Below are 131832 nucleotides of genomic sequence, written 5' to 3'. Positions count from 1 at the left end.
AAAAAAAAAAAAAAAAAAGTGGATTATTCCCATGTTTTTTAATTGCTCTAGAGTCATGGGGAAAAGTTCAATTTTTTCTATGAAGCAAGTATACCATTAATATCAAAACTTGAGGGGCACCTACCTGGTTCAGTCAGTGGAACATGGGACTCTTGATCTCAGGGTTGTAAGTTTGAGCCCCACACTGGGTGTACAGATTACTTAAAAATAAAATCTTTAAAAAAAGATCAAAACTTGATAATATTGTACACACACAAAAAAACCAAACTATAGATCAATATCACTTATGACCATCAATAAAAAGTCCTAAACAAAAAATTAGCAATCAGAATTTAGCATCATAATTAAGTAGTATACATTTCAGAATGCAAATACAGATTAATATTATACCATTTACATAACTAAACCCAATAAATAAATTGGAAGTAGAAAATCATATGATCACCTCTATAGATGTTAGAGGGCATTTTAAATATGTATTCTTGTGGTGCCTGGGTGGCTCAGTCAGTTAAGAGTGTGACTCTTGATTTTGGCTCAGGTCATGAACTCAGGGTTGCTGGGCTCCACACTGGGCATGGAGCCTGCTTAAGATTCTGTCTCTCCTTCTCCCTCTGCCCCTCCCCTCTCCTCTCTAAATAAATAAATAAATAAACAAGCAAGCATTCTTGATAAAAACATTCAATAAGATAGGGGTAAATACTTCTTTAACATGAAAAAAAACTATCTTAGTCCAAAAGCCAACATCAAACTCAATGGGGAAACACTAGAAATATTTCTATCAGACTTTGAAACAAGACAAAGATGATCACTTGAATATTATTTAACACTTTACAGGACATATTAGTCAAATCAACTAGATAAAATAAATCAGAAGCATGAAATTTGGAAGAGAGAAACGTTGGCAGGTGATATAATTGTATATCTAGAAAATCTAAGAAAATCAACTGAAAAACTACTATAAGTCATAAAAAAAACACAGTAAACTCATAGGGAACAAAATCAACATACAAAAGTCGAGTTTTCTCAATATAAATTATATGATAGAAAAAATACCCTATTTATAATAGCAACAACAACAAAAAGTTAAATACCTTGGAATGAACATAACAAATATTCAGGGACGCCTGGATGACTCAGTCAGTTAAGCATCTGCCTTCAGCTCAGGTGATGATCCTGGGGTCCTGGGATCGAGTCCCATGTTGGTCTCCCTGCTCAGCTGGGAGCCTGCTTCTCCCTCTCCCTCTGCCTGCCACTCTGCCTACTTGTGATCTCTCTCTCTCTCTCTCTGTGTCAAATAAATAAATATTTTTTTAAAAAAAGAAATAGTCAAAGCCTATGTGAAGAAAAAATTTCAAACACTACCAAACACTATCCAAAAGAAAACTTGAACAAGTAGAAATATAACATGCTCTTGGATAGGAATACTCAACATCACAAAAATGTCAGTTCTCCATAACTTAATTAAAAAAATTTTTTTAAAGATTTTATTTATTTATTCATGAGAGACAGAGAGAGAAGCAGGCTCCCAAGGAGCAGGGAGCCCAATGTGGGACTCGATCCCAGGACCCTGGGATCATGACCTGAGCCGAAGGCAGACGCTTAACCATCTGAGCCACCCAGGTGCCCTAAAATTTTTAATGTGAGTGACCCAACAGGCTTTTTATTATTAACTAGATAAATTGATTCTAAAGTTTACCTAGAAAAAGAAAGGGGCAAGAATAATGACAAAAAGTGTGAAAAAGAAGAACAATGATGGGAGAGGTGGATCTGCACTACCAGATATTAAAAGATGTTATGAAGCCTCAGTAAGCAGAACAGTGTAATGTTGTCATGAACATACATAGACAGCTAATGGAGTAGGATATAATTTCCAAAAATAGTTGCAAAATCATACACAGACACAATATAATAAAGCTGACATCTCATTGGAGAAATATGGATTACTAAATAAATGGTATTAGGACAAATGAGTAGCCACTTAGACAAAAATGAAGTCAAAACCATTCTCATGTCTCACTGGGTTAATTTCAAATGCATAAAAGACTTAACTTTTCTAAAAACTTCAAAAATGTGAAAAGAAAAATGGGAAAATACCTTTCATCTTGTAGTGAGGAAAAGCCTATCACTCGAAATCCAGAAGCTGTGAAGGATTAATAAGTTCAATCATCCAAAAATAAACTCTGATGTTTTAAAAATATAAGTCAAAAAAAGAAATAATAAACTCGGAGGAATGTTTTCATATGAGATCACAAAGGAATAATCTCCCTCATATATAAAGAACCACCAGATATCAATAAGTAACCCAAAAGAAAATAGGCAAAGGATATGAATTCAAAGAAATATAAATGAATCTTAAACATATGAAACAAAAATCCAAAGTTTGATAACACATTCTCCTTGCAAGACTAGGGAAACAGGCATTTCAAACATTAGTGGTAGGAGTGTACACACATAAGTTCTACAAAAAGCAATCTTAAAATATCTATTTAAATTAAATAAATACATATATTTTTAATATGGATTGACTTTCATCTCTGAAAAATGACATCTGAACAAAGCCATTCATCACTGTCTGTTTGTAGCAGTAAAAGATTAGAAGCAACTCAAACGTCCTTCAATAAGTGGCTGGAAATAGAAATTTTAGGACATCCATAAAATAAAACGTTGTGGGGAGAAGGAGCAAGATGGCAGAGGAGTAGGAGAACAAAATTTCGTCTGGTCCCAGGAATTCAGCTAGATAGGTATCAAACCATTCTGAACACCTACAAACTCAACAGGAGATCGAAGAAAAGAATAGCAGCAACTCTATGAACAGAAAAGCGACCACTTTCTAGAAGTGCATATTTTTCTGGGGTCGTTGTTACACTTTTAGCATTTTGTTCTCTCATTCATCTATTCACCTCTGGACAAAATGACAAGATGGAAAAACTCACCTCAAAAAAAAGAACAAGAGGCAGTACTGACTGCCAGGGACCTAATCAATATGGACATTAGTAAGATGTTGGAACTAGAGTTCAGAATGATGATTTTAAAGATACTAGCTGGGCTTGAAAAAAGCATGGAAGATACTAGAGCATCGCTTTCTGGAGAAATAAAAGAACTAAAATCTAACCAAGTTGAAATCAAAAAGTCTATTAAGGAGGTGCAATAAAAAATGGAGGCTCTAACTGCTAGGATAAATGAGGCAGAAGAGAGAATTGGTGATACAGAAGACCAAATGATGGAGAATAAAGAAACTGAGGAAAAGAGAGATAAACAAGTACTGGATCACAAGGGCAGAATTCGAGAGATAAGTGATACCATAAGATGAAACAATATTAGAATAATTGGTATCCCAGAAAAATAAAGAGATAGAGGGGCAGAAGGCATATTGGAGCAAATTATAGCAGAGAACTTCCCTAATTTGGGGAGGGGAACAGGCACCAAAATCCAGGAAGCACAAAGAACCCCCCTCAAAATCAATAAAAATAGGTCAACACCCTGACATTTAATAGTAAAACTTACAAGTCTCAGAGACAAAGAGAAAATCCTGAAAGCAGCTCGGGACAAGAGGTCTGTAACCTACAAAGTAGAAATATTAGATTGGCAGCAGACCTATCCACAGAGACCTGGCAGGCCAGAAAGGATTGGCAGGATAGATTCAGAGCACTAAATGAGAAAAATATGCAGCCAAGAATTCTATATCCAGCTAGGCTCTCATTGAAAATAGAAGGAGAGATAAAAAGCTTTCAGAACAAACAAAAACTAAAAGAATTTGCAAACACCAAACCAGCCCTACAAGAAATATTGAAAGGGGTCCTCTAAGCAAAGAAAGAGCCTAAAAGTAACATAGACCAGAAAAGAACAGAGACAATATACAGTAACAGTCACCTTATAGGCAATACAATGGCACTAAATTTGTATCTTTCAATAGTTACTCTGAATGTAAATGGGAGAAATGCCCCAATCAAAAGACACAAGGTATCAGATTGGATAAAAAAACAAGACCCATCGATATGCTGCCTGCAAGACACTCATTTTAGACCCAAAGACACCTCCAGATTGAAAGTGAGGGGGTGGAAAACCATTTACCATGTTAATGGACATCAAAAGAAAGCTGGGGTGGCAATCCTTATATCAGACAAATTAGATTTTAAACCAAAGACTATCATAAGAGGTGAGGAAGGACACTATATCCTACTTAAAGTGTCTATCCAACAAATAGATCTAACAATTGTAAATATCTATGCCCCTAACATGGGAGCAGCCAATTAATAACAAAATCAAAGAAACACATCGACAACAATACAATAATAGTAGGGGACTTTAACACCCCCCTCACTGAAATGGACAGATCATCGAAGCAAAAGATCAACAAGAAAATAAAGGCTTTATTTTTTTTTTTAAAGATTTTATTTATTTATTTGACAGAGAGAGACACAGCAAGAGAGGGAACACAAGCAGGGACAGTGGGAGAGGGAGAAGCAGACTTCCCGCAGAGGAGGGAGCCCGATGTGGGGCTTGATCCCAGGACACTGGGATCATGACCTGAGCCGAAGGCAGATGCTTAACAACTGAGCCACCCAGGCGCCTGGAAATAAAGGCTTTAAATGACACACTGGACCAAATGGACTTCACAGATATATTCAGAACATTCCATCCCAAAGCAACAGATAATAATAATTATTACTCTAATGATTATCTTCATTTACACATTAAGAAAATGAGGCTTAGATGGTGCAGCCACTCTGGAAAACAGTATGGAGTTTCCTCAAAAAGTTGAAAATAGAGCTACCCTACGACCCAGAAATTTCACTACTGGGTACTTACCCCAAAGATACAAATATAGTGATCCGAAGGTGCACATGCACCCCAATGTTTATAGCAGCAATGTCCACAATAGCCAAACTATGGAAAGAGCCTAGATGTCCATCAACAGATGAACAGATAAGAAAGATATGGTATATATATACAATGGAATATTATGCAGCCATCAAAAAAAAACCCCACGAAATCTTGCTGTTTGCAACGATGTGGATGGAACTAGAGGGTATTATGCTAAGTGAAATAAGTCAATCAGAGAAAAACAAGTATCATATGATCTCACTAATACGAGGAATTTAAGAAACAAGACAGAGGAGCATAGGGGAAGGGAGGGAAAAAATGCAACAAGATGAAACAAGAGAGGGAGACAAATCATAAGAGACTCTTAATCTCAGGAAACAAACTGAGGGTTGCTGGAGTGGTGGGGGGTGGGAGGGATAGGGTGGCTGGGTGATGGACATTGGGGAGGGTGTGTGCTATGGTGAGCGCTGTGAATTGTGTAAGACCAATGAATCACAGACCTGTACCTCTGAAATAAATAACACATGATATGTTTAAAAAAAAAAAAAAGAAGATAGCAGGAAGGGAAAAATGAAGGGGGGAAATCGGAGGGGAGGATGAACCATGACAGACTATGGACTCCGAGAAACAAACTGAGGGTTTTAGAGGGGAAGGGGGTGAGGGTATGGGTTAGCCCAGTGGTGGGTATTAAGAGGATACGTATTGCATGGAGCACTCACTGGGTATTATACGCAAACAATGAATCATGGAACACTACATCAAAAACTAACATAATAAAATAAAATAAAATAAAATAAAATAAAATAAAATAAAATAAAATAGAACATTATGCAGCTGCAAAAAGGAATGAGGAAGCTCTATATGTTTTAATATGGAAAGATCTCCAAGATACACTTTTTTGAGAGAGAGAGCAAGCAGCAGGGAGGTGGGATGTAGGTGGGGGCAGAGGGAGAGAGAGAGAATCTTCAGCAGGTTCCATGCTCAATGTGGAGCCCAATGGCAGGGCTTGATCTGACAACCCTCAGATCATGACCTGAGCTGAAATTGAGAGTTGGATGCTTAACTGACTGAGTCACCCAGTCACCCCTCCAAGATACACTTTTAAATGAGAAAAACAAAGTGCAGAACAGTGGATATTCTGCTATCTTCTGTGTAAAGAAAGAAGAAAAACAAGAATCTATCTGTATTTGTATTTGTTTATATATACATAAAGAATCTAGAAAGATATAAAAGAAATTAAGGAGGTGACTGGGTAGATGGAGGTAGAAAATGGAAGGGAGGTTTTCAGTGATTATCTCTTTATACATTTTAATTGTTGAGCCATCTGACTATATTGCCATAGAAGAAGAAGAGAAGAAGAACTAGAGTGGAGGTGGCTTTTATTAACATAACCACCAAAAAACTGAAAATTGAATGAAGTCTACATCCCAACCATTTTTGAAAATCATGGAAATTTTCAGTGTTTGTTCATAGTTCCCTTTCAGCCATAAAGTATAAGTGAATTTCTCCTGCTGCCGTAGAATTGTGGACACCTGATTATGGTGAATTATTGTCCTGGATCCATTTAGGCTAAAGAGGTAACAGATAACATCTTTTCAATTCTTGTGGCAACACTGCTGACTATTGCCTAAAACCTGTGGGAAGAGAATGGACAATCAACACACACATGCAGGTCAGTCTTTAAAATCATTATATAAGATTACTGATATTAGAGATGCCGTTATCCTTTTAAATTAGTTCACAGAGGGGCGCCTGGGTGGCTCAGTTGGTTAAGCGACTGCCTTCGGCTCAGGTCATGATCCTGGAGTCCCGGGATCGAGTCCCATGTCGGGCTCCCTGCTCAGCAGGGAGTCTGCCTCTCTCTCTGACCCTCCCCCCTCTCATGCTCTCTATCTCATTCTCTCTCTCAAATAAATAAATAAAATCTTTAAAAAAAAATTAGTTCACAGAGCCTATTAATAAGATAAAAAGTTAAGGTGTAACCTATGATTCCTTGCAATTATCTGTTTATCCATTCTGCAATTTTCTTGCAGATAACTAACAATGCCCTTTCATTTATTACTAGGTCAACACAAGCCAGTTTGTCAATTATTTCTTATTTCTAAAATATTGTTCATGTCAATGTTCAAGAAAAAAAGAAAATAAAGAGAAAAGGAAAAGGTAAAAATAAAGTTCATATATCTTACATCAAAAGCGTGAAGTGTCTGCCTTCAGCTCAGGTTATGATCCCAGGGTCCTGGGATCTAGTCCTGCATCAGGCTCCCTGCTCAGCAGGAAGCCTGCTTCTCCCTCTGCCTCCGCTTGTGCTCTCTCTCTCTCTCTCAAATAAATAAAGTCTTAAAAAAAAAAACAAAACTGGGCAGCATATGTGATAGAAGCACGGACTTTACAGTTATGTAAATACATTTGTAGAAAAAGTAGCCCTTGCTTCCATCTTGCTACCATGACACCAAAGGGATGATGATAAAGTTTCTACAATGAACATGTATTACTTGTATTTTTTAAAAGATTATTTATTTATTATAGAAAGAGTTGGGGGGGGAGGGGCAGAGAAAGAGAAAGAATCTCAAGCAGACTCCCTGCTGAGTGTAGAGTCTCATGCAGGGCTTGATCTCATCACGGCCCTGAGATCATGACCTGAGCTGAAACCAAAAGTTCGATGCTTAACTGACTGAGCCACCCAGGTATTACTTTTATAATTAAGAAGAGGGAAGATTTTTTTTTTAATGTAAACATGTATAAGCTGAGTGTGGAGATAGCCCTGAATGTTAATGCTGATCCTGTCATTTATCTGCAAGATCTTAGAGTCTGTTTTCCCATCTGTAAACTGAGGGCAATCATACCGCTTTGCAGGGTTAAAGTTAGTTATGGATGAGACTATGTGAAGGGCTAAGTACAGGCTCTGGCACAGAGTGGGCACACAGTGAGAGAGATTCTCATCCCCCACGCACCTGGTAGAGGCAGGACCCATGGAATCCAAGCCTGGTTGGTGCCGTATTTCCTAAGTTCCTCTATCTGGGCTATTCTATGGCTGTGCCAAAGCACAGGTACTTGCCCCTGCCTGTTGGGAGAACCCTGGTTATTAATCCATACCCATGGCATGATTGTAATTAGGAAACCCAGAATTTCTGGAGATAAACTAGCTCTGTTCAGATCCCAGAAGGGTGTTTCCCTTTTTCTGTGAATGAGGTTTCAGTGCAAGAAACTGAAATGTCTCTAGAAGTATATAATATAGAGAACTGAGAACTTACAAAAAGCTTGGAAGAGCAGAGAGAAATACATAGCCATCAAAGCCTCACTCAAAAAAATAGAAAAATCCCGAATTCACCAACTAACTTTACATCTTAAAGAACTAGAGAAAAAGCAACAAATGATGCCTAAGCCACGCATTAGAAGAGAAATAATTAAGATTAGAGCAGAGATCAATGAATTAGAAACCGGAAACACAGTAGATCAGCAATGAAACTAGAAGCTGGTTCTTCGAAAGAATTAATAAGATCGATAAACCACTGGCCAGACTTATCCAAAAGAAAAGAGAAAGGACCCAAATTAATAAAATTATGAATGAAAGGGGAGAGATCACGACTAACACCAAGGAAATAGAAACAATTATTAGAAATTATTATCAACAACTATATGCCAATAAACTGAGCAATCTGGATGAAATGGAGGCCTTCCTGGAAACCTATAGGCTGCCAAGACTGAAACAGGAAAAAATTGACAACCTGAATAGGCCAATAACCAGTAACGAGATTGAAGCAGTGATCAAAAACCTCCCAAAAAACAAGAGTCCAGGGCCTGATGGATTCCCTGGGGAATTCTACCAAACATTTAAAGAAGAAATAATACCTATTCTACTGAAGCTGTTTCAAAAAATAGAAACAGAAGGAAAACTTCCAAACTCATTCTATGAGGCCAGCATTACCTTAATCCCCAAACCAGGCAAAGACCCCATCAAAAAGGAGAATTTCAGACCGATATCCCTGATGAATATGGATTCCAAAATCCTCAACAAAATCCTAGCTAATAGGATCCAACAATACATTAAAAGGATCATCCACCACGACCAAGTGGGATTTATCCCCGGGATGCAAGGGTGGTTCAACATTCGCAAATCAATCAATGTGATAGAACACATTAATAAGAGGAGGTAGAAGAACCATATGGTCCTCTCAATTGATGCAGAAAAAGCATTTGACAAAATACAACATCCTTTCCTGATTAAAACTCTCCAGAGTATAGGGATAGAGGGAACATTCCTCAAGTTCATAAAATCCATCTATGAAAACCCCACAGCGAATATCATCCTCAATGGGGAAAAGCTGAGAGCCTTTCCCTTAAGATCAGGAACACGTCAAGGATGCCCACTCTTGCCACTATTGTTCAACATAGTACTAGAAGTCCTAGCAACAGCAATCACACAACAAAAAGAAATAAAAGGTATTCAAATTGGCAAAGAAGAAGTCAAATTCTCTTTTCGCAGACGACATGATACTTTATGTGGAAAACCCAAAAGACTCCACCCCCAAATTACTAGAACTCATACAGCAATTCAGTAATGTGGCAGGATACAAAATCAATGCACAGAAATCAGTTGCTTTCTTATACACTAACAATGCAACAATAGAAAGAGAAATTAGAGAATCGATTCCATTTACAGTAACACTAAAAACCGTAAGATACCTCAGAATAAACCTAACCAAAGAGGTAAAGGATCTATACTCTAGGAACTACAAAACATTCATGAAAGAAATTGAAGAAGACACAAAAAGATGGAAAAACATTCCATGCTCATGGATCAGAAGAATAAACATTGTTAAAATGTCTATGCTGCCCAGAGCAATCTACACCTTCACGCCATCCTGATCAAAATTCCAATGACATTTTTCAAAGTGCTGGAACAAACAATCCTAAAATTTGTATGGAACCAGAAAAGACTCTGAATCACCAAGGAAATGTTGAAAAAAAAAAAAAAAAAGCTGGAGGCATCATGTTGGTTGGTTTCAAGCTGTATCACAAAGCCATGATTACCAAGACAGCATGGTACTGGCACAAAAACAGACATATAGACCAATTGAACAGAATAGACAGCCCAGATATGGACCCTCAACTCTATGGTCAAATAATCTTCGACAAAGCAGGAAAAAATATGCAATGGAAAAAAGACAGTCTCTTTAATGAATGATGCTGGGAAAATTGGACAGCTATATACAGAAGAATGAAACTCGACTGTTCTCTAACACCATACACAAAGATAAACTCAAAATGGATGAAAGACCTCAATGTGAGACAGGAATCCATCAAAATCCTAGAGGAAAACATAGGGAGTAACCTCTTCAACATCGGCCACAGCAACTTCTTTCAAGATATATCTCCAAAGGCAAGTGAAACAAAAGCGAAAATGAACTTTTGGGACTTCATCAAGATAAAAAGCTTCTGCACAGCAAAGGAAACAGTCAACAAAACAAAGAGGCAACCCACAGAATGGGAGAAGATATTTGCAAATGACACTACAGACAAAGGGCTGATAGCCAAGATCTATAAAGAACTTCTCAAACTCAACACCCAAAAAACAAATAATCAAGTCAAAAAATGGGCAAAAGACATGAACAGACACTTCTCAAAAGAAGACATACAAATGGCTAACAGACACATGAAAAAATGTTCATCATCATTAGCCATCAGGGAAATTCAAATCAAAACCACATTGAGATACCACCTTACACCAGTTAGAATGGCAAAAAATTGACAAGGCAAGAAACAACAAATGTTGAGAGGTTGTGAAAAAAGGGGAATCCTCTTACACTGTTGGTGGGAATGCAAGTTGGTATAGCCACTTTGGAAAACAGTGTGGAGATTCCTCAAAAAATTAAAAATAGAGCTACCCTAATACCCAGCAATTGCACTCCTGGGTATTTACCCCAAAGACACAGATGTAGTGAAAAGAAGGGCCAGATGCACCCCAATGTTCCTAGGAGCAATGTCCGCAATAGCCAAACTGTGGAAAGAGCCAAGATGCCCTTCAACAGATGAATGGATAAAGAAGATGTGGTCCATATATACAATGCAATATTACTCCGCCATCAGAAAGGATGAATACCCAACTTTTACATCAACATGGATGGGACTGGAGATTATGCTAAGTGAAATAAGTCAAGCAGAGAAAGTCAATTATCATATGGTTTCACTTATTTGTGGAACATAAGGAATAGCATGGAGGACATTAGGAGAAGGAAGGGAAAAATGAAGGGGGGGAAATCGGAGGGGGAGACGAACCATGAGAGACTACGGACTCTGAGAAACGAACTGAGGGTTTTAGAGGGGAAGGGGGTGGGAGGATGGGTTAGCCTGGTGATGGGTATTAAGGAGGACACATATTGCATGGAGCACTGGGTGTTATACGAAAACAATGAATCATGGAATACTACATTAAAACTAATGATGTACCATATGGGACTAACATAACATAATAAAATTTAAAAAACAAATTAAATTAAATAAAAAAATACTGTGCGATCTCATTTGTATGTAGAATCTAAAAAGTTGAATACAGAGAAGCAGAGAGTAAAATGGTGGGTTACCAGAGGCAGGGAGGTGGGAGAAATGGGGGGATGGTTAAAGAGTAAAAGGTTACAGTTAAGTAGGATGAATAAGTCTAGAGATCTAATGTACAGCATGATGATTATAGTTAATAACACTGTATTTTATACTGGAAATTTGCTAAAAGAGTAGAATTCAGGTGCTCTCACCACACACACAAAACTCACTACTTTTTAATTTCTCAAAACTCACCATTAACAGAGTAAAGGTAAACCACAGAAGGGAAGAAGATATTGCAATATCTATTAACAAACAATAGTCATATCCAGAATATATAAAGAACTATTAAAAGTCAGTAAGAAAAAGACAAATCAATTTAAAAAATGAGCAAGAAACTTGAATGAGCACTTCATCAGAAAGGATATCCAAGTAGCCAATACACATATGAAAATGTACTCGATATCATCAGTCGTCACAGGAATGCAAATTAAAACCACAATGAAATACCACTGCACTCCTACCAGAATGGCTAAAAATAAAAAAACTGACAATAACAAGTACAGTGTAGGATGCAGAGAAAGGAGAGTACTCGCACCCTGCTGGTGGGAGTGAAAACTGATAGAACCACTTTGGAAAAGAGGTTTGACACATGCAGTGTGTACCAGCAGTTCCCATATATATATATGGATATATATGGATATATATATATCTCTCCAGCAGAAATACATGCACATTTTCCCCAAAAGACTCTAAAGGAACTTTTTTTTTATTCTTATGTTAATCCCCATACATTACATCATTAGTTCTAGATGAAGTGTTCCATGATTCATTGTTTGTGCATAACACCCAGTGCTCCATGCAGAATGTGCCCTCCTCAATAGCCACCACCAGGCTAACCCATCCTCCCACCCCCCTCCCCTCTAGAATCCTCAGTTTGTTTTTCAGAGTCCATTGTCTCTCATGGTTCCTCTACCCCTCCGATTTCCCCCGCTTCATTCTTCCCCTCCCGCTACCTTCTTCTTCTTCTTTTTTTTCCTTAACATATATTGCATTATTTGTTTCAGAGGTACAGATCTGAGATTCAACAGTCTTGCACAATTCACAGCGCTTACCAGAGTACATACCCTCCCCAGTGTCTATCACCCAGTCACCCCATCCCTCCCACCCCAACCCCCACTCCAGCAACCCTCAGTTTGTTTCCTGCGATTAAGAATTCCTCATATCAGTGAGATCACATGATACATGTTAAAGGAACTTTTTTCTTAGCACCGTTGTTCATGTAACCAAATCCGGAGAATAGCCCAAATGACCATCAACAACAGAATGGATAAATAGGGGCGCCTGGGTGGCTCAGTTGGTTAAGCGACTGCCTTCAGCTCAGGTCATGATCCCAGGGTCCTGGGATCAAGTCCCGCATCAGGCTCCCTGCTCTGCGGGGAGCCTGCTTCTCCCTCTCCCACTCCCCCTGCTTGAGTTCCCTCTCTCGCTGTGTCTCTCTCTGTCAAATAAATAAATAAAATCTTTAGAAAAAAAAAAAAAGAATGGATAAATAACTTCATACTACATGGTGCATTTTTACTATTCGGCAGTTAAAATGAATGACCTTCAGCTCCATTAAAAGAAAAAGAAAAAAAGGATGACCCTCACAAAGTTAATGTTGAACAAAAGAAACCATCACAAAAGAGGATGCACTGTATGACTCCATTCATAATCAGGTCAAGAATAGGCCCATGGTTCTCAGAGAACTGTCCCAGCCCAGCAGCAGCAGCATCACCTGGTAACTTGGGAGGAGTGAGAATTTGCCACCTGAGACACACTGAATCAGAAACTCTGAGGGTGAGTCCCAGAAATCCATTTTAACAAATCTTCTAGCTGATTCTCATGTGCACTGACGTTTGAAAACCACTGGAAACGATAAAATTGATCTACGGTGTTAGAAGTTAGGATAGTGATTGTTTGAGGGTGTGGGGGCCAGGGCGTGCGAGGGTTGCAGAATGGTAGTTATTAGATTCCATTTCCTTGGCCTGGGTGGGAGTCACGCAAGTGTTTCTAGTTTCAGTGGTGATAATTTGCTGATCTGAATGCATGCTTGTGATTTCTGCATTGTGTTGTTTGTGTGTTATGTTTCATTTTAAGAACCTACTAGAAAAGAGCTACATGATAAAACTGAAGAAATCTTCCCAAAAACAAAGACAAAAAGATGGAAAAATGAGTGAGTGGTAAGATGAGGGACAGAGCATTCAGCATCTCAACAACAGACATTCCAGAAAGAGAAAACAGAAAGAGAAGGAGAGGAAAACATCTAAGGAATAATTTAAGAAAATTCCCCGGAAATGAAGCCCATGAATTTCCAAATTAATTGAAAGGGCCTATTAAGGGCCTACAATGGATGAAAATACACACACTTAGGCAAATTTCATCATCAGAAACAAAAAAAGATCCCACAAGCTTCCAGAAAGAAAACACAGGTCTCATACAAAGGGTCAGACATCAGAGTGGCTTTGGACTTCTCTGTAGTGACACTGGAAAAGAGAAGGCATGAGACAATGCATTTAAAATTAAGAAAAACTATTTCCAAGCTAGAAGTCTATATTTTTCCAAACTAGGAATCTGTAAGAACAGAATAACAACATTTTCATATATGTAAGATCTCAAAAAATGTACAGCCCATTACTTCCTAGGGATGTTACTGGAAAATATGTTCCACTAAAATAAGGGAATAAAGAAAAAGGAAGGCATGGGACCCAGGAAAACAGGATATTCAATACAGGAAAGTACAGTAACCACAACCTCTACACAGTGGGATGTCCTGCAGCCAGGTTGATGGTAAGAGGAGACCCCAGGATGACAGTGGGCCCCAGGTAGCCACGAGTCCAGCCTGAAGCAGGCCCAAGGATCCAGGAGAGACTTAAGAGGATAGGAATGCATTAAATGTCTGGTACAAACTAATGCATTAAGAGGAGATTTTTGACAACCAGCCAAGGGTTCAGGGTTAAGTTAGTGATTAACTCAAGGAAACTCAACAAAGAAACTCCAAAGGGGCCATTCTGAAGGGCCACTCTAGCTCCAGAGCTCCCATGGCATCAGTCAAGACTGTGCTCATGCCTACATAGCAGCCTGGCTTCTCTCTCTCCCAAATCTCCACTCCTGTTTTCCTCCCCTCTATACACAGGTGCTGATCCTAAGGGTACTCCCTAATAAATATCCTATACACTAAGCGCCATCTCAGAGTTTGCTTTCTGGACACCCCAACTTGCAATACAAGACAACTCCAGAGAAAAGAAAATTTGGGAAGGGAAGGACAATCCATCATATTTGACTACACCATGCAGCTATTAATAGCATTTACAAAGAACTCAAACCTTCACTCTTTGAAGATGACATGATACTCTATGTAGAAAACCCGAAAGACTCAACCAAAAAATTGCTAGAACTGATACATGAACTCGGCAAAGTCACAGGATATAAAAACAACATACAGAAACTGGAATTTCTATAAACCAATTATGAAGCAGCAGAAAGAGAAATCAAGGAATTGATCCCATTTACAACTGTACCAAAAACTTTAAGATACCTAGGAATAAACCTAACCAAAGAGGTAAAAGATCTGTATGCTGAAAACTATAAAACACTTATGAAAGAAATTGAAGAAGACACAAAGAAATGGAAAAACGTTCCGTGATCATGGATTGGAAGAAAAATATTGATAAAATGTCTATGCTAACTGAGGAATCTATATGATCAGTGCAACTGTGATCAAAATAACACCACCATTTTTCATAGAACTAGAACAAACAATCCTAAAATTTGTATGGAACCAGAAAAGACCCCAAATAGCCCAAGTAACACTTTAAAAGAAAACCAAAGTTGGAGGCATCACAATCCCAGACTTCAAGATATATTATAAAGCTGTAATCATTAAGATAGTATGGTACTGGCACAAAAATAGACACAGAGATCAATGGAACAGAACAGAAAACCCAGAAATGGACCCTCAACACTATGGTCAACTACTCTTTGACAAAGCAGGAAAGAATGTCCAATGGAAAAAAGACAGTCTCTTCAACAAATGGTGTTGGGAAAACTGGACAGCAACATGCAGAAGAATGAAACTGGACCATTTTCTTACACCATACACAAAAATAGACTCAAAATGGATCAAAGACCTAACTTTGAGACAGGAAAGCATCAAAATCCTAGAAGAGAAAACAGGCCGCAACCTTTATGACCTTGGCCACGGCAACTTCTTACTGAACATGTCACCATAGGCAAAGGAAACAAAAGCAAAAATGGAACTATTGGGACTTCATCAAGATAAAAAAGCTTCTGCACAGCAAAGGAAACAATCAACAAAACTAAAAGGCAACCTATGGAATGGGAGAAAATATTTGCAAATGACATCAGATAAAGGACTAGTATCAAAAATCCATAAAGAACTTCCCAAACTCAAAGTCAAAAACCAAATAATCGTTAAGAAATGGGCAGAAGACATGGACAGTTCTCCAAAGAAGACATACAAATGACTAACAGACACATGAAAAAATGCTCAACATCACTCAGCATTTGACCACCTCCCACCAGTCAGAATGGCTAAAAGTAACAACTCAGGAAACAACAGAGTTGTTGGTGAGGATGCAGAGAAAGGGAAATCCTCTTATACTGTTGGTGGGAATGCAAACTGGTGCAGCCACTGTGGAAAACAGTATGAAGGTTCTTCAACATGTTAAAGATAGAACTACCCTACAACCCAGCAATAGCACTATTGGGTATTTATCCAAAGGATACAAAAATGCTAATTCAAAGGGGCACACACACACCCCAATGTTTGTAACAGCACTATCCACAATAGCCAATTTATGGAAAGAGCCCAGATATCCGTCAACTGATGAATGGATAAAGAAGATGTGGTGTATATATACACAATGGAATACTACTCAGCCATCAAAAAGAATGAAATCTTGCCATTTGCAACAATGTGGATGGAACTGGAGTGTATTATGCTAAGTGAAATAAATCAGTCAGAGGAAGATAAATATGATTTTACTCATTTGTGGAATTTAAGAAACAAAACAGATGAACATAGGGAAAGGGAAGGAAGAATAAAATAAGATAAAAGCAGAGGGAGGCAAACTATAAGTGACTCTTTTAACTATAGAGAACAAACTGAGGGTTGCTGGAGGTAGGTGGGGGGATGGGCAAATGGGTGATGGGCATTAAGGAGGGCACTTGTGATGAGCACTGGGTGTTGTATGTAAGTGATGAATCACTAAAATCTACTCCTGAAACCAATACTACACTATATGTTAACTCAAATTTAAATTTAAAAAAAAATAACATTTACATAACCATAATAACAACAATTCTATATATTGATTTAACTAAAACTATATCATTTTTTTTAAAGATTTTATTTATTTATTTGACAGAGACACAGCGAGAGAGGGAACACAAGCAGAGGGTGTGGGAGAGAGAGAAGCAGGCTTCCCGCCGAGCAGGGAGCCCGATGTGGGGCTCAATCCCAGGACCCTGGGATCATGACCTGAGCCGAAGGCAGACGCTTAACAACTGAGCCACCCAGGCGCCCCAAACTACCATATCATTTTATCAAGAGGATAGGAGAATGGGGAGATGTGTATGTGTCCTGGGAGAATAGGAGGAAAGAGAGAAATCCTCAATTTCTGTAGCAAGAAATCATAGCAACATATCAAGAAATAACATCTAAGATGAAGGGTGCCTGGGTGGCTCAGTCAGGTGAGTGTCCAACTCTTGATCTCAGCTCAGGTCTTGATCTCAGGGTCATGAGTTCAAGCCCACGCCCAGCGTGGAGCCCACTTAAAAAGAAAATACCTAAGATGAAAATCAGCAAGTAGCAATTGTAGGCAGTTATTTAGGGCCACGGGGTAAATACCAAAATAATTAGCTAAAAAGGAGATGAAAGTGGTTACATTTGCTCCCAGGCAAAGAGGAAGAGTAGGTAAGGGACTGACTGCTATTTTTCATAGCAAATTTTACAGAATTAGTTGGCTCTTCAAACTATGAACATGTCTAACTATTATAAAAAACAGCTAAAATTGTGGACGAAAAGGAACCTTGTGTACCGTTGTTGGGAACGCAAGCTGTGCAGCCACTGTGGAAAACAGTATGGAGGCGCCTCAAAAAGTTAAAAACACAATTACCATATGATCCATAATTCTACTACTGGGTATTTACCCAAAGAAAATGAAAACACTAATTTAAAAGATGTATGTATCCCTATGATTATTATAGCTTTATTTACTATAACCAAGATATGGAAGTAAACCAAGTGTCCATCCATAGATGAATGGATAAAGAAGTGGTGTACATATACAATGGAGTATGACTCAGTCATACAAAGAATGAAATCTTGCCATTTGTAACCACAAAGACAGATCTAGAGGATATCATGCTAAGTGAAATCAGTCAGTCAGAGAAAGCCAAGTACTGTATGATTTCACGCATACGTGGAATTTAAGAAACAAAGAAAAAAGGGGAAAAACAAAAGAAAAAACCAGACTCTTAAATCTATAGAGAACAAACTGGTGGATGCCAGAGGTGGGTAGGGAGTGAAATAAAGGGGATTAAGAGTATACTTACCGTGATGAACACTGAATAATGTACAGAAATGTTCAATTATTATATTGTACACCTGAAAATAATATAACACTGTATGTTAATTATGCTTGAATTTTAAAAATGTTTTAAATAAAACAAATAGATGCAAAAAAAAAAACACAAAACCCACACGTAGCTAAAGTCAAAATATTCAGACTTGGCTGTGTGATCAGGTTTGGTATCTCCATACAGATACTACATAGTCCCTAGAAATGATGCCAAGATGAATATTTATTGAAACGGAAGGATGTTAAATGGTAAAAGCAGACTTCAAAATGACATGCATAGATATCTGCCATCTTTGTATCCCTACGTCTTCTGGCCTCACAGGATCACCCTTTAACATTTAAATAAAAATGGCTGAAATCTTCATCCTATATACTGAGGAAAAGTATACAGCAAATATACTAACATGTAAACAAGTATATATAAGCAAATTCCAATGTCCTCCCCCAACATTGATGCAAATGTCCAGGTGCCTAGTTCTCATGTTTACTACGATTTCCTCTTCCTGCCACTCTGTTTCCCTGGCATCCCGCTTTCTGCAGCTGTCCCTTCTCTGTCCCTAATAAACACAAATATGGAACACTGTCTCTTTTCCTTGATTTCCCCAAAAACTATCTTAGCGTGAGGCACTGCCAAGGGGGCTAGAGTTCTACACCGCACACGAGACCACTTAAAATCAGCAGGAGGATCCCTGTTCCTACATGTTCTGGCTGACCCTGCTTCTGGGGGATTCTCACTGGACATTCTTCTCCCATCCCTGTCTTTCACCAAGTGGCTGGGCCCCTTTCTAGGTCCTCACCTGCTACGAAACGACCAAATCCTTCAAGTCCTTTGTTCCCTCATACAGAGGATGAGGCCTCCCTCAAGAAACCTGCTTTTCCCAGCAGAAAAATCTTGACCTTTCATATGCAAAAGATGATCAAGAACCCTTTTAAGAGTCATTTCCTCCAAACTGAACAAGCAACGAGAGACAGTTTTTCTGTTTGTCTTCCCACTACATGTGTAATAATGACCATCTATTATTGTTTTGTAATTAAATTATTTTCAGGAAGAGAGACACCATGGAAGTCAGGAGTTCGGCCCATGAATAAGTGTAAATGTTGAGTGCCTTACCTGCAGCAACTACCCACAAGTTCCTGCTCCATGTCAGGCTGAGGAGATGCTCCTTAAGGCAGTGTGGGATGTGAAGGCCAAGGCAGGTCCAGAGTTCCACAGAACTGCTGAGCCCAGTGTGGGCAGGTCAGCAACGGAACTCCAAGGAGACTTGAGGCCAGTGCAAACAAGCTGAGACCTTGCCCCAGGGGACCACGATGTCTTCCCCTTTCCTCTCGATCAGCATCATCTGCCCAGGCCTGGCTCAGGGGTTGACCCAGCCCCTGGAAGCCTTCCCTGAAAGTCCTCTCAGCTCTGCTACTTATCAGCTGTGGGCAAGTTAGTTCACCTCCCCCGTGCCCCAGTTTCCTCATCTGTGAAATGGGGGGTAATAATATTTGTAAGAATCAAATGAGTAAAATTTATAAAGTAGTTGGCACGGTGCTTGTTTCAGAGTTAGTACTCCATAATGCTTGTGATCATCACATCATCATTATTGTTATTGTCACTATGTCCATGGACTCTATCCTTGACCACGACATCATATGGTCATATGTGGGAGTCTGTCCAGGGGAGGGCCTGATATGATTTATCTCTGATCTCATCACAGACAGCACAGCTGCCAGCATGGAACTTGTGCTCGATGCCTACTTGAGTAAAACTTTGCAGACATGCTGGGGGCGGGGGGGGGGGGGGGGCGGGCGCCTGGGTGGTGCAATCGGTTAAGAGTCCAACTCTTGGTTTCAGCTCAGGTCATGATCTCAGGGTCCTGGGATCGAGCCCCACATTGGGCTCCACACTCAGCATGAAGTCTGCTTGAGATTCTCTCTCCCTTTTCCTCTGCCCCTCCCATTTGTGCTCTCTCTAAAATAAAATTTAAAAAACTTTGCAGAGACGAAACAGGCCAGCTAAGAAACTATACATTCCCTGCCCTGAAACCCAATTTGAGTTAATTTTTGTGTGTGATGCAAAGTAGGGGTCCAACGTTATTCCTCTGCATGTTGATACCCAGTTGTTCCATCACCATTTGTTGAAAAAGACTATTCTTTCCCCCATTGGATTATCTTGGCACTCTTGTCAAAAATCAGTTGACTGAAATGTGAAGATTTATTTCTGGACTCAATTCTATTCCACTGATCTGTATGTCTGTCCTTATGTCAGTACCACACTGTCTTGATTACTGTAGCTCTGTGTAAGTTTTGAAATTGGGAAGTGTGAGTTCTCCAACTTTGTTCTTTTTCAAGCTCGTTTTGGCTATTCTGGATCCCTTGAATTTCCATATCAATTTTAGAATCAGCTTATCAATTTCTACAAAGTCAGATGGAGTAGTGATAGAAATTACAGTGAACTGAAGGTCAATCTAGGGAGTACTGCCATCTTACCAATATTAAGTCTTCTGATCCATGCACATGGATGTCATTCTATTTATTTAAGTCTCCATTAATTTCCTTCGGTGATGTTTGGTAGTTTTCAGAGAATGTGCTTTACACTTCTTTTGTTGAAGATTCCTAAGTATTTTATTCTTTTTTATATTATTGTAAATAAAATTGTTTTCTTAATTATCAGTTTGTTTATTGCTCCTTTATGGAAATACAATTTATTTTTGTATATTGATCCTGTATACTGAAGCCTTACTAAGTTCATTTATTAGTTCTAATAGTTTTTAATAGACTCCTTAGGATTTTCTAAATACAAGATCATGTCATCTGCAGATAGTTTTACTTCTTCCTTTTCAATCTGGATACATTTTATTTAGTCTTCTTGACTAATTGCTACTGACTTATTTTTGAAAATCATTTATTTGCTAGGTCCTTCAATCTTCAGTACACATCAGTAACGTGAAGCTAGTGTGCTCATTTTACATATGAGAACTGAGAACAGGAAGGTACCCTACTTGAGTTTGTGGGACCCACAGTATAGACTACTGAAACTAGCTGCTTCAGCTAGACTGAAACCTAGCTGCTTCAGCTCCCCAGATTAAAGCCTGCATTGGGGATTTAGCAACCTTATTCTAAATAAAGAACTACCCAAGAGAATCACCTTTGTGAATTCAGTAAATTGAAATATGTTGCAAAAAAAAAAACACCAAGCACCAATTATAATTCAACATTATGATTACTTTTTGCTACAAAGTTGTATAAATCCATGTTGTCTCATCATGCTACAGCAGTATGCTTAGCAAACTGCACAACAGGTGTGCTACCTTGGTGGGCTGAGGTCACCCAATTCCACCTCTCACCAGAGTTTCCTCCAGTCCCCCAAACTGAAATAAAGAGGCACAAACCTAAGAGCAGGAAGCTTTTACAAAGTCTTACAGGATCTTGGTTAAATGTTTCTTTATTAGAAGGCCTGTCCCTAATGTGTTCAATGTTTTTGGTTCTCAGTTGAAACATCAGTGGGAACAGCAACATTTTGGAAAGTGCAACATAAAGATTGGAAGAGTTGTCTGGCCCATGACTGCCCACAGAGGTAGGGAAGGTATTATCTGGCCCCAAAGCCAGAACTTACTAAAGATGGAGCAGGAGATCAGGAACCGAGAGTTGAACCAAGATGAAAGAAAAGTAACACAGTTTGGTCCAGGGATGCTCTTGGCCCAGCTCTGGGGTCAGCAATCAAGCAATTGAAACTAGGCTCTCAGCAATTAATCCTGCAGTTCCACGGTTGCTGCAACTGTCCAGCCTGTGCAGCTCAAGTTAAAAGGTCAGACCCTATAATAAGCCTCTTTCGGAAATCGAGATCACTGCAACCCCAGTCTGCGGACCAAAGCAGAAATGTTCAGGGCCCGCCTCACCCCGGAAGAAACAACAGGGTGAGGGAAAGGCAGGAAGGAACCTCAAGTTCCAAGGATTCTCATGTGCTCAGCCAGCCCCACCTCCCTCAGAATCAGTATGAGTAAAGGAAGTTCAAAACAGCTAGAGGGTGTCCCACAGGTGAGTGAGCCCCTAAGCACAGATATACACACCATCCCACATTTTAACTTGGCTATAAGCACAGGTCTGCATACTGAACTTTAGTGTAGACTATGCAACCCTAAGGCCTAGGAGATACCCTTGACAACTCTTTTTTCTCAGCTCATACCCAATCCATCACCAGGTCCTGTCAGTCTTGCCTCTGAAGCAACTCTAGAACCTAGAACCCCTTCCCTTTAACTCCACCACTCCTAGTCCAAGCTGCTCTCATCTCCCCTTTGGCCACTAGTTGGGATGCTCACATCCCTTCCTCAAAGTTAAAATCTGAACATGTCACCTCCACCCACCTTCAGGAAACCCTTGCATGAATTCTCAGGGCTCTAATAGTAAAGATAAAACTCCCTCAGGTGATTTCCATGGCCCTGCACAGCTGGCCTCCTGCTCTTGCTTGGCTTCATCCCCACCACACGCCCCACCATCCTCTGCTCCAGCTGTGCAAACCAGCCTTTGGGTTTGCGTACTCTCTGCTCCTTCCCAGCACAGACACTTGGCATAATGTTGCTCCCTCTACATAAACACTCTTCCCTTCCTCCTCATCTGCCCAGTCAACTTCAACCTTCAACCTCAGGGAAGTCCTCCTGACCTCATTGACTAAGCCAAATCCCCAAGGTTCTCATAGCACTGGGTGTCTTCACAGAACTTATCACAGTTGCAACTGAACATTTGAGTGATTTTTTAAAAATCAGTATCTATCTCTTCATTAGACTGCAAACTCCATAAAGGCAAGAACCATATATATTTTTTAAGTATTTTTAAAAATATTTCACTTATTTATTTTGAGAGAGAGGGCGTGAGCTGGGGGAGAGGCAGGAGAGGGAGAGAAAGAGAATCCCAAGCAGACTCCATGCTGAGCACAGAGCCCAACGTGAGGCTCCATTTCACAACTGTGAACTGAATGGAAATCAAGAGTTGGTCATCCAACCAACTGAGCCACCCAGGCACCCCTAAATCTTTTTAATATGAAAAATTAGAGATGCCTGGGTGGCTCAGACGGTTAAGCGTCTGCCTTCGGCTCAGGTCATGATCCCTGCAATTGAGTCCCACATCCAGCTCCCTGCTCAGCAAGGAGCCTGCTTCTCTCTCTGCCTGCCACTCCCCCTGCTTCTGCTGTCTCTCTCTCTGACAAATAAATAAATAAATAAAATCTTTAAAAAAAAGGAAAAATTAATGAGCTTCCATGTACCTCTTCCAGCTCCAATCATTAAAAAGGATCACAAAGCAGGCCCCTGGGATTCTGGAGCAAAACCACGCCATGTGCAACAGAGATTTATATACCTTTTGAGAAACAGCTCCTGGCACATGACTGGGCCCTGGTTTAGATGAAATTGCTTGAGCATGAGCACTAAGGGACAATACATCAAGACCTTCCCATTATGAACTGCGTTCTGCCGAACCATAAAGTCAGGTGCAGGCATCGGTAGTTCACTGTGAAATGGAAACGGTGACCAAGCTTGGTTTGTTGATGGGTCAGCCTGGTATGTGGGTGGAAGACAGACATGGACAGCGGCTGCAGGACAGTCACATTCAGGGACTGCCTTGAAAGACAGTGGGAAGCAAAGGGAAATCTTCCCTCCGATGAGCAGAGCTGCAAATGGTTATGGAAGGAGAGCTATGTACAGGACACTACATTCCTGAGCAGTGGCCAGTGATCCAGCTGGCTAGTCAGGGGACTGGAAGAAAAAGGTCTGGAAGATTGGAGACAAGGTCTGGGGTATAGGCATGTGGCTGGACTTTTGGGAGTAGGCACAAAGTATGAAGATTTTTGTATCACACATTAGTACACACCAGAGAGCATCCCCCACGGAAAGGAATTAAAAACTAAGTCGATTAAGGAGCGCCTGGGTGACTCAGTCGTTAAGCGTTTGCCTTCAACTCAGGTCGTGATCCCAGGGTCCTGGGATCGAGCCCCGTATCGGGCTCCCTGCTCAGCGGGAGGCCTGCTTCTCCCTCTCCTGCTCCCCCTGCTTGTGTTCCCTCTCTCGCTGTGTCTCTCTCTGTCAAACAAATAAATAAAATCTTTAAAAAAAATAAAATATAAGAGGGGCGCCTGGGTGGCTCAGTCGTTAAGCGTCTGCCTTGGGCTCAGGTCATGATTCCAGGGTGCTGGGATCGAGCCCCACATCAGGCTCCTTGCTCAGCGGGAAGCCTGCCTCTCCCGCTCCCCCTGCTTGTGTTCCCTCTCTCGCTGTGTCTCTCTCTGTCAAACAAATAAATAAAATCTTTAAAAAAAAAAAAAGAAAACTAAGTCGATTTAATGACTCAGCCACTTTGTCACTCGCACAATAGGCATATGAATGGAGTTGGTCACAGTGGTAGAGATGGAGGCTAAACATAGGCCCAACAGCACAGACCCCCACATACCAAAACCCATCTAGCCACTGCTGCCTCGGAATGTCCAATCTGCCAGCAAGAGACCAATGCTCAGCCCAGATACAGCACTGTTCCTTGAGGAGCCCAACCAGCCACTTGGTGGCAAATCAACTCCATCAGGCCCCTTCCATCCTGGCTGGACCAGCAGTTCATCCTCACAGGGATAGAGATCTATTCTGGGAATAGGTTTGCTTTTTCTTCCCACAGAACCTCAACCAGCACCAATATCCAGACGTTCGGAGAGTACCTAATCCTCCGCTATGGAATTCCATCCAGCATAGCATCCGACCAGCACACCCACTTCACAGTGAAGTTAGGGAGTGAGTCCATAACACCAAGTCATCTACACTTATACTGGTCATATATGCGCTACACCGTCCAGAAGCTACCCACCTCAAAGAGCACTGGAATGGCCCACTGACGGCACAACTGAACCAGTGGCTTCAATCGTCTGAGGCAGGAATCTCTAAGAGCTGGGTGCCATCCTTCAGGATCTAGGATTTGCATTACATCAGGGACTTTTATGTGGGGCTATGTCCCTAAGGAAGAACACATGGGTCTAGGAACCAAGAGGCAGAAGGAGGAGTGGCCACCCTTATCATTACTTCCAAGCACCCACCGAGGGACACTGTGCCTTGCAAAGCTGCAACTCTAAGTGCTAGTTCCCAGGGCTACATTCTGTAGGTCCTAGTGCACTGAACCACAAGCAGCACCTACCACCCGTATTCTGGACTTCTTATGTCTGAGGACCAGCAGACAAGAGTCACTCTTGGCAGAGACAGTGGAGCCTGAACAACAGGAGGAGGCGGGAATGGGTAAAACATATGCAGAACCCAGGGATTCTTATACAAATAGCTGATTCCAAGCCTGAGACAGAAAACGTAAAAGATGAGCCTGGGACATCTTGAAATTCCACAAAGCAACGACCAAGTTCATGTTAAACAACTCGGGAAGCAATTTGAAGAGGCTTCCAACTGCCAAGATGGGACAATAAACATAATAACTGCAATGGAATGAAACTCATCAAATACACGTTAAGTCCATGAGTTCATTACAATGTCTTTAAAAGATAGCCACCTTCTGGGCGCCTGGGTGGCTCAGTTGGTTAAGCGACTGCCTTCGGCTCAGGTCATGATCCTGGAGTCCCTGGATCGAGTCCCGCATCGGGCTCCCTGCTCGGCAGGGAGCCTGCTTCTGCCTCTGACCCTCCCCCCTCTCATGTGCTCTCTCTCTCATTCTCTCTGTCTCAAATAAATAAAATCTTTAAAAAAAAATGTATTAAAAGATAGCCACCTTCTGAGGATAACCGGGAACTAGTCAGTACATTATCTTAAAAGTTAACAAAAGTAAAGAATTAAGCACTTACCCTGCCTTTCCTATAAACTCTACTGAGAAATCAAATACACGAAGGGCAGCATCTCCTTATAAAATTATTCCACCTAATAAATGAAACAAAATGATAGATTAGAATATCCCCATGTTGCAACCCACCCCCCCGCCCCCATGAACTACTTACAGGATGATAGCTGCTAACACCAAAAAAAGTGAACACCAGACATGATGTGCTTCCTGATAAATGAGTACACCACAACCTAGAGTCTCCTCAAAGGGATCAATCTGGAGGCAAATCAGGTCCCTGGATTTTTTGCTGTTTTACAGGGAATAGAGTTGCTGATTTACAGGGAATGCAATAAAGGAGCACACTGAACTGCACCACCAGCATGAAATTAGCAAAACCCAGGCTGTGGGAAACTACAGATGATACAGCCCAGGTTCTTCAAGAGACAAACTGTAAGGAAAAGAAAGGAGTAGAGGGAGCCCTTTAGATGAAAAGAGACTTAATAGATGTACCAAGTTAAAAAGGAAACCAATTTGATTTCTATAGTGTGTAGGGATGTACACTTGGGTGATAAAACAATAAAGAAACTCAAGGAAGTGGTTAATATAAAGGTCACAAAGTTGGAAGGAAGGAGGCGGCTGCTCACTCTGTAATAATTCACTGAGTTCAGTTGCATGTTTGTTTATTTATCAGTCCCTGAAATTTCAGAGTCTGAGAAGCCCTGAATTAGAGCAGGTGCAAAAGCCAAAGCAAGCAGCACTTGAACTGAATGCACTTGATCTACCCAGGGCTGCTGGAGAGGCAGTTGACTCAAGCGTCCTTGAAATACTGAGCTACTAAACACGCCTGTTCTCCTAAATCACACATCCTTCCAAAAAGGATTTGCAGATTATAAAACAAAACACAGTAGAAAGTGAGGCATTCACAGCAGAATCAGCTGTGAGAAGGAGCAGAGAGATAGATGGTCCCAAGAGAGCCTCGATTTCTAAAACATGACTGACACTCACCTTCTCAGCAACGTCTCCTGGAAAGGGTGTTGCTCCTGCACTCTTTCAGCTGACTGAGGCTGCCAGCATCCTCCACTAAAGCACATAACTAAGCACATAACACCCACCACACAGAGCCATGACCGACTGGTCAGTTGTACAAGTTGTGTAGGTACAAGACCACATACAGAAAGGGTCATTTAACTCTAACTGCCATGAGCACTGGCTCCAGTAAGCAGCACTAAAAGCTGGAAGAAGATAAAGGAGAAGCAGTGCTAGGTTACCTAAAAGAGACTCCTCCCCTTATTCCCTGAGACTTAAGGCCCCGCCATGGGGTGAGTCGGTTGTGTGTAGTCTGCGATTTTCAGGCCACACACTGCACTCGAGACACACCATTGCCATGCCTCAGCCTGGCAATTGTGCTCTGACCACAGGTTTCCATGGCTCACATCCCAGGAGGGCCCAAAGCAGCAGGACTCGTCTTCACAGGTGGAAGTGTGCACTAAGAATGCCACACCCAGGTGACACGGCTCTGGTGACGTGGTGCCGGCAGCATGTGGTCTTTCCTTCAGTCCACAGCTACCGAGCACCGGCAAAGTTCATGCCAAGGAGCCCACAAATCTGCTCCCCTCCCCGTCTCAGACGTGACTCTGGCACTAGACTTCCCTGAGCGTCACAATCTGGCTGGCTCCTTCACATCTGCACGCCTTTGCTCACGCTGTTCTCGCTACCTGCAACACCCACTCCCTCTGACAATCCCCGACCGCCCTAAGCACAGCTCGTTATGGTCACTACCTTCCCTGGTGTCATACTCCCCCACAGCAGCACTTGCCTCTGAGTTCCTTGAGGACCAGGGGTCTGGGTCTCAGTCAGGAGCCAGGGCTTGATACAACAGGGCAGTAACAACAACCAGGATTCGTCTAGCACTTACTGCACACCTGACCCTGTTCCACACGTTACGTGTAGTCAGGTAGCAGTCACAACCACCCTTTGATGCAGGTACTACTAGCATTCCCATCTTAAGATGGTGAGTAAATGGAGGTTCAGGAATTAAGTAGCTTGCTCTGGGTCACATTAGCAGTGCAAGGATTTAACTGAAGGACTTTTGGGCCCATAGTCTGTCATCTTAACCACTGCCAATGAATTCATTTATTCCACAGATAGTTACTGGGGAAGTAGCCAGTTGCTACTTTGTGAATGGATTGCGTCCTTCCCTCATAAATCCAAGATTTAGAATTAGCGAATAATTAGTACAACAGTTGCAGGTGTTAGGAAGGAAAATAAAGTAGAATAAGGGGATAAAAGTGACTGATGGGACTTGTTAGTATTTTAGAGTGGTCAGGGTGGGTCTCTCTGAGGACATCTGAGCAGAGACCTGAATCAAGCAAAGTAGTAGTTGTCGGTGGAAAAGCCACAAGCTTGGAGTGAGACAGTTCTCCATGCAAACTACCTATCGGATGTGTGGCCTTGGGCAAGTGACTAAACTTCTGTCAATTTCCTCACCTATAAACTAGTGATAATCTACATTTGCCTTGCAGGGGTATGAGGAAAAGGGAGAAGTGTGTGTGTAAAGGACCTGGCTTAAGGTCATCTCTGGCCTAGGCCCACAACAGACATACATGCAGCGAGTTCTATGCTGCCCTTCTTGCCCAGCCAGGAATCTCCCTTCCCCCTCACCACCTACCTCCCCAGCTTCCAAAAACCTGCAGACTCCTGTGGCCCACTCACGCTCCCTGCTGGCAGGATATGGCACTGCAGCTGTCCTCAAAGCCTCCCACTCCTTTCGCCTCTTCAAAAAGCCTTACCTGGGCACTCACCGCCAGCCAGTCACCAGGGATGGAGATGAGTGAGAGACCCTCTGCGGACCCTCCAGGGGCTCAGAGCCTAGGGAGTGGGCCCACCATGAAAGCAGCAACAACCCAGAGAGGAGGTACCAGCATCTAAGCAACTCCAGGAGCACAGTGACAGAATGATTAAATGTGCCCACGGAGGATTAGGGAAGGCTTCATAGTGGGTGACTCCTAAAGTGACCCTGAACAATGAACAGGAAGTAGGCACCAGGGGAGGCATTCCATCCAGGCAGGGAGAACATACAGGCAAAATCAGGGAAGCATAAAAGAGGACATTAATTGGTTTGAGGTCCTCTATCTGACCAAGCCACACTTCTGGAACTTCCTGCAAAAGTAGGTTGGTTGAAGAATAAAACTGAAGCAAGCTGGTTCCCAGACCCTCATAAAGCTCTACTATATACCATTTGGGGAAAAACAAATGCTTCTCTCAAGAAAAAGGTTTTTTTATCCTGAAGGAAGATAGCATCTCATGTACCCTATGTTCCCACACCTGGTCTTCCTTACCCTTCAAGAAATACCCCATCTTGTCTCAGTCAACTGACAACCTTTGCAACCTTGGCCAGGTCCCTTCCCCTCTGTGCCTCAGCCTCCTCTTCTGTGGAGTGGGAAAATAACACTTATGTGCATCCTTCTCAAAGCGCCATTTGAGTTATGAACTATGAAAGCTCCTGATGCTGCAGCAGGAAGGACCCAGGAGACGCCAGGCCCTGGGGGCAGCACCCTGGGCAGTTGAGGAAGGAGCCAAGGCAATGCTACAGCTTCTCACACTCACATGGACCAAACGGCACCCCTGCCACCCACTGCTCACAAACCCCCATAAAAGTCAGGGATCCATGCAGTTTTGTTTCAGGTGTTTTATTAAGTGGGCCATACTGTAGCTGGTTTCTAGGTTGCAAAACAACATAAATTTAACAATAATAACATAGCCAGTTAGACTGTGACAAGCTTCTTCCTTCCTTAAAAAAAAAGAAAAAAGAAAAAGATTTAAAACACACAATGGAGGGTTAAATAAATAAGAGGAAAAAAAAAAAGAAAACCTGTTAAAACATGCTTATGTTTACTTCTGTGCAGCTGTGTGCCAAGAGGAAACGTGATCTTCTGCACGATGGTGCATCCTGGCATGTCTCCGTTCCAAATAATACTGACAGAAAAAGAAAAGATGTGGGACTGACTCATCGGTGCTTGCAGAGGCACTACTAAAAATCCCTTTGATTGGAGCTTGGGGCTTCCTGCTCAGCACACCTGTGTGTGGCCCGTGAAAGCCAAATATCCAGAACAATGTTAATATAGAAAACATTAGTTTAAAAACAACGTGGGATGGCCTCATGCCCAGGCGGGGGTGAGGCAGCAAACTGCCTGCCCCTGCGCGCCGCAGGCTCAGTCCGGGGAGGCCGCAGGCTCCCAGCACGCGGCCGTGGCGAGGGAGGGCACCAGCTTCAAAATAAGCGGCACCAACCTCGTCTCCCTCTCCCTAGCACTCTTTCACATGAAAGTGTGTAAAAAGCAAATCAGCAAATAAACTCTAAAATAGATTATTTATTCCAAAAATCCTCTACTTTTCTTTTTACAGTGAGTGTACATCTCTCTGTCTCCTGCACAACTTGCTTAAATCCCTTGGGAAGAAGGGTCAGAGCTGCAGGGTGAGTCTCTCTCGGTCCTGCTGTTAGCTGGTGCTGGGAGGTCAGATGTCGATGCCCTTGACAAGGGATGTCTCCAGCGTGATGTTGAACTCCTGCAATGTCTGCAGCACGCGGATCAAGGAATTGACAAGTGTGTGGTCTTTGATCAGCGCCACATCCTCATACATGTGTGCGGTGATGGGGCAGTCAGCCAGCAGGGCAATCCAGTGGTGTAGGAGGTGATCTCTGGCAGGGAAGGGTCAGTCCAGATGGATCGGAAGGGAAGGGGAAAGGAGACAGTTAGTACAAGGTCAAGGGGGGAACTTGCTCCATCACTTCTTGAACTCTGAGGCTGGAGAAGTGGACAGCTTCCCCCAGCCCCCTCTCCCTCCCATCATAGTGCTTGGCAAAGACACCTTACATGGCTTTAAACGGCTCCTACTAGGGACTACTCAGCCCCAGGGACACCAACCCAACCTGACCCAAAGTGACCCAGTTACCTCCCACCAGGTCCACATGTCCTCCCCTGCCTCCTCCTGCCTCCCTAGACAAGCCCACCACCAAGCAGACACCAGGTCCAGTCAGCACCACCTCTTCCATCTCAACAGCCAGTCTGTCCCAGAGCAGAGATTAAGTAGCTTGTCCAAGTTCAGATGGCTAGTAAGTGGCTGATCTGAGAATATGAACCTAGTCAATCTGGTTCCAGAGTCTGTTTTTAACTACTCTGCCAACTTCCTCCCTTCCTTGGCCCAAATGAACTACTGCTTTAAGTTTATTTGGCCTTCACACTCTCACCTGACCCACGGGACAGCCCCTAACAATCTTGCCCACTCTGATGTATATCATCCATGGTATCAAATTCGTATCATTTCAGTCCCCTGATTAAACAACTCTGTCCTAATATGGAAGGATTCTCTGCCCCAGCTCCCTGAGGCCCCTATCCTCCTTTCAACTGTTTCCTACAACTGCCCTTCCTTCTGTTATTTCCTAACCCCACATCCTTTGCTTCCTTTGGGACTTCTCTGCTAATTCTGTCTGCTTCGAACTCCCTCCCCACTTCTACCCTTCCATTAAGGCTCACCTCAAATACCACCTCCTCCCTTCTCTGATCTTTCTCCTCTACAGCTTCAGCATAATTTATGAATGCATGCTTCCTTTTGGGACTCTCACAACCTTCTGCTTTATACTGTATGTATGTATGTATGTATGTATGTATGTATGTATGTATGTATGTATTTATTTATTTTTTAAGATTTTATTTATTTATTTGACAGAGAGAGAGAGACACAGCAAGAGAGGGAACACAAGCAGGGGGAGTGGCAGAGGGAGAAGCAGGCTTCCCGCGGAGCAGGGAGCCTGATGTGGGGCTCGATCCCAGGACCTGGGGATCATGACCTGAGCTGAAGACAGACGCTTAACGACTGAGCCACCCAGGCGCCCCTGCTTTATACTGTATTTAACCAGGACACGTAAACTTTTAAATGGTAGGGACCATGTTTTATTCGGCCCATTCCCCCTGCCTTCCATAACGCCTGGCGCATTCAAATGGTTGTTGAAGGAATGACTTGATAGACTCTGCTTCAAATTTCACCAGTGGAATGGTTTTATTCCTTCCCATCAAAATGGGCCCCCACACACTCTCATCCCCACCCCTCCATATCCCACACATATGCTTTGTACATAGGAATTAAGGGCCTCCAAGGCCTCACCTGCCCAGGGGCATCTGGTCATTAGCCACTCCCACCCCCCGCCCCATGCTAGGCCCCAGCACCACCTCCAAGGCTGGGTGCTGTGCACTCCGGACCATGAGGCTGCAGTACCTGGCTCCCAAGCACACCAGCATCTGAAACTTGCCGTCCTTGCCTATGTTCCGGGGAGTATTATTGATTGCAGTGACAAATCGGCAGAAGTTCCGGGCCCTTGTATGCCAGTTTTCCTCAGGGACAAGTTCATTCTGCTCCAAAGTCTCATAATAGGTTTGTGCTTTTTCTGTGAAGAGTAGAAAAGCTTGCCAGTGACAAAGGCTCTCAAAACCAACCTATCCCTAACTATCCTGCAGGCCACTAGCCTTGGGTCTCTCCATGTTGATGCAGGTAACTTAATGTAACAGGAATGTTCTGACATCACTGGTCACATTTCAAAATATAAGGTCCCTATTCTTATGTTTTAAATTTCTGTATGTGGTTCTTGATATAAAGATGGTCCTTTCCCTAGTCTGAAGATTAAAAAAAGAAGAAGAAAGAAAAACACTCTTGAGGTAAAAGGTTCTTCAACGAAAATTCTCCAAGTGGGTATATCACAGGGCTTGGACTCCAAATACTATCAACTGGCCTTTTGGATCTACAAGGAAAAAGTGTGAGGACTTGTTTCTAAGCCATCAAGAAAAGCCAGAGCAAATAAAAACAGATCTAATTTGAGAGTCAGCTGGTTTGGCTTCTGGACCTCAGACCCCAGTGGTCAGCACCCACACTGTGCTGATGAGTCCCCATGTCCCTGCATGCTTTTCCCACCCTCACACCCTGGCTCAACTCACCCAGGAAATCCCAAATGAAGACATTTTTGAAGAGCCGGGGGGATTTAAATCCATGCTGGAAAGCCTGTTCCAGGGCCGAGACAAGGCCACATTCTCCACAGAGCAACAGCGTCAGACTGCCTCGCTATGTAAAGAAATAAGAGAACGCCAGGCTGGCCTCAGCCAAGCTGCCTTCCCGCCACTGCTTCCCCAAACCCACAGTCCACAGCTGGGGGGCAGCAAGAGCCTGGCTGGGACCTTGTCTATCTCCCCGGCACCTGGCACGTGAGTGGCACAGAGCAGCTCCCAGGGCACAGCTGCACAAGAGAGGATGGATCTGGGTCCCCCCAAAAGGGACAAAGCCAGAGTGACCATTGCTCAGGGAGACCCAGGCAAATCCAGAAGAGGACAGGAATATACACTGTTCATTAGAGGCCCTGGGACTGTGCTGGGTCATTAGTGTGTAAGGAAAACAGGGTAACCCAAGGCAGAAGCCCCTGAGGAAAGAATCTGCTCAATGTCAAACTGAAGCACACACTCTAGACTCTGGGTTGTCCACACTACATGGGCCTAGAAAAAGATTATTCTCTCTTACTCGATATAAAGCACTGGGTTGGAGGGCAGGAAGGCTCACCTCTTTCTCGGGCTTATGGAAGTGCTTCACGATGCCATTGACTGCCTCCCCAATGGACTCCTGGATCTGCCCGGTGTTCAGCTCTGATAAAAATCAAGCAGACAACCCTAACCAATCTCAGAAGCTAACAATGCTTAGCTGACTGACCACAAGACTGAGGACACAGGAAGGGCTCATGGGACAGGCAGGATAGCCTGGACCCTAGGAAGAGTGGCTCTTGCCCATCCAACTTTGTCGAGGTAGCCCTTGCTAAAATCTTGGAGGAAAAGCAAAAGCTAATACCTCAGAGTTCCATCTCTAAGAGAGTCTGGTAAAGTTTATTTTCCATTTTACCCTGGAACTTCTGGCAACCAAAAGAGGGCCAAGACTTGGCTGTGAGGCCCAGGAAAAAGGAAGGAGAAGGCCAGGAGGCAGACCCCTCTCCTCTCTAGAATCGTATATAAATAGTACAGAGGACATAGGCCAGGCTGCATGAGCCCTCCCCTCTCCTTCCAGGGATCTAAGGAGTGTGACACCCACCCCACCCCACCCGACACACACACACACACACACACACACACATTCATGAGAGGAGGGTGACAAATGCCTGAGGCTGCTTTCTTGGCAGAAGTGGTTCCTGAGGCAGCTGCACAGGCTGGGGTCTGGACTCCCACATCAGGGTTCCCAGACATCTGCCCACATTCCCCACCTAGGTGGCATGAGGGCCCAGCCCCTCCTCCCACTTACTGGGCTTGTTGTTGGGTGAGATGGTAACGAGCCTCCGGATGACGCTGGGGGACTGCTGCAGGGGCGGGGTCCGGCACGGCCTCTCATCCACCTCAGGCTGGGACGTGAGCAACTCCCCAACCAGGACCCGCTCCAGGCTCCCGTCATCTATGCCCTTCCCCAACCACCGACCACATGGGAACCTAAAGGTCAAGCAATGGCTTGTCAGAGCTGCCAGCCCCTCCAATGTCCTTCCCCTTGCTGCTCAGCAAAAACCATCAAAAAGCCAATCCCTGGAGACAGGCTCTGAAACCAGGCTGGGGATCCCTCAAGGCCCTGCTCATCCATCCCACTGTGCATCACTGGGGAAGCCACCTGAATGATGGGTGGCCTGGAACCTGTGCACAGCAACATCATACGTCTTAGCTTGGAAAACCCTCCTTCTATTTCTTTTCAGGTGCATGAGGCAGAGGAGGAGGAAAACCCTCCTTCTATTTCTTTTCAGGTGCATGAGGCAGAGCCAAATAGTCTACCACGACCGAAAAGGTCTCCTTGAGAACTCCACATACCCAGGCATCAAACCCAAACCCTGGTATACCTTGCCCCACTATCTTAGGGCATAGCTGAGGGAACACTTACTTGTAGGTATGTCCTGTGATCTCATTCCTGACCATCACATACTCCACCAGCCATTTGGCATACAGCCCAGAGTTATCATGGCCTATCTGTACCGTAGTGAGCTTTCCCAAGTTCTGGCACTGTGAAAGAACAGCCAAATAAAGAAGGCGGGTAGGTCAAGAAAATAAGAGAACAGAGAGGCACTACTCAGAGGCACAGATCTGACTGGCTGCCTGCAACCTGGCCCCTTAGCATCCATAGGGAAGAGCTCATGGCTCTACCTACCACCAAGGCTGGTGATACAGCACTCTCATGATGGGAAATGATTGAGAAAGAAGATGCTACTATCTGAAGGAAGAACAGGGCCTACAAGCAGAAGGGTCTCGAAGTGGGACAGCAGTCTGAGATTCAGAGGTCTCTGTGAACACTCGGGCTCAGCAACTGAAAGAACTCTTGGGGATTTCTCAACATGCCATGGACAGGGAGTTATGCAAGTCCAGATGGGTAAGTGCCTTCGAGTCAGAGACCGCTTAGACAGGGCAGGCTCCCCCATTCTTGGGTCAACCCTTGGCTCTGGCCTCTGATCATCTCAGGACAGGTCAAGTGTGCTAATACATTAATACTATAAGAGCAAGACCACCATAAAACCCTGCAGAAAGCTCCCACAAGCAGCCGTTGCAAACTCAGATCCCGAAAGAGCCTGGGGTTGTGATACCTGGATAACACATACCTCAAAGGTCATCTCTAACACATTCCTGGGAATCTGCAGGATCTGTGTCTCACCCAGTTCTCCCGAAATGCAGATCCATGGGTTGGCGGTGAACATGGAGCCCCCCAGCTTCTTGCTCGGTACAATCAGGATATGGTATGGGATCACTGTTTGGGGGAAGCCACAAAGGCATTGAGGGGGGATAAGGAATCCCTCCCATACCTGAAAGGGCCCTGACCTGCCTGCCCAGGTATGCTGGCATGCTTGCAGCCCCTGCTGTACCAGCCCCAACAGAGCCAGGAGCAGCAGGCCCCAGGACCTAGTCTCTGGCTGGCTTAGAATATTAGCCAATCCTACCCTCAGTCTCTCTCCTCTCAGGGTTACCACCCAACCATCAAAGATCCAAGCCCATCTGCAGGCTCAGAGGCTAAGTGAATCTGTTCCTTAAATAATATCACCAACTCCATGTTGTACTGAATTGCTTTTCAGAGCACTTTTTAATCTATCATCTTGTGAACTCTAATAACAATCTCCAGAGAAGTCCTATAATGCCTTTTCTGAGGCACTGAAAGGGAAATAGTTTCCCCCAAGTCTCCTAAGTTCCAGTCCAGTACTGCTCTTCCTGCAGCCTACAACACTCATCCCAGAGAGGGAGGATGGGTGTCATATAGAAGCAAGAGTCCATGCTGCTGAGGCTGCTGAGTCACCCGTCAAACAGCTAAGCATGGGGCAAATTCAGAGACTAACCCCTAAGGAAAAGAGCATCCTGGTACCAAAGAAAGATGAGGCTCCAAAAGCCTTCCTTAGACCCTACTGAACCCTCCTTCCTCATGCTGCAAATAGGGAGACAGGCGCACAGCAGCAGTCAACTCTGCTCCCAGAAACCTAATGAGTTAGGGCAGAGCAGAGCTGGACCCAGATCTCCCACCACAACCCGGAGTTCTGTTACTTCAGGAAGAGTCTTTTTTCCCTGTGCGCTGGTTTGAAACCTTCTAGGATGCCGAATCACTCTCTGAGCCCAAAACAAAAGGGAAATTTCTTTACAGGTGTGCAAAGAGGGCAGTGAACTTCACCATGCCACCCACCTCCACTCCACCTTCATCGCCTTAGGCCCCCAGGGTGGTGCCTAGGACAACAGTGACAACATGATGGCCAAAAAGACTGAGCTCCCCCGTTCAGAACAAGAGTAAGAAGCTTCAGAGAAAAAACAACCTCCACAGAGGGCAAATGTACCTCTCTCCTACAGAAGCAAAAGGCAAATAGAAAGTACAAGTGACAATCTTCTTTCTTTAAAAAAAGGGACAGTGAGCTAGCCTTAGGCAGGCTCATGAAGACTGGCACTGAGAAGGCTAGTGGGGAGCACAGGGCTACTCACGGATAGTTGTGAAGACATTGGTGAAGCAAAAGTAATCGACGGCATTGAAAGAGAGGAGGTGATAGAGGAACTGCTCCTTCTCGTCGTCACAGCGCAGGAAGGCATAGCGCTTGTACAACTTTCTGTCGGAGAGGAGGCAATACATCAGTCCCCCGGCCGAAAGGAGGGGAAAGAGGCTAGAATTACTCGGTTCTGGAAGGAGACAGCTAAGGGAAGAATAAGACGTCAAGCTTCAAGTTCTTTAGAGTCACCTAAAAAAGGAACAAAGCCAGCTACTCCATCTAAATGAGGGCTAGAGGGAAAGTGGCTGAAACTACAGCAGAAACAACAAAGCCAAACTCCACCTGTGTCCAAGCATTGATGTTACTACAATGCAGTGTCAGAAGTCACGGGATCCCCTTTCCTAAACTGGGGGCTGGAAGTGTCACCCCTCAGGGATGGCACGGTTCCCCTCAGGCTTCTAGCTGGGGCATCACCCCAGTGTGCGGTGTGGGAATAGTAACGGCAGGAGGTCTGTGAACCCCAATCATTACCAGGGACAGCCTCAGACCCTCAGCAGACCTAAGACCCATGAGTCAAAACACCGCTCTGAATGTGAATGTAAGCCCAGGACAGCTTGAGTCAATAAAGGGAACGATCCAGGTCACAGACAAGGAAGAGCTACGTACATCATGTCCTTCCTCTCTTTTCAAACTTTCTCCTGTCCCCATCCCCACCCCCACTTACTCATCAAAGGCCAGCTCCTTTGCCTGACACTGTAGACCCTCTCCAACAGCAATGACACCTTCCCCAAATAGAGGGGGCATGAAGAGCCAAGTGCACAGGCCTTCAGCACAGAGAAAAAAGAAGGTAACTGTCCTGGTTGCCAAGACTGCAATCACTAAGATGGATTCAGTAAATCTCTGAAGTTTTACCTATAAGGTACACCCAAGAGATTAATTCACCATCCAGGGCCTACGATGTACAGGTGCTAGAGAGGGAACACCTATCCTCAAATACAGCCCGGGTGAATAAATCAAGTAAAGGCCATGGTATAAGACTGCCCATAATGAGTTGCAAATGAAAGGCTCTCTGTGGGAATTTAAAGAGCCATAAGCCTCAATGATCCTAGATGAGGAGAGGCCTAAAGAACAGCACGAATTTAGACAGATCTTGCAGAAGAAAGAGGACAAGGGTATGGAAACCAGTTTGGCTGGAGGTGAATGCTGAGGGAGATGACCAGTTAGCAATGAGGTTGAAAGGCTGGGCTACAGTCAAATGAAGGAAGGCCCTAAATAGTCAGCCTAAAGAGTTTGCAACTTACCCTACAAGTAATGGGTTTCTGTAATTTACCCTAGAAGTAAAGGGAAAGCCATAGTGGTTTCAGAAAATTTAAATTTAAATTTAGTGCATCTGAGGAGTGAAAGATTGAAACTAAGGCAGTGGCACTAGATAAGAAGACAGGTGGAGGCAAAGGCAAAGGACCTGAAATGTGCATGTGGAAGGTAAAGCAAAGCAAGGAGTCAAACTGGACCCCAAATTTCAAACTGTGGCGACATTTAACAAAACATTGGAGAGAAAGGTAGTTACGGTGAAGAATTCTGTGAAGCTTGCGCTTTTGTTCTGTCTGAACGAAAGGTAAGATACCTGAATGGAAATAAATGCAGGACTGGAGCTCAGGAGAAAGTCAAAGCTACAGCTTCAGATGCACAAGTCACACAATGGGTAACAGAAGTCATGACAATGGGTGAGATCCCTAAGTGAGAGAGAAGCGTGAAAGAACATGTGTGCATGCAGAGACCCGAGGACTGGAAAGGGTAAGGGGGAAGAAAGAGATCAGGATCGAGTAAGGCCACGGCAGCCATGCAAAGTGAGTTTCGAGGCAGAGGGGCTACTGCACGGAAATAGTCACTGCAGGGAAGTCAAGGGGAAACAGTGTGGGCTCAGTATATAGGAGCTAACTTTTCCCCTAGACTCTACAGCCCCCTTAACCTGCCTCGACCTAACCCCCTTCTCCAACTGCAAACAGTTTTGGAGGCTACCTGGAAGTCCCAGAGACTCAGGAGCATTCTACCGAGATGTACTCTCCAAGGCTGTCCACCTCCTCCTGTCTGTGCAGCTATGCACACATTTTATGTGCCCAACTGAGTATCTACTAGGTGCTAGGCAACATGCTCATTCATGCCCTCAGTGAAAGCAAATTATAATAAGCAGCAAGCAACTAGATAATAATAATACAGCCCATCAGTGGTGAGGCAGGTTTGAATAAATACTGTGACAAATGCTATGGGTGCCCAGGGGAAGAATGAACCCAGTCTCTGAGATGTCTAGACAAACTCTAGTGAAAAAACTTCTGACTAGGCCCTGAAAGGACTAAAGACATACTGAGAAGGGTGAGAAGTATGATGTGGCTGGAGCTTTAAGCAGACTGAAGAGAAAGATGAGAGAGAGCAGAATGAAGGAATAAATAGGTTTTGATGAAGGGCCCCTTTTTTCTCCCTTATACCCCATCCAAAATGTGATCTGTGGCAGCAAAACCCATTTTCCACTCACTGGAGTAGCACTGGGGCCAGACTATAAGGTGGAAAGTTTCTAGTACTGAGTAAATTCTGAGCTTATCTCCTTTAAACGGGGCTACAGTTTAAAGAAACCAAAATTAGCCTCCTGACCAAGGTCTGTGCCCTGTTTGCTGTGGCCTGGGCCTTTAGGCTCATACGCACCCTAGACCTAGCCACTGTTCTGGACTTCACAAAGTGCTTGTGCTCGACCCTCTTTCAGATGCCTCCCTATCCTCCTGCTGGTGACACCCACACTGGCCAGCAGGAAACACTCCTGCCTATCCTGCTACAATGGCAATTTTTTTTTCTTAACCACACACAACTGTGCCCTAGAATCTGGTGTGCATACACTTCCCTTCGAAAGGCTTACACGTTCACTTGTTCTCTTTTAGTTGTTCTCCCCGTCTCCAAATTTCATCCCTAAGCCCTTTTGTCTCAAATCAAATTTAAGTGCTTTAAAAATTGCTGTTTCACAACCTCTCAAAATAACCTAACTTATCAAGGTTTTAAACCTAGTTCTTGCTATGTTTTACATGCACAGTAAACAATCTAAATCATTATATTTTCATTTTGAATTAAAACAGATATTGCAGGTTTAATCAACTGGCTACACAAAATTTCCCCAAGAACCAGTCCTCTGCTTTATCATCCTTGGGGAAGTCAGATAATAAAGGACACCATGAAAAGATGCCTAAGGAAATGCTAAACAAAAATGTCCCAGAGGCTTGCCAGTGAAGAAAGAGCCAAACATAGGAAAAGTGGAGAGGTGGTGGCCCGAGAGGCAGAGAAGGGGGACAGTCCTCCTTCCCACTCCTCCTCTGGTAGCTAGGGTACAAAAAGAATACAAAGAATATTAAATCCAGAGAAGGGAACTGTAGGTTTAATGGCCCCTGGGAATGTGAGAACCATGGAATCTCTCCTCTTCCTCTTTCTAGGTGGAAAGTGTGGAGGGAGGGGGCCCATGAGAGCCATTGGAAAGCCTTTTTAAGCTCTAGGGAAACTCAGGAAGGGTCCAGAGAGGAAGAGGAAAGATTGTTGTTTTGGGCTGGCCCTGGCCTCATAAGAGAACAAAAGAGATAAGGGGATATCTTAGAAGTTTCCTTTTCACTCCCTAGTCCTTTCTTCCCCAGGACAGGAAAGAGACCAAGAAAATGCCCTGTGCCTAAGAGGTATACAAGTCTCCTGAGTGCAGTAAGGAGAGGGGAGCCCTAAAAACTCTGAGGTACCCAATAAGGACCCCATCCTTCTCACTACCTCTTTAAGAAAGCTATTTGGGGACATGCAAATGGAGAAGGTAGGAAGAACAAACATAGCAGAATTTTTCTTCTATAGTTAAAGAGGGAGAAGAGGAAATGCTACAAAATCTTCATATGCAATTTGAGTTTAGCTGAACACAGCAGAAATGAAATAGTGAATATTCTCCCTCCTCACACAGGGGTTTCCAAACCCTCCCCACCATTCCTGGGAGCCTGGTTCTACTCCAGGTGGAATGGCCTTACTTGGTGAGCTCATGGTCTGAGAGAAGCTGCTTCAGGTGTCTGGAAAGTAACTTTTTTTCCATGGATAGTCGCACCCATGCTCTGGCCTTCCCCACGTCAGTCTTGATTTCCCCAATGTTCTGGATGTGCCTGAAGGGAGAATGGGAAAAAGGAGGTGGGGAGTGGGGTAGAAGCGGAACTCACTACCAATACCTCCCCCTGTAAAGCCAAGCAGGCCTGGTGAGACAATCCTATCCCATCCTGGTGACAATCCACCTCTCTTGTTCTCTAAATCCTAGGCTTCCGTGTGGCTTTGCAGAAAGGCTCACCACAATTTGCAGGGGGCAGGGGGTGGGGGCAGTGACAATACAGCTCTCAAAAAAACCAGGCAAACCCTGGAGCCTGTGATACTCCGGTATAATTCTCCAAAAATGTCAGGAAACTCAACTACTCATACAGCTCTACAACTGCATCATGAAGCACAAGACCAATGACGAGGTCTTCCTGGTTAATGGAGATGCTGTAGAAGCCTACGTCACTGAGACCCTGCTATTTAAAGTAGACACCTAAGGAGCAACTGAAAACAGGCTTTTAGTGGCTTAGTATATATGAACCCAGACTGACCTCATATCCTGAATGAGGGAGATTCTCAGGGGAGACATGACCGAGCTGGCATCAGACTTCCTCCGTTCTGAATCAAGAAGTATTCCTAGAACAAAAAGGCTGGTCATGTCCCAAGAGAGATCTGACTATCCAAACAGCGATCCTGACTCTTTGTACAGGAAATAGTTGGTTATTTTGGTAACAGTGTTTCATGAATATTTATTAACTACTTAGTAGGTATCAGATGCTATACTCTTATACATATTATCTCATTTAATCCTCTAACAACTAGATAGCCAAGGAAGGTATCACAGAGAAGGAAACTGAAATTCAGAGTAGGTAAATGCTTTGCCCTAGTTACCAAGTGGCAAAGTCAGGACTGGAGGAAAAACAAATTTCTGGCTCCTGATCTAGCATGTTGTCATCATGCATCCACAGAAGCAGTATTTCCATTTGGAGCTACTACTCAGGTCCTGTTCTTGCCTCAAACTGGGCTACAAAAGAGCCAAGGGACTGTGTAAAGAACATGTCCCAGAATGCTTAGGATCCCTAGATACAACACATGCATACCGCATTTTGTTGCACTTTCACTTTATTGTGCTTCACAGATACTGGTTTTTTTTTTTTTTTTTTTTTTTACAGATTGAAGGTCTATGGCAACTCTGTGTCAAGCAGGTCTACTGGCATCATTTTTCTAACAGCATTTGCTCACTTCATGTCTTTGTGTCACATTTTGGTAATTCTCACAAAATTTCAAAATTTTTCATTATTATTATTATATTTGGCTTTTTTTAGAAGATTTATTTGTTTGAGAGAGAGACAGAAAGCGCGCATGTGAGCATGCCAAGAAGTACAGGAAGGAGGGGGGCTGTCCTGGAAGGGGCACTGCAGAAGGAACACCAGACCAGGGGACAAGAGGCCTGGCTCCCAATCTGGCCTCTTCCATGAACGCAGTATGTGATCTTGAATAAATTCAATTCCTCTCTGGATCCCAGTTTCCTCCTCTTGTAAAATAAAGGGCTGGACTAGATCATCTCTGATATTTTTTTTTTTAGATTTTTTTTTTTTTTTTTTTTGACAGAGAGAGACACAGCGAGAGAGGGAACACAAGCAGGGGGAATGGGAGAGGGAGAAGCAGGCTTCCCGCCGAGCAGGGAGCCCGATGTGGGGCTCGATCCCAGGACCCTGGGATCACGACCTGAGCCGAAGGCAGTCGCTTAACTACTGAGCCACCCAGGAGCCCCCCAACTCCGATATTTTTATTAAATTAGAAATGGAAAAGGGGATGCCTGGGTGGCTCAGTCATTAAGCGTCTGCCTTCGGCTCAGGTCATGATCGCCGGGTCCTGGGATCGAGCCCCGCATTGGGCTCCCTGCTCGGCGGGAAGCCTGCTTCTCCCTCTCCCACTCCCCCTGCTTGTGTTCCCTCTCTCACTGTGTCTCTGTCAAATAAATAAATAAAATCTTTTAGGAAAAAAAAAAATGGAAAAGAAAGGGTGGCTGGGTGGCTCAGTCGGTTAAGTGCCTGCCTTCAGCTCAGGTCATGATCCCAGGGTCCTGGGATCGAGCTTCACACTAGGCTATCTGCTCAGTGGTGAGCCTGCCTCTCCCTCTGCCTGCCGCTCTCCCTACTTGTGCGTGCTCTCTCTCTTTCTGTCAAATAAATAAAATCTTTAAAAAAAAAAAAAGTAAAAGAAGTGTTAAGAGATCATTCACATCAGGTCTTGACTCTGAGGAGTTCCAAGGTAGGACACAGCCTCTCTTAACTGATAGATGATCTCAATGCCCATCTCTGAGGTATAAAACAAAAAACTCTAAAGACAACCTGCTCCAAACATAGGACACCAGTACCACACAAATCCATTAAAAACCTAAATTGATTCTAAGACTGTCCTCTTGCTGATATAAATCTTCTATCTCACTGATCAAAAGGTACAGAAACAGGGACGCCTAACTGGCTCAGCCAACAGAGCACACAACTCTCAATCTTGGAGGTCATGAGTTCAAGCCCCAGGTCGGGCACAGAATTACTTTTAAAGGAGGGGTATAGAAATACATAACGAAAGCAAATCCCATGGCTTTGGCATACTCTGGTTCAGAGAGCCGAGTAGCTTAATATTTAAAAAAGGAAACATTATACAGCAAAGGTTCTAATGACCTAGAATAATCTACTGCAGTTGATCACTCCAATGGGGGATGGGAAAGTGGGTGGAGGGGGTTCTCCCCAGTGGTGTAGAAACCATCTTACCTGAGGTACTGAGGCTTCCTGATGTGAGTTTTCTTTGCCGGTTTTCCTGATAATGTAACAGGTGGGACCACAAGGCTGATTTCCCCTGGAACCAACACAAGGAAGAAACACCTATCAGTTTAGATTTCAGAGGCCAAGGCATCCAGTCAACACAGTCACAGATAATTTTAACATATAGATATGGGCTTTTACTAAAAAGTATCTCTACTGTTTCCTTATCTCGATGTACACCCAGATGCAATATGTACAAATATATCACCCTACTAAAATGCAGGAGAAATATAAAGAAGACTTGAAAGGAATAGAAAAGAGAAATGGTCCACCACTTCAAACAGGACATGGCTAAGAAGAGTCTGCGAATGGACCAGTGGATAAGAAAGAAAAAAAGCAAACAACCTATCAACTTCTAAGTTGGTTAAAGCCCAGCTTGGGTAGAGCATGATGGTTTCTGTACTGAGGAGCTAATATCCAGTCTACAAGATTCTACGATAGCTCCTGAATTTCCTAAAACATTTAAAGGCATTACTGCCCTTAGGGCAGGCTGAAGAGAATAAGCTGTCACTAAGATGAGGATTTACTATTGAAGGTAAAAATGAAGAGGCCTGCAGGAAGGTAGGCTGGTATTTAATTATAGCTAATATAACAGAACCTTAGCATTTTGAATGTAAGAGTTGCAATTTAAACTATTTGAGACATGTAGTAATTTGTCACTTTACCAAGGCACAAGTCTGATTAGCATTTGCAATCCTGAGGTAAGGGAGCAATTTGCCTACGTGGTGAGTGAGCCCAGCTGGCGACCCAGCCACTGCTTTGTCTCTTTCTAGTCATCCTGCAATACACAGTGCCCTTTGTTAGGTGATAAAAACTTTATTTTAAATTCATGGTAAATGTTTCTATATATCTGATATAACGTAAATGTAGTATTACGCTTTTTTTTGGTAGTAGGATTTATTATAATTTTATAAATGACTTTAGTTCTATATTTCAGAGAAGTGATAGTAATAATAATAGAAGCTACTATGTCCTGAGACTTGCTACAAACTAAGCACTATGTTAGATGTTCAAAATATAATGCTTTATTTAATGCATGTTCAAAATATAATACTTTATTTGATGCTCTCAACAATCCTACAGGATAGGTACCTCTATTTTCATTCTCTTTAGAAAAGAGCAAATTGAGCATCAGAAAGATTAAGTAACTTGTAAAAGATCAGACAGATAGTAAACAGAGTGTTGGGATTCAAGCTTCAATCTAATGGCAGAACCATTGCTCCCAATAATGATACTTTATAGACTGCCTGGAAGAGATCATTTAATTTATGAAGTTATACATTCTGAAGAAAATTTTATGCTCTTGGATGAATGTGAGGATTTAAGGTCTCAAGATTTGTCCCTTGAGAATACTGGGGATCTATTTTGTTTCTATCCATTTGATAGATTCTAGGGGGAAAAAAATCAAGCACTTGAATGGAAGAAAACCCTCATCTATAGATCAGAAAGCTGTTAACATAAACTTGCTGTATGTTTGGATATCCTATAAGATTTAACCAACTTAAAAAAAAAAAAAGGAAAAAAAGGGGGCACCTGGGTGGCTCAGTTGAGTATCTGCCTTTGGCTCAGGTCATGATCCCAGAGTCCTGGGATAGAGCCCTGCATCAGGCTCCCTATGGGGAGTCTGATTCTCCCTTTCCCTCTGCTCACCACCCGCCAATCGTGCTCTCACTCTGCTTTCTCTCTCTCTCTCTCTCTCTCTCAAATAAATAATCTTTAAAAAAAAAAAAAAGGATTTAACTAGCTTAAAACAAAACCCAATAATCATAATGGTATTTCTTTATAAAACACACAAGTTAAAACTAGAAAAGACTTTAATTCATTGAGAAACCAAATATTTTTTTTTTAAATGATGTTCAACAACATCAATGAGACTTAGAACTTCCATACACTAACTGGTATATTGACACAATATATGTGAAAGACAATACAAGAGCTTAAAATATTCACTCTTTGATTTAGTGATTCAGCTTCCAGAAATCTGTCCATCCCTCTACCAAAATGGTTAGACTAGGCTCCTAAAACAGCAGGGACTTTGGCTTATTCATTACTTTATCCCCAGAATCCAGGAAGACTAGGAAGGCAGACGTGTATGGATGTGACCTACACTAAGTACGGCCAGTCACCAGAGAGCCCTCACATGCAACACTGCCGAAGAGCCAAAGACTAGAGCAGCACCAGCCTGCCATGCCAGAAGGACGCCCTGGCTCACGGTGATTTTACCGGAGAGAGAGCAAAGGCAGGAGCGAGAGAGCAGCACTGGGCTGAAGCTCAGGGATAGGGCACTGGGGACTTTATAGTTCAGGAGTTACGATTATTCTTTTTCCTCTTTTGCACAGAGGCTGACTGAGACTGCAAGGTTCAATTTAGTCTAACTACCCATTTGGGGTATTTTACAGGGAAAGAAAAATATAGATAGCACCGGATTCTCCAAGGATGTCATACACAGGTGAGAAACAACCCATTCTCACTTACCCAAAGGGCAGCAGTTACAAAACCACTATGAAAAAACAAACCTCACCTCTTATTGTTAGAAGAATATACTAGGGAAGGATGCCCATCTCCTTGAAAAATGTCACTGAAAGCCAAAGAGAGTTGTGAGCAGTCATGGCCAATAACAAAATTTAGGAAGCTAGCAGCAAAAACTGCTGTTTGGGTTCTCTCTACTTTCTAAGTAGATTAAAATAGGTAGTTGATCATCAGTTAGGTGCCCTCAGAAGGGGCAATAAGATCACTCTCTGACAGCGAATTTGGTCACAGTGTGGGTGACTGCAGGATCATGCATAATCTCCATGATGGAGTCCAGGTAACCAGGTTACAGAACTTCTGCACTGGAACATAACCAAAGAATGTCTCACCGGGAGAGAGGTGCTCTACACACATGCTAGCAAAGTGAAGGTCTGAGGAGAACATGCAGTAGAAACCCAGCAGAGATAGTCACAGTCAATCCGCAGCTGACCATGCATGCATCCCTGAGGGTACTAACACCCTGCCAAAAAGCACACACCCTTGCTTCCCTCTGCTGACGATGTCAGTGCTTCACTTTTCATGCTCCAAATGCAGGATCCAGAACAAAATGGGACCCCATCATTTTGTATTAGTTTCTCCCTAAACAAGGAGCCTCCATCTATCCAAACTGAGAAGAGACTCAAATGGGCTCCAAAAAATATTCCTCCCATGCTATGGGAATTTTTGCAGAATATGCTGCAAAGCCTCAGAGGACAGGTTTAGAACATGTGATGATAGGTATTATTTCTTAAAATGCAGAAGGCTCACTAGCGCTCTAGAAATTTTTATGGCAAACATTAAAGTTGGGGGGGAGCATACCAAAAAGCTAAAGAGCTCAATTTTAAGTGTCAGGCTCACTCAACTTAAAGGAAAATGATAAAATGATGATGTATATTCTACTCATTTGTTATACAGAAAAGGAAAAAAACAAATTCTTCATGTAGAGCCTAACATAATAGCCACCATATGTTATAAACCTACCACATGCCAGGTATTTATTTTTATTACATCTAATTATCATAACCCTCAAAGGTAGATTTGATTAATTCCTATAGTATGGATAAAGAAAATGAGATTCAAAAATCACAAGTTGCTGGATGCAGAACTAGGATTCAAATCCCAGTCTTTCTGACTCCAAAGCCCATAGTACTGCTATTATACTAGAGGATTCTCAAATCTTAGGGAGGTGATACACAATTTTTAGCATTAAAAAAATTTATTAACCACACTGTTGTTTATAATACTGAAAAATCAGAAATAACCTAAATAACTAGTAATAAAGGATTGATTCAAACATGGAAAACATATACAATGGATACAGTAACTAAAACTGAAATCTGTGAAGAGTAGTAATAATGACAAACATTTACAGAGCACATCCCAAATTCCAGGCTCTGAGTTTAGTGCTTCACCTAAACTACCTTAGCAAATCCTCACAAGAATCCTATGGAGGTGGGTATTTTAAAAAGTCCATCATATACAAGATTAAAGAGAAGCTTAGAAAAACCACGAATCTTGATCAGTTTCATAAAGTTATTAAGTAGGAATCAAACCCAGGTCTATCTGATTCATAGTTTGAGCTCTTAAATACTACAGTATCACCTAAAAATTAGTTAAGGACATGGAAAAAATATTATGAGGTAAAAAAAGCAAGTTACAAAACATTATGTACAGTATGATCCCATCTAGATTTTTAAAGTTTTACTGTGATATAATTCACATTACCATAAAATTCACACTTACAAAGTATACGATTTTGTTACCAAAAAAAAAAATCTGGTTTTTAGTACGTTCACAGAGTTGTACAACCATCATCACTACCTAATTTTAGAACATTGTCATCACCCAAAAAGAAACCCCATACCCATTATCAGTCACTCCCTAATCTCCTTCGCTCCCATTTCTGATATCCCCTCATCTGCTTTCTGTCTATGGATTTGCCTATTCTGGACATTTTATATAAATGGGATCATATAATATGTGGTCTTTTGTGACTGGCTTCTTTCACGTAGTATGTTGAGCCGTGTATCATCCCTCATTCCTTTTACTGCTGAATTATATTCCATTGTATAGATATCCACAATTTAGTGTATCTATTCATCAACTGATGGACATTTGGGCTGTTCTATTTCTGGCCTATTAGGAATAATGCTGCTATGAACATTTGTGTAAATGTTTTTATACAAACATATGTTTCCATTTATCTTGAGTACATAGCTAAAAGTGGACTCACTGTGTCATATAACACTATGTTTAACACTCTGAGGAACTGCCAGACTATGCTCCAAAATGGCTGCACTGTTTTACATTCCCACCAGCAATGTGTGAGGTTCTAATTTCTCCAGATCCTTACTAAACTTGTTACTGTCTGTCTTTTTTATTTTAGTTATCTTAGTGGATGTGAAAAAGTATCTCATTGTGGTTGGATTTTTAAATATCCATGGTATGTGGGTACAATGTGCACAGAAAAATGTTTTGAAGGACAGATATGGTAGACTGTCTCTATACCCATGATGGGTATGGCACTCCAGAAGGGCAGAGATCGGGGTGCCTGGGTGGCTCAGTCGTTAAGCGTCTGCCTTCGGCTCAGGTCATGGTCCCAGGGTCCTGGGATCAAGCCCCACATCGGGCTCCCTGCTTCTCCCTCTCCCACTCCCCCTGCTTGTGTTCCCTCTCTCGCTGTGTCTCTGTCAAATAAATAAAATCTTTAAAAAAGAAATTAGAAGGGCAGAGATCTTGGTCTGTTTTGTTCACTAACAAACAAGTGCCTGGCACACTGTCAGCCCTCAATAAATACTTGCTGGATACTTACATGTTTTTCTAATTTATCCATATTAAAACTGTTTTTTTTTTTTTAAAGCTTACTTTAGAGAGAGAGAGAGAACACGAGTGGGGAGAGGGGCAGAGGGAGAGAATCTCAAGCAGACCCCGTGCTGAGTGCAGAGCCCATTGCAGGGCTCAATCTCCATGAGATCTCATGGAGCACGACCCATGAGATCATGACCTGAGCTGAAATCACGAGTCAGACACTTAACCAACTGCGCCACCCAGGCGCCCCTAAAACTGTTTGAAAAGATTTCAAGTTCTCTTCAAATTTAAAAATGCATAAAAGTAAAAGTTGTCCATCTTGACTAGCTATTCCAAACAGAGTATTCTGAAATAAGGAAATTCTCTGGTATCAAGCAGTGACAATCAAACTTACTCAATTTCCTGCAGTCCTTTCTCAAATCTTTAGACAGTTAAGCTATCTGTATATAAAAGAAATGTTAATGACAGAACTTTTTCCACTGGAAATGTACAATTAGTGAAGGACCCTTAGAGTACTTATGAGCTCCAAGTTCTTTCTTTTGTGTCTCATCTCCAGACCAGGGCCAGCTGCCAAAAAGGATCTATCAATCTGGCCTTTAGATCTATTTACAATAAGGAAGATGCCACTCTAAAAATGTCTAACACACAGATTCATGAAGCATATTTTTTAAAGAAAATAGTTTGGATCATATTTATTTACTTATTTATTTGTTTAGCTATTTCAAGTCTCACCCCACACATGGCATGCACCATTTTTCAAAGCCAGCCAGCTAGAAGAGTGTGGGAAAGCTAGTAAGTTAAAAGAGAAAGACAGTTTGCTCAGCAGGGAGAGTCTAGACATTCCTTACCTGCTTTACTTGTAGCCCATGACTCCAGATCCTCTCTAGGAGGTCACAAAGGCTGGCAATCAAGGTGTTCTCCTCCACCCCTGTGATGTTCACCTCCCCATGCCCTAGTTCCACAGCCTCTCGGCCCATCTTCTCCACCAGCATCCTCTTGGTCTACAAGGAATCAGTCAGTAGGATTAGATAACCACAGTGAGCAGGATCACATACAACTAGAGAGAGCGGTGGTGACCCATACAGCACATCTGCTGGGCGGGGAAGGACAAGATAAGTAAGACCTAGAGACATAAAGTATATTTATTCCCCATCATATAGGTCAGGTCATGGTGAAGTGCATTCTTTAAAAGTTCAGTTACAGGGGCGCCTGGGTGGCTCAGTCATTAAGCGTCTGCCTTCGGCTCGGGTCATGATCCCAGGGTCCTGGGATCGAGACCCGCATCAGGCTCCCTGCTCAGCAGGAAGCCTGCTTCTCCCTCTCCCACTCCCCCTGCTTGTGTTCCGTTTCTCACTGTGTCTCTGTCAAATAAATAAATAAATATAATCTTTTAAAAAAAATAAAAGTTCAGTTACAAAGATAAGAACACAGCAATCACTGTATGACCATGAGCAAGTGATACCATCACTCTGGATTAATTTTTTGCATTTATGAGATGAAAGAGTTGAATAAAACCCTTTGGTCACAGTCACTTCCGACATTCTGTTTCTCATCGTTTAACTGATCTTATCAAACAAACCTGCAAGCATTTAAGGTTAGAAATACATCTGACATACCTGTCAAGGGGATCAAAATTAAGGACAAATAATTTACTTTTGTTTTTTCTTTCTTCCAAGATTTTATTTAAATTCAAGTTAGTTCACATGTAGTATAGTATTAGTTTCAGGGGTAGAATTTAGTGATTCATCAGTTGCATATAACACCCAGTGCTCATTACCTCAAGTGCCCTCCTTAAAGCCCATCACCCAACTACCCCATCCTCCCACCCATTCTGCCCTCCAGCAACCCTCAGTTTGTTCCCTATAGTTAAGAGTTTCTCATGGTTTGCCTCCCCCTGTCTTTATCTTATTTTATTTTTCCCTCCCTTCCCCTATGTTCATCTGTTTTGTTTCTTAAATTCCACATGAGTGAAATCATGTATTTGTCTTTCTCTGACTTATTTCATTTAGCATAATACCCTCTAGTTCCATCCACGTTGTTGCAAATGGCTGAGTAATATTCCATTGTACATATATACACATCTTTTTTTTCCCCAAGATTTTATTTATTTTTTTTGTCAGAGAGACAGAGACACAGACAGAGCACCAGCAGGGGGAGCAGCAAGCAGAGGGAGAAGCAGGCTCCCCACTGAGCAAGGAGTGCAATATGGGACTATGACTTGAGCTGAAGGCAGACACTTAACTGACTGAGCCACCCAGGTGTCCCATCACTTTATTTTTTTTAATTTATTTTATCTTTTATTTTTTATTCTAATTCCAGTGTAATTAACATACAGTGTTATATTAGTTTCAGGTGTACAATATAGTGATTCAATAGTTCCATATATTACTCAGTGCTCATCAAGAAAAAGTGTACTCTTAATCCCCTCCATCTATTTCACCCATTCACCCTCCCACCTCCCCTCTGGCAACCATCAGTTTGTTCTCTACAGTTAAGAGTCTGTTTTTCGGTTTGTCTCTTTTCTTTGTTCGTTTCTTTCTTAAGTTCAGTATAAGAGTGAAATCATATGGTATTTTTCTTTCTCTGACTGACTTATTTCACTTAGCATAATACCCTCCAGATCCATCCATGTTGTTGCAAATAACAAGATTTCATTCTCTTTTCTAAGTAATCTTCCTATACATATACACCACTTCTTTTTTATCCATTCATCAATCGATGGACACTTGGGCTGCTTCCATAATTTGGCTATTGTAAATAATGCTCCTATAAACACAGGGGTATACATATCTTTTTGAATTAGTGTTTTTGTATTCTTTGAGTAAATACCCAGTAGTACAATTGCTGGAACATAGGGTTGTCCTATTTTTAATTTTTTGAGGAAGCCGCATACTATTTTCCACAGTGGCTGCACCAGTTTGCATTCTTACCAACAGTGCACGAGGGGTCCTTTTTCTCTACCATCCTTGTCAACACTTGTTGTTTCTTGTGTTTTTGATTTTAGCTATTCCGACAGGTATGAGGTGATATCTCACTGGGGTTTTGATTTGCATTTCATTGATGATGACCATCTTTTCATGTGTCTGTTGGCCAGCTGTATGTCTTCTTTGGAGAAATGTCTGTTCATGTCTTCTGCCCATTTTTAATTGGATTATTTGTTTTACTGGTGTTGAGTTGTGTAAGTTCTTTATATATTTTGGACACTAACCCTTTATCAGATACGTCATTTGAAAATATCTTCTCCCATTCAGTAGGTTGCCTTTTTTTAGTTTTGTTAATTATTTCTTTTGCTGTGCAGAAGCTTTTTATTTTGATGTAGTCCCAATAGTTTATCAAGAGACGTATCGAGAAAGATGTTGCTATGGCCGGTGTCAGAGAAATTACTGCCTGTGCTCTCTTCTAGGATTTCTATGGTTTCAGGTCTCACATTTAGATCCTTAATCCATTGAGTTTATTTTTGTGTATGGTGTAAGAAAGTGGTCTAGTTTCATTCTTTTGCGTGTAGCTGTCCAGTTTTCCCAACACCATTTGTTGAAACTGTCTTTTTCCCATTGCATATTCCTGCCTCCTTTGTCAATAATTGACCAAATAGGGCGCCTGGGTGGCTCAGTCGTTAAGCGTCTGCCTTCGGCTCAGGTCATGATCCCAGGGTCCTGGGATCGAGCCCCGCATCGGGCTCCCTGCTCCGCGGGAAGCCTGCTTCTCCCTCTCCCACTCCCCCTGCTTGTGTTTCTGCTCTCGCTATCTCTCTGTCAAATAAATAAATAAAATCTTTAAAAAAATAAATACATAAAAATAATTGACCAAATAATCTTGGGTTTATTTCTGGACTCTATTCTGTTCCACTGATCTAAGGGTCTATTTTTAAACATAGCACCTATTAACAATAGATTATTGTGCACTTTAAAATATGTTAAGAGAATAAATCTCATGTTAAGTATATTTACCACAAAAACAAACAAAACCCACAAAATAACATAAGGAAATTTTTGGAAGTGACAGATCTGTGTAGTGATAGATTGATTATGGTGACAGTATCATGGGTGTATGCATATGTCCAACTTGTCAAAATGTGTACATTAAAATAATGTGTGTAGGGGGCGCCTGGGTGGCTCAGTCGTTAAGCGTCTGCCTTTGGCTCAGGTCACGGTCTCAGGGTCCTGGGATCGGGCCCCGCATCGGGCTCCCTGCTCGGCGGGAAGCCTGCTTCTCCTTCTCCCACTTCCCCTGTTTGTGTTCCCTCTCCCGCTGTCTCTCGCTCTCTCAAATAAATAAATGAAATCTTTAAAAATAAATAAATAAATAAATAAATAAATAAATAAATAAATAAAAATAAAATATGTGTGTAGGGACACCTGGGTGGCTCAGTCGGTTAAGCTACCCACTCTTGATCTCAGCTCAGGTCTTATCTCAGGGTCATGAGTAGGTGTGGAGTCTACTTAAAAAAAAAAATGTGTAATTTTTTGTATATCAAGTATACCTCAATAAAGCTTAAAAACATTACTGTCTGTAGAATTGAAAAACATCCCAACAATAAGCTTAAACTGAACAACACACTTTGGCCTGGCACATAATTGGCACCCAGTAAATTCTTGTGTCTAGATAATGATATTACTGCTATCAAATTAAAACAGAGAAGCAAAAACATTTTCATGTGTGTAAGATTAATGTGTTGAAGACAATTCAACTACAAGGATTTCATGTAAGTAATGTAAGATGTCTAAAATTGAAAACTACATCCATCTCTCAGTTTTAAAAAATACATATTAAATTAGTATCAAGCAAAGTGTGCCTGCTCTCCAGTAATGGTATATTTATTTAAAACAAATACACCTAATTCCAAGTTAACAGGATCTTAAAATCAGTACTATCTCATTATATTAACAATATTTTTAAAGCCAAGGAAGAGCAGTCAGAGCCCAGATGTGGTCTCCCCTTGGCTGCCAAGGAAAAGAGCACAGGTTCATGAGCAACCATAGCTCACCTTGTTGCGGCATTCCTTGAGCAGGCCCTCTACAAACTTCCAGTTGGTTTGAGCAATCACTGATGGGGAGAGGTTGGACAGTTTGGGTTGGCGGATGGTACTGCCCATATTCCTGGCTTCCTGGATGTACTTCTACAGCAAACAGAAAAATCAAAGGCTCTTTGGATCCATGCACACAAACCACAGTGACCAGTACTAATGAGAGCCTGAAGAGGGCACTACTATCATCCCACACTTTCTTACTGCCTCTTTCTTACGCTTACCGTTGGAGGTGGAAAGCTTAAAATGCAATTCTTGCAGCAAAAAGAAAAACTAAGACAATATGATAAGTTTTCTCTGATGTAAGGCATTTCATGAGTACCGTAATTACCTTTGCTTTAATGATAGGAGAGGTAAAGAGCACATGGCTAACACATAGCTAACACATGGCTGCAGCATGTATAGCTCAGTGTACAAACCCACTCAAATTTCAAAGTACTAATGAGAAACTCATTTTCTCCACCATGCTGCAAGGAGTTTAACTCTTCCGCCCATATCAAAAATATCTACCCTTACTATCATGAAGTATAGCCTTGCTAAATTAGGGCCTGGAAAATAAGAGTGCACATTCAAAACAACAACTGCATCTTCTGTTTTTCTGCAATGTGCTGGTGATTCTCCATATGCTATTTGTTTTAACACAGAGCTCGTATCAATTCAGTGAACTGCGCACTGACATCCTATCAGCAGCGCAAGTTCGCAACCAATATTTTTACCCTAGACTTTCCAGTAGTACAATTCTGTCCATTCTATCTTCTGGTCCTCAATCTGCCCCTCCTACCAACCCCCAAGGTTAGGCTTCAATTCCTTCACCTGGACTACTGCTACCTGCCTCCTAGTTTGTTACCTACCTCCTCTCCTGTACCTCTTTATTCCAAAGTATTCTGTCCACAGCCTCCATTACACAACAACTACCAAGCGTTTGATCCTCCATTTCTTCTACTTGAATGCTCTTATTTGTCTCTCACAATCCCATCATCCTTTGAGGCTTAAAGAGATGATGGCTCCCTCGGTCTTATTTGAATACTACGCCAGGTAGAACTGAGCTCTGATCATCAGAGATCAAACACTGACTTGCCTTTCATATGGCCCTTTCCAAAGACTGTTCTACTAAAGTTATTTGTGTACCTGACTTTGTTCCCTTAATAAACTGGTATTCCCTGAGGACAAGCCTACCTCCCCTGTCATCTTTTTATTTCAGAGTGCTTACTACAGTGATTTGACCAAAACAACATGCTCAATAAACACTACTAAAAAAAGTAATATGGAGGTGAGGTGGAAGACCCAGGGGACACTTCTAAAATAACACCAATACCCCAAATCCCTTATGCCACCTTCATAAAAAGTCTAAGCACAACCATATTCTTTAAATCAGCAGTTAAAAATTCATAACCATACCCTGCAATTCTAATTTATTCCTTTAAAAAACAGCAAAGACAAAATGGTATTTGTTTTCCCATTCATTTAGGTGCCAGACACATTTGAAAACAATAGGCTTTAACAGGTTTTAAATGTATAAAATGTAAATTGCAAGGTCTTTTCTCAAAGAGAAGCTCCTGAAATGGGACTCTGAAGGTGAAGCTCCATTTTCACAACTTCTCTGCAACTAAGTAAGGCAGGGTCTCCATTCTGAGGTTAAGAACTAGAAACTTCACTGGGAACAAGTTACAGTAGAGCTAAGAAACTCAGCTGGTAAACTCAGGAGGTCAATTCAGGAATCCCTAATCCCAAGGCACCTGATGATAACATTCCTCTCTTGTACCTCTAAGAAAAAAAGTCAAGATTACCCGATTTAAATTAAGATACACAAAAAATAGAAGAAAAGCTCCCTACTCCCCAGTGATTCACAGTATTAACTCAAGTCCAGCTTTTCTTCCTTCTCACTCTAACAGAATTAACTTCTTTACTACCATACTACACACATAAAAAGCCTCACAAATTTTAAAAGTATTCTCCCAAATTTCAGACTCTTATCTTCTGAGGTTCCTATCACACTCCCCAGAGATCATACATGACTGAGTACTGAAAGGACAGTGAAAGGCTCTCTTCTTAAGCAGGACATCATTCCTGATGGGGCTACAAACAGGGTGTGGCTCAGGGAGAGGATCTACATGGTTAATAGCCAGCTGTCACTTGCAGAACATCGTACATTCTGGATTTGTCATAACCAAGGCCCAGTATCAGGTATCAGGAACTAACCCTAGTATTAACCCTTCTTTATGGGGAGAGGTCATTGCTAAGACATTTGAGTTAGATCAGAGGCCAAGGAAATGGGAAAGAGAAGGAGAGTATAAAACAGTCATAGTGTCACTGTTTGTCACTCTTAAGGTGTCTTACCTCTCTCTGGTCATTATCTAAACGCAGGTGTTCTGTGTGCTGCTTCTGCCGATCTTTCCGCCTCCACTGGGCAGGGGCATTCCTTTTTGTCCACCTGACAGAATCCAAGCAGGCGAATTATGAACATCGCACTAAAAAAGTAAAGTCAAGTTACTGACAGGAGAGAACCTGGACATCTAGGGAACAACACTGGGCATAGAAAAACCACCAAAAAGTCACCAGAGATAGCTCAGAGACCTTGAAGAAAAGGAGCTTAGACCTCAGTGACTAGGCAAGAGAAACTTGGGAACATAGACACAGCTCTCTTAAGACATGTACAAAAACACTTCATATGCAGACCCAAAACTATACTCATTCAACTTTGTCTGGGCTTTGATACACTCATCTCCAAAAGTAATTAAAAAAGAGCAACCCTGCTAAAGTAATTACTTTCAGTTCAGACTCCAATTATTTCAATTACCACTTACTGAAGATACAATGCTAGCTAGGTATGGTATGGAATTTAGCTGAGAGATGACTGCAACCTATCTGCAGCCTGGCTTTCTGCAGCTTCTGGGCATGTGGAGCTATCCCAATTTGCAGAGTAGAGACAGGAATTAATTATACTTTGTCACCGTATTCTTGTTCAAACAACCTGACAGTCTGGGTCTTTTCCATATTTGCTTTACAAAATTCCAGGAGTCTTCTATCAGCTCAGGCCCAGATACTAGATAGCCCTCACCACCTTAGTTAGGGAGCTGGATCAGGGAATCCCTGGGGTTGACTCACTTGTTGCTGGCTGGCCCAGTGGAAAGTACATCAGACTGCAACTTAGGGAAAAAGCCCGGCTCATACTTCCCTTGTCCAATCTTCATGTCAAGTAAATGGGGGTGAATCGCAGTATGGTCAATTTTTGCCAGACGCAGTTCAATTGCTTTCTCTGGATGAGAACAACAAAAATAAGTCAAATATTTTTTTAAAATATACCATATTTTAGGCCATAAAGTAAGTCTCAATTCATTTAAGATCATTTGAATCATACAAAATATGTCCTCTGACCACAATAATCAATAATAACATCTTAAAACTAAGTAACACACTTCTATATAAAACTCATGGGTCAAAAAGAAATCAAAAGAGAAAGTTTTCTGAAACTGAATAAAGATGAAAACACAAAATATCAGCATATGTCATTAAAATATTACTCGAAAGGAGATTTACAGCACTAAATACCTATTTTAGAAAAGGAAGGTCTCAAACTAATGACCTCAGCTTCCACCTTAAGAAACCGGAAAAAGACAAGGAAATTAAATCCAGAGCAAATACAAGAAAGGAAAAAATAAAGGCCAGAATAAAATCAGTGAAACAGCAAACAGAGAAAATTAAAAATCCAAACAGTGGTTCTTTCAGAAGATCAGTAAAACTAATAAAAAAAGTCCGGTCGGGATAAAAAGTAAAAGACACAAATGAACATTATCAGGAATGAGGTGACATTGCTACAGATTCCACGGATATTAATAAAGGAATATTCAAATAATTTAATGTCAACAAATTTAACAATAGGTTAGATGGAGAAATTCCTTGAAAAACACAAACTGCAAAAGCTCATTTAAGAAGAAACAGATATGAATAACCTTATATCTATTTTAAAAATTGAATCTGTAGTTTATTTTTTATTTTATTTTTTTAGTAGGCTCCACACCCAGTGTGGGGCTTGAATGCACAACCTTGAGATTAAGAGTCACTTGCTCTACTGACTGAGCCAGCCACAGATCCCCGAATCTGTAATTCAAAACCTTCCCACAAAAAACTCCAGGCCCAGATGGCTTCACTGATGAATTCTGCCAAACATCCAAAGAAGACATAGTATCAGTTACACAAGCTCTCAAGGAAACTGAAGAGGAAAGAATACTTGCCAACTTATTCTTTGAAGCTAGCATTATCCTGATACCAAATCAGACCAAAATATTACCAAAAAAAACTATGAACCAATATCCCTCATGAACATAGATGCAAAAATCCTAAACAAAATTTTTGTAAATCTAATCCAATAATATACAAAAAGGATAATACATCATGACCAAATACAGTTTATTTCAGGAATTCAAGTTGATTTACACATTCAAAAATCAATGAATGTCGTCATTCACCAAATTAAAAAACTAAATCTAATAACCATATAATTACCTCAACAGATGCAGAAAAAGCATCTGACAAAATACAACATCCACTTCTTTTTTTTTTTTTTTTTTTTTTAAAGATTTTATTTATTTATTCATGAGAGTGAGAGAGAGAGAGAGAGGCAGAGGGAGAAGCAGACTTCCCACAGAGCGGGGAGCCCGATGTGGGACTCGATCCCAGGACTCCGGGACCATGACCTGAGCCAAAGGCAGACGCTTAACCATCTGAGCCACCCAGGCGCCCAACATCCACTTCTGATAAAAATTCTCAACAAACTAGTAACAGAAACAAATATCCATCTAATAAAAGATATTCACTGAGGGGCATCTGGGTGGCTCAGTCAGTCAAGCATCCAACTCTTGATTTCAGTTCAGGTCATGAACTCAGGGTAGCGAGATTGAGCCCCATGTTGGGTTCCGTGCTCAGTGGGGAGTCTGCTCGAGATTCTCTCTCTCCCTCTCCCTCTGCCCCTTCCCCTCCACATGCTTGCTTGCTTTCTCTCTCAAAATAAATAAATAAATCTTAAAAAAAAAAAGATATCCATTGAAAAACCTACAGCTAACATCATACTTAATGGTAAATGCTTTCCCCTAAAATCAGGAATAAGACAACAATGTCCACTATCACCACGTCTATTTGACACTGTAGTAAAGGTTCTAGCCAGTGCAATATGGTTAAGATAAAGAAAAGACATCTGGATTGAAAAGGAAAAAGTAAAACTATCACTATTTGCAGGTAATATGATTATGTAGAAAAATCTGCTAGAATGAACAAAAAACTACTAGAAATAATATAGTACGGCTGTAGGGCACATATCAATATACAGAACTCGTATTTCTAAGTATTAGCCATGAACAATCAGAAATTAAAATACCAAAAAATATGACATACTTAAAAGATAAATCTGACAAAAGATAGGCAAAACTTGCACAGTGAAAACTATATAACACTGCTGAGAGAAACTAAAGAAGACCTAAATGACCTAAATGAATGGAGAGATATGCCATGTCCACGGATCAGAAAACTCAATAACGTTAAGCTGTCAAATCTCCCTAAATTATCTATAGATTCAAGGCAATTTCAATCAAAATCTCAGAAGATTATTTGTGAAAATTGGTAAGCTGATCCTATATATATATGAAATACAAAGAGCCCAGAATAGTCAAAGCAACTTTGAAAAAGAAGAATAGAGTCGGAGGACTAACATTACCTGACTTCAAGATTTCATATAAAGCTACAGTAATCCAGACAATGTGGTACTGATGTAAATGGAGACTAAAAGATTAATGAAAGAGAACAGAGAATCCAGAAATAGACCCACATGTATATAGATCACGGATATTTTGACAAAGGTTAGAAAGCAATTCACTGGAGAAAGGATAGTCCTTGCTGGCTAACAGAACATTATTTAAAAAAAAAAAAAAAAAAGGATATTCTTTTCAACATGTGATGCTGGAACAAGTGGATATCCACATGTAAAAAATGACCTTGGATCCTTAGCTTACACTATCTATAAAAATTAACTTGAAATGGATCATAGGCCCAAATATAATGCCTGAAAACATAAAACTTCTAGAAAGAGATATAGAGAAAAAAAAATCTGTGACCTTGGTTAAGCAAAAATTTCTTACATATAATATCAAAAGTATAATCGATTTTCTCCCTAAGGATTTTAATCTCTACACCCAACATGGGGCTCAAACTCACAACCCTGAGATCAAGAATCTCATGCTTTACCAACTGAGCCAGCCAGGCACCCCATTTTTTTTAAAGATTTGATCCATTTTTTAAAAAACTGATAATTCAGTCCTCTTCAAAATTTAAAATGTTGTTCTTAAAAAACCACTGTTAAGAGAACAAAAAGACAAGCCACAGAGTAGGGTCAATATATGTAAATCATATATCTGATAAAGGACTTGTATCCAGAATATAAAAACAACTTTCAAAACTCAAAAAACAAACAAAAAAACCCCAAAAAGGTGGGGGGGAGACACTTCACCAGAAAAGATGAAATGAATGAATGGCAAATAAGCAGACAGAAAAATGTTCAACATCATTTGTCATCAAGAACACCCAAATCAAAACCACAATGAGGTATTACTACAAACCCAGTAGAATGGCTAAAATGGAAAAGACTGACCATACTCAATGTTGGCAACAATGTAGAGTAACTATAACTGTCATACACTACTAGTGGGAATATAAAATGTACAACCAACCACTTTGAAAGACAATTTGTCAGTTTCTTTAAAAAAGTCAACATACAAATATCACATGATCCAGTCATTCCACTCCTAGGTATTTATGCAAGGGAAAGGAAAACATGTAAACAAATGTTCATAGCCCAAATGCCTACCAACTGGTAAATAAACAAACTTCAGTAATATCCATACAATGGAATACTACTCAGCAATAAAGGGAATATGAATGAACCTCAAAATAATTATGCAGAGTAAAAGAAGCCAAACTAAAAAACAACAACAACAAAAACATACTGTGTGATTCCATTTATATAAACTTCTAGAAAATGAACTCTATAGTAGCAGAAATCATAGCACTGGTTGCCTCAGGATTTGGGGAGAGAATGGGGAGGGGACAGGTTGGAGGTATTACAAAAGGCCATGAGAAAACTTTTGAGGGTAATGGGTGTATTTGCTTGTTCTTGATATAAATTTAAACATATATCAAAATTTTAAGTATGTGCAGTTTTCTTATATGTCAATTATACTTCAGAAAAAAAATTTTAAAGATTTTATTTATTTATTTATGAGAGAGAGTGCACAAGCAGGGGGAGTGGTAGGCAATGAGAGAAGCAGGCTCCCCGCTGAGCAGGGAGCCTGCTGAACTCAATCCCAGGACCCCAGGATCATGACCTGAGCAGAAGGCAGACGCTTAACCGACTGAGTCACCCAGCTGTGCCCAGAAAAATATTTTCTTAATATTTTATGTATTTATTTGAGAGAGAGAGAGCACAAGCTGAGGGGAAGGTTAGAGGGAGAGGGAGAAGGAAAAGCAGACTCCCTGATGAGCGGGGAGCCCAGCTTGGGGCTTGATCCCAGGATCCCGAGATCACGACCTGAGCCGAAGCCAAATACTCAACCAACTGAGCCACCCAGGCACCCCTAAACTTCAAAAATTTTAAAGAATAAGGCTGTGAGCACAGTGAATCCTGAAGGGTTCATAACCTGGACCAATCTGTGGGAGCCTACCTACAGGTTGGGAGGAGGAACAGGCTCATGTGCACTTTGTTTCTCACCACACCTCCAGCCCTCATATTTGTAGCACCTCTAGATTGGTGTGAGTCATGAGCCAAGCCGACCAATTAAAAAAAAAAAAAAAATTAAAGAGTATGAACAAAAAAAGCTGGTAACCCTCTTGGTATTTCCTAGAGTCACATAAAAACACCTCAGCCTTTGGGTCTTGATGTTATCCTAGGTCAAGTCACCTTCTCATTTTGGGCCTCCCTCACTTCTTCCCGCTCTTACTCTCATTCAACAGAACTTATTCAGTGTCTAAAATGTGCCAGGTACTATTCTAGGCCCTGCAGATACAATGGTGAATCAAAGGAACATCTTTATCTATAAAATTAGTGGGTTAGAACAATTGATTGCCATCAAGATCCCTTTTAAATGTAGCATTTTAAAAGATCTCCAAAAAGATCCTTTTAGCTAACTGAACATAGTAATAAAAAATTTAAAAATAAAAACTTTAAGAAAAAAAATCCTTTTAGTTATGTTTTTACCATTTTCCAATCAGATTGCTTCAAGAAGTTGAGGTGTGAGATGTGAGATGGAGTGAGGTGACTGAACTAGTCCTCCAGGCTAGGGATCTGAGACCAGTGGCAAGAACCCTGCTCTCGCATATTTGGAGTACATCTCTCTAGGGCATACCTAAAATATTGCCATTATTCCTAAGAGCAGAGCACAGAGCTGCCAAAGGGTCTGTGACACCCATTTTTCTGAAATGAGTCATACAAATGAGGGTTAGGTGACCCTCCTTCCATATCCTAAACCCCACATTCTAACAAGCCCATAAGAACATGTGCTCTGGCCACAACTGAGACCAGAGTAATTTAAATCCATATGCTGCAGTGCTTGGTGTTCAACAAATGGATTACAGATGGGCTGAGAATTGATTGCCTAGACCCTTGCGGCAGATGGGCAAGGCCTCAACTGACTAGAGCTTCTAATTTTATAGCCTTTAGCTATACACAAACTCCTCCCTTTATTTCAGTGAATCATATACAAATATTATCATTTTCAAGTGTAACACAACATGCAAAGATTGGGAAGTCCTGATTTAACTGATGGCTTGGGAGACGTTTCTCTAAACTGACACTCTTTAAAAAAAATCTCCATCAAACTTCCCAGGACCAAAATCTTAGGCAGGGTTCAGGAATACAAAGCCTGATGTGTTCCAGGAGGCAGGCATGACTATGTTAGAGTAATCCACTTGCATAGGCAACATGTCCTCATGTCATCTTAATGAAAAGCCTGGAACAAGAGTTGAAAGGTAAAGAGAGAAGGCTAGAGAACATAAGTTTGACAAAGAAAGGACTCTGTCCAAATTGTCACCAGTTTTGGGGCACCTGGGTGGCTCAGTCAGTTAAGCATCCGACTCTTGATTTCAGCTCTGGTCAGGATCTCAGAGTCATGAGACTGAGTCCCACATCAGGCTCCTGCTCAGTGCAGTCTGCTTGTGATTCTTTCCCCCTCCCACTCCCTACCCCCTCTGCTCTTCCTCACACTCGTGTGCATGCACTCGTGCACTCATTCTCTCTCTCAAATAAAATCTAAAAAAAATTTTTTTAAATTGTCACCAGTTTCATCTTCAAAACCTAGAAAAATGCCTGGCACATTCATTCACCCAGTAAATATCTGTTGAACACTTACTGTATGTTGAGCATGTAATAGGTATTATACAATTTGGTAAATGAATGAACAAAATATACAAAAGGCTCCAACAAGGACATTGAACAACCCACAAGGAAGTGAACATACTACTTAACGTGACACCTCAAATGAGACTATTCTCTAGCTAAGCTGATCTAGATAGGGCCTCTGTGAACAAAAAGGTCTTTTCAATCACGCACGTAGCAAACAACTTTTAATATCTGTATGTGTTAGGCCAATACTAGCAGATTAGGGGCAGGAAAATGAGTAAATAGTCTCTGCTCTTAAATTTTCCCCTGATAATAACAGCTCAAACTAATAGAGATTATAGAGAAGAGGCAAGAACAAAGCACCACAGGAGCACAGAGGGGGAATCCACGGACTCAGCCTGAGGTCCTCAGAGGAAAAGACATTTCACCTAAGTTTTTGTGGCAAATACTGTCAAGTGCCTAATCATAACTCATTCACCCCTTCTTTCTTGCTAATAGGGCCCTGATATTGTTCAGGGTAACATTACACCCAGTTCAATACTCACTTTCACAGCCTCCCTTGCACTTAAGGGTGGTCATATAACATGGTCATGGCCTATGAGACAACAGAAGTTATTGGGAATTTCTGGGAAAGCTTTAGTTTTCTGATACAAGAGGGAAAATACCACTGGTATCAACCTTCCCCTCTTCTTGCCCTGAATGTGAACATAAAAAGCCTCTTGTAACCATGAAGCAACAAGTATGAATGAATATAAAAGTCAATATGTTAAGGATAACGGAGTGAAAAGATAGAATTTCAGTTCTTAATTACACTGCTGAGCAACTGAGCCAACACCAAAACCACTAATTCTGCATTTCTTACTAATTTGAGAAAAATAACCCCCATCCGTCTAACCCAAAGCTGATTAAATTCTCTATTACTTATAGCAGGATCCACTCCTAACTGACACAGTGTGAAAGGAGAAGAAGTTTGCCAGGCAAAAAAAGGGGGAGGCTATGGGAGTAATTTACACAAAAGCAGAAACAGGGAGAGAAGCTGGCATGTTTAGGCACAGGGACACCTTAGTGACAAAATCCAAGGCAAGGACAGCACCAAGAAGGCCTCACCTGCTTCATCCACAGTGGTGCACTTCTGGTACATGGATGTGCGGAGAGTAGGTGTCCGAACATTCAACAGCCTGATTTTGTCTACTCGGGAATCAAATACCCGGAGCACAGGGTCTTTATCATCATCGTCATGACACATGATTTTGTTGTCAATGAAAGAAGCAAACATCTGGGTCTCTAGGAACCTTGAGAGGAAGGGCAGATATGGCTCAGGCTGGTCTGACAGAAAAGATGCCTGGTGGGACCAAAAGGAAGCACAGTCATTGACAGGGAAGAGCGAAGCAGGTGTATCAGCCTTAACCAGCAAAGGCAACACACCCAAGGGATCCAGTAGGTTAATTTTTCTCTGAAGTTTCCCAGGTCTTTATGAAAAGCAAACAGCAAAATCTCTTCATTGTTTTGTTTTTTTTTTAACACTCATATAATTTCAAACATCCTGAAACTTTGACACACTAGCCCAAACTTACTCAGGTAACCTACTGTGGCAACCGATCTTCCCAGAATCCTGATGCTCAACCTGCATGTGCACCTTAGCCTAAGAGAGCTCTCAGACTCAAGGTAAATCACCTGATGGTAATAACCAGGACTCTGTTCTAAAGCAAGATCTTATATTTCATCAACATCACAAGGATTATGAACTTGTTTCCAGCATACAATGCAAGAAAACTCATCTTCAGTTAAATATCCAAAAGGCTCTGGCATGTTCTCATTCCTCACCACCTCTCCAGCAGGATTACTCACTTTATCAAAGTTTTGCATCTGCTCCCTGTTGGTAAACCAGGACTCCTTATCCTGGCTGGGCTGAATGACAAACACTTCATAGTCTGCAAACATCTGAGTGAAACGATTTGCAAAAACTTCGCGGATCTGAATGTTTAGCTGGTAAATCCTGAGTTCTTCCTCATCACACTGAACCTTCAGATCCTTATTGCTGCTGGGGTCTTCACGCACTTCCAGCTACAAAAAAAGAAAAAACAGCTGAATATATAACCTTTTTCTTTTTTTTTTTTTAAGATTTTATTTATTTATTTGACAGAGACAGACACAGCGTATAACCTTTTTCTTTACCCCAAAAAAATGCAACTCATCTGTCCCCCACCTCCTCCTACCTTCCCCGCACCTTCCCCCAACAGTGGTCATTACTTCGCAGAAAATGGAGAAAAGAAACAAAAGAAAAAAAATGAAAGGAATTTTGACACACACAAGAGAAAAATGAGGGTGTTGGCACTTGCAGGTACCCAGGAAATGATTGTAGAAATAAGATCATTATAGGCAGAGATTCAGCAATAGAGGAAAAGCTGCCACTTATCTCAAGGGTCAGGAAAAGGAGGAAATCTGGAAAGTCAATGAGAAAATGATAATGCAAAGCAACAAAGTCAGACTCTGGCTCTCCCTTCATCTCTTTGATTTTCTCCCCCACATCACTGATCTTATCTATCTCCCTAAGAATTTCTCCTTACTGTGTCTGTTTTAACCTCTCTAAATATTCCTCTGCTCCTGTTTAGCCATGATTTTTAAAAAATATCTGCTTTCCTAACTAAATAGAACAGGAAAATGAAATGTTTCACACTTTACTAAAAAAAACAGCCCAACAAAATGATTACATTGGCCCATTCTGCTTATATGTAATTTACAAAAATAACTTAACAGTGAGAATGGGGGAGTGTGAAGAAATGGGTAAAAAAACTACAGAAAGCTGATAGTCTTATCAAAGTCGGGAGATGGAAAGCTAACTTCAGCCTGGAAAGCGCATAGGACTAGCATTCAGGAGGACCAGGATCTAGCCTCTGCTCAGTCACATACTAGACATTTAATCTTGGGCTCTCTTAGCCTTGGTTTCTTGAGCTATAAAACAGTGTTAACAATACCTGCTCTGCATGCTGTAGGTTGCCGTGAAACTCACAGGGCAATGGATTTGGAAGAGGTCTGAATACAAAAATTACCACTGTCCTCCCTCCAAGTCACTCTGCTATAGTGTTCACAAAGAATGACAGCAACCTCTCCTTGATGCTCAGGTGAGAAGCTATCCAAATTTAGATTTAAATAGCATTTCCTAAGATAATGTTTGCCAGAGCTGAATCCAGAGTCTCCCATCCAAGAGCCTTCTTCCAACGCTCACAAATAAGCCTTGCCCTGGACTAGGTGCTTTCTTATCTCACACTATAATTTCACCAAGACAGCCCCCTCGTACAGACCAAACCTGTCAAAAATTCATATACAGCATCTTACCTTTTCCAGGCTCACCCCAGTCCTCTTGACCAAGGCCTGCAGCCGGGCAATAGTTTCATTCTCCTTGAGGAGCTCATAGGAATGCAAAGGGGAGCCTGCGATGTTCCCATTCCTCTTGTCAGAGACAAGCTCAGAGGCCCGGAGCCTCTTCAGCTTGGAGGCACTCTCGCTGCAATGAAGGTTCCCTTCAGGGGGAATGCCAAATGCCATGAGAATCTCAGAGACTTCCTGGACAAACTCCAACTTGTTGGGAAACTGAGGCAGGTCCTCTGGCAGCTCAATGAAGTGGTTGTCAATGTCCACAAAGCAGAGGTTAGCCTGGCAACCAAAACAGGATGAGTGTGAACAACTCCAGAGCATTGAGAGCATTAGGAAGGAAGAAGGTTTAGAAAGGATAATGAACAAGAGAGAGAAGAGGAAATATCTGAAATTGGCATGTATGAGATACAATATAAAGAAATGGGGCTCAGAAAGGAAATTGACCTAAGTTCCAATCTTCCCCTGCCACTTTCTCGGGAAAGTTACTTAACCTTTCTGATTCAGTGTCCTCAATTATAAAATGGAAATAAAGAGATAAAAACAGTTATCTTAGAGAGTGTTAAGGATTCTGTGATGACACAGATATTGAGCACCTAGCACAAAAGTCACTACAAAAGAGACATATAGTAAATGCTCATAAAATGTTTGTTGAATTCATGAATTCTTATAGTAGTAAAGAGAACACCAGGAGTGAGTCAGAAAGTCTAGGTTCCAGGTCTGACTCCAGCACAGTATCTCCCTATATGACCCTGAGCATACCATTATCCCTTTGAGCCTTAGTTTTAATTTGTTAAGATTTGGTGGCTGGTCTTAATTATTTCTGTGCTTTGTTCTGGCTTTGAGGCTGCTTCTGAAAGGATGTATAGAGACAGCACTGTCATACACTGCTGGTGAGGCAGGTAGTATTGATTAACAAAGAAAAACTTGGCAATATCTATCTACTCTTATTTTACAGACAAAAATTGTTATAGAGAGGTTAAGTAACTTGTTCAAAGTCACACAGCTAGTAAGTAGAACTGGGATTTGAACTGAGCTAGCCTGACTTAGACATACGCTCAAGCTCTTAACCCTCTGCGCTCCTGTCCTTACATGTCCCTACACATTTCTTGTTCAATTTAATTTAAATATTTTATAACTCCTGTCCCTACTGGTATTTCCTTATAGCTATAAATTAGAAAAGCCTTTTAAAAAAAATATTTCTCTTATAACCATGAGCCTGTCTAGCCAAGACAACTATCATTTCCTTCACTGCAGCGCATTATTATATGCTTAAGAGTGTTTCTGTTTCAAGATGAAACCAGAGAGAGAGACAAACCGTAAGAGACTCTTAATCTTAGGAAACAAATTGAGGGTTGCTGGAGGGGAGGGGGGTGGGGGGATGGGTAACTGGGTGATGGACATTGGGGAGGGTATGTGTTGTAATGAGTACTGGGTTATTATGTAAGACTGATGATTCACAGACCTGAACCCCTGAAACAAATAATACATCATATGTTAATTAAAAAAAAAAAGTTTGAGAACCACTGATCTAAAAAAAGGGATCTGAAATTTGCTGAATGAATTAAACATAATACAGAAATAAAAAAAAGAGCGTTTCTGTTTTATGTCCTTCAACAGATGAATGGATAAAGATACACACACAAACACACACACAGATACACACAATGGAATGTTACTCAGCCATCAAAAAGAATGAAATCTTGCCATTTCCAACGACATGGATGGAACTAGAGGGCATCATGCTAAGTGAAATAAGTCAGTCAGAGAAAGACAAATACTGTGATTTCACTCATATGTGGAATTTAAGAAACAAAACAGATGAACATAGGGGAAGGGAAGGAAAAGAAAAAGAAAATAAGATGAAAACACAGAGGGAGACCACAAAAGACTCTTAACTCTAGGAAACAAACAGGGTTGCTGGAGGGGAGGTGGATGGGGGGATGGGGTAACTGGGTGATGGGCATTAAGGAGGGCACTTGATGGCATGAGCACTGGGTGTTACATGCAACTGATGAATCACTAAATTCTACCTCTGAAACTTAAAAAAAAAAGTGTTTCTGTTTTGTTCATATAACAGAAATGATAATGTTACCTATGCCATAAATTTGAGGATTATGAGACAATAAATGTTCAGGCCCATAGTACATAACAAATGCTAATTAACATTGTTATTATCACTGTGGAAGATAAAAACTTCAATGAATGGATATCATATATAACAATAATATATGATAGGAAAATTTCACATTGAAAAGATGCTAATAATCACCCTACTTATTTGTAAATTTAATGTAAATTTTTTTCAAAATTCCAGAAAGATTTTTTTTTGAAGGGAGTGTCTGATGAATTAATTCCGAATCTTGCCTGAAAGAATAAAATAGCCAAAAAATTTTTGAGAAAACACTTGCCTTACTGAATTCTAATATAAACATAAAATAATAATCTGTTGGAAAAGAAGAGTCTTGAACAGACCCATGTATGTGGATGGATCATTCAATAAATGTTTTCGGGACAAACGGCTATACATTTAGAAATGTTAAAATAGAATACCATAAATAAATGAGATAGATTGAAGATTTAAATATAAAAAATAAAGCCACTCTATTTTCTTAAAAAGAGTATCTTTTAGCGATAGATACTGAATATATTTGATTGACATTAACACTGCTATGTGAGGTTTGTTTAAAAATAATCCAGTAGAGGGGCGACTGGGTGGCTCAGTCGTTGGGCGTCTGCCTTCGGCTCAGGTCATGATCCCAGGGTCCTGGGATCGAGCCCTGCATGGGGCTCCCTGCTCCGCGGGAAACCTGCTTCTCCCTCCCACTCCCCCGCTTGTGCCCCCTCTCTCGCTGTGTCTCTCTCTGTCAAACAAATAAAATCTTTGATAAAAAAACAAAAAAACAAAAAAAAATAATCCAGTAGAATGAGTGAGGAGAGGGAGGTCAATACAGAAAGAAGAGTAGCCATGAGTTGATGATTATCACAGAATGATGGATGCTAGTCTCTTTACTCTTATATGTAATTCATATTTTCCATAACAAAAAGTTTAAAAAGTTAAATAAACCCACAAAGTATTAACACAACTATAAAAGATCACTGCTCTATGTTAAGGTAGAGTTGGGCTTTCTAAAACTTTATACAAGGCTAAAAACCATAAAGGTAAATACTGCCATAAAAAAATTAAAAGATAAACAATCTAGGAAACAGTATTTGCCATACATAACACAAAGGTTAATAGCCAAAGAAAGCACTGAAACAAAAATAATCCACCCAACTGAAAAGTGGGAACTCGTTATGGAAAGCAAACACAGAAGAACTTTCAGTTAATTAACTTCAAATATATGAAAAGATGGGGGTGCTTGGGTGGCTCACTCAGTTAAGCTGCTGACTCTTGATTTCAGCTCAGGTCATGATCTCAGGGTCCTGGGATAGAGCCCTGCATCAGGCTCCATGCTCAGGGGGAGTCTGCTTGAGGATTCGCTCTCTCCCTCTCCCTCTGCTCCTCCCCCAACTCACACACACTCTCTCTTGTGCTCTCAAATAAATAAAGCTTTAAATGTGTGTGTAGATACATATACACACACACACAGATAAAGTTGTTCAATTTTGCTAATAATCCAAGAAATACAGACAAAATATTTTTTACCTACTGGGTTGGCAAAGATCTATAAGATTTATAAAGTCCAATGCTGGCCAAATTACTAGAAAACAAGTATCTCATACACTGTTATTAGGAATATAAAATGAAAACTTTCTGGGGACAATCTTAAAGACATTTTCTTCCTGGGCAATCCAAAAACTAGAACATTACCAATACTTTATCTACCTATACACTCCTCCCCCATCCCATCCTCCAACCTACACATTCCCATCCCCAGGTAACCACGATCCAGAATTCTCTATTTATTACCTTTTTGCCCTTTGTTTTACAATTTATCACATATATATGCCTTTAAGTGTTTGTTTTTTAAATTTATGAAAGAATTGCCATTCCTTAAGTAGTGTTGTGGTACTGCTATTTTTCTTCACTCAATATGAGGTTCCTAAGATTCAGCCATTTTCTTATATGTAGCTATATGATATCCATTTTCATTCTTGTATAATATTCTGCTGTGTGGATGTAGCACAATTTATTTATTAATTTTCCCATTAAAGGGCATTTAAGTTCTTTCTTCTTTATTGCTCTTACATTTTTACATGTTTTCTTGGACACATGTGCAAGATCTTCTCTTGGCTGTATCCTAGGAGTGGAACTGCTGTGTCGTAAGCTATGCAAACATTCAACCTTGTAAGATAATGCCTACCTGTGTCCAAAGTGGTCATAAAAATTTACATTTTTATCAGCAATCTACTGATTAAAATCCTACCACAACTTGGTATCATCAGATTTCTTAAGTTTGCCACTGAAATAGGTGCATTTAATTTATACTTGTCTGGTTGCTAGTGAAAAAAATGTGCAATTTTTGTGCAATACTTGTTCATGTCTTTAGCCCATTTTTCTACTGGGCTGCTTATCATCTTACTGGTTTGTACAAGTTCTTTACAATCTCCTGATGCTAATTCTTTGTAGGTTATATGTGTCACATATCTTTTAGTTTTTATCATTTTCCATTTAAGATGTCTTTCTCTTAATTTAAAAAATCAAATTTATACTCTGGTTTCTCTTCAGACCACATAAACTTTTTGCCTTTTACTAAAAAATCAAATTTATCAATCTTTTATTTTAGGGATAGTACTTTCTGTATCTTGTTTATAAAGTCCCTACTCAGAGGTCAGAAATGTACTTATTATCTTTAGAAGATTTAAACTTTTGCTCTTGATGTTTATAACTTCTTAATCCATCTCAAGTTGATTTTGTTATAGTGGAAGGTAAGGATCCTTTTACTTTTTTCCCTTTTAGACAAATAATTTTTCCAGCTCCATTATTAAACAGTCCCTCCTTTGGGATAGTACCTCTATTGTATATCAAAGTGCTGATCCACTGATCCTTCTATTTTTACCTGTACCAATAAATAAGTCTTGTAATCTAAAAGAAGAGGTGGGAGGATGACATAAGTCTAGCTAAATATAACTACTCCACAAACTCTCAATCTATTAAAACTGCATGTTTTAACATGTCCATGCATGCATTCATTCAATAAACACTTGCTGGGTGCATAAACTAGTCCATCTACCAATCCACAATAAAAAAAGAGAACTTTCCCATATCTAAGATAAAAAGATTAGAAGAAAAATAGTTTTAAAATTCACTACTTTCTGAATCCAAAGGGGCACATGTACCCCAATGCTTATAGCAGCAATGTCCACAATAGCCAAACTATGGAAAAAGCCCAAATGTCCATCGACAGATGACTGGATAAAGAAGATGTGGTATATATACACAATTGAATACTACTCAGCCATCAAAAAAAAAAAAAGAAATCTTGCCATTTGCAACGACGTGGATGGAACTAGAGCGGAAGGGAGAAGAGAGGAAAAAAAAAAACAAGACGACAAAATCAGAGAGGGAGATCAACCATAAGAGACTCTTAATCATAGGAAACAAAGTGAGGGTTGCTGGAGGGGAGGATGCTGGGGGGATGGGGTAACTGGGTGCTGGACATTAAGGAGGGCACACGATGTAATGAGCACTGGGTATTATATAAGACTGATGAATCATTTAACCTCCTGCCTTGTTGGGCGAGGCCATGGGAAGACTTAGCTGCTCTGGGGTAGTAACCACATGGATCCCCAAAATCCCACAAAGTCTTCCAAATCTTTTCCTGCAAGAGGTCACAATGCTCCTTCCCAGCCCTGAGTTCCTAATACCAAATCACAGCCAGCTTCACCCCTAGTCTATCTCCATGCTATTCACTGAAGGGGAGCTCAACACATATGTTACTGGGAAAAGCTACTGAAGGAGTATTTTGAGAAAGGAAAAAAAACAGTAGGAAAGAAAGAAGGACCCAAGATAGAAAGAAGTAACACCCTCTTCTTTACTCTAATATCCTCTGCCTGTTTCCCCTGACATAGCTGTGGACAAACTGCCTCCTTCCTGGACTGAAACCCAAAAGAGACGCACAGGACAAAGAATGCCTCACAAAGGCAGCTCAGCACTTTCCCTTGCTCAGGGACAGCTGAGCTCATGTGTTTGTATAAAAAGGAACAAAGGGCTTTTTCATAGATTTCTGATGCCCCAAGATGGGGTGGCAACTGATGAATTTGGGATCTAAGAAATGTACAATCTTCACCCCTCTAGAGAAAGTCCTTTTTTTTTTTTTTTTTAAGATTTTATTTATTTATTTGACACAGAGAGAGCACAAGCAGGGGGAGCAACAGAGGGAGAGGGAGAAGCAGACTCCCCGCTAAGCAGGGAGCCCTATGCGGGACTCGATCCCAGGATCCTGGGATCATGACCTGAGCCGAAGGCAGACGCTTAATGACTGAGCCACCCAGGTGCCCCCTAGAGAAAGTCCCTTTTATAAATCAAGCTTGCCCCACCACCCTAATGATGCACCCTTGCAGAGGCCCAGGAGATTTTCCCCAGTTCTGCCTCAAACCTCTTTCTAGCTGCATAAAGATATCACAGGATGTCCATCAAAATGTTAAAAGTAGTTTATCTCTGGGTGGTAAAATCTGAAGTCATTTTTACTTTATTTTTATGCTTTTGTGCACTTTTAGAATTTTTTACTAGAAACATGTATCACTTATGGGGCGCCTGGTTGGCCTGACTGGTACAGCATGTGACTCTTCATCTCGGGATTGTAAGTTTGAGTCCCACGTTGGGTGTAGAGATTACTTAAAAATAAAATCTTAAAATATATATATATAATTTGTGACACATCCCAAAGTTGTCTTTCAGAGATATTATTAGTCTTTACTCATTATGCACACCTTTCAGGGCCCTTTACTCCTTGAGAAAGTTCTCCCCAGTCTATAGTTCCCCGGAGGGACTACACAGGCTCAGGTATTCTACAGGTTATCTGCTAAAAATCAAGGTAAATATCCAGCTATGAAACAACCTGCATAAATATGTGACCTTCAAAGGGACAGTCTGGATGAAGTGGGACTCTGAAACCCGAGAATTGCTTATTAAGTATGCACAGGTATTCCTCAGTTCCACTGTCACCTCTCCTTCCCAGACCACAGGGAGACGCAAAGGATGTAGCAATGATGGAGACTACCGCAAAAGCAGAGACCCCAATACCCAGAACAGAGTGAACTTTTGGGTTTCTCAAACAACCCTTGGTTTCTCAAACAGTCCCACTGAGTCCCCCATTAAGAAAACTGCTGGTCTCCTAGCAGCCTCTTCATACACCCACCAACATGAGGCACCCAAAGAACGATGCTGAGGGATCCTACAGGGAACAGAACTTGCCCCAAATATACAGCAAGCTGATGCTAAATATGAAAATAAAACTGAGAAAACTGGCTTCTTGCCTAGTGACCTACATATTACACTGGTATGTAGCATGCCTCTGTAGCTCTCTACCTCAACCATTTTTTGCTGTTATTCTTATTCTGACTTTACGAAATGATAGATTTATTCTGAAGGTGTGTCAATTTAAATATGCATGTTTCCATTCTCCAAACTTTGATATGTACTCTTCATATACATTTATCAGTAAAACAAATATATATAAAAACCCAATACCCCAACTCAATAATTTTCTCCATCATTTAGATCTTTTCCTCCTTAATTAATCTTGTCCCACTCCAAACAACACAAAGCTCTATAAAATCAAAGCAGCAAAGGAGGTGGAAAGGGAAGAAGCTACAAGGAGGACATTTTGCTTCTAAAACCAAAGGAGAAAGGAAAAGTAGAAATGCATCTGACTATAATGTAAATATTACAGGTGTGATCTATCAGGGTTTCATCAAGGACGCTGCCCAGACATGCCCAACAACATGAGTGAGGCTCAGATCCAATTCCATGGGACCGTGCTCCTTTGGAGGTTTCCTTACTAATATTACTTAGTTATGCAAAAACCTCCCTCCATAAACATTTGGAGGAGGGAGGAAACAGAGCCATGTAACACCAGTGTATGTATACTCCAAAATCTTGTTCCCAGGCCTTTCTAATGACTAAGAAATTCAGAATATGAAAACCTTTCTTCCAAATGGTTTCATACCAGCCACAAAATGACATAAAAAGGTAGACCAGTTCTTTGGGTAATTCTAGAAAAATAAAACAATCTTATTTTAATCATGCTTTAAATCTGCTTTAGAATAAAGAGGAAATAAACAAATACATATTTTTAATTAATTCTTTTGGTATCTGAAACAATAGGAGAAAGAAGCAGGCCATCCTCACAGCAAGAGAGGAAAAGCATTCTCTCAAGGTCTTATCTTGAACAAGGGAAGTTTTCAAAGCTGGCTCAGCATCACAAGAATCACTATGATCATGGGCGCCTGGGTGGCTCAGTCGTTAAGCGTCTGCCTTCGGCTCAGGTCATGATCCTAGGGTCCTGGGATTGAGCCCCACATCGGGCTCCCTGCTCAGCAGGAAGCCTGCTTCTCCCTCTCCCACTCCTCCTGCTTGTGTTCCTGCTCTCACTATCTCTGCCTCTGTCAGATAAATAAATAAAATCTTTAAAAACATAAAAATAGATAAAATAAATTCAGTAGTCCCTGTGGGTAAGCCTGAGGTTTAATACCTACATATCACACTTAAAAAAAAAAAAAAAAGAATCATTATGATCAGGTCAACTTTTACAGATAAACTTGGCCTATAAGAGAAACCTACTGATTTATTGGTCTGAGTAATGAAATAATTATGGAATTATGTTATGTGGGATTTCCTTAAAATAATAGGGGGTAGGAGGTATAAAAGTAAAATACAATTTAACATGTATGATAACTGTTGAAGCTGGGTGCTAAGAACACAGGAATTCATTATGCTACTCTTTTATGTATATTTTTTACAGAATGAAAAGATTTTCTTTTCTTTTTTTTTTTTTTTAAGTAGGCTCCATGCCCAGCACAGAGCCCAACACAAGGCTTGAACTCAGGACCCTGAGATCAAGACCTGAGCTGAGATCAACAGTCAGAGACCTAACCAACAGAGCCACCCAAGTGTCCCTAAAAAAGATTTCCTAATAAATGTCTTGAGAAGTACATAAAATATTTGAAAACCTGCGTATGGAAAAGGCAATTCATGATAGTATAAACACACAGATTACAATGAATGTAATGTCACGATAATAAAGATGACAAATGACATAAACTAAGCTAAATGTTCATTGTTTTTACATTTTTTCATGGAAAGTTATTTGTGTTCCTCAAAATAAAATAAGCTTTGTGACACCACCCTGGGCTCATCCCAAAGCCATTCTCTCTCCAATACTAGAATGGGGTCAGGGGCACCAGCACCCAAGCTCCACATTCCTCTCACCTCCTGAGGCAGCTCCAGCTTTGACCGGTCATCCAGGCCATTGGAATGCAAGCCCATCAGGTATGGGACAGGAGCATCTAAGAAATGTAGGAGAGAAGCCGGGAGAATAGGAACATAGACATGCTGCCACTGGAAAGGAAACATGAGAGCTGTAATTGTCTCCGCCACAGTCATCAGTCTCTGGTAATCTAGGTTAAAAAACAAAACACAACACATACAAACCAGTCAAAAACAAAGTACTCGCTTGCCAAATAGTAAGTTAAAACTTTCAGTACAATTTCACATTTAGAAAGGATCAGGATAAACTTCAGCAAGGGTATGCTCAGAGTGTGATTCCTTTGTGGGTATCAGAAAGACAACCCTGAGACCTCAGTGGACCACAAGCTGAAATACACCCACACATATAGGTTCCTGCTAATAATAAAATTTAATATGGAAATATAGTAGAAACCCTAAATGGCACCTTGCTCCAAATACTAAACCAGAATGTTAAGTAGAAAAGGGTTGGGGAACTGCAACAATAACAGAAGGAACAGTGGCCTGGGTCTTCATTCAGCATGGAAGCTCTTTTACCACCCAGATCTGTTTGCATTCTATAAGGAACTAACATGAGCTCTGCCTTCAAGATCAAGACCAAAGAACCACAAAGCATGCAGAAGCTGGTTTTCCACACTAGCCAAATCTGCCCTCCACCTGGAACTTTTCCTGAATGGCAACAGCACAAATGTGTTATTTTAATACTTCAGTAAAAAGCTTCCCGAGAATTTGAAAGACTCAGAAGATTGACTTTCATGCCTCAAAATTCTTATTTTAGGTCAGAGATCTTAGTTTGGAAGGGAAGGTTTTGTGTTCAATAGCTTTCCTTTAGAACACAATTTCTAGACCCATTTTATAAAAGAAAAAAAAGTAATAAATACATTGGCAAAGCCAATAAAATGGACTGGTTAAAATTTTAAAAATTAGTATTCACAAATGGTATAACGGTTTCAGACATTTAAAGACAAAACAGGCACATAAATTTTAAAATCATGTGAGTAATATCCTCTGGAACGGCTGATTTCAAATGAGTTTTCATAAGGGTTAAAGTGTTTTCACATACTAAAAATCCACCCCATCATTTAAACAAATAATAGCTTGGTTCATAAAGGAGTTATAAGTAACAAAAAGCTTTCCCCAAAATGAGGAAGGCTGAGTAAAAAATGAGCAACAGCTGATATGTATCAACTAGGTAGAAGTTTAACAAAGTAGCCCATATTTGCTCACTAATCACGCTTTGAAAATTGCTTATCACCTTACTCCTGGCTAAGCAAAGAAGAGCACAACCTGGAAATAGTTTTTTAACTAATAAGGCAAATATATGGAAATTAATGATTAAAACTTCATCATCCAAACTTAATTTTGAGAGCACTACAGGAAAATGGTTCATATGCTTCTTTGGGGAAACTAAGGCACATGACAGATAAGTGATATAACCAATTAGTGCCTAAAAGTGAACTCAGAGACTGGTCATCAATTAAAAAAAAAACAAGAACTGGTCTAGCAGAAGGACAAAAGAATATAAGCTTCTCATATTCACTAAAGATCAAGGCAAACTAATAAGAGCTGAAGAAGAGAGTCTATCTCATTTTTCATTGTGCCCATACAAAGCATTGTCATTCCTATATTAAAAACTACTTAGTGAAGATTCCCACCCATCATTCAAGCAACAACAAAAACATTTCCCCAATTACAAAAAAAAAAAAAGCAATCTTTGAAGAGTTAAATTGGGTTACTTATATGTATAATTTCAGAAAAAGTATTTAATCCCACATGCAAGTCAACAACTAACAAAATTTATGCCACTGCAAGCCTCTTCTGTGGTATCTCCATTCCATGGGATGCCCGTACAACTTGGCTTTTTAATCTTTCTGCTGAAATTCTTCTGCTCGATGACATTCCATCATTATTAAGAAGAATTCTAATGAGGGGAGCCTGGGTGGCTCAGTCAGTTAAGCGGCTGGCTCTTGGTTTCAGCTCAGGTCATGATCTCAGGTTGTGAGATCGAGCCCCTTGAGGAGCCCTGCATCAAGTTCCACTTAGCAAGGAATCTGCTTGAGATTCTCTCACTCTCCCTACCCCCCACTCACACGTGTGCTCTCTCTCTAAAATAAAAATAAAACCTTAAAAAAAAATTCTAAGGGCTCTTGAGACCTCAATTCTTCTATTTTTCTACATATGTCTGTAAATAATCTACTCAAGAGCAATAATCTTGAGAATCTCAGACATCTTAAGAATTTATTTTAAAATTCAAAATTAAGATGAATCAAAGAATGCAAAAATGTGGGAGAAAGCCTTCAAGTGATATTTAAAGCTGAAGGTCTATGTCCCAACACTGGCTCTTAAACACATTTTGAATAAATATTACACTGAAATATCCCATCCCCATCTTCAGTGTGTATACATACCTACACACACACACCACTGCTGGATTTAAGGGGGGAGCGGGGGGCGGGGCAGGCAGGAGTAGGCCTTTTCAATCATGAGAAAACCAAAAGACTTCCTCCTTTCTTTGCCCAAAGTCAATAAAGCAGGTGCTTTGTATGGCTGGCATTCCTGGCATGTCTGCTCAGGAACAGTAACATCTCACAGAAGGCCAACACAGTTTGAGTGAAGGAGTCCCAAAAATGCCTTTCTCATGAGACTTCCTGGCACTGGACTACTACTTACAGTACCTAGCTACAGTGTCTGCGAACTTCTATTCTATAACCATAAAACAGGGCATCCTAGAGTCTGAAAGAAAAGGCTTTCTCTGCTCCATCAAAGCAGGTTTTCCAATTGCACAGAAATCTAGTTCTGGTTTTTCCCTACCTTTCAAGATAATATCTAATCTAGTATCTAAAACTCAGCCCACTTATTTCTTAAGAGTGGAAAACTTTATTTGCGTCAGATTGAGATCTCTGAAGAGTTCCTTGTGATGCATTTGCAATTACGGGATTCTTAGAAACAAAACACTTCTGGAGGTCAGAGATCATCTCCTCTCTCAAGGCTAAGCCACTTTTCATTTATGTGGTTTAGTTTTACAGACACTAGAAATTTGGAATTGTACAGCCTTTCTAGTCTGAATTGTTGGTTTCTTTTTCTCTACATTTTTTTTATTTTAAAAAAAGCAACATCCCACCTTGAAGGATGGCCTAACAAACAATTCCTCAGGGATCCAGTAATCTGGGGTACCCACACTAGGATGCTGACCTCCAAGAGCTGTAACCAACAGCACAAAACCCATTTCTGTACACCAGTACAAATGATAAAATCAGTACCTCCTCTGCCATTGCCTGTGTCTGTGCTCATCATTCCAAGAAGGTGAAACCAATAAACAGGAAGCAGCCGAAGGTCACGTGCACCCAAAGCGTTCCAATCAAAATCAATTGGAGACACTAAGGCTCTAGGCAATTATGTTCTCTTAAAGTTCCCATAATGTTTAATGAGCAATTACTTTTAACAAAAGGAGATAATGCAAAACATAGTGGGTTGTGAGGGAGGGAGGAATCAGCACGTTTTCATGGCTTGTCTCTGTGCAGAGAAAGACAATAGCTTTGGGACCACTCTACAGAAAATCCACCCCTAAACAAACTACAGGGCCAGTTCTACACATTGGAAACTGAATCATGAACTGTCCTTGCATACTCACACTTCTGTGAAAACTTTATGAATAAGGATGTTTCTCATGTACTCTTTGTTCTTAGGAAACAAAACCTAATCTCTATGTCCCTATATCTCCAAGATACATCATTAAATGAAAGAAAGTGCAAAACAATAATTAGCATGCTCCCATTTGTGTTGTTTCTAAAAAGTATGTATGTTGTATATGCACGATTATGTATGGAAGGAAACAGGAAACAATGGTAATCTCCCTGAAGGAGAACCAGGGGCCAGAAGTGGAAGTCTTACACTTCACTATATACCTTTTTGTAATGTGTTAAAATTCCTACCATATGATTGAAAGGCTTTTTCCTACATTTTAATATACCATATTTAATATAGCCACTTTGGAAAACAGTGTGGAGATTCCTCAAAAAATTAAAAATAGAGCTACCCTATGACCAAGCAATTGCACTACTGGGTATCTACCCCAAAGACACAGATATAGTGAAAAGAAGGGCCATATGCACCCCAATGTTCATAGCAGCAATGTCCACAACAGCCGAACTGTGGAAAGAGCCGAGATGCCCTTCAACAGGTGAATGGATAAAGAAGATGTGGCCCATATATACAATAGAATATTACTCAGCCATCAGAAAGGATGAATACCCAACTTTTGCATCAACATGGATGGGACTGGAGGAGATTATGCTAAGTGAAATAAGTCAAGCAGACAAAGTCAATTATCATATGGTTTCACTTATTTGTGAAACATAAGGAATAGCATGGAGAACATTAGAAGGAAGGGAAAAATGAAGGGGGGGAATCAGAGGGGGAGAGGAACCATGAGAGACTATGGACTCTTAGAAACAAATTGAGGGTTTGGGGGGGGGGGATGGGTTAGCCCAGTGATGAGTATTAAGGAGGATACGTATTACATGGAGCACTGGGTGTTATATGCAAACAATGAATCATGGAACACTACATCAAAAACTAATGATGTACTACTGTATGGTGACTAACATAACAAAATAAATAAATAATAAAAATAAAATTAAAATTAAAAAATAATATACCATATTTAAAACATATACATATAGTATATTAAATTTTAACATTAATTTTAATGTATCATACATCTATCATAAGGTACTTGTTTACTTTAAAGAATATTACAATTAATACATATGTACTCAATACTTCACATAAAAATAGTTCATTGTTCAAAAATATTTGAGAGGGGGCACTAAAAAATTAAGAGATTACTTCTGAGGAGTTGGATTCTAGGTGAAAAAGGTAAACTCAACTTTCTCTGCCCTGTCTGTCCACGCATTATTGTTTTTTAAAAAACTTATTTTTGGTGCCCTGGGTAGCTCAGTCAGTTAAGTATTCAACTCATGATTTCGGCTCAGGTCATGATATCGGCTCAGGTCATGATACCAGGTCCTGGGATTGAGCCCCAAGTCAGGGAATCTGCTTGAAGATTTCTCTCCCTCTCTCTCTGCAACTCCCCCCAGGCAAAAAATTAAATAAATCTTTAAAAAAAAAAAAGGATGAAGTAGGGATGCCTGGGTGGCTCAGTCGGTTAAGCCTCCAACTCCTGATTTTGCCTCAGGTCACGATCTCAGGTTCGTGAGACTGAGCCCATGTCAGGCTCCCTGCTGGGTGTGGAGGCTGCTTAGGATTCTCTCTCTCCCTTCTTCACCATCTGCCCCTGCCCCCCAAGCACGCATACACTCTCTCTCTCAAAAAACTAAAGTAAAATATAAATAAATAAATAAATAAACTGAGTACTGCCAAGTGGCTAAAAAATAGTGTGACTGAATTAAGCATATCATGAGGCAATTAAGTAAAAAAAAAAAAAAAACAAAACCAAACACTGCAAAAATCTATAGGCAGTCTCCATTCTGGTTCTTTCGCAAGGTTAGTGAAGTTCTCACTCCCCTTTTTAAAAAAAAATGTGGGGTGCCTGGGTGGCTCACTCACTAAGCATCTGCCTTCGGCTCAGGTCATGATCCCAGAGTCCTGGGATCAAGCCCGCATCGGGCTCTCTGCTCTGCGGGAAGCCTGCTTCTCCCTCTCCCACTCCCCCTGCTTGTATTCCCTCTCTCGCTGTGTCTCTCTGTCAAATAAATAAAATCTTTAAAAAAAAATTTTTTAAATAAAAAATAAATAAAATTTTTAAAATGCATCAGGGTGCCTGGGTGGCTCAGTTGGTTAAGTGACTGCCTTTGGCTCAGGTCATGATCCTGGAGTCCCAGGATCGAGTCCCACATCAGGCTCCCACTTGGCGGGGAGTCTGCTTCTCCCTCTGACCCTCCCCTCCTCACGCTCTCTCAAATTAAAAAAAAAAAAAAAATCTTTAAAAAAATAAATAAAAATTTAAAAATTTTTAAAAATGCATCTGGAAAACCTAGTGAATGCATTATGGGTTACCATTTAAGAAAATTTCCATGCAAGAAAAACAATGCAGACAACTGATTAGTGGACCCATAATCAAAGGAAATACCTAGACCTTTCATCAAAAGACTAGTGACTATACAGTCATGTTTTAAGCTAAAATACAATGTTTAATGGATATATATATATATATACACACCCCTTTTATGATTATCAGACTTGAATGACTTTCAATTATCCAATCTACTACCCTATTAACTCATATCAGGTAAAGAACTTCTCTACATACAATTTTACAGCACCTGGTAAAAAAAATATGCTATTAAAAAAGCTCTATCTATAGGGGCGCCTGGGTGGCTCAGTTGGTTAAGCGACTGCCTTAGGCTCAGGTCATAATCTCAGGGTCCTAAGATCGAGCCCCGCATCAGGCTCCCTGCTCAGCAGGAAGACTGCTTCTCCCTCTCCCCTCCCCCTGCTTGTGTTCCCTCTCTCGCTATCTCTCTCTGTGTGTCAATAAATAAAATCCTTTAAAAATTTTTTAAAAATTTAAAAAACCCTGTATCTATATAGACCAAAGAACAAACATTATCCAGGAGTAGGTAAAATGATCTGTACAAGTTAAAAAAAAATTCTTAAAATTGTCAGTTCAGGGCGCTTGGGTGGCTCAGTTGGTTAAGCGACTGCCTTCGGCTCAGGTCATGATCCTGGAGTCCTGGGATCGAGTCCCACATCGGGCTCCCTGCTCGGGAGGGAGTCTGCTTCTCCCTCTGACCCTCCTCCCTCTCATGCTGTCTCTCATTCTCGCTCTCAAATAAATAAAATCTTTCAAAAAAAAAACACAAAACTGTCAGTTCAGGGGCTCCTGGGTGGCTCAGTCATTAAGCGTCTGCCATCGGCTTAGGTCGTGATCCCAGGGTCCTGGGATTGAGCCCTGCATCAGGCTCCCTGCTCAGCGGGAAGCCTGCTTCTCCCTCTCCCACTCCCCCTGCTTGTGTTCCCTCTCTGTCAAGTAAATAAATAAAATCTTTAAAAAAAAACAAAACTGTCAGTTCAGTCATCCAATGGGTTATACTTTGTCTTACAATTTCACCTGCATTCTTTTTCCCTAAGTTACACTTCTTTTCTATTCAGTAGGCAAGACATACAGTGGGCAACACTAACTGTGAGTGGTGATGACATGTTTTTGGAAGGCCAGAAAGATTTTCACCCACCTAAGGTCTTTGAATCATAAATAAAAACTATTTCAAGAAAACCAACCTCAACTGTTTAAACTACACTATTAACAAAGAGCATAACGTACATCCAATAAAAGGCCACTCCATTTTACTGTCAGCCACGCTCAACAATATCCAGGAATTTTTTTGGAAAAATCTTTTTCCTGACCATGCTATAAACATGGCTTTAGGTCCTGAGTACCACTTGATTCTATACACAAATCTTCTCAATCACCTTCAAACCTCTTAAAATTTGTATTGTTGATTGTATTATTGATAGAATAACTCATATTCCAAGAAATTTAAGAAGGAATTCTGATGGAAAAATGTCACCTATCATATTTCTGGTTTTAATCCTCCTTTTCCCACGTCTACAACATCCCCACTGCATTATAGGTACCTAACCTACTGAACAAAATAAAAAACTATGAGTCCATATAATAACAAACAAGGAAAAATAAACATTATTCCTTATAGTACAATGACAATTAATAAATATAGATGGAAGGACACTTGGGTCATGCAGTCAGTTAAGCATCTGACTCTTGTTTCAGCTCAGTTCATGATCTCAGGGTCATTAGATCAAGCCCCGTAACAGGCTCCACACTTGGCATGGAGTCTGCTTGAGATTCTCTCTCCCTCTCCCTCTCCCTCTGTCCCTCCTGCTTATGCACTCTCTCTCGGATAAATAAATGAACTTTAAAAAAATAAATAAAAATAAAATATAGATGGAGCTAAAAAATCACCATTTTGTGACCATCATGGTAATAACTAATTCAGACTAGAATCATCAATGGGTGTTAAATCTATTGGGCAAAACTTCAAAGAAGAACAGTATATTTACAGTTTCAAAGTTAACTCCCCACAAATTACTTACTAATTACAAAGGGAAGAAGGATAAATTTCCATTTAAGAAACTTGGCAGACATAATCTTAACCAAGTGATCAAATTAACATTACCAAAGATGGGCAAACTGACATCAAGTGCCTCCTGTCATGATAAAAATACACATTATGTGCCTCCTGATACCATGCACTGAGAGAATCACAACATCACGTCTGTGTTTTATAATGAAAAATGTATCAACTGAATCTAATCATGAGGAAACATCAGACAAACCCAAACTGGGGGACAATCTACAAAATGCCTTGCCTGCACTCTTCAAAAATGTCCATGTCAGGAAACACATGAAGAAGTAAAAAGTAAAAGCAAGGCATGTTACTAGACAAGATCCCGGATCAGGAATAAAAAAAAATTGTAATAGTAGACATTTTTGGGACAATGGTGCAACCTGAATAAATATTATTAACAATGCTACATTTCCTAAATTTGGTAATCATACTATGGTTCTGTAAGAAAACGTCCTTGCTCTTATGAAATAAAAGCTGACGCATTTAGGAGTCAAGGGAAATAGCGTCTGCAATGATTCTCAATGGTTCAGTTTTATGTTCACACATTCAGAGAGAGAGAGAGAAAATGAAGACAAATGTGGCCAAATGTTAATAACTGGTGAACTGTGGGAGAGCACACAAAAGTTCTTTGAACATTTCTTGCAACTCTTCCATAAGCTGGAAATACTTCAAAATAAAAGTCAAAAAACTTAAAATCTACAATGACTATGCATCTCAGAGTAACAAAGTCCTTACAATGGTCTACAGTTGTAAAATCTAAGCTCCTGTTAAGTCTAACAACATCTGCTTCTATATTCCTGCTTTCTCACTCGGTACCATCCACCCAGTTTTCTCAACTGTTCTTGAACATAACAAGCACATTCTTGTCTCAAAACCCTTTTATGTGCTATGCCCTTTGCATAGAATACCTTCCCTACAGATATTAACAAGGGTCACTTAGAGAGGACTTAAATTAATCATTATTAAAAATTGGAGGGGCACCTGGGTGGCTCAGTTAGTTAAATGTCTGCCTTTGGCTCAAAAATCTTTAAAAAAATTGGAACTTCCCTTCCCCAAATACCATCCTCTTCCCTGTTTTATTTTTCTCCACAGACCTTATTACCCCTCACACACTATAAACTTTATTTATTTCATCATCCCCTCCTTCCCCACTAAAATATCAGTTCCATTATAGGAAGGATTTTTACCTGTTTTGTCCACCACTGTATCTCTAATCCCTGAAACAATGCCGGGCACATGGCAGGGTCTCAATAAATAGGTACTGAATGAATAAATTTTATGTTATTTTTCTGGTTCATTTAATAAACATCTGTTTCCTTCTGATCTACTTTACTATTTTGTCCAAACCTGCTGCTCACATTCAGTTCACCTCTAATTTATAAAAAACAATTCAGTTATAACAAACAACAGAAAGAAGCAATACATTCTCATTTTCTCAAAGGATCATCATTTGTGAATCCTCAGTTATTACTGTCAGGCTGCAGAAGGGGCAAAAGTAACTGCGGAATGATGGAAAGTCAGCTTTCTAGAACCATCATTTCCTACCCCTCTTTTCAGCATCAATTAGAAGGGATGTCAGGAAGGAACCCCCCCCAAGCTGAAGTGCCCAGCAAAAGGCCATGATGATAGCCAATTAGAAACTGTGGCCCTCTTGTGCTCCATCAGTTTGCCATCTACCACCTACCTGCAAAAGGTCTGAGTTTTGCTCAAATTGTAACAGCCCCTGACCTTTACAGTCAGTTCCACTGCATTCAATATGGAAAGAAGGGAGGCCCTATGCAGGGAGAAAGCTCTAGTAAGCACTGACTTACGCTGTGAGTAGAGCAGGATTTGAAACTCCAGAAGGGCACAAGTAAAAAGTTGAAACACATTTTCCACCCCAAGCAGTTCAAAGACCTCTTTGACAGGAAAGTCAAATAAGGGAAGCTCATTGGTACTTGGTCTCTGGCAGATTATTGGCCCATAGACCCCAGAAAACTTCAAGGACCGGCCAGGAGGCGGGAGTGGCACCTCATAGAGTACATTGTATATGTAGCTCTCAAGGGGCAGTGGAGGGGGCTGAGGTGAAGTGACTGCCTGGTGAAGTTGTTCCAGCACACTCCGACATGCTTTCATGAAGGACATGGGTGTGATGAGGCAGATGCACTTAGAGACGTAGAGCGTGTCCCGGCTAATGTCATAGGAGTTGAAGCGCTGAAGCTTGGTCCCAGGAGTGCCTTCACCATCCTCCATGCCACTGTAGTCTCGGCCATCAACAGAGGGAGAATGTAGGACATCATACTCAGCATTATGCATATGGTAGAGGGTCTGCATTGCACTGCAGATCTGCTTGCTAGTCACCTCCTCATAAAATGTGAGGGCAAACCCAAATGTCCGAGAGCCATCCTCCCTTGTGATAATAAAGGCATGGAACTGGGGCTCCCTGGGATCAGCCTGGGTCTTGAATGCTAGCCCTTTGGGCATGCATAGCTGCAAAAGACAACAAGGAAACAAGTGGTGAGAACACTCACTGCTGGTCCTCTTTTCAGAATACCATCACTATTTATTTACTCAGAGTACCTACTATGCTACGTGTTTGGGATATCAAGATCAACACAGCAAAACATCTGTCCTAAAAATCTCCCATTCTAAGACATATGAGTAAATAAAATTATAATGCAGTTATCAGGACTACCCAAAAACAAAGTGTTAGGGCAACACAGAATAGACACCCAGCCCAGGAACATCAGAAAAGGTTTCACAGATGAGGTTATATTAGAATTCATCAGGTAGAAAAGGGAAAGAGGGTATTTCAAGGACAAGAAGAAAATTCACAAAAATAAGGAGGTAAGAGAAAGCTTGGAGAATTTAGGTAGATGGTTAAGCATAACAGCATTTACTGGGAAATGATGCTAGAAATATACCTATAAACTAGACAGATACAACTTTGTACCTAAAAATAAACAAAGTTTTAGACTCTTTCAGGTCACAAAACTCTGTCATCAAGAGAACCTTCTCTTTTCATAGGAAAAAAGGGAGCATTTCACATAAAGCAAGGAGATGACATAATCAGGATAAAGATGCACTTTTTTTACTTTAACTCAGATGGGTTATATAAAGAAACCTGGATAGCTAATCAAACTGACCTAAATCAATCAGTCCCCATTTTCCAGTTCTATATAAACCTAGCTATACAAATGATCTCCTAGTGGCCTGGGGTTAACAAATAAAAGGACCTACATTATGTTATATCCATTACCTTTGGACTTGACTTCCCCAAACCTAGGTGTTTCTAGAATACAGCACGTTACAATGAAATAAGCACTGGACTAGAAGTCAAAAAACTCAAAACTAAGACTCAGTTTCCTCATCTGTGAAATGAAGATAATATAATTTACTCTGCCTACTTCACAGGGTTATTAAATGCATCAAACAAGATCATCCTCTAAAAACTTAAAGAAGCTATTAAAAATTAATACAGGTAGTACAAAGATGTGATCAAGAGCATAGCACTGGAACCAGACTATGATATAGTTCTCAAATTGCAGCTCAATTGCTTCTTAGCCATGTGACCTTGAACACATTACTTAACCTCTTGAACACGTTACTTAACCTCTTTGAATCTTAGTTCCCTCATGTATAAAATATATGTGTATCTGTGTGTGCGTGTGTGTGTTTATTTAGCATCATCTACATAAGGGGTACTGTGAAGATTAAATGAATTAATTCATGTAAAATGCTTATCATGGTGCCTAGTACAAGGTGAATACTCAATAAAGGTTAGATTATTCATAGTAGTATTCTACGTGAGATTTACGCCCCTGTCCTGGGGTGCCTGGGTGGCTCAGTCAATGAAGCGTCTGACTTTGGCTCAGGTCATGATCTCAGGGTCCTGGATTGAGCCCCAAATTGGGCTCCATGCTCAGCAGGGAGTCTGCTTCTCTCTTTCCCTCAGCCCCTCTCCCCAGCTTGTGCGCTCTCTCTCTCTCAAATTAAAAAAAAAAAAAAAAATGCTCTCCTATCTAAAATAGGATGAAACAAAATATCCATTTCTGTCATATCACCCAGATATAAACAACCAAGATTGAGAGAAAACTGCTTTAAATCAGACTCATCATGTAATCTCAGTACTATAAGCAACCAATAGCTCAGTACCTCAAAGTTCACTGAACCATTACCATGCATTTGTTCTGACAAAACAGAAACATTGTGATTTTCAGCATATTTGATATGTTGACCAAAATGCAGAATCATGAATAATATGCACACAACCCCTTCTTCAAAAGTTATTGGTAGCTGGTGGAACTGCTGCTACCAGTCTGAACTCACAATTCTACTGTAAATTAGTTTGTAAATTATTTCATACTTGCAGCTAACAAATACTAACCATTCCCACTGCATCTTGGTCAAAGGGATTCCATTCTACATTCTCAGGGTATCGGGCAAGGACCTTAGACTTGAATGTTCGTCTCAGTGGTGTCTGCTCAAAATTTTCTCCTGCAAGAAAAAGAATGAAGGAAATCATCTCTACAGAGTCCCTCAAAATCACAGCGTTACGATTGTCTGAGCTTGGTAGTCCAGCAAGGTACAGAAGTAAAGGCAAAGGGGTTAGTATGCCAACCATCTAAGAACAGGAAAGGTATCAAAGTTATTAGGTAAGTAAAGAAGCTGAAAAAGTTTAGCACGGTTAATAGTGGACATCACTAGCTATCTTTTCTTTTCTTGAAAGTGAGTTATTACTAAAATCCAATGGTTAATCTTCTTGGGAGAGTGGAGATAGCACAAGAAATGACAAAGGATTATATCCATCTTTTTTCCTGTAAACCACATTTACTTTGCTTAAAATCAACTGATATCATAGAAGCATAAATTATTTTAAATTCAGAATAAAGTATGCATTTCTATGATCTCTGAAAAAACACGAAGGGACTAAAAGATTCAAGAACATTAAAAAAGCATATTTCAGGGTAAATCTAATGAGATATTTTGTCAATTCAGAATCATTTGAAATTTCTAAAATTCTACTTTGTTTCCCCGTTCCCCCTAAAAACGTTAGAATATACTGAAATAAAGAACATTCAAGTGAAAAGAGGAAGAACCAAAGAACCCACCACCTAGACGGACACAAATATGAAAAACCTACTGGTCCAAAAAAGGCACAAGAAAGTTAGAAGGTCAAAGGTACAAAATACCACTTTGTAAAGACATGTAAACGCCACCAGAAAGGTTTGGGTGTTCTCAGTTTTGTTTTGTTTTTACCTTCAGTCGTACTGGAAATGAAAGGGCTGGCACCATCCCTGGCTTTAGAAGCCTGTATGTACTGGCATAATGCTATATGATAAATGAAATAACAGAGTATTACAATAAAGCAATAGTATTCAAACTTTTTTGACCATGACTCCAGTATGAAACAAATGTTACGTCATGAAGCAATAAATACATAAATGATGTGTACATATAAATTTGCCTAAAACAAATTTCACAAAATAATACTTACCCTTACTCTGTGTGATGCCCTTTCATAATTTCTACTCTGTATCATTAAAACCAAACTAACTAAAACTACTAACACAATTCACAGTTCGAAAAAACATTACAATACAGCATAATGACATGAAGAGCTCAACAGATATCAAATTACTATAAAGTCACTTGATACTTTATCCCAAAGTATCCTGCCCCAAATACTGCTTTTCCTAAGGAGTTAGGGAATAGGGGACAAATTAAATGTACCTAAATATTTCAAACAAATAAATTTAGTAGGAGTCATGGAAAAATATGTGGAAAACATGATCAAAAACAATTCGAATGAATCTGATATTTATTGAGTAATCATGTCATACAAGGGCCTTAGGTACTGAGGGGATAGAGACAAACAAAAGGAAGCACCTATCCTCAGGACCTTACTCTCAAATGTATAGGAAAAAAGAACATACACAAATAACCATTTCACAGGGAGGTTACTATCTGGGAGGCTCCAGATCTTTAGTCTCTGTGGTCCAACCATTCAGAGCACACTTGCACAGGATCCTGCTCACATGTTCTAGTTGATAATATAAATTCTGTTCTAACTATAGTTTTTCTGAGTTAGTTTGGAACCCAAAGGAGCTGGTGATTAAGGAAGATGCATTCTTCCAACACAGGTCTGGGATAAAAATCCTAAAGTTGCATAGTTCTTCACTCTAAATCATCCCAGAAGCATCTTAGGTTTCTAAAGAGTTTACAGTAATTCTAAGGTACTTGTTCCAGAAATTAAGAATGATTCCAGTCAGAAAGTTATCATTTATAACTAAAACATTCACTTCCACTTTCTCTCGGGTTTTGTCCATCATCATCATCAGAAGCCCACTTATTCATAATTTTCAACTTCTGACAAGACTCAACTTTCCTTCTGTTAGTAAAGCTAGTAACACAATTTCAATTCCTCTCATTTCCTGCTTCTTCCAAACTGAGTTTTCTGAAACTCTTTTCCAGCAAATTTCATCTCTCAAAATACATTTGGTAATCCTCACTAAAGAAGACTGGCAAAATTAGCAGGCAGCTGGTAACAGTGGTAGCAATAAAGCCCCTACGGCTATGTACAGTTAGTCTCAAGCTTTCAATAACACCGGCGAAGAACACACCCATGGCAAGGCTGCACTTACTGTACAAAAAAATTAAACAGCAAGCAGCCGACATAATGATCTTGTCTACAGTCTGTAAGTCTCAGAATATATATTTAAACTGTATTCAGTTCTGAGAAGATAACTATGTCTTCCTCCTAAGCTTCTTCACTTTTAGTTGTCAGTTTGCTCATTTCTTCCTTACTAGGCCAGAAAATCCCCTCACGAAAAACTACAACATATTTGAACAGAAACAGGAATCAGGGCAGTTTCCACTGTCTTTAATGAAAGCCTTTAGAGAAGGGTATTTTTTTAAGATGGTTATGAGGTGACTCCAAGACATAATGAGCATTCAAAGGATGGAACAGACCATTTTAAACAACCACTGAGAAAAGGCCAGAGGTGAAAATGATGAACTGACCTGAAGTATAGACAAAGAGGAGGGGGAGGTTATGAATCACAAGGAGAAGTGGTCTTTAGATCCTCTATCCTCCACACCACCTCTTCACCTCCCACCCCTTCTTCAAACAAGCTAAGTAAAGATTTCTTGTTAAGGAGTCAGGTTCTTGTTAAAGAGTCAGTAAAGGCACCACGGAGACTGCCAATCTTAGACATAAGTCCTTCAGTGTATTAGACTGGACCAGTATCGGGAGCATAGTATTTGCACTGCAAGGGGAAAGGGGGTGTGTAAAGCAGTATGAGAGCCCTGAGACCAAATCATGTTCATTACAGCACCCTATATAGAGTGTCAGGCAAGTCACAGAGGAAGGGGATTCACAAACCTAAGATATTTTTATTAAAACAATTCAGTCTTTCATCATTTGCTGAGGGCTAAGTTTTGAGAATAAGCAGTAGAGACTTAATGCCTCCAGAACATCTACACAGACCCACCTCATGAAACCGGTACATATGTCCTTTAAGTCTCCAATTATTTAGACCTCTGGAAATTCAAACAATATTAGGAATAAGACATTGCAACCACAACTGGCCTACTGTCCTGGAAAAAGTAATTACTTATTCACCTAACACATACAGAGTCCACAAATGTCAGCAGGTCTGGATACCAGAACTAAGGCCCATTTCTAACAGCAACTTAAAAATTAGTCAACTAGGTGTCAGTCTATCTTTGTGAATCTGTCCCTGAGGAAGTACAATTCAGATAAATCGTAACAGATTTTTTTTAAGCCTGCACACCTTACAAGGACTTCTGACAGGTTCTTTGTTTACTTGCTCTGCTTTGACCAAGCCAGAAACAAACTGACATTTGTATTGCTATTAGCCTGTTGGTACTAGCTTGATTTGAATAATCCTAAATAAGGGATGCTTACAACTGAGAAGCTTCAAAGGAACCCCTAAACTCTCTGAAATGATTTACAAAGTTTTGTATGAAAATATGTGCATTTTTCTAAAGAGAAAACACAATTTTCATCAGATTCTCAAAGGGTTCCATGACCCAAAAAAGTCAGAAGCCACAACTCCAAATGTTTCTCCAATTTGGGCAGCAAACATCTCACCACTTACAGATTAACCTAAATGGGTAGGTTTACATGCAGTCTAAAATAAAATATATGCACTATTAAATAACTGCTTTCTGGGTTAATGATGACATTATTTTCTCCTTTTTTATCATAAGAAGCCTGTAGATGCAAACTTCTCTCTCTTTACACATACACACATATGTGAATGAGTTAAAAAAGAAAAAAAATCTTATCCTCAAAACTTGTATTTGAAGTCATCTGAAACGTCATCAGAAAATGTTCACCAAGGGAAGCCTGGGTGGCTCAGTTGTTAAGCATCCAACTCTTGATTATGGTTCAGGTCGTGATCTCAGGGTTGTAAGATCCAGTCCCACATCAGGTTCCGTGCTCAGTGAGGAGACTGCTCAAGATTTTCTCTCTCTCCCTCTCTGCCCCCCTGCCCATGTGCTCACTCACAACACTCTCTCTCTCTCTCAAAATAAATAAATAAAATTACTAGACATTCGGGTGCCTGGATGGGCTCAGTTGGTTAAGCATCCAACTCTTGATTTCAGCTTAGGTCATGAACTCAGGGTTGTGAGATCAAGTCCCACACCAGGTTCTGCACTCAGTGGGGAGTCTGCTTGGGATTCTCTCTCCCCTCCCTCCCCCCCTACCCCCCACTCAGGCTCGCTCTTTTTCTCTCTCTAAAATAAACAAAATCTTAAAAAAAAAAAAGTTCACCAAAATCTCAAAGTTACACATTTATAATAGATGTATTACATCTGTGGGAAACAGTGATAGTTTTAAAATGGTAGTGCAGATAAGAAAACACATGTTCCAAAGAGCTACGTGAAAAAGACCCAATACAGTCAAATCCCCACCTGGTTTATGTTAAATTACACAAAGCTTCTCCAGAACATAGTGTTAGCTTAGATTAAAGAAAAATAAAAGTAATCATCACTTCCTAGGAAAGCGCTTATGGGACACATCTGTTATACCTCTATCTTGGATTAGATATACCAAATAAAAGTATTTCAATTTCTAAACCTATCAGTAATCAGAGTTCACATACACTTAAGAAGCTTTACATAAAATTTGAAGTTTGAAAAAAAAAAAGAGCAAGAGTTAAGGGCATTTTTATATCTGGTCTCTTAGAAGAGATGGGAAGGATAATACAAACATCTGTGAAACTACAAATGAAAAAAACTGACTTTGTCAACAGAATAATTTATATCTAGGGCACCTGGGTGGCTCAGTTGGTTAAGCATCTGCCTTTGGCTCAGGTCATGATCCCAGGGTCCTGGGACGGAGCTCCACATCAGGCTCCCTGCTCAGCAGGTAGCCTGCTTCTCCCTCTCCCTCCACCTGCTGCTCCCCCCTGCTTGTGCGCTCTGTCTCTCCCTGTCAAATGAATAAATAAAATCGAAGAAGAAAGAAGAAAGAAGAATTTATATCTAGCATGATGGCGGTTCTGCTTCCAGTCATGGAAGAGCAGCTCTATGAGACCAACTCTCTTGCAGATAACTCTGAACACTGGACAGAATATAAACAACTACCTGAAGTACTAGGGAACAAAAAGGCAAACAGATTATGACAGAAGAGAGAGGGTCAAAACTTGGAAAAAGGTAATGACACCAAGCAAGTGTCTCCTGTTACGGCTTTTGGCCATCCAAGTCCCAGTCTGTGCCATGAAAGATGGCTAAAATTCAGCCAAAAACCCACAGTCTTACTAGCTTCACAAACCAGAGGACAGACTTTAAGGCAACCACAACAGAGAAGTGAGGGAGGGAAATTCCAAAGAGAACCAAAAGAAGGTGCCTCAAACTCTGTGTATAAATTCTGCCCAAATGGCTGGCTAATCCCTAAACTATGCATGCATGGAACAGACTTCAAGCAACCAAGTTAGGGCTAAAAGAACTGAACTGAGATTTAAACTGCCATTCACTGCACGGGAACAGAGTTTAACAAAACAAACAAAATTCAATGTTCTTTAGAGGAAGGTAAAAAAAAAAAGAAGAAGAAGAAAAATCCAGTGTCTACAATGTATCATATTCAGTATCAAGGACACAACTCAACAGAATTGTTTGGCATATAAAGAAACAGGAAAACATGATCTATTCTCCAGAGAAGAGTCTATCAACAGGAACAGGAAAACATGATCTATTCTCCAGAGAAGAATCAATCAACAGAAACTGACCCTGACTTAATCCAAATATTAGGGTTAGCAGACAAAGATTTTAAAACAGCTATGATCGGGGCACTTGGCTGGCTCAGACAGTAGAGTATGTGACTCTTGATCTTGGGGCTGTGAGTTCAAGCGCCACACTGAGACTGGAGATTGCTTAAATAAATAAAACTTAAAAAGAGAGAAAGAGGGGCGCCTGGGTGGCTCAGTCGTTAAGTGTCTGCCTTCGGCTCAAGTTATGATCCCCCTGGGTGCCGGGATCGAGCCCCGCATTGGGCTCCCTGCTCCGCAGGAAGCCTGCTTCTCCCTCTCCCACTCCCCCTGCTTGTGTTCCCTCTCTCGCTGTGTCTCTCTCTGTCAAATAAAGAAATAAAATCTTTTAAAAAAAAAAAGAGAGAGAGAGAGAGAAAGAATCAGCTATGACCATAATGAATGAAAAAATAGATCTCAACAGCAAAATAGACTCTATAATTCAGAGGATGGGCTTAACAGCAGATTGGAGATGCAGAAGAGTTAGTGAATTTAAATAGATCGGTGCCTGGCTGGCTTAGTTAGTAGACTCATTATCTCAGAGTTGTGAGTTCAAGCCCCACACTGGGCACAGAGCCTACTTTTAAAAAATTATTAAAAAATAAAGATGGGGAGCCTGGGTGGCTCAGTCGTTAAGCATCTGCCTTCGGCTCAGGACATGATCTCAGGGTCCTGGGATCAAGCCCCACATCGAGCTCCCTGCTCCGCTGGAAGCCTGCTTCTCCCTCTCCCAATCCCCCTGCTTGTGTTCCCTCTCTCGCTGTGTCTCTCTCTGTCAAATAAATAAATACTTAAAAATAAAAAATAAAAAAATAAAGAGATCAACAAAAAGTATCCAATCTGAAGAACAGAGAGAAAAAAAAATTCGGGAGAGAAAGGAGAGTATGGGAGATGACCCCAGAGATCTGTGGGGCAACAAGTCTAATATATATATAATTGGAGCCCCGGAAGAAAAGGACAGCAAATGAGGTTTAAAAAACTTTTTTTTAATTGAAGAAATAATGATCAAAAATTTCCCAACTTTGGTAAAAGACATAAATTTACAGATTCAAAAAGCTCAGTGGATTCTAAGCAGGACACATACCAAGAAAATAAAAAATTGTACATCACAGTCAAACTTTTTTTTTTTCCACAGTCAAACTTTTAAAGAAAGGGAAAAAAAAGAGAAAGATTATTAAGGAGAAAATCTTGAGACAGAGAAACATGATACATTAAAGAAATGACTGAAATTACCATTGCTTTCTTACCAGAAACAACAGAGATTAGAAGACATGGAACAACACCATACAAGTACTGAAACAAACAAAACTCTGTCAACCCAGAATTCTATAAGCAGGAAAAAAAAAAAAAATCCTTCAAATATGAAGGCAGAATAAAAATATTTTCAAGTAAAACAAACTAAGATAATTAATTGCTTGCAGACCTGTACTAAACAAGTGAGAAAAGCCTATCCCAATAACTTACATGCTATATGATCCCATTTATACAACATTCTTGAAATTACTAAATTTTAGAAATGAAGAACACATTGATGGTTGCCAGACGTCAGAGATGGGGAGGAGGAGGGTTCTATAAAAGGGCAATACCCAAGAATCCTTATGGTGATGGAACTATTCTGTTTCTTGAGTGTATTAATGTCAATATCCTGGTTGTAAGATCATCCAATAGCTTTGCAAGACGTTACCACTGGGTAAAGGGTAGAGTGTCATTTCTGTATTATTTCCTACAACTGCATATGAATCTGAAATTACCTCAAAAAGTTTAATGTTTTTAAAAAGTATATTTTTTAATTTAAAAAAATTTAATGTTTTTAACAACCTGTTAAGGTTTTAAAGCAGAGGCTTCAGGCAATACAATTCAAACATCCAAAGTTATACCTTGGACCAAACTCTTCAAAGGCAGCTGAGCTATCCCTCACTCCAGGACATTAGGGTCACATCTGGGCTACCTCACACCTCACCATATCCACACCAATCCTATAGGGTCTAATTCACATTATCTACAGCCAAGAGTGATAGAATTTTCTTCCTCTGGGAATGGATACAACCAGGTTATTATGCCATCATTTGCATACTGGCATTCTGGGATGTCCTAAAATTGATCCTGCTGGTGACACTGGTGACCACTTCAGGGCCACTCATTCTATGATCAGTTTACTTCCTGCACTAAAACATGTCACTGTATTTTTCCTGTTATAAACACTCCTAAAACAGACTGCCCATCGAAATAGTATTACTATCAACTCATACTTCTATCTGGTACATGTTGAAAAATCAGCTTGTGTTTCACCAATTCACTTGCTGCCTCAGCATTTCAATCCTCCTTGTCTTTCAGATAATTTTCTGAACTCTTGAATAAATCAGAGATCATCTCCTATCATCTTTGACTGATGGGGCACAGTGTAATAAGAGAAGGGAATGCAAATTTCTAACTAAACAAAAATTAACCTTGCTACTCCTTTTAGGTGACTATTTCATTACTATCAGCAGTTTTTAAATGGGGACAGCTTTAAAAAACACAGTAAGACTAGCTGAGTTTTGGTAGCTACAGAAAACCATCTAACACTATACTCTACTCATCACTCGCCGTCACCTCTTCTTCATATGAAATTGAGGTAAGTTTATAGGTCCTGCGGCATAGAGAGGGTACCTGCTCCTTGAAGAGAGAAGCTGTACCTTCGCCCATATCACCAGCTGACGTGTGCTCTGGAGTCAGACATTCACAAATACCCAGAATGCAGGGAGTGAGCTGCCCCCGACTTTGGACACACCACAAGGCCTCTTCTATCTAAGGCACTAACCCAGAAAAGTTGCTCACCAGACTTTTCAATGAAAGCAACAGAAACCACCTGTTACCTCTTTGTTTTCCCCTTGAGATAAATCTGTTCACTTTCTTTCTCAACATATTTTGTCAGATAACATCAGATTTCGGTATATAGCCATTACTTTTATTGATGTTTTGCCTCCTGCTTGACATCTTCCAGGCTGCTCCACATCTAGTCCAACTCCTGCATCTAATACCTCTTATGTACCCAGTTTTAACAAGAATCTAGGGTTTGAGAACCTATCCAGACAGGACTGCTCCAAACAACAGCTAGGACGAGACTTTGGTAGCAAGATATCAAGTGTAGACACTGCTTCCCTTTTAGCCCAGCCAAAAACCCTGGCAGGACACACATCTGTTGAGCTAACATCTTGAACTTACATAATTTGCTCTGTTTAGTATGGGAAGCAACAAGCTGTCAAATTCATACTCTTTCAGACCGGTCTAACAAACACTGTCGTGTGAGTTGGATACACATATACTGTACTGAATTATATACAGTACATACTGTACTGAATTATTAACAGAGTAAGGACTCCCAGCGGTTATACGTGTACATAGGGACTTTTCTCTAAAAGCTAGCCCCTCCAGAAAAATGGACTTAGGCAAACCCAGTGGACTGGGATCTCCAAGAAAGAAATAGCAGAGGACAAATATGAACAATCTTCATGCTCTCCTCAATACCAAATTTTAAAATAATCAGCCTAAATTAACAGTAAGCAACTAGCCTAGAAGGCAGGAGACAGAGCTAAGGTCCTACCTTGGCTACTCGCTAGTTGTGTGACCTACACAATTTATTGAGTCTTGTGGGTCTCACTTTCCTCACCTGAAAGATTAAGAAGTAGAGGTCAAGTTGCTAATCTATAAAGGTTTTTCCAGCTTGATCATTTCATGACTTAATAACAGTTGGGCCTCAAGTCTGACCCAGCATGGAAACTGTACCTTTTAAACTGTGAGCAGCAGGGGTGCCTGGGTGGCTCAGTCGGTTAAGTATCTGCCTTTGGCTCAGGTCATGATCCCAGCATCCTGGGATGGAGCCCCGAGTCAGGGTCCCTGCTTAGCGGGGAGTCTATTGCTCCCCTGCTTGTGCTCTCGCTCTCTCTCTCATAAATAAATAAATAAAATCTTTTTAAAAAATAAAAAATAAAATAAATTGTGAGAAGGCATGCATTAGTTCTCCCTCTGCTGCCTCTCTTCCCAAAACCCCACAAAAACAACAGTAGAGGGGTGGGGGTCAGGGGAGCATAGCCACAGAATGAAAGTGAAGGTGACAGCAACAAAATTTTAGAAGCTGGAAAGCAGACGGATGAGTGGTTCCTGACAGCAGACTAAAGAAAGCTAAGATATAATATAACCTCCAAAAAGCTCAGGAACTTGTAGCATCAGGCACTTCTGGAAGTGGGGATAAAAATGGGACTAAAGGGATGCCTGGGTGGCTCAGCCGGTTAAGCGTCTGCCTTTGGCTCAGGTCATGATCCCTGGGTCCTGGGATCGAGTCCCACATCAGGCTCCTTGCTCAGCAGAGAGCCTGCTTCTCCCTCTGCCTGCCACTCCCCTGCTTGTGCTCTCTCTCTCTCTGACAAATAAAAAAATAAAATCTTTAAAAAAGGGGGGGGGGACTGAAAACACAAGGACTGGTTGAAAGTCTATTGAAGAACCAGCTGGCATCAGCTCATGAAGAGATAAATTGTTGTAGAACTATACAATGGAACATTCTTCAGCCATTAAAAGGAATGGAGTACTGTTACATGCTACAACACAAATGAACCTTGAAAACATTATGCTAAGTGAAAGAAGCCAGACACAAAAGGCTGCATATTGTATTACTCCATTTATATGAAATATCCAGAATAGGCATATTCATAGAAACAGAAAGTGGTTGCTAGGGGACTAACTGCTAATAGGTATGCAGTTTGTTTGGGATGATGGAAATGTTCTGGAACTAGATAATGGTGATCGCTCCACAACAGTGAATAAACTAAAAACCACTGAAGTGTACACTTTAAAATGGTTAATTTATGTTACATGAATTATAACTCATTTTTTTTAAATAAAAGAACCAGCTAGACCCCACCCCACCCCAGACTCTCCCCACTCTGTGCAGCCTCCAACATACCAGAAGAAAACTGGTAGTTTATTCTTTACAAGGGATAAATAAAAGAATGAGTGAGGTGGGTGAAATAGGTGACAGTGGTCAAAAGGTACAAACTTCCAGTTATAAAATAAGTTAGACCTGGGGATGTCATGTACAGCATGGTGACTACAGTTAACAATATTGTATATGTGAAAGTTGCTAAGAGGGTAGATCTTAAAAGGTCTCATCACAAGAAAAAAAATTGAAACTATGTGGTGATGGATGTTAACCAAAATTACTGTGATCATCATTTGCAATATATATACATATATCAAATCATGTTGTACACCTAAAACTAATACCATATTATATGTCAATTATATCTCAATTGAAAAATAAAATTTTTAAAAAGAATGGGTATATCTATACTTGGGATTATAGCTGAGGTATCAAGCATCAACAGCTGGGAAACCACAGGCACAGCTGAGAGCAAGGGTATCATTCTAAAAACAGAAAAACAAAAATTTTACATACTGAATGTTGAGATTCCCCAGTGCTCTTCCACTACTTGGCTCTCACAAAGTTGGCAGGTAGGATTATGCCCTTGAGGCAGAGATTTAGAGGAATGTTTTCTATGAATCTGACCAGCCCAAGAAAAAAGACCTAGAGACCTTCATACTCCAGGGAAGAAACCATATAGCCAGTGACACTCTCAGAAACCAATCCCTCTCCCCATGAACATCAAGCTTCCAATCTGCTTCTTGATGCATTATTCTTAAGTGTAAATGGACAGCCAGAGATCATGAGACACTTGGGAAAAGGCTCTAAGATTAGTGAAAGACACCTCTTGCCAGTCAATGCAACTTTGAGGAAACAGAAAATGATGCAGAAAAAAGAAAGCTTCAAAAAGTACTATCCTAGGGCCTAGAAGCAACAACACCCCAGAGACAGCCTAGCTAGCACCCAGATCTTGGTTTCTAATGCCATTCACCAATAAAAAGAACCAGGACTGCTTAAAGAAATGGCTCGTTCTTTAACTGGAAGAGGGCATACATAGGAGGAGCCTGGAGCATTTTGCAATGCCAAAAAGTAAGGAAATACTCAAAAACCCATGATGACAGGGGCACATCAAAGAGACACGGGGGCCAACTAAAAGATCTCCCAATGGCCAAAGCTAGAATAATTAGAACAAAATAAAAACATTGAATTCTAATCCAAAGTTAAAAATAAATATCCATGAGTCCATATTAATATAAATAAATGATTAAATAAATAGGGTGAGAATAGACAAATTTCCTGTGCTGAAGAACACCAAATACAGACACTAGGCTCTCAAAGAGGTTGAAAATAACTCCCTGCCCCTTAAGTATGGGCTGCTCATAGGAAAAAAGAGTAACTTTATATTGGAAAAATCTGACAAACACTACCAGATTAACATCAACAGTGATGTCATGTTAATAATATGCATGTATTCTTTTTTTTTTAAGATTTATTTATTTGAGCGAGAGAGAGAAAGGGAGTGGTGGAGGAGGGGAGTGAAGAGGAGAAGGAGAGAGAATCTCAAGCAGACTCCCTGCTGAGCGTGGAGCCCAAAGTGAAGCTCAATATCACGACCCTGAGATCATGACCTGAGCCGAAATCAAGAGTTGGATGCTTACCTGACTGAACCACCAAGGCACCCCAATATGCATGTATTTTTAATATAATATGATGAGAATGGCATTTACCTCTGTAGTCTTCCTTTTGGAAAAAACTACTCTAAAATAAGAAGTTTACTGAAAAGGTTTTAAAAATTATATCCCATTTAAATAAAATGTCCAGAATAAGAAAGTCCACAGAGACAAGTACATTTGTGGCTGCCTGCAATGGAGAGATATGGAGTCACTTTATGGTATGTAAGCTTCATCACAATAAAACTGTTTAAAATTAAAAGACAAACAACAACGAGCTTGTGGAAATTAAAAAGCTGCTCTGCCAAAACTAGAGATTAACCAGGAAAGATGTACATATGGGATTCAGGAAACTGGATCCATCACAAGAGAGCAGCAAAGGATAACTCCAAGATAAAGTAAAGGGACATCCCAAGGTGTTCACTGTGCAATAAGCTTAACAAGCCAAGACATCAAACAACCCAGGCTGATGGAGCTACAGCAAGAATCCGCAGCTTATATCAGATTCTCAAAGAGATTTACGAACCCAAAACTTGCATAAACCACTGCTTTAATGGTATCCATATTAAGTCCCACCCAAAGGACAAATTACAAGACTCGTATTTAAACACACACACACACACACACACACACACGAAAATTTCAGATGATGCAAATCTCAAAGAGAAGAAATGTAGAGAGTAATGAAGCAGATTAACACAGTTTTCCTGATTGGATATCATCAGGTAGGAATAAAAAAAAAAAAAGGAAAGGAAATAGAGACACAGTTAAAGTACTTTAAAAGCCTAGAGAATGTAACTCTGATGAAACTTAATACTGGGGCGCCTGGGTGGCTCAGTCGTTAAGCATCTGCCTTCGGCTCAGGTCATGATCCCAGGGTCCTGGATTGAGCCCCACTTCGGGCTCCCTGTTCAGCGGGGAGTCTGCTTCTCCCTCTCCCTCAGCACCTCTCTGCTGCTCATGCTCTCTATCACACGCTCTCTAATAAATAAATAAAATCTTTATAAAAAAAAGAAACTTAATACCTTATTCTGCAGAGCTTATGAAATACTGAAGATAGTGGTTTTTATACCCTACCTCAAAAAATAAGATTACATATAAGAAAAATTGCACAAAAAAATTTAAATCAGAACATTAAAAGAAGCAAAGAAATAGATGTTCTTGGGGTGCCTGGCTGGCTTGATTGGCAGAGCATGTAACTCTTGGTCTCAGGGTCTTAAATTCGAGCCCCAAATTGGGCATGGAGCCTACTTAAAATAAAAAAAGAAAATATATTTTTTAAAGATTTTATTTATTTATTTGTCAGAGAGAGAGAGAGTGAAACAGAGCACAAGCAGGGGGAGGGGCAGGCAGAAGAAGCAGCAGCCTCCCCTCTGAGCAGGGAGCCCGATGTGGGACTCGATCCCAGGACCCTGGGATTATGACCTGAGCTAAAGGCAGATGCTTAACCGACTGCGCCACCCAGGTGTCCCAAGAAAAAAAATTTTTTTTAAATCCGAGAGAGAGAGAGAGAGAGAGAGAGAGAGAGAGAGCACAAGCTGGGGGAGCGGCAGGCAGAGGGAGAAGCAGGCTCCCCGCTGAGTAAGGAGCCCAATGCAGGACTCTATCCCAGGACCTTAGGATCATGACCTGAGCTGAAGACAGATGCTCAACTGGTTGAGCCACCCAGGCATCCCCCAAGAAAAAAAATTTTTTTTTAAAGATTTCATTTATTTATTTGACAGAGAGACACAGCGAGAGAGGGAACACAAGCAGGGGGAATGGGAGAGGGAGAAGCAGGCTTCCCGCCAAGCAGGGAGCCCGATGCGGGGCCCGATCCCAGGACCCTGGGATCACAACCTGAGCCGAAGGCAGACGCCCAATGACTGAGCCACCCAGGCGCACCCAAGAAAATATTTTTTAAAAAAGAAAAGAATAGATGTTCTTATACACCTATGGCAATAACTTTCTTATAAATTACAAAGAATGATAGCTTACTTGAAATATATGATATTTTAACTAATTTAACTCAAAAAAATTATAAAAAGGAATACACAAAATATTAAATGTGGTTATATGACTTCTGGAAAGTGGAAGTATGGGTGATTGCTATTTTTTTCTTTATACTTTTCTGTATTTTCTGAACTTCCTACTATGACCATGTACAATCTCTATGATAAAGTGATTGCACTAAAGAATATATATAAATAATTTAATAGTGCATTTCTCCTGGCTGATGAAGAAGATACTTTTTAACTGATTTAGAATACTAACCTAATTCCTAATTTCTGTACTGCAACTACTGTGCACATTTCCTCCTCTCTGTATTATATGAAATGAGAAACCTTTAATGCAAAAGAAAAAAAATATATGTATGTACCACTTGGAATCCACGGAAACCACTTTCACATATATTATTTCATGAAGCTTCATCACAACCCTAAGAGAGATTTTACAGATAAGGAAACTGGCTCAGAGATAATCATTCAATGAGTAGGACACAAAATGGGATTAGAAACCCCTCCAGACACCGAGTGGATGTCTCTCAGAACATTAGAATTTAGAGCAGTCAAGAAGTACAAGTTTGGTGTAAGGAAAGGAATATTCTACGGGTAAGTAATCTTCATCAAAAAGTCTAAAAAGCCATAAAACCACAAATTTTCTACTGTAATACAGAGTAGTATTCTCAACCCACAGCTCATGAGAGGGTTCCTCCCTAACTAAAGGCAACACAACCCAAAATCCCCTGGATCCTTTCAGTGCACCCAGCGACACCATTCTCCAAGCTGCCCTACCCGCTAGCAGTTAGGACCCTCTAGCACAGGGCCCCTCAGAGCCTCCTGCAGCTGGGATGGAAGAGAAACAAATGAGGCTAAAATGGTGAGTGGTGGAGGTTGGAGAAGGGAGGAGACAACCTGCCAGTAAGTGAGCTTAGTAAGAGCAGACATGAGGCTAAGGTCTTCTATCAATCCTTGGAAGAAAACCAAGACTTAAAGCCACCACTGTTGCCAGAGCTTTAGGTGAAAGCTTCTTAGAAAGAGCCAGAGGAGCAACTGCTATGTCCGTTCTTTCTCTCCACCTTTCTCAACCTCAGTTCTTGCTCTCCTCCAGTATCTTCTGTATTTCTCATGCTCTCTTGTCTGGACACACTCTGAAAACTAATCAGTTCCATTAACATCAACAACCCTACAAACGCTGACCCTCCTTTTCCTGGAAAAACATTAGGTCTACTAAATGCTAAACTGAGGACCCTGGCAGAATGACTAACAGGGTAGCAATTGTCCTGCAAATGAGTTACTTAGGAGGCAACAGGGGCAGCTACCAGCCGTAAAGCTGTTACAGTCAAATACCATCATCTCTCCATTCCCCCACTATTCTTTGGTCATACAGCCTACCTGACACGTCCTTGTTGTTTTATTTGTTCCCCCTAGCCTCCATTACTATCCTCTGAATCGCATATTTCTAGTCAAACAGGATGACTCGATAGTGCCTCAACATGCCCAAGAGTTCCTTGTTGATCTACCTTTTACCCATCCCCATTCACATCCTCTAGATCTAAGTCCTTCCTGTCCTTCCTGTCCTTCAAGACTTTGTTCAAATGTCACCTTTATTATGCAGCTTTCCCTAATCACTGCCAACATACGTGACTGTTCTCCTGATCTGGTAGCATGTACTCTCTGACAGAACTAAATGGCAGTACTATACTAAACTGTGACTTCACTAAAGGCAAGATTTACAGTTAATTCATTTCCATCCTTCCACCTGCTTTCAATGAAAGCTCAATTCTTGTGAAGAGAACAAAAATTATTCTTTTTCTCCAGACTGTTAATACGCCTTAAAACTTTGGTATGGGAGTCAGAGAATTAAACATTGAAAAGGTTCCAACCCACAAAGTGACACCTTTGACACAAGCTCAACCAAACTAGCATGACATCATAAAAGCTGTAAAAAAAAAAATCCTTTAATCTGCTGCTAAATCCACTAAAATTCCACCTAAAAGGCACCAGAAAAAAAACAGCAACCACTAAAATAGCACTTCAATAGCATTCAAAAAAAAAAAAGCAATTTGGGGGCACCTGGTTGGCTCAGTTGGCTAAGCGTCTGCCTTCGGCTAAAGGTCATGATCCCAGGGTCCTGGGATCAAGTCCCCCATCAGGCTCCTTGCTCAGCAGGGAGTCTGCTTCTCCCTCTGCCTGATGCTCCCCCTGCTTGTGCTCTCTCTCTCTCTCTGATAAATAAGTAAATAAATAAGGCACTTTCTCATAGTAGAGCTATTTACACTACAAGAAAAAGAAAAGCAAATATATAACAAAACAATAGTTTGGTACATCAACACAATGGAATATAATCTAACCATTAAAGCAATACACACAGAAAAAAAAAATGAGAAACATTTATTAATTATAGTTAAGAAATCTAGATACAGAGGCGCCTATATGGCTCAGTCAGTTAGTTGAGCACCTGACTCTTGATTTCAGCTTGGGTCATGATCTCAGGGTCTTGGGATGGAGCCCTGGGTTGGGCTCCCAACTCAGTAGGGAGCCTGCTTGAGGATTTGCTCTCTCCCTCTGTCCCTCCCCCTCCCTCGTGCATGCATGCACGGGCGCTCTCTCTCTCTCAAATAAATAAAATCTTAAAATAATAATAATAATAATGGGGCGCCTGGGTGGCTCAGTCGTTAAGCGTCTGCCTTCAGCTCAGGTCATGATCCCAGGGTCCTGGGATCGAGCCCCACATCGGGCTCCCTGCTCCGCGGGAGGCCTGCTTCTCCCTTTCCCACTCCCCCTGCTTGTGTTCCCTCTCTCGCTGTCTCTCTCTCTGTCAAATAAATAAATAAAATCTTTAAAAAAATAATAAGAACTCTAGATACAAACAAGGTTGATAAAATTTTTTAGAGACAATGGCTCCCACCTAGAGATTGATAAAGGAAATAGTAAGGATAGGATAGGGGTGTCATTTTTAATATTTCAAAAAGCTGTATTGAAATTATGTGAAAATATTACTAAAAGGTCAAATTTCTTTGCCTTTGGCTGGAAGTATATTAATCTCAAGTTATACTTCTAATTAGTGTAAGGCAATCAGAAGTTATAACCACCAATGATATATCTTTAAGAATTTTTAGAAACCTAATTATAATTTTATTAATGCAGAGGTGTTTTTGAAGGACAAAAGCTTCTAACTTTTTTTAAAGATTTATTTATTTGAGAGAGGGAGTGAGAACAGGGGGTGGGGCCAGGGAGGGGCAGAGGGGGACAGAGTCTTAAGGAGACTCCCCACTGAGCACAGAGGCCAGATTGGGGACCTGAGCCAAAACCAAGAGTCCAAAGGTTAACCCACAGTGCTACCCAGGTACCCCTAACTTTTTATTATGAAAAGTACAATGAATTACCATGTATCCATCACCCAGTTTCAATAATTATCAATGCATGTCCAATCTTACTTTATATCTGTACTCTCCCATACCAAATTATTTTAAAGCAAATCTAGACATATCATTTTATCTATATTTCAGCATGTGTCTCTAAAAGGCCTTTATTCCTTTTAATATAATCATAATACAATGAATACACCTAGACTTTTTTTTTTTTTTTTTAAGAGAGAAAGAGCGAGGGAACACCTGGGTGGCTCAGTCTGTTAAGCATCTGCCTTCAACTCAGGTCATGATCCCAGGGTCCTGGAAACAAGTCCTGCATCGGGCTGCCTGCTCGGCTAGGAGCCTGCTTCTCCTTCTGCCTGCTCTGCCTGCCACTCTCCCTGCTTGTGGTCTCTCTCTCTGACAAATAAACAAATAAAATCTTTAAAAAAAGAGAGAGAGAGAGATAAAGAGTGAGTGTAAATGTTGGGGGAGGCACTGCAGAGGGAGAGAATCATAAGCACACTCGGTGCTAAGTGCAGAGCCCTATGGGGACCTGACTTCACAATCCTGCGATCATGGCCTGAGCCAAAATCAAGAGTTGGAGGCTTAACCAACTGAGCCACCCAGGCGCCCCTCACCTAGAAAATTTTAACCAAAAAAATCCTTAATGACAAATCTCTGGTCAGTGTTCAAATTTCCTTGGTTGTCTCATAAATGTTTGAAATCAGTTTGTTTGTTTTTTTAAGTAGGCTCCATGCTGTGTGGGAAGCCCAACTCGGGGCTTAAACTCACAACCCTGAGATTAAGACCTGTGCTGAGATCAAGAGTGGGACACTTAACAGACTGAGCCAGCCAGGCACCCCTGAAACTAGCTTTTAAATCACTAAGTGGGGGCACCTGGGTGGCTCAGTCGGTTGAGCGTCTGCCTTCGGCTCAGTCGTGATCCCAGAGTGCCAGGATCGAGCCCCACATTGGGCTTCCTGCTCAGTGGGGAGTCTGCTTCTCCCTCTGCCCCTCAACCCGCTCGTGCACACACTCTCTCTCTCATATAAATAAATAAAATCTTTAAAAAATAAATTAATTAAATAAACAAATCACTAAGTGGATGTAAGGGAAAATTGTTTCTAGGAATTTTTTTTTTTATAAAGTTAAGAGCGTGAGGAGAAAAAGACAATTTCTCTTTATAAACAAACCACAAACAAATTAGAGAAACTTCAGGTCTGGCTTATAATAGAAGAGGGATGTTAGAGGTAGACACGATTTTCAAAATATTTAACTATTAGTGCAGTGTGGACACCAACCAATGAGAATAAACACTAGCCGTACACATATGGTATACAGGCTAGATATCAACCTTGGATAGAACCCTGACTAAAAAACAAGTAGAGAGGCCTCAAGAACCTGCTTCTCATGAAATTCAACCCTGCCTGCAGTGGAACAATAAGCTACAACCACATCAATCACAACCAAAATTATCACAAGGTCTTGATAAACACATCTTCTTGGCACAGCTATTAACTGCTGGATCACTATAGGTGCAATTGTACATCCTAGCATCTATCATTTGAACTAGGCAAAGAAAAAATCCTCTTCTAAGCAAATAGCATGGTAAAGTGGGAAAAGTTCTTGATTCTAGCATAACCTAGACTATAGCCTGCCTGTCTCTAAAAGTTAAAACCATAATAACTGATGGGGCACCTAGGTGGCTCAGCTGGTTAAGCATCTGCCTTCTTGGGATTCAGCCCCACACTAAGCTCCCTGCTGAGCAGGGAGCCTGCTTCTCCCTCAGCGTGTCTCTCTTTCTCTCAAATAAACAAATAAAATCTTTAAAAAAAACAAAACAAAACATAGTAACTGGGATTGTTTATACCCTTCAACCTACTGCTTATAGGTCATAGTTTTTCTGATAAGTTTCTTTAGCTTGGGTGTCTTGGTGACTCAGTCGTGATGGCTCATGGCTCAGGTCATGATCCCAGGGTCCTGGGATTGAGTCCCACATCAGGCTCTCTGCTCGGCAAGGAGCCCGCTTCTCCCTCTCTCTCTGCCTGCCACTCCCCCTGCTTGTGCTCTCTCTGTCAAATAAATAAATAAAATCTTAAAAAAAAAAAGTTTCTTTAGCTTGCTGAAGAATGTAAAAGATAGTCTTGTGTGATTATTTAGAATCCTTTTATAAACAGAGGGCATACCCTGACCATTTTAAAGTAAACCTAAAACAACACACCTAAAGGAAGAGAGTGAGAGAGCTCTTGAAGGGAAGTAAGAAAGCCTGGAATTCCTCCTGGTTCAATACAATCAAACCTTAAAAAAAAAAAAATACAATCAAACCTCATGCAAATCACTCTTATCTTCCTGGGCTCCAGTTCCCCCACCTTCAATAAGGCACCTGCCAACTTCCCAGTCTTAACCTCCTATCCATCCCTTCTCTCCCTCTTTAGACATTATCCACACCAACTCACTTGTAGTTCCTAAAATATGGCATGCTTTATCATGCCTTCATTCTTTTTTAGATGCTATTCTCTGCTTAGAATGACCTTCATAGGCTTCTTTGCCTGATAAGCCAATCTACATTTATTCAAGTGAGTGCTATCAAAATCTACAGTATTCCAACATTGTTGCCAATTCTGCAACTCCAAGTTCTGCTGAAACTCTTCTGTGGGACCTATTGTCAGAGCCACTTACTGGTCATAAAACAAGTCGGCTCCTTTGAATGTAATTCCTATGACATGGTTTTCAGTTCCCTCACCTCCCTAGCTCCTAGAACTAGAATCAGTACTCTCTTTAGGTGTCGTCTAACTAACATCATTTAAAACAGGACTAACCACTTCTCCGACAATATCTATTAATGCAAGCTAAAATCACAATTTTTTTTTAAAGATTTTATTTATTTATTTGAGAGAGAGAATGAGAGAGAGAGAGAGAGCATGAGAGGGGGAGGGTCAGAGGGAGAAGCAGACTCCCTGCCGAGCAGGGAGCCCGATGCGGGACTCGATCCCGGGACTCCAGGATCATGACCTGAGCCGAAGGCAGTCGCTTAACCAACTGAGCCACCCAGGCGCCCTAAAATCACAATTTTTTGACATAAATCAAAGTTGCAGCCAACTAAAAGCCTTACTTTTTTTTTTTAAGATTTTATTTATTCGACAAAGAGAGAGACAGCGAAAGAGGGAACATAAGCAGGGGGAGTGAGAGAGGGAGAAGCAAGCTTCCTGCCGAGCAGGGAGCCCTATGCGGGGCTCGATCCCAGGACCCTGGGATCAGGACCTGAGCCGAAGGCAGGCGCTTAACAACTGAGCCACCTAGGTGCCCCTAAAAGCCTTACATTTTAGTGTTCCTATTAAGTCACACTTTATTTTTTTTGGAACATCTTTCTATACTGCTACTTTTGCATCACCTCCTTCATCATACAGCTCAAATCTGTCTCTTATCCTCATGTCTATCCTAATCATTCCCATCAAACCATTCCTGAATCCAAAAATGGTGGTGCAAGTTATTCACCCCTTCTACCAGTCTACTCCCCCTTAATAAAGAAAATGTAGTTAGTCTGACCTAACATGTTCCTAGTGGGACTGTGTTGGCTCTTAATAATCAGTTTCCTTTTCTAAATCGTCATACCATATCCTTAATCAACTATTCTAGATTTTGACTAGAAATGTCAAACTCTTACCTTCTCAGTCTTGAAAATATGTCTTTTTGTGGTAATTCCATATTCCTTAGATGTGACTGACAGCAATTAAATGATCTCATCCCAGTACTCTTACAGAACTCTGGGGTATAATTTGTTTGGGTCAATAGACTTGAAATCAGGGGCGCCTGGGTGGCTTAGTCGGTTAAGCATCTGCCTTCGGCTCAGGTCAAGATCCCAGGGTCCTGAAGCAGAGTCCTGCCTCGGGCTCCTTGCTCAGCAGGGAGCCTGCTTCTCCCTCTGCCTGCCGCTCCCTGTGCTTGTGCTCTCTCTCCCCTCCCCCGACAAATAAATAAATAAAATTTTTTTAAAAAGAGAGACCTGAATTCATTCAGAGGAATTAAATGCTCCTATATAAATACTTAATGGTCTCAGGTTTGGGTCTCCTCTCATAATTCAGTTCTACCCTTTCCAATCTATAGATAATTTACCATGACAATGCAGGGAGGAGCTCCTGGGGCCATTTCAGTCTTGGAGATTTTGTTTTTCCAATGTCGTTATTTGGGATTCCACATTTAGACTGCTACCTAGCATAAAATGCCCTTCTTGAAGAAATATTTAGCACAACGTATATTTCTTTTAATTTGTTTCTTTTTAGGTTCTTCAAAACAAATTCATAAAACTGTTAGAGGAAGCAGAGATGCTAATTATAAGACAGTTCTTTTTACCACACAGCAAAAACCAAACTAGCCAATCTATTACAAAATAAGGCTAAAGAACTCTAAAAATAAATACACCTCTGCTACCATGGAGAAACAGAAGAAAATGTGCAAGCCAAAAATTCAAATTCTCCCTCCAGGTGAAAATATCCCCAAAATTCATCAACATATCAACCCACGAATATTTACTGAATGTGCAAGACACTTAAAACAATTCACCCAAAACCTCACTCTTACTCACACCCTCCCACCAAATCCAAGCTATAAATATAAGTACTGTGATGTTTTCTCCACTCAGCCACCATAGGATAGAGAACTTGTCTACCACACTCTCAGCCATTCTACTACATTACTACCTTATTCCATGCTCAAGCAATTTATCAATCTTGACTGAGCTCCTACTATTTACACAGCTCTATACTAAGTGCTAGAGAGACATAAATATTTATCATTAAAGGGGCGTGTGGGTGAGTCAGTCAGTTAAGTGTCTGCCTTCAGCTCAGGTCATGATCTCAGGGTCCTGGGATCGAGCCCCATGTCGGGCTCCCTGCTCAGCAGGGAGTCTGCTTCTCCCTCTGGCCCTCCCCACTCTCGTGCTCTGTCTCAAATAAATGAAATCTTTAAAAAGAATTATCATTAAAAACCAACCCCTCCTGGAATTCATGAACACATATGAATAAATCTGTATCTCCTCTTTGGGCAGATGGGCCTCACAAATCTGCAGAGGCCTCTCTTCAGATGAAGCTAGGAAGGTACTACATTATATCCTGTTATATATACACTGTGGTAGAAGAAACTGGACTTTAAAGACAGGCAAATCTAGATTCAAATACTAGCTGCATGTCTTGCTGAATTTTAAGTAACCTGCCCAAGGTCTCTCTTCAAGTCTCAGTTTCCTCATCTTTAACATAGGGATAATAATGCTTATTTCATGGGCCTATTGAGGGACTGAGTTAACTTATGTAAAGTGACATACTTGTACAGAGCACAAGACCTACTCAACAAATATTAGCTCTTTTCCTCCCAAAAGGACAGCCATACATGCAAGAGTCACCTCTAAATCTTAAACCATGAAAATGGCACAGAAATGCCCTAGGAATTCCCAAATCCTTCCCAAGAAGGAAGCCTCCACTGCATAAAAGTGACAACATATATCTGCCCAAAGCAGAGCCCAGAGCAGCAAACATGGCTGTTCCAAGAACACTAACACTAACATATCCCTAAGTCCAAATTTCAAACCACAGTTTATAATGAAGGATCACCCCCTCACCTCCCCTAGAGTGTACAAGAAGATTTAAGAATTTGGGAGCCTCCTATCAGGTTACCCTCAATAACAGAGGTGAATTCTCTTTACCTTAAGACATCTTATAGTAATATTCTTTTTTTTTTTACAGTTTCCTAAACACTAAAATTTTACCAGCTGGTACTAAATGAAAGCACAAAGACAAGCATTTGTTTTACTAAACGTCTATCAAAAGCACTGTACTTGGTCATATCAAAGCACTGTTGTACTACTGGTCCAGCTGTGACAGCAATGGAAATGTTTCTCTTCCACTCTGTAGAATGTTGAAAAGTGGCACCAATGCGCATGCCCACGCGCACAGCAGAAGAGCTTTTTTCAGGCAGTACAGAGTAGTGTCACAGTATAGTGATTAAGAGGGTTAGCTCTGAGACTGCAAATCTAAATGTGAAAGACAGAACAATAAAGCCTTTGGTAGGAAACACAGAACATCTTTGTGACTCTGCAACAGCAAACATATCTTAAACAGAATATAAAACGCATTAAACATAAAGAGAGAAAAGTGATAAATTGGATACTATAAAGACTTTTGTTCTTCAAAAGTCGCCATTAAGAGAATGAAAAGGAAACAAATTAGGAGGAGATATATTCAGTACATATAACTGAAAAACACTCCTATCTAGAACAAATAAGAATTCCACTAAGTCAGTAAGAAAAAAAAAAAAGACCACCTGAAAGAAAAATGCCAAAAGACTTGGTTACTTCTAAAAAAGAGGGTATATAAATGTCTGATAAACTTTTAGAGAAGTGCTCAACTTCATTAGTCATCCAGAAAAATGCAAATTTATGTAATGTAATACCACTACACAACCACCAAGATGGCTAAAACAAAAAGGAAGGAAAATGCCAAGTATTGATGAGGACAGGGAGCAACCTACACTCTTATGCACTACAAGTGAGAATGTAAACTGGTACAACCACAGTGGACAACAGTATGGCAGTATTTACTAAAACCGAGTATCTATAACCCAGCAATTCCACTTCTAGGTAAACACCCACCCAACAGACCAAAGGGCATGTTCACAAAAAGGCACATACAGTAATATTCATAATATATCACTATTGTTAATACTCAAAATCTAGAAACTACCCACAGTGTCATCAACAGTAGAACTGGGAGATAAACTGTGGTAGAGGTACACAATGGAAAACTACACAGCAGTGAGAATGAACAATCTAGAACGACTTTTAACAATATGAATGAATCTCTCAAACATGATGCTTGCAAAAGAACCCAGACACAAAAAAGCACAGCATTTGATTACATTTAAAGTACAGACAAGCAAAACTAATCAATGCTGTTAGAAGTCAGAACAGTGGTTACCTCTGGTAAGTGAGAGCGCAAATACTGACTGGAAGGGGCACAAGAAAGGATCCTGAGGTGCTGGCAACACATCAGTTTGTGAAAATACATCACAGTGTACACTTGGATATGTGCACTTTACTGTATTCTATATTGATATCAATAAAGTTTAATTCCTAAAAAAAAGTAAATTCTAGATTCTGACAGATCTGAGTTTGAATCCCAATCTTCCCACATAATAGCTGAACAATCTCAGGCAAGTTATTTAACCATACCGTGCATCAGTGTCCTCACATATAAAGTGCAAAAAAATAACAGAACTTACCTCATGTGGTTGCTAACAGGTCCAAATGAGAATTACATAGTACTATTACCCGTTCTCCACTTTGCATCAATATCAAAATTATATAGAGTTAAGTGATGCAAAGAAGAATGTTAGTAATAGTGAAAACACTTAAATGTATATTCATCATGTGCCAGGCACTATCTCAAGCCATTTAATGTATTAACTCCTTTAATCCTACAACAACCCTATGAGATAGATTCAATGTCCGCTTTTTTTTTTTTTAAGATTTTTTATTTATTTATTTGACAGAGAGACACAGTGAGAGAGGGAACACAAGCAGGGGGAGTGGGAGAGGGAGAAGCAGGCTTCCCGCCGAACAGGGAGCCCAATGCGGAGCTTGATCCCAGGACCCTGGGATCATGACCTGAGCCCAAGGCAGACGCTTAACGACTGAGCCACCCAGGCGCCCCTATGTCCACTTTAAAGATAAAGAAACTTAAACACAGAGAAGTAAATTGCCCACCATCATGCAAATAGTAAATGGAGGATCTGGGTTTCAAATCCACGTGACAGATCCAGCTTTTAGGCTACACTATATCTCCTTTACTACCCTAGTAGGGAACCTCAGCTTTAAGGAAGAAAAATAAATAATCACAAATTTATCAGTTTGTGCTGCTTGTATACTATATGTATCATGGAAAAAACACTCAACCAAGAGTTAAGGAACCCCAAATTCAAGTCTTAGCTCTGACACTAACCAGCTGTGAGAACTTAGGTAGTTACTCAGAACCCTTCCAGCACACTTCCTTCCTCTGTAAATGAAAGATCTGGAAATTCTAACCAGCTCTTGCTTCTCTTCTAAGAGACCTATGTTGCCTATTTTAAAAGAATAAATACTGTACCTCTATGTTTATTGCAGTATTATTTACAATAGCAAGATATGGAAACAACCTAAGTGTCCATCAATAGACAAATGGAAAGGAAGATGGTGTGTGTGTGTATGTGTGTGTATACACACTAAAATATTACACAGCCATGAAAAAAGGATGAGATAATGCTGTTTGAGACAACATGGATGGGCCTACAGGGTATTATGCTAAGTGAAGTAAGTCAGACTAAGAGACAAATATCATATGATTTTACTGATATGTAGAATCTTTAAAAAAATGAATAACCAAAAAGCATAATCAGACCTAAAAATACAAACAACTGATAGTTGCCAGAGGGGAGGAGGATGAGGGGATGGGCAACATGGGTGAAAAGGAATGGGAGATACAGTCTTCAGGTTATAGAATAAGTCATGGGAATAAAAGGCACAGCATAAGGAATATAGTCAGTGATATTGTAATAGTGATGTATGGTGACAGATGGTAGCTATGCTTGTGGTGAGCATAGCATAACATATAAACTTGTCAAATCACTATGTTGTACACCTGAAACTAATGTAACACTGTATGTCAACTATACTCAAAAAAGAATAAATACAATGTTCATCTAAAACTAATGATGTAATGTATGGGGATTAACATAAGAATAAAATTTAAAAAAATTTAAAAAAAAAAAGAATAAATACAATGTGAATATTTCAATTTTTAAAATAATAATAAAGAATAAATACAGCATAAATTAAAGTACTAGAGATGATAGTGATGATTACTGATGACAAGACAATGAATCTAAGTGGTTCAGCAGGTACTGGTTCCAGTATCACAGTGCTAGTAAAGATTTTTATTATAGATAAGAATGTTCTACCACAGCAGAGCTTGATTTTTGTGAGTTACATGGCTTGTGTCAAATAATTTAGACTCTTAGTCATTTTTATCCTAAAATCTTATCTCTGAATCCTAATCTCTGAATATCAAGTATAGTAACAGTACAGAGCACTGGTGATCTTAGTCTCTTTTCTCCTTAACCATTCTTCTTGGGCTCTCCGTACTCCTGTCTGCTCCTTGCTCACACCTGAGCAAATTCAAGACCTACCTTATAGACCCTCTGTAGTAGGTTGAATGGATAGGTCTACATCCGAATCCCCAGAACCTGTAAATGTTATCTTATTTGAAAAGGGTCTTTACAGATGTAATCAAACATCTTGTGATGAGAAAATCATGCTGGATTAGCTGAGTGGTCACTAAATCCAAGTATCCTTGTAAGAGAGACACATAGAGAAGACATAGAGGAGAAGGTATGTGAAGATATGAGCAATGTGGCCGAAAGCAAGGAATGGTGACTGGAAGAGGCAATTAACTATTCTCCCCTAGAGCCTCTGTGAGAGGGCAGCCTGCTAATATCTTGATTTTGGACCTCTGGCTTCCAGAACAGTGAGAAAATAAATAAACTATTGTTTTAAGCCACCCAGTTTGTGGTAATTTGTTGCAGCAGTCACAGGAAACAAATATATGTCGCAAATCACATTTCTTTAGCCACCTTATTTCTGTAGCAAACTTACCAGCTCTCCCTAAGCAAAAGAGATCCATAATTACCTTCCAAAGCACCCCAACCTCAGTTCTTCCCACTCCTCCCCCCCAAAAAAAAATGAGCAAGAGGAGAAATTATAAAGAGACAATTCACAATATAAATACAAAGGATTAGTAAATAGCTCTTTTTAAAATATCTTAGTAGTAAGGAAATATAGATTAAAACATAATGACATCAAAAATGAAAAATTACTAGTATTAGCAAAGATGTAGGGGAAGTGTAACCCTCATGTGTTGATAGTGAGAACGGTAAGATGGTGCAGCCACTGCAGAAAACAGTTTGGCAGTTCTTGGAAAGGTTAAACTCAAAGTTACCAAATGACCCAGCCATTCCACTCCTGGGTAGATTCCCAAACAGGTGTTCAAACAAAACCTTGCACATGAATGTTCAAAGCAGCATTATTCACAGTAGCCGAAAAGTAGAAACAACCCAAATGTCTATAACAGTTGAATGGATAAGCAAAATGTAGTATATCCACACAATGGAATATTATTCAGCCATAAAAAGGAATGAAACTACTAGACTTCATTGTATTGTAAGTATTTATGGTAACAGATGGTAGCTACATTTGCACTTGTGAACATCACATCATGTATAGAGTTGTCCATCAGTATGTTTTACACCCAAAACTAATGTAACAATGTGTGTCTACTATATACTTCAATAAAGAATAAATAAAAGAATGAAGTACTAATATATGCAACAACTAGGATGAACCTTGAAAACATTAAGTGAAAGAATTCGGACACAAAAGGTCACATATTGCATGATTCCATTTATATGAAATATCCAGAATAAGCAAATCCACGAAGATGGAAAGCAGCTTTGTAGTTGCCTGGAGCTGGGGGGGAACGGCTATAAGGAGTGATTGTTTAATGAGTACAGGGTTTCCTCTCAGAGTGATGAAAATGTTATCGAACTACACAATAGTGATGGCTGCACAACATTGGGAAATGTACTAAATGACACTGAAGTATACATTTTTAAATGGTTAAAAAGGTAAATTTTATGTTATGTATAATATACCATCCCCACCAAACAATACATACATATATATATGAGATTAAATAATGGCAAACTAGGGGTGAGCATAAACTGGTAGAGCACTTTTGAGAAGAAATTTATCACTACGTGTGAAATGTACTTAAAGATTCATTGAATTTGGCTTAATAATGTCTTATCGATATTTACATTAAAGCAAAAATAAGATACTCAAGATCTGTTTAAAGTATTACAGTGTAAAATTATTTATAATAAAAAAGTATAAACCACCCAAGTGCCAAATAATCATTAAAAATTTTACAGTTCAGGGGCGCCTGGGTGTCTCAGTCATTAAGCATCTGCCTTCGGCTCAGGTCATGATCCCAGGGTCCTGGGAACGAGCCCCGCATCGGGCTCCCTGCTCAGCAGGAAGCCTGCTTCTCCCTCTCCCACTCCCCCTGCTTGTGTTCCCTCTCTCGCTATCTCTCTGTCAATAAATAAATAAAATCTTAAAAAAAAAAAACTTTTACAGTTCAAAAAAAATTTTACAGTTTACCCATACTTCGGAATTAAGTAACAATTAAAAGCATATCTATGAAAAATATTAAATGGCATGAGACTATTCAAGACATTTTTAATACCATGGAAAAATTACTGACATAATATATTCAAAAGGCAGTATGTACACAATACATTTATGATCCCAATTTATAAATATATACTAGTGTATATATATATTTTCACTGCAAGTATTTTTGAAGCTTTAATATACTTCCTGACAATCAAAATATTCCTACTACACAATTTCCACAAATCAATGAAAAAAAGATAATTAACACAATGGAAATGCGAAGAAAAGACCTGAATAGGTAATGCATAGAAGAAATATACAAATGTACATGAAGCATATGAAAAGATTCTCAGCCTCAAATAATTACATTCAGATTAAAACAAGGTATTTTCTTTCTGGCAGATTGGAAACATTTTAGAAAAGCCCTAACATTTTATTACAGATGTAGAGAAACTGGAATCTTAAACACTGTGGTAAGAGTCTAAACTGTTGAGGAGGAAATTTGACAATATTATTAAAACTTAACATGTGCACTCTTCAGACTCAACAAAGTCTAGTTTCAGCAATTAACCTTATAGAATGACTCCCGTAGTATAAAAACATAGGTATAAGGATATCTGAAAAAAGAAAAATTTGAAATATTCCATAGATCTTTATATTTATGTTGGATATTCTTTTTAAGATGTTATTTATAAATATATTACATGTTAGAATTTGAAAGAAATCCTTTTTACTTTAGCTTGTCTGAATGAGTTTCTGCTACCTGTGATTAACTCTTCACTGGGATCAACAAAATTTTAGGAGAATACTTCATGATACTGAGAAATATTCATTATAGAACATTAAGTGAAAAAAATCAAAACACAAAATTTTACATTTCACTTTATCACAGTATGTAGAAGTATACACACATACACCCACACATAGTAAAAACTGGAAAGAACTGATCTGTGTATATACACATGCATACATACATAAAAATACATTGAGCTGTATACTTAGGATCTGTGTTTAAGTTATATTGCAATAAAAACGTTTAAAAACTAGAAGGAACTACATAAAGACATCAAAATACTAACAGCTTAATTCTGGATAGAAGAATTACGAGTCACTTATTTCTGTACCTTTCTATAATTTCTAAATTCCCTATAAGAAATGTGTATTTTATAACTCAAAGTTTTATTTTTAGAGAAAAATAACATGATCTTCAAACATGTTTTTTCCAACCCTCAGATTCTATAGTTTATGTACAGGTCCACAGGTGTTTTTGCACATATTAAATGAGCACTGAATTAATCAATGAATAAATCAGAGAGAATATGTTTTTGTTCAGGGTCACACCCAGAGCTAAGCCCTCTGTAGTAAATTTTGCAAGATATAAACTACAAAGCTAGAGAACAGTACTCTTTCCCTCTCCTGAACCCTATATAAGGAACTGATCTTTTCTGAAGTTAATTGATTTATATGCCTGCCTCCTCAAAAGACTATGAGCTCAAGGACAGCAACTATATCTCACACATCTATGCAAACAAGTGTCCTATCATCAGGTTGGTCTTTTAGTAAGAGAAAAGTGTGGTAGAGGACTTTGGAGACAGGGAAAACAGGCTTCCAATTCTTACTATATGACCTTGGGCACATTATTTAAATTCTCTGCACTTTAGGTCCCTAATGTGTAAAATGGGGATAATGCCATCTCATACCAGCCATTGAAGTGTATTCAATAAACAATAAACACCTATTAATTATCATCTATTATAACAGGATGAAATGCTACTCTAACCTCACTTTCTTACCTGTGTTCCCTATAACCTACAGTGTCCTTGTCAGTGGGATAGTGAGGTGAGAGTAGCACAAAAGTAGATAGAACAAAGCTAGCTGGTCCTTATGGAGACCGACACAATGACCTTGGCCTCATTAAATGCACCACACTCATAACCAACTGAGCTAAGCAGCTAACAGAGCAAGATCAGCAGACCAACAATCCTCCACAAAACACTAAACATTCTTCTAGAAAATAAAACCACAAATGATTAAATACCGCTTTCCACACAATAGAAATGCAGGGGAAAGAATGTGTTTCATACAGATGTGAAAAAGGAGAAGGCTAGGAGAAGAATATTAAGTAACTACTTAGCAAAGAAAGGGATTAAATACTATTTGGACATACAGAAGCTCAGAGGTAGCAAACTGGAATGGCTGTCAGTTCAGCAGGTGATACTCCTAGATATTTGTTTTGGTTTTTTCCCAATAAGAGATCATGATCCTGATTCAAAAGAACTGGTTAAATAAACTAAAACCAGATTCATACTGGGTATTTACCCCAAAGACACAGATGTAGTGAAGAGGGCCATATGCATCCCAATGTTCATAGCAGCAATGTCCGCAATAGCCAAACTGTGGAAAGAGCTGAGATGCCCTTCAACAGATGAATGGATAAAGAAGATGTGGTCCATATATACAATGGAATATTACTCCGCCATCAGAAAGGATGAATACCCAACTTTTGCATCAACATGGATGGGACTGGAGGAGATTATGCTAAGTGAAATAAGTCAAGCAGAGAAAGTCAATTATCATATGGTTTCACTTATTTGTGGAACATAAGGATAGCATGGAGGACATTAGGAGAAGGAAGGGAAAAATGAAGAGTGGGAAATCGGAGGGAGAGATGAACCATGAGAGACTGGACTCTGAGAAACAAACTGAGGGTGTTAGAGGGGAGGGGGGTGGGGGGATGGGTTAGCCTGGTGATGGGTATTAAGGAGGGCATGTACTGCATGGAACTCTGGGTGTTATACGAAAACAATGAAGCGTGGATCACTACATCAAAAACTAATGACGTATTGTATGGTGATTAACATAACAAAATAAAATTTAAAAAAAAAAGAAAAAAACCCAGATTCATTAAAAAAATAAAAAGGCAGGTTCATCTGAACTATTATAAAATTTAGTTTTATAGGGGCGCCTGGGTGGTTCAGTGGGTTGAGCGTCATGACCTCAGGGTCATGGGATGGAGCCCCACATAGGGCTCTGTGCTCAACACGGAGTCTGCTGGAGGTTATCTCCCTCTCCCTCTGCTCCTCCCTTGCTCGTATGCTCTCTCTATAAAATAAATATTTTTAAAAATTTAGTTTTATAAATTAAAAATTATAAAACAATTGGAATGCAGCACAGAACACCTCTTCCATCACCATCTTACCTCTAAATCTGACTTTGGCCCTCAACTTTTTGACTATGGGAAAACAATCAATGCTATTCCTCTCTTCTACAGACCTCCACATTTCATCACTTATTCAGCACTTAGAAAAGTTGTGGAACCTTGGCTTAAATTCTAAAGGTTAAGTACTGTGCTTTATATCAGAAACAAAACAAAACAAAACATGATTATATACAATTCTTTGAAAATCTGAATAGGCAGCCTCTACCATCTCATAATTAATAGAACAAATCTTTATCAGCAACTACTATGTAAAGCACTGTCTTTTAGCAAAGCTAAGAAATTTGTCTAGCTAACTCTGGGAAACAGGAATTTATAACATAACTTTGTAATGTTTTAATTTTTATAATGACCTGCAGTTTTTATCATCAGTAAAAGAAAAATTTTAATGGTCATTGTCAAATAAACACTCTGGGAAAAACAAGAAAAGGGACACCTAACTTACATAAAATAAAATCTCTAATTTTCCTCAACAATTTAACAATAATCAATACCTATCTTCATAACTAGGCTAAAACAGTGTCAGAGGGCTATCATTCTAAAACTACAGGGGCGACTGGTGGCTTAGTCGGTTAAGCGTCTGCCTTCAGCTTGGGTCATGATCCCAGGGTCCTGAGATCGAGCCCCCAGCATCATGCTCCCTGCTCAGCGGAGAGCCTGCTTCTCCCTCTCCCTCCGCTGCTCCCCCGCTTGTGCTCTCTCTCTCTCTGTCAAATAAATAAATAAAATCTTAAAAAAATAATTAAAATAAATAAATAAAACTGCAAAACCAAAGAAAGAAAAGGACATCAGCTGATAACACAACTGAGAAAAGAACCAAGTCCTTTGACATTCCTGTGGAAAGTAATTCTAATGTCTAATAAAAATGCATGTAGGGGCACCTGGGTGGCTCAGTCATTAAGCGTCTGCCTTCGGCTCAGTTCATGATCCCAGGGTCCTGGGATGGAGCCCTGCATCGGGCTCCCTGCTCAGCGGGAATCCTGCTTCTCCCTCTCACACTCCCTCTGCTTGTGTTCCTGCTCTCGCTATCTCTCTCTGTCAAATAAATAAAATATTTTTAAATAAATAAATATGCATGTAATTTGTTATAAACTGGTTTTATCCATTACAAATTGTGGCTTATGATTATCATTTCTAAATCATTTCCTCCTCTGCCTGCTTTTAAAAATCCCGGAAGTTTCTTTGTTGCTTCCCATAATATTTTTTCGTTATACAGAATATGGTAAACCAGAAGTTACAGCCAGCCCCCAAACTACAACCACAAAATATGCAAACTACAGCCTACGCTGAGGGATTTCTGAGGTTAACAGACACAAACCCTTTTTTTTTTTTCAAAGAAAACAAACCTCAGACAAAAAAGCATTAAACATCCTGAAACAGCCACACCAAAAACGGAGCTTCTTAGAAACAAAGCCCTAGTAACTATTTGATCTAAGAAAGACATTTCCAGAACTGATAAGAGTGGGGTAGACAGGAAAATACATATATAAAATAACAACCAGCCTTAACTACAATTCAGACCATGAGTGACCTGGTTCCTCTCCCAACAGAGCTCCCCTACTGCAATGTGGGTTGGGGACTGAACTAAAAAGGTCACACCATAGCTCTGCTATTCAATGATTAAGCCATTGCTTCAGTTTTCCCAAATCTATAACTAAAAACAATAATCTCATCAATGGTGTGACAGCAGGCAGAAGATATGGATTCTAACAGTTCTTTCCAATTTGCCAGGTGGCAATGGACAAAAAATTATATTTCAAGTAGGGCTGAAAAAATTTTTAAACTCTTTAAAGTACACTGCAAAACTATAAAGTCACAAATATTAATCATTACCATCAGTCAAAAGTGATGGAAAGATTATCTCTCATTTCTAGCTCTGACTCTTTAAATTCTGTGACCAATATTAACGAACACGCACTCATATTATGTTTTGCCAACTAGGAATAGTTTAGAAGCCAAGGAATCCCACACTCACGGAGGAATGAAGCTTAACAAGAGGAACCTCCTTAAACCTTCTTCTCCCTGCTTAGGACTCTCAGCACTCCATGAAAACTCTACTTTAGGCTAACCCAGCTAGTTCTACCTATACAGTAGATCACAGACGGCCCAGCAAAATCCTGACTTGACTTACCCATCACACTAAGGAACAAAAAAATATTACTAACCTGGCTACCTTTAACAGAAACTATGACAGATCCCAAGTATAAAATATTATACTTAAAGTCTCAGATATTAGACCTTAGTATAACATCTGAGAAACCTGATGATCTAAACTATACCTGTTCCCATCTTACTTCCTGGAGTCACATCTGATCCTCTAGGAGCATACTGAAAATAGCTTGAGAGCTGGCACATGCTCTCATTTTCCACCATGACAGGACTCTGTCACTCATAAACCCAGTCCAGGGGTTCCATATACTCCAAACTAAAATCAGTTACCACAGGACATCTGGAACACAGACATGTGTCCATTATCTGCCTCACTTAGTAACTTTTGAAACTAAATCTAAAAATCTGGCAATGATAGCCTATGTGTAATCACTGAATTCCCTAAGTCACCGATTTCTAAAAGGTTAAGTCTTTCTCTCTTTCACTGGATCCTATGCCATATCCAGCAGGTTCCCTCATGTACACCCAGGTTCCTGAGAGACCGCTAAGACCCCTTGACAGTAATTCATATCCAGGGATGGCAGAGGAATTGAGGAGCCAAGCCAAGTCCAAGAATGCCATCCACCAGAGTTAGCCAGAAAACAAGCTTATAAAAGGATACAGAACTGGAAACGGGCTTGCCAAAGGACGCCTTAGGCAAAAAAAAAAAAAAAAAACCTGTTTCTAATCTAGGAGGGAAGGAAGGGCAGGGCAGAGTCTTAAGAGAATTTGGTTTAAGCACCAAACACTGTGATTTAGGATTTCCTCCTAAGAAGAGAAGACAAGGCTCCAGTGCCATTCAAGTAAAATCCACTTACCTTCAATGTGATCTTCCCTACCTGAGGGAGTACAAAGTGGGGTTCTCTCATGTTTAAGAATATACAGTCTCTCCAATTAAATTTAGCATGTAATTAAAAAATTTTTTGTATTTTTTTAAGTAGGCTCCATAACCAATGTGGGGCTTGAATTCATGACTCCAAGATGAAGAGTTGCATGCTCTATCCACTGAGCCAACCAGGCGCCCCAGCATGTACTTTTAACTGCCTTGGACTGCTCTGTTTTCTGTGTGTTGATCTCTTCTCTTGATTTCTCCTCTGCTCAACTTTAAAACAGGAAATATGTGACCTAACTTAGGAAATCTTCCCCTGATATAGCAACCTTGACCTCTGGAAGTTATCACAGACGCTTGAGGTAAGCTACCAGGATTTGAGTTTTGCTTCAGCTAGGAGTCTAGGATTCAGAGCAGAGATGCCTTTATACAATGACCATGAGAGAACCTGCATAAAATTGAAAGACTAGCAGAGGAAAATAAAAATAAAATAAAAATTATCTCATACTGACTCCCTATTTGAAACTGGCTCATCAAGCTTTTTATAGCCACTTCATCTCTGGAAAGAGATAGCCTCTTTTTTTTCTTTTATATAAGATATCCTTAGCCATCAGGGATATGAAAATCAAAACCACAATGATACATATTCACACCCACTAGGATGCCTATAATCAAAAATAAAGTTAATAAGCGTTAGTGAGGACATGGAGAAAGTGGAACCTTCCTTCATACACTGCTAGTGGGAATGTAAACCGGTATAGTTGTACTGGAAAACAGTCTGGCAATTTCTCAAAAGGTTAAACACAGTTGCCATATGACCCAGCAATTCCACTCCTAGGTATATGCCCAAGAGAAATGCAAATATATCTCCACACAAAAACATGTACAGGGGCGCCTGGGTGGCTCAGTCGGTTAAGCGTCTGCCTTCAGCTCGGGTCATGATCCCAAGGTCCTGGGATAGAGCCCCACATCAGGCTCCCTGCTCAGTGGGAAGCCTGCTTCTCCCTCTCCCTCTGCCGCCCCCCTGCTTGTGCTCTCTCACTCTCTCTCTCAAATAAATAAAATCTTAAAAAAAAAAAAAAAAACATGTACACAATGTTCACAGCAGCATTATTCATAGTAATCAAAAAGTATAAACAGGGGCGCCTGTGGCTCCATCATTAAGCATCTGCCTTCGGCTCGGGTCATGATCCCAGGGTCCTGGGATTGAGCCCCGCGTCGGGCTCCCTGCTCGGTGGAGAGACTGCTTCTCCCTCTCCCACTCCCCCTTGCTTGTGTTTCCTCTCTCGCTGTGTCTCTGTCAAATAAATAAATAAAATCTTTAAAAAAGAAAAAAAAAGTGTAAACAACCCAATGTCTATCAACTGATGGATAAATAAAATGTGGTATATTCCTACAACAGAATACTATTCAGCCATAAAAAGAAATAACATACTGATAAATGCTTTAACATGGATGAACCTTGAAAATGTGCTAAATGAAAAAAGCCAGTCACAAAGACCCTATAGGACTCCATTTTATGAAATGTTCAGAACAAGCAAATCTATAGAGATCAAAAGTAGATTAGTGGTTGCCTAGGGCTGAGGAGCGTTACAGAGTTGGAAGGAAATGGGGAGTGACTGTTAATGGGTATGGGTCTTGGGCTGGGGGGGTGGGTAATGAATATATTCTAAAATTGACTATACTGATGATTGTACAACTCTGTAAATATACTAAAAACCACTAAACTGTACACTTTAAGTATGTGAATTATATGGTATATGAATTTCATCACAATGAAGTTGTCTATATATAGGTATATATAAGAAAGAGAATATACGCATACAAGTGATAAAATAAATGGAGCAGAATGTTAATCAGTGAATCTGGAAAAAGGATGTACTGAAGTTCTTTGTACTATTCATGTCAATGTTCAGTGTGAAATTATATGAAATGAAAAAGCTAAAAAAAATAAGATACCCCTCATGAAAATCACACATAGTATTCTTCTTTAACATGTAACAGAAACCTGCACCAGAAGAACTGCCATAATGTCTGCTCCTGCCCCTGCCAAATATTTTACTTGTCCCCTCTACTCAACAGATTACTGCAAAGCATCACTCAAATAGCAGAAAAGAAGAATGACATATGGCAAGGGAGAAAAATATTCTCCAACCTTCTCATGGCCTCAGTTTCTTCATCTGTAAAATCAGAAGGTTATATAATCTCTTGAACCATGCTTCCACACTTGATATGCCATGAATTTTAGGTTCTAAATTCACTGCTCAATATGGTTAAGGAGGAATATGATCTCACCAGTCCTCTGATTTTCCTAGTCAGTAAGCATTTTTTCTCTCTTCTAACTGATATTAAGAGATGATTTCAGTATATTCTCAGTATTCTAAATAGACTCATACAGTACACTGGCCAGTCTCCTATCTATGGCCCCAAGCCCTTCTCTGCAATTCTTGGCAAGGCCCTCTGCTCAGAACCTGGGAAAACTGGAGTAGTGGATGCATGAACCAAGAATACATCTCAATGCTAGGTGCAGGTCAGTTCAGAGGAACTTAAAAAGATTCCGAAGTAAGAAATAGGTCACAAGTATTCTGGAACCTTAATTCTCAGGCAGAGACAGGGAAAGTTAAACTCAGGAATCCCATCTCACAGTAAGCCTTCTCCTGCAGTCACTGGTGGCGACCACAAAAAGAAAAAGGGGAAACTAAGACACCCAGGACATCCACACATCAAGGTAAAGAGGGACTGGACTCTACTACCATCTGCCTCCCCACTTAGGATGAGCCAACAGGAATGGAAAACATAAATCAAAGGCAATTCTTACAGATTTGCTTATCTCTCTGACAAGCTCAAAAAGCTAACAAGCAGACACTATTTCCTAAAGTTGGCTAAACTTATGATTCATTCATTGATCACCTCCCCCTCCAACCCAAAATACCTCAACTAACCAGAAAACAATTTTCATACCGTCCTCAGTTCCTTGCACAACAAATAAACATATGACTTGCCTAAATACTTAAGTCTGAAAGAAAGGGGAAGTGGCAGGGAGAGAATCCTACACAATCCAGTGATTTGAGTTTATATTCAACACAGCAAGCTCTATGCTTATTGTTGCAACATGAGAATGAATCTTAATCCTTCTCCGCAAAACTAGAAGGAACAAATAAGTGTCTTTGATTTGCCTGTTCTGGATTCCCTTTGTAAGAGTATAGAAGTTATCTGAAGTATAGAACTTAATTTGCATAGAGAGAACTTAGACTCCTCAGTATCTCCCTAAAGACCTGGGTGCAATTCACAATTTCTTATAGTTTCACTTACTATGACATCACCAGTTTGAGAGCTATAAGGCCAGCTATGGAGAGAAAATGCACCCTGGAGAGTCTCAAGACTGACCTGCATAAAGCTATTTGTATTCTGTTTTTATTTTATTCAGATTCCCCCTGGGTAGTCCAGATTCCCCTACCAACTCACCAGAAATGAAATGAAGGCAAAAAAGAAACCCTTCAATCAGTGCCCATTCGAACAAAGGCCACCTACTGAATAAATGGTCTTGGCATTCCACTACTGCAACCACATTTAAAAAGACAGAAAAAATACTCTTTCTTCACACATTTTATACAATTGATTCCCCCCTTCTTTATTCTCCCAATAAGCTTTCACAGGGATATAATTTTAGCTTGCTGAAAAAACAGATAATTAACAGATATTCACTAAAAGTAACATTTTTGAGTGTCTACTTGATGAAATGCTTTTTACTTACATTCCCTTTTTTATAGATGAAGATCCCAGCAGAGTTATCAAACTTGCCCCATAGTCACAGAGATAGCCAACATATTGCAGAGGGGAGTATTTAACTGCAAAACCCATGTTTAACTGCAAAACCCATACTCTCACTAACACATCACTTCCCAGCTTCATTCTTATGCTTTACCATTTGCAAACCATTCTCTTTATTTTCTAAAATCAAATTTCTTTTTTTTAAGATTTTATTTATTTATTTGTCAGAGAAAGAGAGACTACAGGCAGGGGGAGTGGCAAGCAGAGGGAGAAGCAGGCTCTCTGCTGAGCAAGGAGCCCGATGTGGGACTTGATCCCAGGACCTTGGGATCATGATCTGAGCCAAAGGCAGACGCTTAACCGACTGAGCCACCCAGGCATCCCTAAAATCAAATTTCTATATAATTCAGTAGACACTCAAAAGCACAGCATAAAAAAAAAACAACAAAAAAAAAAACTTGTGTATTCCACCACTTTAAAGTTTCTTTTACTGGGGAGAACTGTGTTATTTTTAGTCTTTCTCAACATGTTAATGTTTTCTGAAGACCCAACCAGGCAATGTGATGCAGTTTAGTGTAAGAGAAGAGCACTAAACCAAAAGTCAGGCAATTAACTAACAGAATGTAGGCCCTACTGTCCTTCCTGGGGCTCATTTTCCTCTCTGAGGTCTCTTCCAGCTCCAACATTATGAACCAAATTCCAACAACTACATCACAAAGTCACAAATTTAAGAAATATGAAACATAGATGAAAAACTAACATCTGTATTATAAGAATTTGAAGACCTAAAAAAGTGATCTTGAAACAATAATGTTGCCCCAACAAAAGGCCCAGTATTAAGAGCATTACTGCTTCATGATTTTTTTTCTCCATCTAGTATTAATTTGAGAAAATATTTGTTCTGACCTTGTTAAAGGTCACCAATTTATCGTGTTTTTTAAAAGATGGTCTATTGTTGTCATTTGAAGTATGCACCTAAATTTTTTTTCATAAGAAACATTGGAATTTCTCCAGTGACAAAAAACAAACAAACAAACAAACAAAAACCCTGACCTCTTATCTCCGAAGCAAGGTAAAATTAGTCAATAGCATAATCACTTTCAGGAAACTTTGGTGAATACATCATGACAAAACACTGGAAAGGAAGATTCCTCATCAAATCAGGATGATACAACAAACCTCCACGCACATGAAACCTGCAAACTGGACACTCCAGACAAAAACTTTTTCAAAACTGTTGCAATTCAAAGGCTCCAATGACAGTGCAGTGGAATTCATGGGGATTTTACAATTATGACATTCTTCTTCAATTCTTGTCAATTTGATCTGGGCCCCATCTTCACTTTCCCTTTGAAAGATGACTTGAGAAGCATCACTACCCAACCAAGAATCTCCCCTTTCACTCACGAATGAAGCTGGTCTCCTAACAGCCACCAATTACTTTTCATAAAAAGAGGCATGGCCCCGTGGTGCAGGCCCTTTCTGGAACTAAGAGAGTTCTCACCCTTCTTGTTGTGGCTCAAGTTCACTTTATTACTTCATGTCCTATGAAACCAGGGGGCCCAGCCCAGGGCTGAGTTAGAACGGTTTTGAGGAACAGGCTTCTTGGGAAGAGGCCAGAAAAACTCACAAGTTTCTGTTTTGCTCTCCTTGTTTTTTTTTTTGTTTTTTTTTTAAAGTCTGGGTGGAACTTACTTTCAACTGAGATGTGGAATACCTTCCTCCCTCCCTAGCGGGTGTTCGACAACAGGCTTACCTTCATCTTGTACTAAGTCACCAGACAGAACCCACGACGCTTCCCCCTCCTCCTGGTCCCCTACTACAGGACCACAGCGCAGAGGGGCGTAGGGGCCGTTCGGACCCCTCCCGACTCAGAACCCCTCATCCCGCTTCCCCACCTCCAGCCCGACGCCCCCTTCCCCTGCGCCACCCGTGGGTCCTGCGCATCGGCCCTCGCCCAGCTCCCGGGACAAAGCGGGGAGGTTTCCTCAAGGGTCCCCGGCCGCAACGGGAGCGGGGAAGCAGCCCCGGGCTCCGCGCTCACTCACCCGACAGCTCGTCCGGCTCCAGCCCGGTCTCGGTGTCCAACCCGCAGATGACAAAGTAGTCGGCGAAACGACTGGGCGCCGAGCCCCCTCCGCCGCCGCCGCCGCCGCTCATGGCGCCGGGGCCGAGCCGGGCCGGGCCGTGCGGAGCGCGGAGCCCCCGCACCAGGGCGCCCGCCCGCCCTCAGGCCGCCCCTCCCGCCGCCGCCGCCGCTACCGCGGCTCGGGCCGCCGCCCCCGGCCCTGGCCCGGTCCCCGCGGCCGCCGCGGCTGCCGTGACGGGGCAGGGGGGCACCGGGCCGCCCCGCGCCGCATCCTGGACGCCTTCCTCTCCGCGCCGCCGCCGCCGCCAGCCGAGAGCGCCGCGACCGGAGCGAGCCTGGAGAAGGGCGGAACGCGCGGAGGAGAGCCCCCCCCGCGACCCCCTCCCGCCGCGCCTGCGCAGGCGCCGTCGGGGAGGGGGCGGGCGCCTGGCGGAAAGGATGACGTGATGCTCTTCGGGCCCGAAGGGCCGCAGCTTCCCAGGCGGCCGCCGCAACGCGGCCGGCCACTGCCTGGTCACCCGCAACCGCCACCCCCTCGAGGCTGCGACTCCTTTTGAGAGGATAAGAAGGTGAGGGATGAGTGGGCGCATGCCGCAGAGCTGAGACCCTGGTCCATGTTCTGTCCCCCCCCCTACTCCTCCCACTGGAGGTCCCGACGTCTCCTTAACGCGGCCCTGTCACAGGGATGGGGTCGCAGGACTGAGCTCGGCAGCCCACCTCGTCCCATTTCCAGGCTAGACCTAGACCCCAGATAGCTCTTTCCCTGAGCCCCTGCACCTTGGCTTCCGTGCCCTGCCCTTTCCTCAGGAGAGCTGAAGATGCCCCCTTTTTTGGCGGAGGTGGATCAGCCAGTCCCATATTTACCTTTTTTTACAAATGGGGAAACTAAGGCTTAGAAAGAAACAAGGACTATATAGACTCTAAGAGACAAAACCCGGACAAGAATCCTGGGCTCCTCCTGGTCAGCTCCCAGCTCCCTCACCCAACACCCCAGGTAGGCCTTGGGAAATGCACCAGACTGTCCCCTTTTCTCTCCTGGAGCCTCCAGGGGCTCAGACCACTTAGGAGCTCCCCTTCCACTTAGGAGAATTTTCAGATCCATCTCTGAGCCGGTCCTCCTGAGAGAAAGTGGAGAAACTTGCCTCCTAGCCCTTGTCTTGGGACCCTCTGATTTGGTTTCACACAGAAGATAGGCAGGAAACTGGAGATCAGAAGCCAGGAAGGCAATATAGTATGATGGTTACTATCATGGGCTCTAGAATCAGAATGCTCAGATTTGAATCCTGACTTTGTCATTTACTATGCGACCTTAGGCACTCTCCAGGTGCCAGCAGTCATATTTTTGTGAAGATTACATAAGATAAATGTGCAAACTGGTAAAATGGTCATAATAGTGCCTGGAACATAGATGGCATACCATATTATTATAAATAATAATTTTTTTTTTAAATTTTTATTCCAGCAAGAGGTTTGCTTTGGCAGGCTGCCACTAAGGACTCTGGAAAGCAGCTGGTTTCCCCAAGGGCCAACCATGGGTTTTCTCCTGAGTTCTCTCCTGGGTACTTCTCTCAAGCATTGGTTCTCTTGGGGAGGGTGGCCTGGAGGTCACAACCAACATCACTGGGAACCATAGCACCTGCCCCTCCCTGTATGTAACCTGCCTGAACTGATGGGACAAAAAGGAGAGGAGAAGAGGCACTGGGTGGCTCAGTTGGTTAAGCATCCGACTATTGATCTCAGCTCAGGTCTTTTTTTTTTTTTTTTAAACAGTCCCTGTCCCTGCTCTCGAGACCTTTCCAGCATAAGAGAGGAGACCAGCTTTTTTTTTTTTTTTAAGATTTTATTTATTTATTTGACAGAGAGATAGAGAGCACAAGTAGGCAGAGAGGCAGGCAGAGGGAGAGGGAGAAGCAGGCTCCCCGCAGAGCAGGGAGCCCGATGCGGGACTCGATCCCAGGACCCTGGGATCATGACCTGAGCCGAAGGCAGCCGATTAACCAACTGAGCCACCCAGGCGCCCTCAGCTCAGGTCTTGATCTCAGTGCAGGTCTTGATC

The 131832-nt window shown here is 40.7% G+C and overlaps 1 protein-coding gene across 1 annotated transcript; it reads right to left on the bottom strand.

The window, feature by feature from the left end:
- Nucleotides 1-29453: 29453 nt before the first annotated feature.
- Nucleotides 29454-129914, bottom strand: DENND5A (DENN domain containing 5A). Its single transcript, XM_034995424.1, has 23 exons — nt 129736-129914; nt 89546-89617; nt 88674-88783; nt 86119-86776; nt 76164-76351; nt 66752-67069; nt 65264-65479; nt 64523-64757; nt 57142-57292; nt 56374-56467; nt 53998-54129; nt 49862-50014; nt 43647-43731; nt 41421-41505; nt 40818-40946; nt 36782-36903; nt 35428-35573; nt 34719-34837; nt 34101-34282; nt 33375-33457; nt 32762-32885; nt 32049-32217; nt 29454-30474 (listed from the first exon to the last, which is right to left on the bottom strand). The coding sequence occupies exons 1-23, from the start codon at nt 129845-129847 to the stop codon at nt 30291-30293; spliced, it is 3867 nt and encodes a 1288-aa protein (XP_034851315.1). The 5' UTR covers nt 129848-129914; the 3' UTR covers nt 29454-30290.
- Nucleotides 129915-131832: the final 1918 nt, after the last annotated feature.

The sequence above is a fragment of the Mirounga leonina genome, unplaced genomic scaffold, assembly GCF_011800145.1.
Source record: "Mirounga leonina isolate KUSES-001 unplaced genomic scaffold, KU_Mleo_1.0 Mir_92, whole genome shotgun sequence".
NCBI classification, from domain to species: Eukaryota; Metazoa; Chordata; class Mammalia; order Carnivora; family Phocidae; genus Mirounga; species Mirounga leonina.
This window is presented reverse-complemented; position numbering and strand designations above follow the sequence as displayed.

Excerpts from the sequence above, each read along its gene's own strand:
- DENND5A (XM_034995424.1), bottom strand. The coding sequence starts at position 129,847 with ATGAGCGGCGGCGGCGGCGGCGGAGGGGGCTCGGCGCCCAGTCGTTTC. Across the intron at positions 89,618-129,735 it reads GGAGCCGGACGAGCTGTCGG|CATTATGCCAGTACATACAG; the intron begins GTGAGTGAGCGC and ends TTTATCATATAG. Across the intron at positions 76,352-86,118 it reads AATCCTGCTCTACTCACAGC|ATTACCAGAGACTGATGACT; the intron begins GTAAGTCAGTGC and ends TTTTTAACCTAG.